Raw genomic sequence first — 144,179 nt, 5'->3', positions numbered from 1 at the left:
GGAGGTGGGGAGGCTATAGAAAGTATATGATTACACAGTAAATGCTACTTTTTTTTGGACTAATTTCTACAAAATCCCACTTAATTTCTGTAGAACTCCATCAATTTTATGCTTACTGTATTCCTTTTTCGTGAGGAATTTGAGATTATTGTTTTAACCTTTTCCCCCCACTGAGTGGACAATAAGTGAGAGCAACTGCAGTGGTTGGTTTATTTTGTGTTTTGTTTGGTTTTTTTAAAATTATTTTCAGGTTCACCTGTAATTTTTAGTTTTTGTAGCAGAGATTAGTCATGAGTATTTTGAAATAGAAATAATTACATTAGTCTAAAAAAGAAGTTTGAGCATGCTGCTGTTCTCAGAAGTGAGTGTTACTGTTTTCAGCTATTACCAAAGAATGGCAGAATTTTTGTACAAGGAACTAACTCTGGAAAACCCCAAATGTAAATATTCCAGTAATTTGCTAGTCTTCAGGTCCTGGTTCATTTACTTGAAATTTAAGGGTTTCTGTCATGGGCAAGCGTCTTTGCTTAAAGGATTCAAGTAAATTCTCTGCATCTTAAACAGAGCAGGAAGGATTTAAGCATTTTCATGTGTTTATATATTTGCTCCCCACTGCCTTCAGGTTCATTGGCATCAGGTACCTGGGGATTCCTTCTGTGTGTTCTAGCACCAGAGAGCAAGTGTTTTGCATCTTGTCTCTTCCATGTAGGGAACAGTCATTGGAGTGAATAAAAAAAGGCACAGTACAAAAGTGGTCGGCTCAGTAAAACCATATAGCTTACAAACTAGTTTTGACATGATTGCATGTAGGATAACCCGTCATATTTTTATTTCAGTGAATAATTTAATGTTAGTTGCTGAAACTTTTTGTGTGGCAATAAAGATCTCAGAAAATGCACTGTATTAAGGGAGCTGTACAGCCATTTTCAATGTTGTTCCTAAGCAGGGATTTTTTTTTTCTAATATATCAAATATGGTCTAGTGGGTCACCAAACAGTAGATTTATACAAAGAAAAAAATAGTTGATGGCAAACACAGAGAGCTGATATGTTTTCAAGGAGGACTAGCCCGCTGCACTTGCGAGCGATGATAGATGTGTGTGAAATATAATCCTGATTAAAAATGCATGCGTGAAACCCCTTCGAATAAAGTGCTGTGTCTGACAACATGTTCAGAGCTCCTCTATGTGAGAAGGGCAGGGTAATGTAACAGCCCTTGTACCATTCACTTTCTCCTCATCACTTGCTCAACTCGTTGTTCTTCCAAAATTTTCAGCAGATGTAATGCTAAAGAGTTACGAATGCACAGAAAACAGTGTGAGGAAGTGTAAGGGATTTCCATTGGAAGTAGAGATTTTGAAAATACACCTAAACCAGACTAATGTTCAGCCTCTGGTTTTGTGTGCGATGAGGAGTGCCATGTCTGGGACCAGGGGATGGTTGTGGTCATTTGGCAGTTTCTATGGCTTGGTCAGGTATTAAAATCCTCACGTGTGTTTTCTTTGCTGGCTGTCAACATCTGCATTGGAAACGTTTATCAAAGCTAAAGCTGTGGAAACTGATAATGAATATTCACTTTTAGGGCTGGGCGAAGCTTCAGTTAGATGTGACTGAGCTGCACGTGGCAATCCTGACTCTGTACAGCTGGGAAGCAGGACACAAATGGCAACCACTCAAGAAATGCAGTGGACTGACTGCCCTGTTTACAGGGCCGGATCCTGCAACCGTTTATACGTACACACGTGCCATTCTATGACATCTTTACTCTTGATCCTCAGAGGCTGCTGCTTGGATTTTGTTTGCAGGAGCTCTTGCAGGTAGCAATTAACTGAATTACAAAAGTACTGAGAAGGTGTTTAGGTGCTGTTCCCTGACTGCTTCCAACTTCAACGACAGTATGACCTTCTGTATCCCTGGTTTTCCCTGAAAAAGGCTCATAATCGCAAGTGAGGATTCATGATTGCTTCAGCAAGACGCTCTCTCTAAGCAGAGGCTGCAATGTAGCCCTGCTTGCTGTGGGTAATGCTTGAATACTGCATTTTGGTGGAGCTGTGCTCTGCAGGCGCCTTTACTTGTAAGGTCAAAAACTGGAGCTGTGCCATGGCAAAGGGAAGCTTGGGGAAGAGCTATGATTTTTGAGAGACACTTCCTCCCTCTCCTTCTACCTTGCCTGCCGTTATTAAAGGCCAGGGACTACTAACCTGTGTGCTGCCCCGTGCCTGTTTGGCTCTGCAGCCTGTGACATTTGAGAATCACTGCTTAGCCCCTTCCGCGCCCTGGAGGCAGCTTCCCGTCAGACTCCATGTGCAAGAGGGTTTATTGGTGTGCTCAGTCCAAACACCTGCAGCAGCCATTGAGGTGGAAAGCAGTCACCTGTGGGAACGTGGAAGAAAGAAAAGGGGTGTCAGCCCCTCTTCCAGTGGGTGAGCTATTAGAGTGGCATTTGGGGCCATTTTTAAAGGTATCCAGATGCCTACAGGTGCTGATAGGCATCCAAAAGGATTTTCCAAAGCCCACACTTTTAAAGGTATTTAGGCATTAATCCAACATTGGAACGTCTAATTCTCAATTTCAAAAGTGCCTAAGGGCCAGATTCTTAAAGATCTTTAGGTATTGGGCTCCCCCTGAAATCAAACAAAAGTTACATCAAATGATCTTTTTTCCCAGGACAGTACTCTTGAAGAAGTGCCTCCTGGAATATTAATGCATGAAAGACCCAATTGATCTGAATTGGGAGGATATCCGCAAGTCACTGTACACCTCAGCTTTACTCAGAAACCTTGTTCTAAAAGATTCATTCTCGGATAAGGATCTGCTAGCTCTTTAATATAATTACTCCATACCAGTAATCTGGCATGCTGACAACCGTCTATTAACTCTGCAACTCAACTCAAAATAACTCAACATTCATTACGTGCTTTTAATATATAACTTTGGTGAATTATAGAGGTTATGAGTGAGTAATGGCTAAGAGCCAGGATGAATATAGTGCGTATTTCAGGCAGGTATTGCACAACCTTCCCTGCCCAGCACGTTATTTCCCCTGTAATGACAATGTTTTCCCCACAGCTTGAGGTTACAAACTTGATGCTGGTTTTATATGTATAAATATGCATACAGTCAAGGTTTGAAAGTTCCTCTAAACTTTTTCACTTTGCATGCAACCCAAATTTGAACACAGGCCTCAGAGGGGAAAAAAAAAATGCCCAGGTTGAACACAGAATTTCAAGCTTTCTTTATTCTTTTCTTCTGTCCTTTGAAATTTAATTATATGCAAGTATTTCCGTTTTAGGCAAATGCTTATAGAAGTAAATCTTCCTGTGCACATTGACTCATGTGTTTATATTTGCCTATGATATTTAGCCCTTTACATGGGGTGCTGAGATGTGGCCAAACTCGCACTGCACAAAAAGGCTGCTGTAAAGCTTTTGAACTGCGGGAAAAGGCCGGGGGGTGGTGTCGGGGGTGTGTGAACCCAAAGAGGGTTTTTCCCGCTGTGCCTCCTGCGCTGCCCACCTGCAGAAGGAGAAACCGAGTCAGGAAGTTAAGAAACCGGGCACAGGAACAAATTAAATCCCCTACTTCAACAGCAGAGCTGGGAGTAGGGTTTGGCCCCGTGTTGGGAGCGGGAGGCCACGCTCCCTGCCCTCTTCTGCTGCAGACGGCGCTGGTGCCCGCTCTGCTTCCCACGCACGCAGGTGTGAACGTCCTCCACGTGACGTGGCAGAGAAAAGTCAAGTCAGCAGCATTTGGTGAATTCCCAAATAAAAGCCTGATCTAGCAGCTGTTGTTCACAGGAGGGATTACTTGCAGGATCAGTCCCTGAAAGAGGGCTGAGGAAATTCAGAGCAAGCGTTATTACTTTCTTGATCTGCATGAAGAACAAGTAGCTGTAAATATCAGAGAGGAAAGGTATATCTTGCTTTCTTTTTTCCTGCTGTCTCCCGTCACTGCTGGAGGGAGCTAGTTTGCCATAACTTATACAATTACCAGTAGTCTTTTTTAATTTGACATTTTAAGAGCTGTGTTGGGTGGAGGATAATTAATAGCACTTACTTGCTTTGAAGTTGAGCTTTAAATTATATATAGCATAATTATGTCTAAAGCCTCTAACTTACTACTTACCCTAGTAGGCATTTCATCTGTGTTTTACTGTAACACAGCTCCTTCTGTACAGCAACACTAATCCTTTACCTGGACTACTTAAACTCAGACACATTGATTACATATTGTGATTTTCCTGCAATAACCTTAATTAATTCCTGATGCCTCTACCTTGTTTCAATTATTTTGAGTTTCAGCTCAATATTAAGAGAATAAAATGGCGGATGAAATTTCATAACAAAATTTGTTGCAGGTAAAAACCAATGAATAAAAATTACTGTCTTCAAGACCCAAACCCACCAACCTTCTAAAACCTTTAAGACCCTGAATATTTTTTCTAATCCCTAGGTGCCTTTTAACAACTGAAACTATTTTTTATTTTTTATAAAATTGTCAATGGCTTTTCTTCAGATTTATTGGGGCTTCTGTTTAGCTTCAATAGTTGTCTTCTGTGTTCCAGCGATATATGCACTAATACTTCTGCATGTCATTGTATTTCTTTTTTTTTTTTCTGTTATCCTGATAACAGAGAAAATATAGATGTAAAAATGAAGACTCTACTTGTATAACCTACACGGAAAATTGTACAATTAAGGGTTCATTTATTCATCGCACACACGCTCACAGAATCTGCTTTCCAATAAATATGCAGACATTAGTCACAATGAAACCTTGCTTATCCTTAGTATCCTCCAAATTTTACTTTGCAATTAATTGTTTTACCAGGTTACATCTATATTAGTATATGTTTCCCCTCAAATTCTAAAGAGAGTAGAGTCTCTAATTTATTTCCCATCCTGCGGTTGATATAAGCAGGGTTTTAATGCTGGTGATCTCTTTCTTAGTTACAAATACACACTCTGAGTGCTCTGAGATTTATGTAAGAACCTGGAATTCAGACATGGGGTTTTGCACTGCTTCTTCAGTTAAGATTAATTAGCAATTATTATTAATAAAATTCGCAGTGTGAATAAAGTGTTGTCTTTCTAGTCTCTCTTGCAGTCTCTTTTATTTGGACTTCAATATTGACATTGCTGTGAATAGTGAGGGATGCTGTTGCTACCACAGTCACAAAAATTTGTATTATGGAAAGACAGATGGTTGCTTGTAAATATTAAGAAAGGGGTAAATTGCAGTCTTGATTTAATTTTGGTTTAGGTGATTTTAGCAGCAGGGAGGGAAAGCAGTGACTGCAGAAAACACAAATGTACTTTTAAATATTTTAAATTTCTAATGAGCTTCAGCTTCTCAACTGAATTTAAAATGACTAAGCCTTTCACCGTGCTCTAGATAATGCAGCTTGAAAACAGTATTTACTAGAAAGATGCCATGCTATCTGATATATCGTTTTAGTGGGTAATTAGAAGAAAAACCCCTAATAATAGAAAATGTCAGGTGATGCTGCCTTAAAGTTTCGTTTTATTTCTGACACTGAGTTGGAAGGTAGAGAGAAAAGTAAATAAACACACGGTTTTAATTGATATGAACAATATAATGTTAAGGGTCATATCAGCCATATGATTGATCTTGGGAATGCAAACTCGTTGAAAGTGAGTTCGTAAGTGGAAAATACAGAAGTTTACTTTGTCTTACTCTCCCTTTCTTCCCATTTCATTTGTTTCATTTGCCTTTTTTGAACATATGTGGACATGAAAAGTTTGTCCAGAGGAGCTGTGGGATCCACCTCTGTGTTTTGATGGGGGAAAAAATGCTTTCATGCTGGCCAGTTGCAGGCAGCAGAGTTTGTCTTGTGTGACTGTACGAGCTGGCTTTGGTGCCTGGCAGCTCCTAGGAATAGGCTGTGTGGGTGCCTGAGGTCAGGTAGGCTGACATGGGCGCAGGGCTGGGAAGGGTGCCGTTCGGGGACACGTTGTTCCTGGGAGCGTTCGCTTCTGCTGGAGGGGCTTGGCAAGTTCTGGGCACATCGTAAATAAGGATTAGACAAATTACCCTTTGGTTCTGATTGACCTTTCCAATATGCGCTATACATAGGGAGGTTGTATGCGTTAAATGGCTTGTAATACTCATTGTTTATATAATAAATAAATTTTCCAAGTAGATGTGTTTCTTCTTAACCCTACCCAATGGCTACAGGGAATGGTAACATGCCTACTGGCCTATAGTCCTTAGTTAAATCATCAGTTTGTTAACTGCTGTTTGCAATCTAAACCCTCCCTCTGGAATGGACTTCTTTAAAGCAAAATGAAATAAAATAAAGGTAAGTAAAAGTAAATAGATTTTCCTATTGAAAGTTATTACTTCAGGAATGAAGAAGATGGATATTGATCCGCACCATCCTTTGCCATTACAGTCAGGTTCACATAGATAGCTCAGACACTTTATTCTAAGCAAACAGCCATTTTCTCTTCTGACTTGGATTCCAGTGAGAATTGAAAAAAGTAAAAGGTTTGTAAAAACATTTTTCTGTCCTTCTTACAGGGACAATTTATGTTGAAGTAACAGTTTCTGAGATACTTGCACCTGTTATTGATTTATTTCTTCTTTGTCATGAACAATCTCCTGTTTTATAATACAGTTACCCTTGCATGCTGCCCTAAGGTAGTTATTCAGAAATAGTTTTACTACAACAAAGTCCCAGAGGACTTCAAAAGATATAAAGCATTCTGAATAAAGCATAGGATATTTGTGCATACATTGTTTTTTGTATTTTATGTGGCCTATTTCAATTAGAGTAATGTTTGTTTCCAACAGTGATAGAGAGTATGGCATGACATGCAATCGTCATAACCCTGTAAATGGTGCTAGGAGTCCATGAAGTCCCTTGCCAGAGAAAGCTTGCAAAATGACCTTGGGAGCTTGTGGAGTGGAAAACAATTTAAAAAACCCCAAACAAACAAAAATTAAAATAAACTAAAATTTTTAGAAAGTGAATAAAACCCCCACAATTCCTAGGTGCTGCTATCTGAGATGCACGTGTAATTTTTAGGGAAAAAATACATTTGGTCTGTAGTATGAATGAATTGGAAGCAAATGTAGTATGGAAATATAAGCATCTTTCTTTCGCTTATTCATGTACACGTAGGCATGCACACACATGCACAATTGCTTGCTTGTTTTAATATAATATTTCCATTATTCCTCTACAGCTCACTGTTTTATAGTTAGAGATTAATGCGTGACCTCTGCCTTCCTGACTTCAACTGATTACTACAGAGGAATTCTTCTGTTTTTACTTTTTATCATATCTTCTGACATTTTAGTGAATAATACTTGACAGCTACGAACATCTGCAGAAGTTATTGTTATCATAACTTGAGCTCAGCAGAGCTACTGTCACTGATGCTTAGGAGAGATCATGTTGCAAAAAAGATGGGGAGTGCGTTTACGTTATCTATTTTTTTTATTCTTGTTGGATTTACAGTAGGAACATTTTAGTAGTGTACTTTTTCATCAGTGAAGACACATGTCTCTCATATTTAAAAAGGATACATGTAACACTTATATTGCTTGACCATAAGTTTGCAGTCTAGCCAGGCGGTTTGATGGAGCAGTTTTCTTTCATGTAAGATTTTTACACAAGTCATGGAATGACTAGTCTTATCTTTTCCTTTTTTCCTATTTTTTTCCCCCGTTCTCCTGTTTCCTCGCTCTTTTTTTAGTCTATTGGGCAAAGAGCTGCTGACGGGCTTAAAGCCGCAAAGCAGTTTTAAATAGTACAGACTTGCGAGTTATTTGTGTTAAAATAATTCCACTTTATTCTTCCAATTGCTTATTCATGCACCCAAGGAAACTGTTATATTAGAGTCTCCTTGAAGACAGCAATGGAGACAGCAAATGCAGTTAGTCATTTATGTGCATATTACGGTATAAATCACAAAGATTAAGGGCAGTCATTTTTGGGAGCACTGCAATTTTGCAACCAAAAGCACTTAAATAATTACCTTTTTAAGCAACTTTTATTGACTATGCAGGAGGATAAAAAGTAATCTTACTTGTTTTAAATGGCATAAAGCAACCAAATGCCATTAACAGAGTGTTACATTTCTTATTTCGCTCAGATTGCTGAAGCTTACTAGCAAGAGATAAAAAATGTATAAATTCAGGAGCGCTGGCTAGCAATATCCCAAGCCATTGTCAGTGGACTCCTACTTTCCCCTGCCAAAATATGTGGAAGCATGCATGGATTGTGCTAGATTAGTACGAAGGGCTTGTTTCCGTGGCATTAGCCAGGTATCTTAGCAACAGGATCATACCAGATTCTCGCAGTGCTCTGTGGTGGTGCATGTAATATCCTGGACATAATCTGTCTTTTAATTTTCTTTGGATTGTAGTGATATTACAGATACATGTGTTCAGTTATAGATCTTTATTTAATAAGAAGAATGCTTTAGCTGAAGATTTGTACTATGTCAGAAGTGGGCAACTCACAATAATGTTACCGGAGGTTTAGCCCAGGTACAGCCTTGTCTCGCATTTCAGATTGACAGGAAAACTTACTCCCTTCATTAAGATGTGCCTCGTAGTTCATATCTTTATGCTGTGGAGACGGAGATGCTGCCAGAATTCATAATAATGAGAACGTTATTTAATGTCAGATAGAATGCAAATTGCTTGTACAATTGAAATGTCATCTGAAACATGCCACCGTATGCAACACCACTTTATTATAAGTCACTGAGAGCAATATCTTAAATTTGGAATTGCACTAATCCTTCATCTGCTTTTGTTTACCTTTCATCTATAATAGAGATGTCGAATTTCCTCCAAACTGCATTTGCATGTTTTAACTGCTTGCGCACACAGCTGAAGATGTGTGGGAGAAGCATGAACAAGAACTTGCTTTTGATTTTCTTCATCTTTTGCTTGTTTGTTCAAAGCAAATTAATAGGAAAAGATAGCTTTCAAATACAAGACAAAATGCCATGTCAACCCTTCTTAGAAAATAAGCTGAAGCTCATGCGAGAACATTTCGTGATTTAAAGTATGAATTGTAATACAAATTTGATTGTATTGATTAGATTGTAATTGATTTTCTTGGTAATTTAGTCCCATACAGTAGTTTGTTTCATATAATTGAAACAATAACAGTAACTTCACAGGATTAACTTGGTTCACAGTAAGATGACATTGAATGTATTTAAGATTTTTGGCATACTTTGCTTGGAAAAAGATATCCAGAACAATTGCTTTCCAAATGCAATATATGGCAGTGTGGAAAATACAGTTAGTGCACCAGCGCTGCACAACTTTATGTATAAATACCAATCCGAGCAGGAACCCTTTTCTCAGACAGGTCGTTTTTGAAATATTTGAAGCAAAACCATGATGGCATCTTCCCTCTCCTGGCCTGCCCTGGCAGCCCTTCTTCCTGTGCCTCCATGTGATCGCCTCTTGAACAGCGGGAGAGGCGAGAGGGGGGAAATGGAGCCCTGCTTCTCTTTCTAAAGTGTATCTGCTGGGCTACCTCTATGCCAGCCGTCTGGGCTCGTTGTCTGTGAGTGTGACAACTGCTTTCCTTTTTTTCCACGCCAGTGCTCAGAGCCAGGAAGCTCCTTACTGAAGACTCTGGGAATCTGATTTTAAAGGAAAAAAATCGCCTGGCCGGGGCTCTCTGGAGGTGCCGAGCAGCCTCAGAGCTGGCAGGTGCTGGGCAATGCCTTTGCACCGGAGCCAGCTGCAGCCTCTGTTTCTGGTTGTACCGTGGTCAAGGAAGAAAGAGAAGATGCCGGGGGCAGGCAGTCGGATTTAGGAGCTGCAGATTTGCCAGGTGTGCTAAAAGTTTTAGCTTTTGACTTATTTAGTCTAAGACTAAGGAAACGTTGGAAAAATTGTTTCAAAAATGTTCACCTTGAAGAATAATACAAGCTCTTCAGAGCTGAAAAATCTGTTCTTTTAGGAAGTACTTCTTGCCAGAGGTGTGCAATATTACTTAACGGCAGACATATTTTCCTGGACAAAAGAGATGACATGAATAAGGCAGGGAATAATGTTTTCTCTGGCTTGGAGGTTCATCTTCAAAGTCCAAACTTATCATGGCAAGATCTGTTCTCTTGCATCCATATACTCTACTTCAGACCCAGATCTCATTTTGAGGACATGCCTCTCAGTTCACAAGAAATTTCATTTTATCAAACTAATTAATTTTAGAAATTGTCTGGATTTTTCATTCGATGAGTGGTACGATGCCATGTTCATCTCTGGGGCATCAACCCTTGCTCCTGCCTCTTTTCTGTTCCTTTCCTCTTCCTCAGGTCGGAGATTGGCTGAAACAACTACTAATAGATAACAGACAGCCTTTAGGTGTAGACAGGGAAGAGCTTGTTTGCATTTGCTGTGTAATTTATTTGTCTGGCACGTTTCCCACTATGGGACTTCTGGCCCTTGTTTTCCAATTAAGAAAAAACCTTGGCCATTTGTTTGAGTGGGAAACATGGTGCCCAAAGAAGCTATGCCTCAGATACAAAGAGCACTTTGATATTTCAACTGTGCTGTAGCATTTGTTACAGAGAGCAAACAAATTGTCTGCAGTTTTGCTTCAAGTGGAATAGAGAATATTCAAGTATCGCTGGGTACTTAGTAAGGTTTGCCTGACATCTTAAATGCGTGTGGGACCACTTCTCCTGGTTGGAAGTGCACAGTTACATATCCTGCTGCTGAGAGTTTTACAAATTATAGTTACATGCCTTTCTCTTTGTGCTTCAAAGTTCTTGGAAGATAAATCCAATGCTTAAAATGTTGCCAGAACAAAGCTTTATCATCATCTAAAAGAAGCAACGACATGAAGCCTTGGAAACATGACCTAATGGCCCAAAGTAGCATTCACAGAGAGTCTCAGAAAGGGCCTATGTGATGCAAGGCTGGACACCATAATCTGAGATATTAATTCTGCTTTAATGGAGGTACAGGAGGCTACACCCTGGAGGTTTTGGTTGGTTTTTTCCATATGCATAAGATTTTTAATTTTCAGACAGAGATGATGGTCCCCTCTCAAGAAAGCAATGCTATGATTTTTATTGAACTGGTTCATGGATTTCTGACCGTGTTGAATACAGCTGTGCTTGGGAACCAAAGAAACTAGCTAAGTGAAAAAACTGTATTTATTCATGGAGCTTCGTTTGTTTGTTTGTTTTAGCTATCTTAAGGCTTTTTCTGTTGCAAATTTTTTCTCCTTGCTATTGCAAATCATTCCTAAGCTATTCCAAAAGTATGAAAGACTCGGTCTTTGCTTCCCTATCTGTGACAGAGGCATCCCTACTGCATTGGCCTTTCACATGAGTCTGGTTACAAACCCAAATTGACTCTTTATTTAAATCCTAATTGTATTTGTGGCCTAGAGCTGTCAGCCAGTCTTACTCTCCTATGCTAGACACTGAGCAAACATATAAGCTAATGATGGCCTCCGCTCTGAAGAGCTTAAAATCTTTAAAAGACAAGACCTCCCAGATAGATAAGACAAATAAATGGGCCAGGTAACAAAACTCAAATGCACATGTGCCTTCTCTGCTTTTCAGCTTCAATTTTGTGGATTTTTTTTTTTTCACTGTAAATAGGAAGGATGCTCAGGGCTGCCTGTTCTTGAATAAATTCATACCCAGAGGTCTGATAAAGAGTTAGTATCTTTGTTGGCTTCCTCAGCCACTTTTCGTAGGCAATTGACTGAACGATGAAATTATATGGATTTTTTTTGGTACCTGTTTTTAGTAGGACTGTGTTAATTTACTGACTTTGATAATTTATTATCTTAGTTTGTTTGGCTGGAACCCTTAAAATATTTTTGTCTTTCTTCATTGATCTCTGTCAAACTCTATCACAAGCCTGAAATTGTTTCCTTGTGTTTTTAAGGCAACTTAATTTCTTTATCAAATATGATTTCTTCCTTCAAAGTTATATTCACAGATGTTGTTCCACATTATTGTAGGCTGAGTTACTCTTGTATTTGATAACTCTCAGGGAGAGTTATCAGAGAAATGTTTGACAAATGAAAATGATTATATGCGCCTGCAGCACAGATGCTAATATCCTTTTCAGCTGATACCTAGAGGGAACTCAACACCCTGGTCTGAGACACTTCAAGGGTGAAACGTGATAAGTTTAACCAAGCTGAGAGACACTATAAAATAATTTGGAATGTGAAGAGGAAAATACTGCAGCTTTGAAAATGTAAGAGCAAATTAACTTCTGAAAAGTGTAATTTTGGAGCCTTCCGTTGCCCGTTTCTGTACAGTTCTTTTTCAGAATTTTGTTTACCGCATCCTAAATCCTTACTGGATAATGCCAGAAAACATAAAAGTAACCTTCTGAATGCAGTGAGGTGGAGGGGAAAAAAGCTCTTAATTGATTTCAGAATGATGTGTCTACTCTCATTAATCAGGCTGCAGGGAAGACAGAAGTAACTTTTAATTTAATTTAATTGTAATGTTTTAATTATTTCTTTCTGTTAATCATCACCTCCAGGATTACAGAACCTAATTTTTGGTATTATGATATCACAGAAATGGTGGATCTCTTGGTTTGCAATCAGGTAACCGGTTTCTACAATTGTGTTCTAAAAGTTCATCAGTCAATCCGAAAGTATCCACTGTATTCCTATTGTGTGACAATAACATATACTTTATATCTGAGTACAAAGAATTTTTTATGTAAAGTTAATTAATTAGTTTTTTTGGTATAGTCCCTTCATGGCATATATATCTTAATTTTTATTGGTGATTTGTAATTTATTGTCAATTAAATGTTCCTTTCTTTTATTTTTTTTCTTTTTTTTAAATCTGAATTACCCAATGGTCTGTTAACACTGGCATCCAGTATGTTGACTGTTTCCAGGGGAAGACACAGATTCATTGCAGGGGATTTAGCTCTTGCATCTTGACAGTACTTTGTGTGGGGCATAAGAAGGCAGGAAGAACTTAAATGGTAGTAAGTCAGTTTAGGAGGAAGTTGAGTCAAATGCTTAGACTTGAGCCCCTTAGCTTCCTCAGGAGTGCAGAGGACTTGGTTAATGAGAACAGAGGAACTAGGAAGCTCATGATCACTCATTCTCCATCAAACCATTGCCCAAACCCCAGTTAGGAGGGAGAGAATACAGGTACAGTGGAATTCTACTTTTAGGACCATATTTCTTTTGAGTTTCATTTGAAAATTTGTCTGTGTGAAGACTGTAGGAGTGGGCATACATCTCTTTCATAACATGCATTGTTATGGTCATTGGTTTTAAAGCTTTTGTTAGCTGTATCCAATCTTCCCAGCTAATTTCTATCACTTCTTACTGTATACACTGGACCAGTATCAAAGGTGTTTTTTTTCTCACAAGTCATTAAAGAATTCCTGAGTGGCAATTTGTCTTTGGGAAGCTTTTAATACTGGCTTATTGAAATGATTAGCGATTTGGTATCACCAAATATCTAAATAAGACTCACTCGATCACAAGATGAGCTGTCACAAAATGTATGCAAAGATTCAGCCTACAGAAACAGCTCTGCCCTTTCATGGAAAATGAACTGAAGTGATCCTTGTGAGCTATGGGGCCATGGAACAGAGCAGGTAACTAATTTTGCCATATGTCTGATCTTAAACTGGTTCCATCAAACTAGGCTCAGCATGCCCATGCATGGAGCTTACCCCGTTTAACTGAACTATGTGCAAATAAAAAGTACTATATTTGTTTGTTCAACACTCTGTTAACTCAGATTGTTAAATAGCAGCTCTTTTGAAAATGCTTTCTTATTTTGAAAACAATGCTTTTAAACATCAAGGCTGGTAATAAAGGAACTGAAGTCATTTTTTTGACACATTGGAGCCAATGAATATCGTTAGAAAGTATTACTACTACCAGTGTCTGTTGGACTTTGTAAATCAATGTTCATTTTTCCCAAATACTGTTCAACAAATACCAACCCCAGAAGAGATGACCCTTTTAATTCCTTAGTATAGGCTACAGTTCGGTTTGATTTATGGAAGACCAGTAGTCTATTTATAAAAGATGTATCTGCAAGATGCACTTTATGAGAAACTTGGCTTTTGGGACACATTAATTCTAAGTGCAGATGCAACTTTCATGTTTTATAATATAACCCTGACAGCTGTAATTTCAGATTAAAGATTTTTCATTCACATTCCCATCCTGATTGCTCTGCATGGTCCTTATATTACCTTATTGTCAATAGCAAGTGTTCATCCTATTGGGAGTCATTTAATAACCAGCTGCCATTTAAAGTGTAGACAGAACATTTGTCTCAGCCAGCTCATCTCAAGTGTAGTTTCTCTGCATGGGGAGCTGGGACTTCTTCAAGAAAAACAACAGCTGGACCTCGCTATTGTTCCCTGCCTCTTCTTTTGTAGTGGCAAGTTAAAGCAAACATGGATACTCTTTGTGAATTTTCTGAACGCGTTTGTGGCGCTGGTTTGTTTATTTATTTATTTTTCAGGAACAAAGTATCCTCTTTATGACAGATGCTTTTGCCCTTTCTTACGCCATGCAGATCTGCAGCGCTCATTTTGTATTATGTAAAGTTGTTTGCTGACAGTTAAGCAACAACAAGATTATAGTTTTTGTGCCACTCCATGGCACCTCTGCCTTTCTACATGTCGTTATCCCTACTCTATCAAACTACTCCGCTTGCAAAGTATTTAAAAGTCAATTTTAAAACAACAGTTTAAGGCCATCAGGTTTTTTTTTCAGGTGTGATTTTCCAACCAAAGTCATTGGGAAATAAGTATAAGTGGTCTATATGAAAATGAATTCATGACTGGTAACGATTTTTTTAGAACCCACCTTTTAAATTTCCTTAACTTGACAGCCGGGGATTATCCTTTGTGGCAGTGATCTGTAACAAAAAAGGGGGGGAGGGAAGGTTTCAGAAAAAAATTGACTCTTTCATGGCTAATTAAACTGGAATACAAATCAATCAGCAGAAATAGCTGATGAATTTATTATGTCTGTGCAAGCTTACTGTATCCTAATGTGTTTGATGTTCACTAAAATTACTATTCCCATCATCTTATAGGGTAATCGTTTACCTTAAGCTTTACCTTTATCTATAATATTGATCTGAGACTCTCAGGCAAGTAATGGAAGTTTGGGTTTATGTAAGTGTGCGGGGTATAAACACTAGAGCCATGACAACTTGGAAAACCTGGCCTGGTGATTAAACCCTTTATTTTTCTTTTCAGATCAAGTTCTCTAAGTCCCCCAGGTTTGTAAGCCTACGGGTTAGCTTAATTAAGTTAATGGAAGGGTGCATGAAGAGGTGTAACCACCGAGAAGCTCTTTCAATCCACTTTCTATAAACATTTTACCATGTAACGTTTGTCCATTTATCATTGTATCTCTGTGTCTTAAAACTGCTTCTGCTGGTGTACTCAAACACACGGGGTTTTGAATGCATTATAAATGTTACTTGGAAAAGTGTCCAGCAGCCAGGGGTTACAGAGAGAAATATATACCATGTTGAAACATCTTGAAAATTAGTTTTGAAATTTGAATGCTTTTGCTCGGTTATTTTCTGACATCTGAATGCTGTGGTCATATAGTTGCTGACATATAATTTGTTGTTTGGTTAACTATAGTAACCCACGTCATTTTGGAAATTAAGCATTCTTTTGAGGTGATGAGAGCTAATGTTACAAACATGCCTGGCAGTTGATTCACAGCTTTTAGGGATTTCAGAAGAAACTGGTGCGTGTCCTGCATAGAAACTTCATTGAGGCATGCTAAGAAGGATTTTGTCAACGTGTTAGTAAGACAAATACGACACGTGATGGGCATCTCACACAAATTATTTGCTGGTTCTTTATCCTGAAAAATGACTAACAAAACATACAGCTTCGTTTCCATTGCCCTAACTAATTGTTGCCCCTTACCTTTTCCCATGTACTTAGCCGCTCTAGAGATTGCTTTAGCAGTCATCCTTCAACTACAGTTTTACAGCTCGCCTCAGCCCCACAAGATAAGAAACTCAATTCGCCCCATGAGCCCGAGCTGAAGTTAATTTCTGCCAGGCTACTAAGACTTTCCTTTCGATTCAATCCTTGCTTCCAAGGAAAAAAGCAACATTCAAAATGATGTCCGAGTCACGTGTCGCTTGAGCAAAGAATGAGATCAGCTACTTGCAGTGCACGTCTTCCGACTACAGATATGTATGAATAATAAATTATATTGTCTTTGTTAACAAAGGGTCAGAAGCGAATCCAGTCTCCAAACAGAGCAGAGTCGCTAGGCTGTATGCAAAGCGTATGCGGAGGCGGAAGCAATCTTCCCCCCTTGGTGTCTTGGAGAGGAGCAGTCACCCTGACACGCCAGTAAGCTGGTAACAGCACACAGGGTGGATTTCAAACTTTCTTGGATCTTCTCCCTGAACCTCTCCCAGCGTCTCGCTCTTTTGTGTATGCTGTAGCGCTTGCTCAAATCCCTTCCACTCTCTGCTAGTTCTGGAAGCAAAACTTGGTGATTCCAGTGCACTTAGTACGTGTTACAGCGAAGTGTTGAAGGGCTGGAGAACAATATCAAGCATCTGAATAAAGCTGGGTAATGGTTAGTTAATTAAGGTTAGCATTTTGCTTTGATAATCCCATGTAAAATGCTATATATTTTGTGCATCATAAATTACTTGCTTTTGAAAATGTAATCATTTTGATTGAAGGCTCTTTAACCAAAAAAAAATCCTAAATTGCTGTTAATTTTTAACGATTGCATTTTCATCAGTATTGTTTTCTTTTTTAAGGAGAAGAAAACAATACGCAGGGCTCCCCTGCACGCAAACCCCGAACTTCCACATGGGCCTGAAACAGAAGGGGGGAAAAGCCTCCTCAGCATTTCCTGTGCAGCCCTCCTGGCAGTGCTCTAGTATTTACTGTAAACAAACTATACCGTCCTCTGGAGGCTAATGGGGCTGTTGATTGGTGTTTGCTCATCACAGCAGGGTCTGGTGTGTGATATCTGGGGCTCCTGTGTATTGATGAGTGTGGGCTGCCGGTGGGAGGTATAGCCCGCCGGAGGACAGGGAGGGGGGCGCGGGGGCTTGTTAGCTCTTTGTGGCTGGGTGGAATGAGAGACCTTGTTTATTTAGCATTCTTAGCAAGTCCTCCAGGACCCTTGCAAAGTCTACTAAAGTAGAATTCCCCCTATTCCCATGGATCTTTGTAGAAGTATCTAGCTGTTGAAAGACCAGACAAGATAGTTGCATGCTTACTTAAAATAACCTTCATGCATCTGATCAAACATCTACTCTCATCTGAAACAGCTTAGGATCTCCATAGAGGCTTATTAAGCAGGTAGCAATTTAGAGTATGTCCTTGTCAAACAGTTGTGTGTAATAGTTTGTTTATGTTCTCTCAAGCAATAATGCAAAGACAGAGAGAGATTTGCCTGACATTAGGGACTTGAATCAGGTTTAAGTTCCTAAGAATACCATTTTTTTTCAAAGGTGCTATTAAATTCTTAATTAAATTACTATCACACGCTCATATAGTAATTAGTAAATTAGAGCCCATTTACAGATGTATGTGTCTAAATACAAGCAGCAAAGCAGAAGAGTTTGGCTCATAAGAAAGGACAGAGAAGGGTAGTAAATAAATAGTATTTTTCATCTCAATTTGTTTTTTAGTTTTCTGACTTTTCCTAATTTGATAGTCTTGTGCAATTGAGGGAAAGATATAGTGGGAGATTCTTTTTTTTTTAACAGCTTTTTTAGAAAGTGGCATCCAGATCAAGAGGGTGCTCAGTAGAAACCATCTAAAGCAAGGTAGGCAGGGGCATATTAGATTCACTGATAAATATTTTTTAGAAAATGTTTTCAACAATGGGGTCTTCCTTGTTATTTGCTTTCTCTGATCACAGCAAAGGCTTCGGTAGCAGGTGAATATTTGTGGTTATCCTCCCCTCAAATTCTTTTCTGCTTGTGATTTTAATTGTAAAAAAAAGAGTTTTGGTCTTCCCTATATAGTTTGTCACTAGTTTTCGTGCTGCATGTCTGAGAGCTCTGGCCTTATCAGTGTGTAAGCTGGAGGAGATGTGAATTTTTGGTTTCCCCAATTGTAACCACTGTTGAGAAGCTGTGCCTGTGCAAACCTTTGCTGCTTAAAGCTAGGCTGAACTCCAGGCTCATGTGCCAACATCCCGTTTATCCTTAAATGAGAGAGTGCATTGCCAGGTGGAAACACCTGAATGTCAACAGCCGGAATTGGATCAAACTGATAATGTCAAGAAGAAGAAGAAGCCTTAATAAATACATTTTATCTGTTGTGATGTTATGTTCCTAGAGGTTCTTCTGCCTCATTCAGTTGTATTCATGAAAGTTACGTAGTCTAAAGGGCTTTTAAAATACAGTAGTGTATCTTAAACTACGAACAGATATTTAGGAAGCAACATTATGTTGAGGGTCTGCAGGAGACAGTCTAGGTCTCTTTTTATGTCAAGAGACTTGAAAGAGCATAAACGCACTTCTCATTTAGGATCGCTTCCAAGCAGGTAAACGTGTTCACCCAAGCATGGGCACTGAAGATCCATTTGAAAGAGCCACTGAAGGATTGTAAGTTGCTGTGAAGATCATCATATTTCTACAATAAGATACAGGCTCCTTTGTTACTCGGGTACTTTAAAAATAGTAAAAAAAAAAAAAAGTACTTAATGACATTTATGTTAATGTTAAGATAATACAAAAAGTGTTCTTGTAACAATAACAATGAAATATACTTTAACTGAGGGTGCAGAGCTATGTATGTTTTTTCTCAGCAATGCTGTCTGTTACTGCCTTTCAGGATGGAATTGCACGTTATTCTTTGAGCTTGGCTAACCCTAAATCCGAAACATTGTCTCCAAAAGGGAGTGCTTGTGTCCATCCTTCCCCCCTCTCCTCTCTGATGGCCATACAGCCTTCCCATTCTCAGGGGAACTTGGGCTGATTCAACTCACTAAACTGGCAGAAAAATAATCCCACCAAAAAGCATGTGTGTGTTTTTGCAGAGGGCAGTGAGCTGAATTGGCCCAGAAAAGAAATGCTCCTGCTGGCGCATGGGAAGGGTCGGGTCAAGCCTGGAGGAGGAACAGCAGTTGAAAGTAAGAAGGGAAGGAAGATCTTTCTGTACTGGTGTCTGCAAAGTATTATTATGTTGTCTATAATGTGCAAGATCATTCTCAGTTAAGCTGACATTGCTGTTTGTAGGGCTGCTCTACATTCATGAACAAGATGAATGTCGGGGGTAAGCTAGCTTTGCTGCCAAAAGAGATGTTCATGGAAATGCACCCTTGGACTAGAATATCTTTCAGCTGCTCAGTTTGGTGACTTTCTGCATTTGGTAACACTTTGGCTATTCAGTTTTCCTAGATTTAATATAAAGTTCTCCCTTTTCTCTTGAGGGACATAGTGGGAAGGGCAATGTAGGACAGCTAGAAAGTGATTGGAAATTAACAAAAGTTGTTTGGCTGATTTGACACAACATATAAAACTGAAAATAGCTTCTATAATATTCTTACAGACTTTGTTTAGATTTCAAGTTAACAGTAGCGCTTTATTTTTTCCTTAGAAGGAAAAAGGATTGATAGATTGTAATAAGGAAGCATCCAGTAGCTTTACCTTAGCTGAATATGACCCATCCATAGGTCAGATCAAACAAATATGACCAAATTCTGAAATTTAATGATCAGTGTTTATGCATATAGGACTGAAATATAAATACGGGAGAATCTTTCTAACATGTGATTAGTGTCCTTACCTGCAACTAAATGATATCAGACCTGTTCAAATGTTTGCAAGTATGATATTTCACCCTCTAGAGGCCAGCTTACCAAAAGTGAATATGTGAGTCATCTGCTTTTCCCCTCGCTTCCACTTGAGATAAAGTTTTGCTTATCTAGTCTCGTGTTATAGAATGCATCAGCGGCTGTTGGCCAGAGGTGCATTAACTTTATACGCTTTCTAAGACTCTAGATAATTATTTTTATTCAAATAATGTGAAAACATTCACGTTTTCAAACATGAAAGAAATGCTGAAGAAGTGTCTTTTTCATCAAAGAACATGAAATCTGTTGAAGCCAAAAGTCATGTCACTGGGGAGGAGGAATACTGAAAATATTTTTCATTCAAATTTTTTGGGAAATTTTCTTCAAGAGTCACATTCAATAAAAGTGGTTCTGGTTTTAGCAGAGAATGTGATGGCAAACTGAGGCAAAAAAGTCAGTGATGATTACAGGGTGTTTGATGATCGTCCAGCCTCAGGTATTGGCCCTTCTTTCTCTGTATCAGTCCCCTCACATTAATGACTGGATGCTCCTTCCTTTGCTTTAGCGGGACACTCACAACTGCCTGAACTGCTTTGCCGGGACACTTTTGGGCCTAACTGCCCTGTCAGTTACAATTAAAAGCGTTAATATGACAGTCAAAGGTCATAAATTGCTTGTGGCTAGTGTTCACTGCTTGTCTCGCACAATGGCAACCAGGAAATTGCCCTGTCAGTTACAATTAGAGGTGTTAATATGGTGGCTAAGGGTCAAAATGCTTCAGTAGGAGGAAGGAGTTGCAGAGGACATTTGGTTTACATTAAGTGACGGTTCAGGAAAACTTTGCTTAAATGGGATGGCCACTTAATCGGGATATATTTCAATCTGAGTAAGAGCCCTGATTAAGGTTTCTACTGCATTGCTCTGGCAGTACTAAGTGCTGGAATTATGCTCTTTGGGGGGCTTTTTAAGGCTTACTCAAATGCAACACTGGGAAAAAAAAAATCTTAATAGGTTCCATACTTTCTGGTGAAATATTTTTAGAGATGTAGTTATGATGCAGGAAGAAATGCTGAAGAAAAATAGCACCACTATTCATTATTAAAATTCAGTTTGACTAACTGAAACTTGTTGTGTACACAAACTTCATGTGCAGAGAGTACTGAATTTCTCCTTTGCAAGTGAGTTTTTCAGAGAGACTGATGTTATTTTCATTGACCTTAGCAATGAAACTCACCTGGACTTCAGAAACAGCAGGTCAAGCTCAAACTCTTGTGATACTGTGGTTTTCTTCCTATTTTATATCTGTTTCTTCAAAAAGTGTTTTTCCTACCAATTTCACTGTGGCCAGCTCCAAATTTACAGATGAAATTAAGTAACTCAGTAAGAATAACCGTTCCTTTAAAATCCCTTAGATTTCAAAGACTAACTTACTGTTTGTGGGTGGTGGTCCCTCAAAATGGTTTTAAACGTTAGAAGTAAGAAAACACTACTTCTGTTCTTGTATTTCCATTGTAAGGTGATGATGCTCGATTCCTGTGTATTTAAAAGGTAAATTTTCTAGTATATCCACAAATCTGCTTGAGGACCCAAACAGTTAACTCATGTTGAGCTGTTTTCACATGGCTGTAGACTAGAATTGGTGTAAAGCTAGTTCTGATGTGCCCACACAGATGTGGCAGATATCCATGATCTTTAGGGACTGGAATCTGTTTAATACCACAAATGGAGCAATTATAATCCTAGGATATACATAGCCTTCTTCCAAGAGCTTGTTGTCTCTTGTTCGTTATTACCAAAGAAAGTCAGTATATTAGACCAAAGGCATTACTGTAATAAATGTTGGAGATCAAAGCCTACAGGAGATGCTGATAATCACTGGTACACTGATGATCACTGAGCTCAATTAAAGGCTGACTGAGAATAATAGATGAGAAACATTCAAGTTGATGGGTCAAAATAATTTTAGTGTAAACAGTCTCTTGAATGAAGTCAGTGGATTTAAAAAACCCTGAATTTTGGCCCTTCTTGGTCAAGATCATTGACCACATAGAAAACTCCTTGTAGCCCGAGCAATGAAGGATGACAGAAAACTAACAGAAGAGAACGTATACCAGACAAGAATTTTTAAATTATTATTCTACCCCTGCCCCTGGTTGGCTTTTGATGGTAACACTCGCATTGTAGAAAGAATGCTGGAGGTCCCAAATACCCCTGGCTGGCATATTGTACTATGGCCTACTCTGTCTAGCAGAACTTTGCTGCCCCGTCCTCAAAATAGCAGAAGACTGATGCTCCTCAGAGTCCACAGGGCATAATAGGGTAGAGGAGGCTCCAGTGCCAGCTGTAGGGGCAGACCATGAGAAGTTCTCGCCCTAGTCCAAGCCTAAGGAGGCCAAACCACCCAACTCTCTATCCTTGTGGTGCCATTTCTGTTGTAGGTGAGCATCTGTAGTGTATTTATCACCACAGCATCCATCCCCCAAGAGAAATATAATTCCTTCTACTGGGTAGCTGGAGAAACTGAGGCAGTACTGCTTGAATGGGGGTGGATAGGGCTTGCAAAAGAGCAGTGAATTGAGCTTGGGTCTCAACCCACAGGACCCCTGTTTAATGTGTGCACATTTCTACGCAACCAGGTTGTTGAGGACAGTTGACATTGACAATGACAATGCTGTATCACTCCTATGAACAGAATTTGATGTGTTTGAAGGAGAGTTCAAAACTTTGTTTCAGTTAGCAACTTCAGGTGGGAAGGATTTGGCTGGATGTCTGGCAGCACCTGTACATATTCTCACCATTTAGATCCTGTTATACCACTGTTTGTCACAATTGATTAAAAAAGGACAGTAGCAGCTTCTCTGCGTGAATTCACAAAAGTTTAAGACAAATCTTCAGTCTATAGCTCATTTTGGTCTCAACAAAGAAAAATAAGTCATTTTAAAATCCTTCCTTACTGTACAGAAGCTAAACAACATCAAGACCCATGGGTGCTATCTTTTTATCCTTATTGTGTAAAATGCTTCTTTGTTAAAAATATTTAAAAATCTAATTTGATAAGATTTTTTGCACACTACTTTAGCATGTGGATATTCTAGGAAGACCTATGAAAAATACAGGCTGAGTGTGATATTTTATTCTGCAAGTTCCATATACTTGATAATTTAAAATAAGTTTTTCATTCTGTTTATATATATATATTCCTGAAGTAAAATAGGGAAACCTCTTTTAATTAATTTAATATCCTCAAATTCCCAGGGATGATAGGAAAAGGCTATGAAGTATCTGTTGTGCAGGCTTTTCAAGTCTGGGAGTCCTTCAGTCACGCTTGACGTATTTATGGGAATCGCTTGAAAAGCAGCGGACCCAGAGGGAAGAACTTCTAGAAGATAACATTTTAATAAACTAGGAAAGAAATAAAGGGTTTGTAGCAGAGGCATAAAGATGTGTTATTAGATCCTACACTTTAAATTCAGTGTAGAAGACAAAAAGGAAGTACCTGAAGAATGTAAATATTAACAGCTTTTCTCATTAATGAGATTCAACTCAGTATTCCTTGGCTTAATGGTTTTAGTCCTATCCATGGTCATATAACTAGAAGTCTGTCATTTGGTGGTCTACATGAAATGCATTTGACGTTTATGTCTCGTGAGTAGAGCAAAAATCCATATAGCCTCCCCACTGCAAGAGCGGCACATTTGGTGTGTGGTGTTTTTTGTGTGCAAAGCTGAGACAGAATGGATGGTCTTCAAGGGACCCACCCTAAGGGCAAGGGGTCAGAAATGCGTGCATGTGAATATACTGTCACATACATGAGAGAGATGCAGTTTGTGTTTGTCTCTGATTTCTGTTCTGTGAAGAGGAGTTTTTCCCCAGTAGTGTCAAGCTAACACCAGGATATAACAAAACGTATGCAAGCTTATCATGCACTGTCAAGACGCTTTCTAAAGGCTGGGAAGTATTTTTCTTGTATTCTACTTGGGGAGCTGAACAGAAGGTTTGATCGTCTGCTGTTGCTTAGGTGCTGATAATTCATAACTCTAAGCAGGACTGCAGGTGTAATCATTACCTAAAATCAGCTCACAATCAGTGCAAAAGATCACAGCACTAAACCACTGCTACTGTGAAAAATGGGTCCCTTGTCTGAATCAAGCATATTCTGTTTTGAATGACCAGTTGCTTTCCCAACATCTGAAATGAGTTACGAGAGGGTGGAAAAATGTAATACCTGGATGGCTGTCAGTAAACAAACATTGTCACTCAGAAGCTGTTTTCAAAAGGCTTTTTTACTCTTAAAAATAAACTTGCTGCTAATTGTTTAAGGCTTGCCTTTCTCCTGTAGGTAAACAGTGTTAATTAGTTTAATTGGTCACTAATTGCTTCATTGGTTTTGTGCCTTCTTCCTGGGAAATACTTCACTCAGCTAGACCTGCTGGGAAGGCGCAGTCTTCACAGTGAGAGGTGGCAGTGTGCAGGAAGGGAGGGTGTGGAAACAGGCTTGAGGTCATGATTAGGAGAGGAGTGCTCTGGGGTGGTGTTTCTTGCCATGTTGCAGTGTTCTCTTCTCCTAGGGAAGAAAAATGAACAGCAGCAGTGTAGGGGCTGTGCAGCTAACCAAAAACTGAGCAATTGCTAACTCATTTTTGCTGGGTGACTGAGCACGGCAGAAGGCTGTTTGCTTTGGTTTAAAGTGGTTTCTGTTACGGCATTATGAAGACACAAAGCCACAGCACAGAAACTGGGTTGCAATGCATTATAGTAAGTATAAAAGCGAGGCATTTGAGAGATGCAGCTTTGTGGCTGAAGCAAGGTCTGTTGGGTTATTCTAGGTGTTTATCAAGGTATGTCTCATCTTCCTTCTGCAGCTGCTGTCATCTAGCATTGGAGTCCAACAACAGCACTGTGTTGTGTGTCTATCAACAGTAGTGAAGAACTGTGTGTTTCCTGTTACGTTAAATCTGGCTTCAGCCTTTGGGAAAGAAATTTGTGTAGTCACGTGCTTTTTTTTAGATTGGATGGTGTTGTCTTTACTGGGTCTGTGACTGGTAAATCTCATTCTGTTAAACTAAGGTATTCCCTCTAACTTGTACATCTTGCCACTACAAGAGCTGGTAGGTAGGGCACTACGCTTCCTGCTTAGCAGTTGGTGGAAAGTCCACTCTTTCAGCTGAGGCTGAAATGCTGCAAAGCTCCTATGTTAACTGGGCTCAGATGTTTGCTTGGTGAATACAGCTCTTTTTATAGTTGCTAGGAATTCATAGTCTGTAAAGATGGATGAGAAAAACTAGTCAAGAGTGTTTTAGTAAGTTATTTCAATATGTTTAAATAAAGACAATAGTTTCCCTGAGCTGTCCTTCAGATAGCACCTTCCTGGTTTTCATGTGGATTCTGTGAATTGTAAATGTTTCAGCTTCTGAAGAAAATAATCTTTTCCTTGCAGTATTGTTGCCGTGGTGTTTTTCTTCTCTCTTTGAAATGAAAGCCTAAGAAGACAGGCAACTTCAACGTAGTCTGTGGCAAAACTGGTAGACTGGGTCACACAGTGGTGACACCACCTCCTTTCTGTGGTTTATGTCACAACCTGCAGAAGCATGGGGAATCAGTGAAGTGTTTTCAATCCAAACAATTTTGTTTTCAAAAATTGTTGTTAAAGAATTTCTATTCCTATATAAGAACTTGAATGATTTTTTTTTTTCCCATGTTTAAAAGTTTACGTGGAAATACGTTCTGACTTCTAGTGAGCTGTATTCTGAGAACTGGAAGATCTTCCCAAAATAATTTTATTTTCTATTTTTTCACCATCATAAACCAGTAGTAACTAAGTAATTCAGGGCTTCCTCTTATTTTTATTTTATGTTCTTTTAATTTCAAAATGAAAAAGCTGGAAAAGGAGGAGCAGAGAGCACAGGATGAAGGAAGCAGATTTCCAGAAGGAAGGAACACAACATGCTTGCTTGGTTTCATTTCATTGTGGTACAAAAGATAATTTTTTTGGCTGAGTGTATGCCTGCATGTGTGTTATGAGAAATAATTCTTGCAAGCTGTCAGAACACATATTTTATAGCCAATTTCAGCTTTCTCAGTTATTTTATACATCACTCATTCCTTCATGGTAAATTCTTTTATTTAGATACAACTTTTTAAGCATTGCAAATGAATGAGATCTACTGAAAGGGTTTGATGAGAGAGAGCTTGTGGTTTAGAATAATGTTTGCGATAGATTCTGTCCCAAAAGAGAATTTGTTAGTTGTGCTAAGACTACTGGGAGAGTTGCTCTCCCAGTGCTGACTGCGTCCTAAGGACGATGTGGTAGTGGTAACTACAGTGTGGTAGTCCTAGTGGCAGCAGCTTGGGCTGCTGTCACCAGAAGCTGTCTATCCACTCTTGAACTGAAGGCTACTGCCCCCTTTACAGGGGCAGCAAGGGTAAACGGACTCCAGATCTTCAGCTGCTGCGATTCACAGGCAGGTGGGTAAGTCTGGGACACAGATGCATTGACTAAGTGATGAAGGTGGTTTAAGGAAATATGTCAGGCTGTGAATTGCAGCGGCTGAAGGTCTGGCACAAGATTATTCCTGCTGCTGCTAAGTTTAGAGGTGGGTGACAGCTGCCAGTGGTGACATCTTAAATCACAGTATCTAAATACTCCAGAGCTGAGAATCACCCCAGAGCCTTGGTGATCCATTGATGAAATCGTTTTCCCTGTCGCTAGTGTGTACGTAGGTGTAATCAGTGAAATGATGACACAACTGGTATAACTTGCTTATCCTGAGTCCTTACTGGTACTCAAGATTTCAGAAATGAAGAGTTGTATCTTTATTTTCAAAACGTGTAACAAAAACTGCGGTCAAGATATACAAGTTGTGGCTGCTCACACCTGATATGAAATAAAGTACATGTATAGTAGGTGATGTCTCATGTACTTTTATTTTCAAGAGATGTGTGCTTATGTGAATATGTCATAAAAATGCTACTTTAATCTAGCATTGAAGCTCTCACTTCCTTTTCAGGACAATTAGCTATATCTTATGGAAAGTAGCAATCTGGTATCTCAATCTTCCTCCATTTGTGTATGGTCATGTGTCTTGAGTCCATGGCTATTCCACTCTTGGCCTCCCAAATGAGTCTGCCAGCAAAGTTTTCACAGTTTTGCAATGTGGACAGTTGTCTGTTGGGAATTGGATAGAGCTTGCTGATCTCATTTTGTCTAGATTACCAAGAAATTGCTGTGGGGTTTTGGGTTTCCCTAAATTAAGAGTGTGGTGCAGCAATTTTAATTGCCCCGCTGTGGAATAAAGTTTTGCATAGTTAAATGATGCCATTACTGGCTTTGAGGGAACACTGTTATTCCTGGAGTGCCTTAAACTTGAATTCTTTTTTTCCCCATAGCAAGTAAGTTTAGAAAATGAATGTATAAAATACTTAGCAACTGTAGAGTGTATTTTTTGCCCTTGATGTGTGTGCTTAATTCCCATTAAACTGAAAGAGGAGAGACTACACCGCTGAATGTGCGTGTAACATTTTGATATGCTCCCAGTTGGTAAAAACGAGAGCGACACTAACAGCTGCTAACAGCATCAACAGTCTCGTAGGATGAAGTGTGGCGAGCCCCCAACTGTTTCCCATTCAAATGAGTTATGAGCTCTCGCTGCTCAGGGGCACCCTGATAAGAGACCATTTGAGTAGAGTTGTGAGACTTGGGGAATATCCACCTGGCGGGATGGTCCCCATCCTGCAAATAAAATAAAATTGGGGGAAGCATTTCAGTTAGGGGAGGGAGAGAGTTAAAATTAGGAGAGAGGATGTCAAACCTCCACTAAGCAGAGCCCAGGGAAGAAGCAGCCCTTGGTTGGTTCGAGGAATAGGATGTGCTAAGGATGGGGAATGCTCTAAAGGAAATGCAATGAGGCAACATGAGATGACTTGGGGGCCCACCCACCTTCCAACATCAAAGTCCGACTGTAGAGAATGCTTGGTCACTTGCTGCTTAATGTTACATGCTCTATATTGATGCCAAAATTATTGGCCTGCCTTCTGAGTGCTACTTATAGTACTTCATTCAATTCACTTGCTTTCCTAATCCACTTGTAATTGTCCCTTTTTCCACCCAAAGAAACATCACATGGGGACAATAAAACAAACTACTTGGTCTTGATGAACAAGAACAAATATTATCTGTGGTCTGCACTTGTGTTACTTCCCATTTAGAATACTGAGGGCTCCCAAGATATTTTTTTTTTCTGTCATATAAATAATGTGTGAAGTGTTTCATAGAAGCATTCAGTGTGAAAGGTGCCTGACAGATTTTGTAGTCCATTTCCTGGGATTATGGCAGAATTAACTTCATTATCCTTAAGCACTCCATAACAGATGGGTGTTTAGCCTGGTCTGAAAAATCACCCAAAGCTCATAATTCCCCAAAACTGTACCTTTGGATAGTTTGTTCTTACAATTATCAAGTATTCCATCAGAAATTTCCATACTGTGTTACGATACTGCTACTGCTTTAGTCTTCGGATACTCAGACCAGGGGCTCTTTTTAAATCCCTCATTTCTTCACCCTTTCCTCCTTCTAAAAATATGGGTCTTTGAGTCTATGTCTCTGTTTATAGCTCAATCAAAGATGGGATGGTACTTTGAATTTGGAGTTGCGAATTATTTGTTTTTTTTAAAGCAAGGTACTGTTAACTAATGCAGCCCAGTAGTGTGTGTTCTTTTCGGAAAAGAAGCACTCTTGATTGTCAACTGCAAGCCCCTAAAATCTGTGTGAGCATTAATATCAGTCATTATCCCATTCTATAAATTTTACATTTCATTAGATTTCCCAGTATATGTGGATCAGTGGTGTCCATCTGTATTGCTGTGGGGTTTTTTTGTTTTGTTTTCCTGGTGTTTTTTTTTTTGTGTGTGTTTCCAACCATTGCTTTATTATTATTTTTTTAATCACTGATCCTTCCCTGCTGGTTTAACAATGACCATTAAGAATTACTTGCGGTCAGATGTTTATCCAGTGATGTGTTTGCTTTATCATGCTGTAAAACCTTGCTCTTGAGATTGGTCCAAAAGTGATGTCATCCAGCCGTCATCCGTTTTCATCTGCTGCTTCTCCTTTCCCATGTCAACCAGTTAGGAAAACTATGGAATAAAAACAGTTGAATTGCTGCTAATATTTTGGCTTCAGCTAACTGGCTGAATACTTGCCAACTAGTCTTTCCTGTTCCTGGGGAGGGAAAAAAAAATCCAGGATAACTAAACAAAATAACTGCTTAGCTCTAGCTGACCAAACCCCAACCCCTTTCTCCCTCCCCTACCAAACGGTGGTATATCAGAAAATGCATTGGAGACCCTATGCGATCCTGACTCAGTGGATCACATCCCCCATCACCTCTGGGATGTTTGAAAGAAGGACGCTTAGTCTTCCCAACTCAGCCGCCTCACACACCCATCCTGAAAATCTATGAACCGCAGGAGGATTATGAATAGGAGGGTAACAAAATCATCCTGTCTTTCCTTTGCAAAGTGTATGTGAGCTCTAATTTGAGTTAGGCCAAGGAAAGCTTTGAATCTATTTCTATCAGTTCAGCAATATACGTAAGTTTCATAAACTGACTCTAAAACACGATCTGTAGCCCAGAGACAGCTACCTTTGAACTAAACAATTATATTGCTCATTTGATTTTTTTTTTTTCTTCTTCTGTCATGTTTGCAAATTGGATGGCAGATCTGGCATATATTTAGTATTTAGTTAGCAGCAGAAATGAATACGTTTATGTGATTGTAATTTTAGCATATACTTTCAGATTTCAAACTGCTTTCTCAGGCAAGCTGAAAACATTTCTGAATGCATTGCTATTAGAAGGTGCAGGAATCATAAAGACTTGAAATATGAAAAGCAATGCCACTGATTGTGCCTGCTGGTGGTAAAGGCTGCTTGGAGTTATCTGTGGACATACCTGTATCCACCATAGTCCAACTTGCGTTAAGATGCATGCAGTTTAGCCTTGTTTTGAAATTTGGAGTTGGTGTTTTATCCATTAAGCTACCCAGTGTTTGGCTGCTACCAAACGAGTTTGCAAGGTTTGCATTAGCCATGGGAGGGCTCTCTCACCAAGTCTCTCTGTGCAATACGAGTATGTTGACAATGACAGGAAAAGAAACCACAAATAATTAAACATGAAGGTGACAGCTCAAAAGATCATCTTCCCATTTCACATTAAAGCCTATTTGTTTAAAAGGTGTTGCAGAAATCACACTTAATTTGCACCACACCAGATTCTGCCATCCCTATGTTGAATAAAGCTTTACTACTTAGATCCATCCCAAAGTGGAAGTCAGAACTTATATGTGAAATGCTGTGCTGTTATCAAAGTATTGAGGATAACAATATTTTGATATTTTGAGCTACAGCGTGTCTGCAGAAATAAAACTAGGCTAGCAGTAGTATGTTATTTCTGTTAAGCTGATACAAAGGGAGAAGCGCGTTTGATTCCTGTTGTCAAAAGGAAAACAGTGCTGACTTTCAGATGCTTGATGCTATTGAATAATTTTAAAGTAACTCAGTTGCTGGAGTTTTGGCAATTGATACCCAAATAGTTAGCACTTTATTTCTGATGACCATCTAGTGCTTGCAGAAAAATCAAACTTATTCCTAGAGTTGCTAGATAAATCAAACTGAGATTTTTTTTTAATTTTTTTTTTTAAATCATCCTTATAGATTTAGTTCAAAAGGGGACACGATCAGCTAGTCGTCTTCTACACATTTGCCAAATACTTAGATTTTTTGAAAGCTGTCACAGTTCTAAGTATTTTTGTTCCATTGATCAAATACTGTTACTTAAAATAACGTGCTTTATTATTTTCAGGCTATGCCCAAAAGCTACTTTCAGGCTTTAGATTTTTATTGCCAGCTGGAGCGACCTATGTTTTCAGGTGTTTTCTTCTACGTGCATGCTTACAGTTTCCAGTCAAGTCACATTGACAACGTTCTCAATAAATTAACTCCGCAGAGAGTCTTTCAGAGTAGAGTGATATGCACCGTTTTGCAAATACTGCTTATTATGTCTTCTCTTCCTCATCTTTTTTTTTTTCTTTTTAACTATCCTTTTCAAAGAGTAGGTGTCCCTGTTACTTTAATGTAAGTACCAATAATCTGTTTTCATTTTATATACTACTAACAGTAAGGAGAAGTCCTAGTTCAGGAGAGCATGGAAACATTTGTCAAAGAGTAATCACATGGTTAAACCTCACTGACGTGATGCTTCATGAAATGCTGAATTTCAGCACATACCTAAGTGCTGCCCTCACTGGAGACAGGCAGACACACGTGCTAAAATGATTTCCTTGGCTGAGGCAGAGCAGAACATCTTTACTGTGATAATGAAGCAAGTGGACCAGGCAACGCCCTCTCACTGCTTTGACTTAACGTATTTTATTTCCAAGGTATGTTTGCTCAGTAAACCATATACATTTCTCTAAGAGGTCACATGCTTGGGGATTTTTTTTGTTGTTGTTTTGGTTTTTACTTGTTAAAAATTTTTACATGCCCAGCACTTGCGTCTCAATAGCAGACTCGTGTATGTTCTTTAATGTCTCTCTGTTACCTTTTTATAGGTTTTTAATATGTATAATGACAATGTCCAGTACTACATAAGTAATAACTAAATTCCTTCAAGAGATGTCTAAGAGTAGTTTGGAGTTCTTGTTTCAAGTCTGTTTTACGAGGAGTCAGTTGCCCTATTCTATCATGTAAATTAACCCTCTGTAAGACACTTGTTTACTTTCTGTAGGAGTAACGATTTATCCAAAAGACGCACAAAGTCCAGACTCCAAAGGGGAGACATGCTGTGCGATTTATACCATTTGGCTTAGAAGTTTGTGGAAAGGCATAGAAACGTGTGAAGATGAGATTTTTACTTTTTCCAAAACTCTGTTAGAGGTATCGAAGAAACAGTCTGGGCTTGATACTGGATTAAAAACTAACAAGTTTTAAAATTTACTAACTAACTTAAAAACTAACTAAGAAGTTAGCGGATTATAAAAGCAGGAAAGAATAATCTTTAAAACACCTTTTTGGGCTTAGTCCATGTGTCAAGCGTCAACTGCTTTTTCTCTTTTTTCTCTGAATGCTTTCTAAAGTCAATGGTATTGTTTATAGTTTCTCCAGAGCATTTACAAGTTGGCTTTGTTGGACTTTGTTGACTTGTGCTCAGCATGTTGAGGTGTGGCCACATGGCAAGAAAGCAGAAAGGAAATGCCAAGGCAGCCCCTCCAGAACTATAATACCTGTTTACATTTTCTGCTATTACCAAAAGGAGACTTGTTGAATCATGAAAGAAATCCCCGAGGCCGCATTTATGTCATAAGTTCTGTGTGTTATACAGGTTGAAGCCTTATGCCATCTCAGTGACAGCTTAAACCTTAGCTAAATATGTTTGTACAGACTCATCACCTTGAGCAATGATTTTTGTCAGACTTTTGAAGCAAAGAAAGGTCATGTATTTCAATGGACTAACTTTAGATAAAATACGGGATTGGTAGGCATGTACTCACTGGGATAGCAGTAACATCAGTCTCTGAAGTTGTTTTAAATGGTGCTGAGTGGTCAAAAAGGAAATGCAAAATTAAGATGAAAACTGTAACGTGGATATTAAGTCCACAAGAGGTTATGGACCTGCATGGCTTCTTTTTTTACACTTTACAAGCTATTTTGGAAGAATCAGTGGAAAAATGTGCTATCTTTTAATTTAGGCAGATCTACTAATAATGATTCTATAGGAATCTGAAGTGGAAGTTATTTTATAATTCAACATTTATGTTTGCAATAGATTCTCATATTGTAGCTGGAGCCAAAGAGAGCTTTGCTCTTAACAGCCAAGGATCGAACCTGGAGAATTTTGATTTTTCGATTGTTAGCACCCCTTGGAGGTCTTTAGGAGGGTAAAATATGTATTATATACAGGAGTTTGTCTATGTTTCTAGGTATGCTAATGCAGGGAGATAACCCAGTTTGTTTCATTGTGCTGGATACCGCACAGTGAACCTTAAGATCTGGTGAATCTTTTCTAGTCTTTAAAGTTATACTTCATATTTACTTGATTTAAACTGAACCCTGATCTCTGAATGGGGGGAAAAAAAAAAAAAGTACCTAAGAATCAGATTATACTGCTCTCCTTTTGGTAACTGGTACTTTTTCCAGAGAGGGAGCTTAAAGTTGGAAGTAACTAAATGGAGGCAGAACTTACTAAGCATGGTGGACTGCCAGGGATGATTAGACTAATGGTTTTTAATGATTAGCTTTATGCTGCAAAAGAACTTTGAAGGTGGGAAGTCCTGGGTGAATATTAATGAACCACCATCATGCCTGTTTGAGAGGATCTCCGTTTCATAGGTGGAGACATGGAGGCAAAAGGTGCCTGCTAACACACATCCACGATTTACTCTTTTCTATTGGTAGAATTTGGTTGTTTCTTGTTTCCATTTTCCTCATGGTTCCTGTGGATCACAGTGCCTCTCCTGATGTAGGTTTGCTTTATTTTTTTTTTGCTTAGAGAAAGTATCCAAACCTATTTGTCACAGTCTGTAAGTAGCAAGGTAGCTACTGGGGAGGAGGGGAAATTAGAAGGGTTTTGACTCCAGCGCTCTCTTTCTCTCTTGTAATACTGGGATGGCTGAATACTGTCTGACAGTTCCTAGATACACTATATTTCTACAACAGTATATACAATAGATCTGTATATAACTCATTATGAATAGTCATTTGTAACATGTACTTTGTCAAACACTTCACAGATAAAACAGACATTTTGAGATAGTGTGACAGATATCCTACATTTATTATACAGCCAATGAGGTAGGAGACGAATGAACATTGCACATTCACTCTGGGGCTGAAATCACGGTGGATTTAGTGTAATGGATGTAATGCATTACTGCATATGATGAACAGACCATCCGCCTGCATTATAAATGGCATTATTTAAACCAGCTAAATTGTTATCTAGAGCAATGTTTCTCAAAACAGGAATCCCCGGGGGGCGGGAGGCTCAGGCAAAGCCATCAAAACTAGGATAAAAAAACCAACCAGAAATGTTGGTCTCTGTTGTGTTTAATCCTCACTGGGGAACCAGCAGAACTGGAATCGTCTATCATGTGTGGCCTGAGGGACTCGAATGGAAACAAGCCCCGGGTACCTGTAGGGGAGTGACATGTCCAGCCCAGACCCCAAAGGCAGGCTTGGCAACTCCCCTCAGCGCCCCATGGCTTTTGCAAGTGCAGCTCGGTCTGTTCTAGGCCATTCATTCACGCATCTGTACCCTGACCCCAGTCCTGCTGTTCAAAGTCTCCTGCCGGCGCTGGCCATGCACAGTTGGGACCTCCAGCAGCTGCCTGTCTGGGGGTCTCCTGTGTCTGCCTCTAGAAAACTCGTGCCATCTTTGCATCCTCTAGATTCTCAGCTGCTCTGCAGGTCAAAAAAGCTCCTGTCTGCTTTAAATTATGGCAGCCCATCCCAGGCTGCTTCTGGGGTTGCCGTATTGCCTACGGTCCTGATAGCATGCCTAATTCTGCCCCTTGGCACATTTCCTACGCAGGTGCGTGCGAGAAGAGAGGAAGCAGCTTCACGGCATGATTTACAGTTGCAGCTCCCAAACAAACCCTTGCAATGGCAATGTATTAAGGGATCTGGGCAGGGAACCAAGCCAATTGACAGCGAAGAGTGGATCCAGCTGCATTTAATTTACTTTATGTTTCTCAATGGACAAAGGTGGCAGTGGCAAAGCATCTTTTTTTCCCTTCTATTACATGTGCAATATGCACCTCTGAAATGCATCACTCTTCCCGTTTCTTTTTCTTTCTGGGAAGGGTTCTTGCATGCTTCTCTTCCAGGATTTTCCTTTGGGAGGTTCACATATCATTTATGCACCTTTGGGGAAAAATGCTGTCTGGGACTAGGTTTGAGAACTGTAGAACTAGCCAAATGTGGCATATTTCCAGCCTGTAATTGTATTATATTATAAGGCAAAATGATTTTACAGTAGTTATGCATTAAACATATGTCATGTATATATGTACAATTTGTGTAATTCATCGTCCATTTGAAGTAGAGCAATTTAAATTTTAAAGTTGGCTCTCACCTTTAAATCAAAGGAAATAATATTGAGTAAAACAAAGAAACAAGCTTCTGCACTAAACTTTGGAAGTCAGAAACCCCATCTTAAGGAGCATACCTGTGTCATCATGCCACAGTGCGTTACTGTCAGCATGTTCTAAATATGATCATGAATAAGGATTCCAGATCAGGATATGAAAATTGGGCTTTCTAATAAAAGTGAAGGTCTCCATTAAATCTGAAACATCTTGTGAAATTAATTTGTTGCCGTTTTGATATGCTGGATATTCTATGGGAAACATTAATTTAAATTTCAGTTGTTCCATAGACTGTACACAGAAAAAAAGACTGTAGCATACTAACATAAATCATCAAAAAAGGCAGAAGCTGGACTTACTGAGTTTTCTTGAAGCCCCTTGAAAAATGTGCTGATTTTTGTTTCAGAGACCTTGTGCTGCTCTGGGTGAGTGATATCACATGTGGTGGTGAGAGCCATGTAATTAGTGTGTGTTTCTTCAGCATCTTTGAGCACTCATCTGTCTCTTCCAGAACTGCCTTTCACAATTTCTGGAGTTACCACTGTCGTTTTGTTTTGTGTTGTTGTTGTTTTTCCCTATGGGCACTTGCAAACTTTCCCAACATACCTCTTTCTTTTTTCCTGACATAAACAGTGGATCCTGTTGCGTTATTGACTTCTCATTAGGATGAATGGCATACTGAAAGCTATTTTAAATGATTCCTAGGAAAGAGAGTTTTCAGCACATCTTTTTTTCAGTAAACTTTCCTGTCTCCCAAGCATCTTTTTCATGTTACTGATTGATGTCATATTTCTTACCTTTCTGTTTCTACTGGCGTTTTATTGTTTTGCCTAATATATAATTATATAAGCATTCCCCTACATGAATGTTGATGCAGATTTTGATCCTGGAATAGTAATTTTTTTAGGATGAAGCATATTTTACAGTAATGGCTATAAAACACTGCATTAACTTATCATGGTGTACAGATATTTATTAATATTAATGAATGTATAATTGAAATTAGTGTTCTCCCCTGGAAAGGTAAATTATTCCCTTTGTGTTTTGGTTTTAAAATAGATCTTTTTTTCTTAAAGCACACTGTGATTCTGCTGGCACATAGCTCTTGTCCAGTTTCCCTAAAATTCAGCCTTCTAACTTCTATGCAAGAAAAGTGATCTCAAGAGAAAAAAATCTATTGGAAAGGTTTTTTTTCGCCTGGATAGCTTTGGTGAATTGCCCTCTAAGAGTCATAGTAAAATGGCTGAATATTTGGATCTAGGTCTGAAGAAGAAAAAAAGGAGAGGGATTCCTAAGTATTGCTAGCAGGAGAAAGAGAAGTTACAGACACATCTCTGAATATTCTATTTGTAAAGCTGCTGGGCAGCAATTTTTAGAAATGTTTAAATCGCAGCCTTTTATTGAATGGTGACAAATGAGGAGATATTAACATGGTGGTTTTAGTGTTCTGTGATCATTGAGTCTATAGCTCGCGTATAAGCTTATTTATTTTTAGTGTCAGAGGAGTCCATTATGATCATCTATCCTGAACGATATTACACAAGCCAGAGAACCACACTGAATATGCATTGCTGAGAGCCTGGGGTTTTTTGGTTCGAATTGTAGAAAGGGGGCTTACTTGGTCTAAAGATACTACATGGTGGTGAATCCCTTACATCTTTGGTGGTATGCTCCAACAGGCAGTAACCCTTGTTGAAATCAGGGCTTCTAATACTAGCTTCCCTCCACAAGATGTCATTTTGTCTTCCCCTCACCCCCAGCTAGATTGCAGAGCTCCTTGCTATCAGAAATGTCTTCCGTATGTTGTGACCTGTAGTCTGTGGTCAGTCATCACTTGGATTTGGCTGTGATGAACTAAATGGGTTGTTTCTTTAGTTTCTCATTATAAGACAGTATATTCAAGACATTGAATCACTTTGTGGCTCTCATCTGAGCTATCACCAGTTTGCCAAATTCTTTTTGGGAGCTCCCAGTATACTACTTATGGTCTCACTAATGCTATATGCAGAGGGTAATACCAGTTCATTACTCCTACATGTTATATGCTGTTCCTCTGCTTATGCATTCAAGGATTGCGTTAGTTCTCTTGGCCGCGGCACCTCATTGTGAGATTTACTGTTGGGAGGACTTGGATAAAGCTCGGAGATACTCAGACAGCAGTTGAGAAGGCCTTATTCGCTAGCAATGGCTGGGGCTCCTTCAAGAAATTTGTCAGCAATCTGGAAGTTTTTACAGTTGTGATAGAAATGAGAGCAAGTTCTGGCTGCACTTCTCCTTGTTTGAAATACTCTGGTTTGCTCTCCAGCTAAAACATAGTTCACTCCAGCGGTGTCAAATTGTACAGCTTTCTTTCCAGCCCCTGAAGGGCCAGGACATCGTGCATATGTATCATGCAAATACAATCCTGCTTGCCTAGCTCAAAAGCCAGGCAATGGCTGCTGCTCCCATGGCGGTGCAGACAATTAGGCAATGATGTGCAGTCTTCTCTGCCTTTACTTGCACAAATATCCACAGTGATGCCATTTTTCCTTTCTCTGTGTGACTCGGAAAAATCTTTTGGCTCATTTCTCCCTGTACATAAAATTGCCATTTTGAGGTCTATTGAAACCCTTGAATGAGTTAGCCGGGAGCCCTTGTGTGTGACATTACTGGTGCCATCATGAGATTATTATCACCTGTAGAAGCAGTAGAAACCTATGCATACCTCCCCTCTAGCTGAACACCAAGCAAGCTGTATCTTTGTTTATTGGCAATGTGTTGGACAGGAAAGTTGGCATAGTAGAGAAGCATTTAACCTGTTTAGGATGGGGGGGTTTTTTGAGTGTTTGTTTCATGTTTTTCATGGTTTACACAAAAAAGAATAATGAAAGGGGTTTTATAAAATTTGTGACACACAGTTCATTTGATAACGTCTTATTTGTAGTCAAGATTTTGGTTATGACTAGTACCCTATACTTTCATTGAAAGCAGTAGATTTTGTTTTAAGGTGTTTGGGCTATATGTAGTGGACAAACAAAAGCTGACTATGAAAACCTTGTTGTTATGAATTGAAATGCATTGACTGATCTTTGTATGTGACACTTGGAAGCAGGTCTGTACCATCACTGAGAAAATCTTTCACAGTTTCAACTTGAAGAATAGTGAAAACCAGTGCTGCACAGTCAATACTGCTGGTCAACAGCTATTTTCCGTATCTGTTCTGCTTGGACAAAACAGGTATGTCTTATGCCTGCACTTTGTTCTTTTGAGCTTTGGAACTGGATTTTCTCAGTCTGCTCTTTTTTGGGTTTGTTGTTGGTTTTTTTTTCTTTTTCTTCCCCGTCTCTTATGAGATAAAATGACCCTGCTGTTTGTGATGTGACTGATTACCAGACAAAATCAGCCTCTGACATGCACCAGCCATGTGCTTGGTCCCTTTTGGCAAACAAAGTGCAGAATGGGGGATTTCATATATTTTTTTTTTTTCTTTTTAAATAGGTATCAGTTGAGAGAGCAAATGGACCCTCATAGGAGTTTGGTGGTCACAGATACCCTATGAACACAGGTTTTGGAGGATATTGTCAAAATTGCACCACCTTCCTTGGTGGTTTCCAGTCTAATATGAAAAATACTGTCCATAAGTCTGATAAAGTATGCAGCCACTGGCAGCTACAAAAAACAACCTTGTCATTTCTAAACCTTAATTAAAAGTGGGTGGAGCCTTCTTTCATGTGTAAAATGATTGTCTGGGATTCTCCCAAAGTCTGAATTAAATTTCAAAAACCATTAGGCTCCTATTTTTATCTAATGTATCTTTTTATTTTTCTTATTTTTATTACTTAGAAAAGTTTAATGGATGGCATGTAAAAAAAAAAAAAGAATCATACTCAAGTTCAGCATCCACTGAACACTGCTTTCATTTGTTTTAAAGGAATCTCTCAACTGTTTTCTTGTTTTGCCAATTTGGTTAGTTGCCTCCCAGCTTGATCCAGATCATATATCCCACTGTTGAGGTAAAACTTAAAAGCTATGAACTTTACACAACAATGCAGCATGCAAAAGCTTTCATTTTATATCATAAAATCTCATAACATGGCTTGCCTGCAAACTAGCATGCACCTATTTTGTTGAATATAATCAAATCACTTTAGTAGACTTGGTCTAGAGAGGTGCAAGGCTCTCAGTCAAAAACAAACTAAATTCTGTGTGATTTAAATCAGCTGTGCTGTTGCACAGGCCTTGCATAGGTTTGATAAAACCAGTTTGAAATTTGCATGTGAGATAAAATGTGTTTTCCTAATTAAAGGTGGGCATACAGTTCTTTCATGGACGCCTGGTTCTGTAGCCAGCCACAGGATCAACCCTTTGTGCTTCTATCTTATTCACTTTTGATTTTGTTTTTTTTCACTCCTCCTCCCCTCCCCCTGTTTGGGTGTTTGAATGACTAGGATATAATGAAGGATATAAGCGTGCGAGATTTCTATGCTCAGCTTGGCAGTTTGTGAATGACAAATGAAAGCAACTAGTCATTTGATTTTTTCCTGCCCATCTGCTTTAAACATTAAAAGGAAAACACAAGGAACTTTAATTTTTATTACAGAAAAATAGGAAACTTATAATTAGGTTAAAGTCTTTGCTGAGACCAAAATCATCCTGTTTTCTATGTGACCCAATTCTACATGTTGCGCTTTTCGCAAATGGGCATTAGCAGAGAGCAAACCTCTGCATTTCTGATGCTTTTCGAAGACCTGCAAGGTGAGTTACCACAAGCGTTGCAGCAGTGACAACTTCATTCTGCCCAACTTCAAGCTTGGATTTTAAAGCGGTACAAATGCTTTCATTTTCCTAACAAAATGTGAAGCCTTGAGAAAATAAGGGAATCGGAGCACATTAATCAGAATTACCAATGTGAAGGCTGTGACAGAAATTTGAAAAAAAACAACCCATAAACAATGGCTCCTCTGTAAGAAGAATCATTTCAACCTAGTAAAAAATTGATTGGTAATTCAAACCAGAAATTGCCCTGAATGTTGAACATATATTGGAATATTTCATGGGCTGTTTTATCATTGCAACTTGTTGACATTATTTTGTACTTGTAACTTCATAGACTATAGCCATTTGTTACATCAGCATCAGACATCTGCACAAGCATTTGTCACGGTGCTGTTGAGTTTTTTTTCTTTTTTTTTTTTTTCTTTTTTTTCCCCCCGTTGGCTGAAGGAAGGCTAGAGCTAACAGAACAATATTGTGGAATGTGAAGGCTATCATTAGGGGGCAAAAAGGGACTTCAAAGAGGAAGCACATATGGTTTTGACTTTTATAAAGATGGCAGGTGGACATGAAAAAAGGTTGATTTCAAATTTATTTTCATGATAGCTGCAACTTCTTAAAAGTCCAAGATGATTAATTTTCAATTTGGAATTCCTAATAACTGAAACAAGATCACAGTTTTACAACTTCCTGAGGCAGAGTCTGAGAGGGACGAGGTCATGTTGGTATAATAAACCAATGGCAGCCTGAAGCAGAAGGCTTGGAAAGAGCAGCGAGAAATGTTTTGCAAAAGGCTTTCCGAAGGTAAAGCGTGTACAGGAAACAAAATATTTCTGAAGGCAGCCTGTTTTGAAGCGTATGTTAAACTTCAAGGATGTTGGGTTAGATTTGAAAGGTGAACCTTATGTTTACAGACTTGCTGAGTGTCACTCGCATTACTAACTGAAATAGCAGTTGAATAGCAGGCTTGAAACAAAAATGAAACAAAAAACCCCAACCCTCCAGCAATGCTGTCTTCCCCTTAGTGATAGGTGTTTCTTTTTATATGAAGGAATACATGACACTTAATTTTCATTTCTGGATTATCATATGTCATTTTAAATCTAGCATCTGAAATCCTCTTGGCTAGAAAGCCAGAGCTCTCTGCACCTGTGGGTGACTTGCTGATGATGTGAAAGAATAAGCAACTGTCAGTTCTAAATACAAGTTGAATTTATCCCTCTTAAAGATGCCGTATATGGTATTTTAATTGAAAAAGAATGTTACTCAGCTTGCCTATATATGTTGCTATACTAAAACCAGTAGTTTTGATAGAAAATATTTCTGATGGTAGTACTGATCAGGGATAAGTATGTTCAGTGCTTCTCAGAAATATGGCAGTGCCAGTACCAATGGCTCAAATGTATCTGCAACCTACAGGATCGGGTTTGGATCCCATTACCAGCTTTGCTGCTACTCTGACATGAAACTTTCTTCCATCCTGGTTCCTGCTAATCCCCTTGTGGACTACTCAGAATATGTCTTGACTATGCCTTGCCCAAAAGGGCATATATTTCCACTAAGTGTTAATGCTATAAAAATAATGATGGTATCCTACAGGGATGATTATTTATCGTTATTTCTAAAGCCAATGTGGTATCAGGGTGGGATGTGTTACAATAACACCATTCTTCAGAGAAAAAGAAACAACTTTCTTCTGTCTTGTTATTCATCCTCTCTGAGAGCGTCAGGAAAGGCTTAGTTTTCCCTAAATAAAAAAAGTATTGAATGTCTTTTATCAAGAGGTCAGAAATACAACAAAACTCTATTCCAGAAGTTGTCTGCAGAATGGGACTTGAATATGCATTTTTCTCACAGAAGGAGGATTGTTTGCTGCCTCTTATAATCAAATCTTTTCTTACCCCTCTGAGAATAGGGCTACATCATTTTCTCTAGTGGGAAGTATTATTTTTAGTACCTGAGACATTAAGCTGCCAGGTTGTGTCTGTCCTCAATGAATAGTCTCCAAATCTCCTTCAGATTTTTGAGGTTTTCTTTTGAGGACTGTCTTTATTTCTTTTCATCCAAGGTTACGTGGGCTTTTTAGAGACACTGATGTATTACACAAAAGAAATGAGATGGGGGTACATGCCAGCATATCTTCTGCCATTGAATTTGAAGAAAAAATTGTTGGCAATTTAGTTTTCAGTGCTTGTGTTGTGGGGCATGCCTCCTTCCAAGCTAAAAGCAAGAATTTCTGGGAGTTTTTCTTCTGTCCTAGGTGACACCCCCTGCCCCCTTCCCCAGCAAGTCTTGCTCATAAAGCTCCCACCTGGTCCCCTCAATAAAACCACTCTCGGAAACACTTGGACAGAGTGGGAACCATGGTGATTGAACTGGGAATGGCCCCATGCCTCCATCCTCTCTGAGGTCTCATCAGTTTCCTTTGCTGAAAACCTGGTAGCAATGCTTTCAAGGGTTCCCTGAAGGCAGATATGATCATCAAAGAATATTTAACTTGAGCACACTTTGTCTTGCGTCTGAATCAGTTTGCGCAGCTTCCTCATGAGTATAGAAAAATGTTTCCTTTTGTCAGTTAACGTAATATGTTCTGGACTGCTGTCAGGCTCCATCTTCAGATTACTTTCTTGCTAGAAACTTTTGTACTACTGAAGTTGGAGAATAAAAATACAGAGAAGTTCTAAGCCTGTCCAAGGAATAAAAAAATGCATCCACTCAGCCTTTCTATCTCTTTCAGTAGGGATTGCTATCAGAATTCAGCACTGATATTTTCAAGACTTGCTGAATGGATCCAGGCATCTGGTCATAAATTTATTCCTGCCTTACACCAAAGAATATTTAAAAATCAAAGTGCACTCTTTGCATTGACAATAGAAGCAGATCCTTTGCACATGCAAATTTTATAAAGCTTCCTCCTCTAGGAGATCATGAAGGTGCTATCGGCAGAGCTGTTCATCCCCTCTAGCTTAGTTCCTTTTAGTTTCCTAATATCTGTCTTGATGGAAAATGGTCAGAGAATTCTTCATTTTTCCAGTGGAAAAACAGTGTGAAAGGAGGGTCAGGAGAAAAAAAAAAATTTTTGTCCTGCAGAAAATACAAACTTTTCCTATAAATGAAGAAAAACCCATCAGCATTCCCTCAGAATGTGCATTGTTGATCGCAAACAGTGTTTGGCCATAAACGAGACTTGTTTGGGTTTTGGCATCTTAAGGGACAGCAAGCAGTTCCACAGCTGGTTTTGTTTATTCAAACCTCAGGTTTGACTCAGTTTTCCACTGCAGAATGTCTGAATGAATAAATTTGAATTAGACATGGGGTAGTGTGTGGCTGAATTTGCTCATAGGTGTCTTTAAATAAAGTATATATGAAGCATCTTTATTATAAACTTTTTTTTTTATATTAATTAAGTGGAAAAGATTGGTCTACACAGTAGAATTTTTGAGGTAGAAAACAAGAGTTAGGGAATGTAGCGTGGAAACAAAACTGGGGAAAATGTTTTAATTAGAAATATCAACTACCTCGGTCAGAAAAAAATATTATAAATCCTGTGAAAACTATAGTCTGAAATGTGCTATGGAGAGGGCAGACATGATGTATGGGAAAATACAAGTCAAAATTAATTTTCTATTGGGAAAAATAGTTTTTATCAAAAATACTTTTAGCCAGGCCCATAAGGACATTTGATGTTTCTTTCTGTCGTGGTGTAACCCCAGCTGGCAACTAAGAACCACACAGCTGCTCGCTCACTCCTCCCACGACGGGATGGGGGAGAGAATTGGAAGAGCAGAAGTGAGAAAACTTGTGGGTTGAGAGAAAGACAGTTTAATAAGTAAAGCAAAAGCCACGCTCACAAGCAAAGCAAAACAAGGAATTCATTCACTGCTTCCCGTTGGAAGGCAGATGTTCAGCCATCTCCAGGAAATCAGGGCTCCGTCATGCATAAGGGTTACTTGGGAAGACAAATGCCATAACTCTGAACATCTCCCCACTTTGTCCTTCTTCCCCCAGCTTTATATTGCTGAGCATGATGTCATATGGTATGGAATATTCCTTTGATCAGTTGGAGTCAGCTGTCCCGGCTGTGTCTCCCCCTAATTTCTTCTGCACTCCCAGCCTACTTGCTGGTGGGGCAGTATGAGGAGCCGAAAAGGCCTTGGTGCTGTGCAAGCACTGCTCAGCAATAACGAAAACATCCCTGTATTGTCTGTTTTCAGCACAAATCCAAAACATAGCCCCATACTAGCTACTGTGAAGAAAATTAATTCTATCCCAGCCCAAACCAGCACACATTCTCAAATGGAATCACAGTCTAATCTTTGAAAATAGGGCTAAAAGAGGCTGCCACATACTCTCTTTTTCTGACTCACAGAAAAGTCAGCTGTAATGGTATTGTTCTTGACAGACTTTTGTCTAATCTGTTCTCCATTATCTCTGGTGAGGGAGATGCTTTACTCCTCAAAACAGTCTACTGCAATCTTTCACTATCTTTACATTTTACAATATCTAATCTATTAAAGTAATTTTAGGCACCTAGCTCTTTATCTATCCACCAAGACCCAGAGTAGAATAATCTCCTCAGCTATTTGAAGACCAATAATCCGTCTCCCTTCCCAGCCAAAATTCTTTCAAATTTTGATGAATTTCTTGGTTTTTCACATTGATAATGATTCTCCTTTCTTGTCTTTGGGCTGCCTGAAATTTTTCCACATCAAATAAGTGCCCCTTAACCAGTTATTTCTCATCCTCTATTTGTGCAGTAAGTTATTTGTATCTTCCTTACATTCTGCTGAATTAATTTTTAGAGAGTTTCCCAAGTTTTCAGGATTGTTTTAAAGTCTGTGCATGCTTTCCAGTATATTTACATATTGCTTCATGTTAAGAGCAAGTTTAAGAAGCATACTTACTGGTGGATGTTTTTCTTTTAGCCAGTAAATGCTCCTGGGTGATATTATGGTAATGTAAAGGATGAGGAACCCAGTGATGAGTACCCAGTGATGTAGTGACACCGATTAGAAGAAAAAGAGGTGTGAAAGCACAAGATTTCAAAGTCAGCATTCATACAGGATGATTGAGGTGTTGCTTAAAGTAAAGACCTAGGAGCTGGGTAGAATTTAGAACCAATTGCTGGAGACCTTAGATTCTGAAGAGGTGGGCTATTTTGAAAGAGGTCTTAAATAAAAAGATACAGTCTTAATTGCTGCAATCAGGATATTTTCCAAGTAAACATGTGTAGTCAATCCACCCACGAATTATCTGTACCATGCGTGCTTGGTATAGATGACCTCCAGACACCCCTTCCGAACTCAACTGTTCCATGACAGGTTTCAGTGTTTTCAATTGCGAATATTTTGCACACTATGATTTAGAAAGTAGTGGCATGATCACACCAGGAGGTATCTCCACGTCTCTCAGTTCTTGGATCATTTCAAAGCCTTTGGGTCCCTTCTGCTCCTTTAAGAAGTATTAAGAAGAGCATGAGGAGACAGTTTTTGGTATCCAGTAAAAGCAGCTGAGGGAACACTTGAGTAGACCCTGAATTCAATAAAAAAAAAGGAGATTTAAGGCAGTATGGCTACACTGCCAAATGGCTTCTCATGGTAATATGTCAGTCAGTAAGCAATAGACTGTGTCTTGTTGGAAAGAAAAGGAGCTGGCCAACCTACACAATTCCACCATCATTTTTTTAAGTTAGCGTAGTAGGAAATGTTGCCTGGAGAAATCATTGCAGCAGAAGTCATAGTAGTGAGGAAGAACAGTTTTTCAGGTGAGTTATGCTCAGCAAGTAGAGGGCGTATTGAACGTCTGAGATGAATGTCAATGTTTTTGATTACAAGGGCTTAACAGAGAAATATGGACAGTCTCAATATATATATGTAGCCGGGAGTGGTAAATTATCTAAAGTGTCCTTACCTGTCATCAAGGTAAGTTGTCAGTAACTTGCAGGTGAGTATATGTCAGTATTCACCAGTTAATGGGTGCTGTTCATATCTCATGAAGACAACTGTACATACACATACAGAATATAGTTCCAAGTAAGAAAGCGTTTTGCATGTGCACAGAGAAAGATGTTGTACCTGGTATCACTTTTATTGTTTAGCCCCAGCTACAGTTAACTGCCCAGAATTGTGGTCTTTTGTCCTGTTTTCTGGGAGCCAGCTCATAATGTTCTGCTGTAGCTCCTGTTCTCCCATTGACATGATGAAGAAATCATAGAAACTATAAACCAGTATGAAAGCCTACTGTTGCTATTTATTATTGCTAAGTGAGAGAAGAGAAAGTCCCAGTGGTGTGATTGCTATTGTGGAGCCTCAGGGAAGTCAAGTTATTAAACAGAATCTTCTGTGCTCCTTATTTGATCAATTTCTAAAATAATTCCTAAAATTAACATGTAAATACATTTCTTTCTTTGCGATTCAACTTCCAGTGCCTGTTAAAGCATTCAATTGATGCATAACATTTTAAAGCCTTTTAAGAGCCAAATAAAATTATTACTTATAAATTATTAAAAGCCTCCAACAAATGGAAAAATACTTACTGAAAACTCCTTCATAAATAATGTTCAAACTAAATTAAATAGTAGTATAAGGAATGCATTAAAGTTCGCAAACGAGATATTAGCAGTGTGCTCCCTTAACCTTAAAGTTATGATAGCTGGAGCACTTGCTACCCCTGCGAAACCTTGTGGCTCCAAGTCCTGGCTCACTCTGGGAAAGAAACATGTGGTGCTGCTGAAGATTGGAAAAAGAGCTTGAGGTCAGGGGTCGACACAGTAAGGGAGTTTGCTCTTTAAGAGGTTATCTGTGGATCTGCAAAGCCAAAGTGTAATTGGGTTCTGTGATGTGATTTTAGTGTGTAATTGTATATGATCTTAGGTAGTTTCAAAGACAAGGTTGGAAGATTTTTCTAGCCTGCTTGCGATAGCAATTTTGGGGAGGCTGTGTAGCCTGAGATGGACAATGCAGTTTCTTCAGAAATTGTCATCAGAAGTGATGCAGCTGGTATCTGATTTCATTTTAATTATAATTTTAGCAAACTGGTAATATGGTTTGTTCTTTCTCCTCTCTGTAATTCTGGTCCTGTAAATCAGAAGCTTTGTGGGCTTGTGCATTTTCTGCAGCTGGTAAATTCCTGTTTGCTTCCGAGCTGGTGCTGCGTCAGAGAAAATTTTGCATCTTTATTAAGACAGGACAGTTCACTGTAATTAATCTGCCTTGGATATTGCTTTTTCTTTGGTCTTTTAGTAGATAGTTTGCCAGTGTGTTATTAAGATTCTAGTTCTTGATTATTCAAAACAATGTGAAACAAACATTTCCTATTGTTTTAGTTGTTTAGGGTTTCCTTGATTAAGCTGTCACCGCTGTCAGTTATGTTCTTATAAGCCTGCTCGGATCTATTTCATGTTAAGAAAAAGCTCAGATAAATCCAGGAAAGCTTCATGTTTATCCAATGTGAAAATAATTACTCAAAAGTGTTATTCTTAATCCAGATAATTAGAGTGAGGAAGGAGAGATCAGTGTCATTGTGAATTATGCCCTGGCAATTGACTCTTGGTCCTTGTAAGTTTCAGGTGAAGATGTGAATGGATAAAGGTTAGATTAACCATAATCCAAAGTAGCTGCAACCTTAATCTGTTATGATACAAGGATGATCACTTAAAAAGAGCTGGATTGTGGGATTGTTTCTGGTTGGATAAGATGCCGCTCGACTGGGACTAGTCTTAAAACATGCTTAGCACCATGTCACTGCAGCTGTAAGCACTTGTGCACGGTTTCAGCCTGCTGCAGCTCAGAGGCAGACTGCTGGGCTCTCTCTGCACAGTGTAATCCTACACTGTGTTGCAATATCTGTGCTTTACATTAACATGCTTTACCCTGTGCTTCATGGAAAATAGATGGTAACTGTTACGTGGAGTGATTTGCTCGATGATTACTTCTCTGTGCTGTTAAACGTATTTCTTTGTATTCCCCGTTTGAAATGTTCAGCGTGTCTGCAGACAGTCGTACTGTACAATGGTGTAGGTACTCAATTACAAAAATTAGCCAATTGAAAGGTAAAAGAGAAACAATATTTACTTTCTCTATTTTAGTTTATACCGTTATTTTGTATTATTACTAATTATTATTTTAAAAAGCATAAAATATGTGTCTATGTAAGGATAACATTTGCAGCTGTGGTTTTCTGGGAAGCTGTGGTTTTCTGTGAATCTGCACAGCTTTCGGAAAACTGTTGTAAGTAAACAAGACCAAATCAAAACAAATTCACTTGGAATGCAGGGAAAGTAGCATTAGAAGTGGGATATGCATGTATTCGCGCATACTATGAGCAGATACATGCAGAAAGTACTTGACATTTCAGACCTTTCCCTGTTTATAGAAATGGACATAATAGTGACAGCTCAGATGACAGTATGTGTGGCAACTCTTCGTAAATACAGACTCTTGAATGCCAATGGTTACTTATTGTGAATAACACTGCTGAAAGAGAGAGAAGAGGGTGAAAGACAGGTCATTTCTTGAAAAACAGTGCAGGAAATGTTTGGTCTCAGCAGATAATTTAATTGCATGGTCCAGTCTGTATCACTGTTTCAGGCCAAATGGAAAATAAGGTAAAGGCATTTTTTCCTCCTATTCAATTTTTGTAATAAATTACGTGCATTTATTCTGCAGGGATATATTTGTGCAGATCTCCTTCATCCTTACTGGAAAACTGGAAGCAGCCTTCGTTTATGCATGGCTAAGGTGAGGAAATAGTTAAGAAAGTAATTAATGGAATGCAAAAGCTAATAAGAGGAAAGTACTTTAATACACACTTGAGCTAGAATCTTCTCTGTGAATAATTAAAATTCTTTAAAGTTCATTTCTGTATTTTTAATAAAGTATATCTCAATAAGACTCATTCCTGTTTTTAAACCTTTTTACACTTAACTCACTACCATCTTTTTTTAACTATTGTTAGAATAGCGTTACTTTTACTTGGAAGGGGCTTTAGGTAATGTTTATATTTGTTGATGTGTTAAAAGTAAATTCTACAAGAGGCATAACATTCACAAGTGTTGTTTGTAATAAAAGTTACGCAGAGCATCATATGAAACTGTTACATTATTTGTGATGCCACATATACGTTATGGATTTGTGTGTATATAACTGTTGTGCTCTCCTGCATCCTAGAGTCTCTGCCTTTAAAATGTTTCATGGAAATGTATGTCACTAGTAAAAATTTCCAGAATTACTTCAGAAAAGATTTTAGGGCAAGGATTTAAGTCTTCAAGCTTCAGAATATAAATCAACCCTTAATTAAAGTAGGCGAGTAAGAAACTTCCCTACTTGATAGCTTGTTACAAGGGCGTATAGCAGTTTCCCCACACCTTTCAACAAAGGCTTTTTGTGAGTGATACTGAAGGGAGCACTGGTCTGTTGTAACACAGAGATTCTTACATTATAGCAAGAAAGAGGTAAGTAGGAGAAATTCCCTCAGTATAAAGGGCAATAAGAACTAAACAGTAGAATTGCTCATGCACATCCTGACTCTGAAAATATTAACACGCAAAAAATGGTTAATAAGGCAAAATGTCTCTTCAGGTTTGGAGCTGCAGAGAAGGCATCATTTGGATAGAAGCAGGGGTGCAGTTTTCCTTAGTGGAATAGATGAGTTAGGATGAAAATGAAATTTTAGTGCTTATAGTTGAGCACTTTTGGCTCCTCCTGCATTTTACAGGGGTAGACTGGTAGATAGTTGACTTTCTCAGCCATGGAATATCTTGGAAATGTCATTATTGATACACAATGAAAATAAACAATAATGGTGCTCGCTGTAACAAAGAAAATAGTAAGACTAGTAAAAACTTTGAAAGTTTTAAAAAAATCAGAAGCTCGGTGATATAAAAAAAGAAATAGCAGTACATTAAATGTGTTGGAGAAAAAGAGAAAATCCCATGAGATTATTTGTAGTGTCAAAGACCATAGTCAGCTTTGTGCCAATATCTATGACTTTGGGTTCTTTGCATAGCTTCAAATTGCTTATGTATTAGGGATTTAAAAAAAAAAAAAAAGGCGATACTGTAACTAGACCTATCAGAAGTAATGGAGAACTAATGAAATAATTTAAACATCAAATTGCAAATAGTCACAGAAGATAGGAGGTTTTACTCAGAGGAAACTGGTAAAAATGCGACATTTATCACTTTAAAGCAGCTTCAGTGTTGAATGATGACCAAACCCTGTCAGTCTTTTTGAGTAGTGATGATCCCAAGAAGCTCAGGGAATAGGAAAAGAGTTTCTGATGAATCGGGCTGAGTATTGCTACAGGGTGGACAGGTTGCTTCCATGTTCAGCCTCTCTGAGATCTGGAAACCATACGTCAATGGAAAAAGCCTTGGCTGTTTTCTCTAATTTTCCAGGATTAGTGGGTTTTTAAGCTAAAATTATGATCTTCTGTAACTTCCATTAGTGTACCAGAAAAGGTAGTTCAAGAATAAAACAATTCTTGTAATGACTTTAAATCTTACCGACTTACTTGCATGTTCAACATGCATCAACCAGCTTCAACCAGTGTTTCAGATTTTTATGAAGTATTATAAAATAATACAGAAATCAGTGTTAGAATTTCTCTTGTTCTGAGACAGGACGGTAATTTACTGACCATGGACAATTAAGAAAGAAGTAGGTACCTAAGGACAACCATGAAACCAGTGCAGATTAGTCACAGCTAATCTATTATTGTAACCCAACAGAGATTTTCAGTTTCAGAGAAAGAGGAATTTTACTTGTGTTTAAAAGTAGTTCAAAGGGAATTGAACATTTAAATAAATAATATAAATATAAATGCTTTTGTCAGTCTCTTCTACTTCCTAGTTCTTCAATCTCACTAGACAAAAATAATCCTGTTTCCTTGGCCTTTTGGTATAAGAACGTAAGAGTGACTGTGTTGAATCACACCAGAGGTACATTTTGTCCATTAGCGTATTTCTGACAGTGGCTGGTACATTAGGGAAAAGAGTACAAGAAAGTGTCCAGTAAAGAATATTTTCCATCTTCTAATGATATCAGTTTTAGAGATTTCTTTTTATAGGCTTTACCATATTGTTGTGCCCTTACTAGTCCTCTCTTCAACAAATTTGCCCAGTTGCATTTTAATTCTACTTACACTTGTGGCATGATGTAGCAACGAGTTAGTTTAAACAACGAATTTAATTATGAATTATCTGAAAAACAAGAATTCCTGGTAAAGTGCTTATTTTAAATGGACTGCCTAACATTTTAATTTGATATTCCCTAGTTCTTCTGTTGTGAGACATAGTGGAAATTTTTACTTGAGAACATAAACAGGGAACAAATTCTCTCTCACCTACCTCTTTTTGCTGTGTTGAAGGGTCCCAGTTCAATTAATTTCTCCATCTACAGAGTGGCTCATGTATCTTTTTTCATTCTTGGTCATCCTGGGTACATTTCTTTGTATTTTTTTGAAGCTTGGCTTTATTTTTATGGAGGTCAGAATAGCATCCAGTATTCAAGATGTGGCTGCTACACGAATGACTTATATTGGTATAATTTTTTTGTTTGTCCTCTATTATTTTGTGAACATTTTGTTTGTTGCTTTTTTCTTTTGACAGACATTGAGCTGGTGCTTACTGTCCACAGTTGCTTTCCTGAAATTTGACTTTAGTAGCCATCATTATGTAAGTATAGTTGGGATTGCCTTTCCTGCGTGCATTTTACTTCATATTCATTGACAGTAATTATTTTTTTCCCGATCACATCATCATGAAGTCTTTCTACAATCAAATAATTAATTTTTGTGATGTCAAGCATCTTTGTCATCTCAAAATTTATTCTTTTTCAAGGTCATTTATGAGGCAGTAGAACTGCACAGGTTTGCATGGGAACCCACTGACCGCTGCCCTCCATTGTGAAAGCTGGGTTTCTTTTAAAGTATGTTTTCCTATTTCAAACTCAATTTTTTTTTTTCCCCAATGACATGGCCTTATATCTTATTCTGCAAAAGATTACCTTAAACACTGTTGGCAAGGAACGTATATTTATGGGTTTTTTTAAATTAAGGTATTTCTAGCCAGTTTACCTGGCCCAAAGTTCCATTTCTACTTCTTCTCTAGCTGAGCACACAGAGACATTTAATTAAAAAGGTTGGTCAAACTGCATGCAGCTTTGCTTTGCAGTCATTACTCATCTTGCTCAGATAAACTTTTACTTTTGCCCCAGATCTTTCTAAGTTGGAGGATCAGACCTTACATTTGGTTTGAGTTGTGGGCAGTATGTCAGATTGGCTTCTGTTTTGTTTGGCTGCTGCTTCAGCAAGAATAATAAAATATATGGGAATTTCATTCCTCAGAATTGGAAATCCTTGTCTTGTTAAGGGTGTTGAACAGTGCTGCGTTCTCCCTGAAGCTATCATCAGTATCTCCTCTATATGCAATTCAATAGCCTTGGTTAAGAAACTAAGAGTAATTTCAATGTATTTATTTAACTGCATGTTTTGATTGCTATTTCTTCACTCCTGCATTACTTGGACTCAGCCTCACAAGATTGATCGCTAAATTCTCATTACTGGGATAGGTTTTTAGAAAAGAGTGTCTATCAAAAGTCATTATTCCAGCATGGTTTTTTTTTTTAAATATTTCCTGCATTAAATCTGTGGAAACTGGAAATCCCCAGTCTAAACAAGAGGGGTAACAACATAAACATTAGTAGATAAGTACATATACATTTATATTTTAAAAATGAAGTATAAGCTTCTAAAATACTATTACTTAAGACAAACCCTTTTCTGCTCTAAATGGTAAAATGACTGAAACTACATTTTATAGATGTAAATATATATGTAAAATAGAAATTTAATGAAAGGAAACACAGCCAGCCATGCTCTATAGTTTTAGTTAAAAAAAATTTCAAATAGTTCTCTTCTGTTTCCTTGTTCTGTATTAATAGTGATGAATTATAGCTTCTTCACAGTCCCTTCACACAGAGTTTTTCTGTTAAGCACAATGTGACAATGAATGAAGTATAGTCAAGCAGATTTCTGTCCTGTTAAACACAGAAATGAAATCATTATATCATAGAATCATAGAATGGAAGGGACGTTAAAGATCACCTAGTTCCAACCCCCCTGCCATGGGCAGGGACACCTCCCATTAGACCAGGTTGCTCAAAGCCCCATCCAGCCTGGCCTTGAACACTTCCAGGGACGGGGCATCCACAACTTCCCTGGGCAACCTGTTCCAGTGCCTCATCACCCTCACAGTACGGAATTTCTTCTTAATATCTAATTTAAATCTACCCTCTTGCAGTTTAAAACCGTTACCCCTCATCCTATCGCTCCACTCCCTGATAAAGAGTCCCTCCCCATCTTTCCTGTAGGTCCCCTTTAGGTGTAGAAGGCTGCTGTAAGGTCTCCCGGGAGCCTTCTCTTCTCCAGGCTGAACAACCCCAACTCTCTCAGCCTGTCCTCATAGGAGAGGTCCTCCAGCCCTCTGATCATCTTCGTGGCCCTCCTCTGGACCTGCTCCAACAGGTCCACGTCCTTCTTATGTTGGGGGCTCCAGATCTGGATGCAGTACTCCAGGTGGGGTCTCACGAGCATGGAATAGAGGGGCAGAATCACCTCCCTCGACCTGCTGGCCACGCTTCTTTTGATGCAGCCCAGGATGCGGTTGGCTTTTTGGGCTGTGAGCACACATTGCTGGCTCATGTTGAGCTTCTCATTCACCAACACCCCCATGTCCTTCTCCTCAGGGCTGCTCTCAATCCATTCTCCACACAGCCTGTATTTGTGCTTGGGGTTGCCCTGACCCAGGTGCAGGACCTTGCACTTGGCCTTGTTGAACTTCATGAGGTTTGCACTGTCCCACCTCTCAGGCCTGTCCAGGTCCCTCTGGATGGCATCCCTTCCTTCCAGCATGTTGACCACACCACACAGGTTGGTGTCATTGGCAAACTTGCTGAGGGTGCACTCAATCCGTGTCTCTATGTTGCCAACAAAGATGTTAAACAGCATTGGTCCCAATACCAGTGTAGATCTGTAGATATGTAGAATTTACAAGTAAAAAATTGCTAAGTGAATAAATCCTGCTGGTTCTAATAGAAATTCACTTAAAGGCATCTTGTAGTGAAATCAGTAATTATGGCATTTAAAACAAAGATTTGATTGTGTTCTCTACTTTTGGGATTTTTTCTCCCCAAAATGGAAAATCTCCCATATATAATGTGTTTTAAGGCATTATTGCTCTCAGGGTTTGTTTTTTTTTTACTTCTCAGTTCCATTGTGGCTGCAGACTTGCAAGCCAAATAGGACACTTTTAGTCATTTATATAATATGAAGTTAATAATTTTCTGCCCTATTGTGTGTGAAATGTTTGAACTAATAAATGTTGGATGTTTGAACTAATAAATCCTATGATCTCTGCAGTGACCCTGTTAGGTGATTAATGTACATTTCAGACTAGCAAAGTCAAATAAGAAATTTTCTTTGGTTGGGACACCTGTCCCAGAACATGTACCCTACGGCATAGTATTTCTGGAGCTCATCCTATTCATTGTCATGCCCATAAAGAAAGCTCTTTCCCAAATTCCACAGGTCTCACGTATGGCAATAATAATCTAATATATAATGCAGAGAGAGTAGAAGGAAAATCTGTTTCTGTTTTTGCATGCTCTTCAAATGCAAGCCTTTCAAATACTGCAAGATACAAGGCTGTGCTCATTGTGGTGTTTCTCATGTACCTGCTTTAGCTTTCGTGTCTGGATGCTGTTTGCTCCAACAAAGATAGAGTTCCTCTCCCAAGAACAAGCTTTCTTGTAAGATTCCTTATGCTTCCTGGTTCTGATCAAAGGATTATTACTGCAAAAGTTTTTCCTTTTGGTGTTTTGTATCCCTGGTTCCCGTCCTAATAATAAAAACACACACACACACAATAAGGATCATAAACCAAATTAATCTGCCTGTTTCAAACCAGAACTTTCAGGCTAGCTTTAGTTCTAAGCTTCCAGTGCTTTTTCAGGTCATTTCTAATAGTATCTGAAATAATTTACATATGGTAAATTTATTAGGAGTCTGATTTTCGGATACGTTTTTCAGGTACGCTTTTTTCCCCCAGCCTTAACATGAAAGGTTTTCAAACAATGGAGATTACCCTGCCTTGAAAGGGGTCTGCGATGTGACCCACACCGTACACACATTCTGTTGTTTTCTTTTACACATTTTCTCTTATTTCAAAGATCTCAAGTGTTGGCGATGTATTTTTATTTTCTTTCTATGGCTTTCTATCATGCTTTTTTCTTTCTTTTTTTTTCTTTACACTGAGTCTTGGTTTGTTACAGGTTAAAATGTTCAATTGACCTCGTAATCTGTAAATCTGAGATCTTTAATTGTGCAGTTGCCTTTGTGTGCGAGGGATGGGAATCGGAGAAAGCAGATGGTGCCCTGAAATCCTGCTCCTAGATCCCTGTGAAAAATACTGTCTGTCCACAGAGCATAAGTTTATATAACAACTTGGCCCTGCAAAGATGGTAGTACATTCCTAATTTTCTCTGTTTTGGACACCTGAGGGATTTACTGCATGTATGTGCAGTATCATGGCAGCATTAGGCACTAGTAAGCAGAATTCTTGTTTCAGGTGCAAGGGCTCTGAAACAGCTTGTACGGTATGGGTGAACTTCTGCAGTGCCAACTTCACTGGTAGAACAAAGCAGTGAAGCCTAACATGGGAGAGATTTGCTTTGTTGATCTACTCACGGGGCCCAAGTATAAACTATTAGTTTGTGTCCAGTTTACTATACAAATCAGAAGTTGTCCAGGTACATGGGAAATTGGCAAAAAAGCATTTCTGGTCCTTGATTTGATACAGGTTGGAACACATCTGTGTTCCTGAAATAAAGTTGGGATTTTATTAATTAATATCACTCCTTCTGATGTGGCACAGTTTCCAAAGACAAAGAAACAACGTTTATACGAGAAGATCTATGTAACTGAGTTCGTTCCAGTAGGCATGCTGTGAACTTAATTTAATTTTGTGATTTTTTCATTTTTCAGACCTTTAGGCCTCCAGAACCAGGAAGGGGAAGGATCATGACCATGGCTTACAGTTGAGGACTCCAGTTTAACTGAGCGCAGCAGAAGTGCAGAGGAGGAGTATAGCAAAACCAAAGTATGGTATATGATCGATCCTTTTCCTCTACAGAACTAGGCATGGTTTGACTATGAATTTTTTAGAACAGAAATAAACAAACCTGGAGATTTCATTATTTGCTTCTTTGAATGCTGGTGCTTCATTCTCTCATACAAGAAGCTGTTAAGTCATTGCCATATGGTGAGACTATATGCATTGTATATGTAGATGTCCGCACCTGAACTATGAGTCTATACTCTTTTGTAATCCATGGAAAGAAAATGGCTCTTCTAGGGTGCATTTCTTTTAAGACTGATATCTAAAATTTGTCATATGAACCAACCTGTAAATCTGCCTATTTCTTTCCTTTGAATATAAAGAGCTGACCTGCTGCGATCTGAAGGTCTGTATTTCTACCACCTAAGGCAGAGGATATGAGTCCTGCCCGTTGTGACTAATAGAATACCTCTTAGGACAGTTTAGGGAGAAAGGACTGCAGCTGCAGTGTCTCTTAACTACCAACTATGTTTATCTGCTCGCTCAGAAGCTAGGTGAAGTGTGATGTGTTGTTAGTTTTTTCTGTTTTCTCCTTAAGGAAGAGAAATCAACTCAGAGAAATGATGAGAGAGATGTGTTTCCAGAGTAGCCCAAATCTGTAAAGTAAGCTATAGATACCTTTAGCTACGGTAGCTTTAGAATGTTAGGTTTTTATAAATTTTTAATTATTTTATTTTTAGGAGTGTAATTTGCTTAGCAAAACTAGTATGAATATGCTCGTTTTGGCAAGCCCCTCTTCTTTTCATGTCACATTATCTCATCCTTTGCCTTTCTCTTGCATCCCCCCCTTGCTTCCTTTGCTAATGTATAAACCACCTGCACACCTCCTGACTAACTTTCTTTTAGAAGAGACTCCAGTGTTTGGTTAAGTCACGGGAGACGTGGGGATTTGTGCAGTCCTCTCGCTTACGCGCTGCGGAAGTGATGACAGAATAGTCCCTACAGTCACTAGAGAAACTGACATATCACACCCAATTACGTGGCCTCCCCGGCCCCTCGCGCTGTTCTTCCCTGAAATATAAGCTTTCTGTCTCACGCTCTATTTTATTTTTTAAAAAAATTTGTTATCTAAAAGAAAAGGAAAAATGGTGTGTGGGGGGGAAGGAGTTAGTGTATCATTCTAAAGAAAGCTATTATAGAGTAAGTCTTCAGGGACATTCAATATATCAGATTAAACATAATTTAAACACTTCGAAAATTTTTTAGAGCTCACACAGGAAAAACCACCAAATTTAAACTGATGGTAATAGAGGAGTCAAGCCTTGTCATTTACTGTGACTCTGCCCATCAGCTGTCTTGAACTAATGGGAGTTATTTGTCAGTAATTATAAAGTACAAATACATACTCCAGTCTTTATCTGCTCAGGATTCCACACAGAATTCAGTCAGCTGTAGAAAAAACAGATTATTTTTCATGTTAGTACCATATATGCCATCAAATGCAGCCATATTTTTCTTTCCTCATCCCTAGAAGGATCCATCCCTCAAAAGTGAGATTGCATGAGTGTCACAGCTTCCTTCCTCTTGTACTACAATGGCTGATACAACAGAAGAACAAAACCAAAGCTGACACTTAGCCATTTGATTGCATTTGTAAGAAGAGGAGTAATTAGAAATAAAAATACATGTTGCTGTGATAATGAGATACATTTGTCCTACAAGCAGGTTCCAGATTGTAGACATGGAGCACTGATTAATAATTTTATTAAATTGCCTGAGCAGAAGCTCTCTTTTCTGAACTTGCACAAGAAACTTTTATATTACAAACCTACTGCAACCGGAGATTTTCTACAACAGCTAGTACTTAAGGTGCACAAATGATTGTGGGGGTTTTATTCTATTCCTTGTTGTTTTCCCTTCTTTAAGTTTTGACAGATATCCTAAGACAGCAGGAATGCAACAGTCATGGTGTGATTATTTGCCAATAATTTTAATACAAATTATACACATATCTTTGCTGTGAATCATATAAGAAGAACTTGAGAAGTTTATGAGCAACAAAGACTTTTCTGCTACTCTTTCCAGATTGAGGCAAGGAATATCCAAAATATACAGTTTTGTGAAAGAGGAAAAAAGCCCAAAAACATGGAAAATGAGTGGTTATAATCACCACATGGGAAAACAAGCTAAGAAGAAAGGAATGTATTTCCCTCCCTTCTGAATGGTATTGCAGCAGAAGAGCTCCTAAAGGAGATCGTGGTACAAGAGTTACACTGTGTGCGTGTTTTCTGGCTTTCTGCTTTGCAGCTGTAGAAATTAAAAACGCTGGGGCAGCAGTGAACCAGCCTCCCATGAGAGCCTGTGGGATGCCTCTTGTCCCTTCTGCTTAGACTCGTCCAGGAGCTGGGAGCAGCAGCCATCATTCCCTCCCGGCTCCTGCAGTGTTGCAGGGGAAGCTCCTACTGTCTCAGCGCCCTGGTGGCCTGAGGATCTGCCTTGCAGCCCTAAACTCATTTTCTTCCTTTTCGATCTTTGTTGATTTGAAACAGGGAGAAACAGATTCACGGCACTTCAATGAGTGATGTGAAGTTAGGTAGAGTGTGGTACCAACTTTTTTGTTTGGCTCCATCTCTTCAACAGAAGTTCTGAGTCCAGTGCCACAAACCTTTGCGTCCTACTCCAGTGACTGCTGCGAGCTCTTGTTTCTCCTCTCTCCCCCCTTGATTGCCTTTCCCCATATCATAAAGTTTGTCATGTTTTAACATCTCACTTGAGCAGCTTTACAGCCCCCTTAGCACTCAAACAGGTAAGGTGACACAGTACAGAACAAGAGGTGCCATGTTTCTTGCAGAAAACAACGTGTTTGTTGCTGCCAGCTTGAGCAAGATATCTTCATGTAGCTGAAATACCAGAGGTGAAGTCAGCTTTTCTGCACTGTCTGGAAACCCTGCAGACATAGGCATTGCTAATACAGAGGGAATTTCAAGCCCCTGAGCTGTGTTTGACTTGGTGTTGATCAGATTCATTGTACCTATACAGCCAGCTCCTCCCCTCTTCAGACATGACTGTCCAAGTGTCCTTCATACCTGGATAGACAGGGTGCAAATTTAGTGCAAGTGCTGTAAATCTAACACATGCGTCTTGACCTGCTTCTCTTTGGACTCCTGGTGCTGGCAGATCTGCCAGCTCCTCCCTCTCCTTCTCCCTGTGCACTAGGTATGCCGATTCATCCAGCCAGTCTACATGGACATACAGCAGGTGATGGATCATGAAGCATAACCTTCTCTTGTAAAGAAAGTGACTAAAACCATTTCCCAGCCCACCAGTGGTTCAAGCTAAGACTATATACTAGCCCTATGCGGACAATCAGGTGAGAATTTATTTCTTTATAGCAGCAGAATGTGTCCATTTACAAAACGTTGGCTAAATCATAGTGGTTTTATTAGTAAAATGCTGACACCGATGCACTTTTGGAAGTTGAATGCTGAGGCACAATTTCATCCTTATTCATACCAGTTAGTCCACTTCTGTATGAATAATGGTGTTGACTCAGTCACTTGCTAGTACAGGACTACTTACTTATGGAAGGATCTTTATTATTTAGTGAGGGGATCTGGTAGATACCATACTATGTTACAGTATTGTAAGTTGTTATCAACTGCTTTTAAAAATATGTTCTTTTAAAACCCTTTACACTTGCATGGTTGTAAAGACCAAGGAGGCACGTTGGACTGTCTGGGATTTTTAGAAGAACAAAAACATTGTCTGAGCGAAGTTTAATGTTTCAACAAGAACTGTGAAATACTCCCTGCTCAATCTGTGTACTCTGGCCAACATCCTTTAGCCAGGCAGAGTGGCACATGCTTGTTTGTGACATCATGAGCCTTAAATCTGGCGGTTCACTCACTGTGTATTCCAGGGGAGCCTCAATGGAAAATGGGATGTGATGAGCAGTCCCCAAAATACAACGGTACTGTTACATGTAGCCCAATGGCTAACAGTTAAGTAGTGGCAAGATTGCCAGGGTCTCACAGAGGGCATCTGCCCTGGGAAAATGAGCCGAAGATTCAAAGTGACACGTTAGAAGTAGACGATAAAAATTAAATGGTAACTTTAAGCTAGTTTCTGTGGTAGGGTGGAGTCAAACAAGGAGTGGGTGATTTCAGCAAGGAGTCATAGTATTGCAAGCACAGTTTTATATGCTCCTTTGCTAAATGAATGATGAGGTAATGGTAATGTTACACTGAATAGCCTGTGTCCAACATACACGCAATGGGGTCTACATATGTGCCTATGGGAAGGATGGTATTAGAAATACAATGTTTAGACATTCGGTGGGGGTATGACTGCTGTGCGCACTGAAGGTTACCTAGCAATTTCAGGTGAAGCATGGTTTGAGACATGGAGATTAAGTGTTCAATATGTTATCCCCTGTTTCCTTTTTATGGAAATGGGTTACACTTTCTGCACGAAACCACATATTACAAATGTACAACTTATTCTGCTGAAATACAGTCTTAGTTTGTGTTCTTTTCAGAAGCCTATTGTCTTTAAAACTGCCTATCTTAAGTCCAAAAGTATATTCCTCGGAAGGAGAGAAAAACATGGAATATATTTAGAAATATTTAAATATAACTTCAAATAGTTTTCCCATTCGTTAAAAGTTTGCTTGACCCAAAATGTCAGGACCCACCAGTGTGAAAAGCAAGAGATGAATATCTCTTGTATCACCTTTCCACTGGCGTAAGCCCCAACTTTGAGCCTGCTGGAGCAGGAGGTGTCTGGAGTTAATCCTGTAACTGCAACTGCTTCTTGCAACTCAGCATCAGTGTATTTTGAGATTTAAATCCTCAATTGATGAGGAAGAAGGAAACATTCATGATGATTTTTTTCCATAGCAGCTGTTTGAAACTGTTAACATGCTTGTACCTTTAAAAGTTAATCCTGGGGGAAAGAGAGACTGAGAGGCAGATTGCAGTTCAAGTGCTCAGAAGTGCACAATAAATTAGTTAAATTCAGAGGTTTCTTATATAAATATGACATCGATAAATGAGAGAAGAGGTAAAACTGTGTAAGGAGATTTGCACATACGGTTTTGACTCTCCTAGGGATACATGGTGCACCTGATGAAAAAAGAAAAAATAAACTTATGTGCAAACGATGGTGACCCAACCATCAATAAAAAAGCAAAGTTGTATCTGCAAATAATCTTATAATGGAAAATTAGTATTTTCCCATTGGAGAACACACCTTTGATTAATCAGACATATTTAGCACTTATAATTTAGAAAACTGTCTGAAAATATAGATCTGTGTTTGAAATCAATTTAAAAATAATGGTTTTAAAATCACATGTTTAATTTGTTAGAAATGTTATGAAGGCCGCACATAACTTTTGCGCTTTTAAAGTTAGCTAGGATTGATGAGATATGTCTGAATGAGATGCACTGTGTGTGATCTAGCCTGTTGGTGGGAAAAGGTTATTTTCCTTTCTTAATCTTGAGTATCATGACGAGACACTTTTGAAGGATGTGTCCAAAAATCTGAAGGGAAGATATATAGACAGATTGCACGCTAATTTTTTACTGATTGCTGTTATTTTTATCAGAAGTTTTTATACATAAGGTTCTTATTGTCCACGTAGAATAGGGGAGGTAGAATCAATTTCCTCTTTAACATATTGATAAACAACTCCAGATATAGTGGTAGGGGGAGGAGGAAACTACATTTACCTTTGTGTGACCTATATAGGAATGCTGGAAAAATTAATTCCAGAATATTATGGCGACATTCCTTTAAGTTGTGGATATGATTTACATAGTAGGTCTTCTTGAGCCGTCCAGCTTCTTTCATCTTGATACTGTAAATTGCTTTCATTTCCCCCACCCCCCACCCCCATCTGTATGATTGAGGTATTGTTGTGATAAATTATGGAGGTACAGAACTGAAAATGGTGTGTAGATTGTCTAAGAAATTGAGTGCAGTCAGCCTTCAAAGTGGTGGATGATGTGCTAAAACAGCTACCTTCCCCTGGTCAGGTCGCACATGTCGTCAATGAGCAGCTGCTTTTAACTTTGCCTTTTGCCCAGAGCACTGAGAGCAGCTGGATTTATTGAATTAATAACTGCTCCATTTGGGGTGTTTTGTTTTCCCATGACCGTGAAATCCCGCTATAATGTTAGCAAAGTGTAAGACAGGTCTCCTTCACTAAACAAGGTGGTGTCTTTTTTGTTATTATATAGTGCTTAATCCATAAGGCAGAAAATAATTGGAAAACTGTACCTGGGGGGGAATGTAGTGTTTCTTGGTAAACAGAGTTAAGGAAAAAGGAGAGAAGCACATAAAAATGAGGTAGGTGATACACACGTGCTGAGTGTGTATCTTATCTGGTGTGTATCTGGTACGCTTGTACCAGTCCTCAAAATAATCTCTTTGGTTGCAACGCTTAGTAGTGGCCTCGCTAAATCAGCTGATGTATTCTAAACAGCGTTATCAGTACTGGTCAAAGAAACAATTTCTGTGCATTGGACCAATTTTTTTTTCTCAAGGCTCTGGATTTCATGAGGCTGGTTGAGACACGGTGGCAGTGTGTTATGCAGATGGAGACACGTGAACCAGTGGCGCCCGGTTCCTCTGACCACACAGGTGTGAGGGACGTGCCCTGCCACAGAGCTTTGGGGCAATCCCATTTAATCGGCTTTTGTTTGGGGTTACTATAGGTAGGGCTCACTCATTTTCTAGAAACAATACATGAGGTAACACCTTCAGCTTTTATCAATCATGGCACATCTTAGAGTAATCATTCTCATGTTATGGTTAGTCTGCCAGGCTGAAAGTGTTGGAGTTACCTTGTTATTAATGAAAAAAAAAGTAATACCTATGGGGGGAGTGGTTTAGCTGTGCTATTGGGATAGCAAAAGAAGAGAGAGAGAAGGAGTGATTGGGAACACACGTCTGCGTGCGAAACCTCGTGCACGCCCTAGTTATTGCAAGTGGAGCCTGATATCAAATCCTCATCCTGTGTCTTCCTTAGCATATAAAAGGGGAAGTCCTAAAGCACATTAGACTTTGCTTATTTGGCTTCCTGCAAAAGGATGGCACTAGCTCCGGAGAAAATGGGTTGATTGCTAGGCTGCCATTTCAAGCTGCAGCTGTACTCATTAGCTAAGCGTAAACTGTGCCCACTGAGGAGGTGTGTGGCTGCAAAGGCAATTTACAGGTGCCTTCAGCCTCCTAAAGACTCTTTGAAAAAAAAAAGGTGGAGGACACCTGACCCACTAGAGCTAAAGAGCTTCTTGCCATTTTCAAAAGTTTGCCAGTCCTCCTCGTTATAGCTATCCTCCAGGGGGCTGGCATCGGTATGTGCCAGCCTGCAGCCGCATCTTCTAATTCTGAAGACTCTCCCTCGATGAAATCTAAGGGTTTAGCAAAACTGTGCAACCTCCTTTCTAGCACGGTGAAATTAGCTGTGTTTTACTTTTTAGTTTACTCCTATTGCTTATGTGGGTTTTATGTCTCTGGAGTTTCAGAGTTCTGCAAATAGATTTTTTAAAGAATTATTTTGGTTTATATTATATGTATAGATTTATGTCTTTATTATGGAAATTATTGCCCTAGTAATTTAAAAATGTGCAACTTGTAGGAGTAGAAAAGGTCATTTTATCCAACCAATTCTCAAATTGCTGCAAAGGTAGTTAAAAAAAAAAAAAGGCACTTTGCACAGACTCTGTCTCAAGAGTCTGGCTTCTATGCGTAGGTATTTTCAGAAGTGAGGCATATCACGAATGTTATGATGTGCCAAGTATTTCCTTCAGTTCCTTCAGTTGCTTTTAAGTTGTCACAGAATACCAGAGTGATTCAGGGTGTTTCCTCCAGTAAGTTGGAGAGTTCAAATTCCAAATGGGAAGAAAGGCAATTTGTTCACAAATCAGCTATCCAGTCTGCAAAACAAGGACCAAGAAATTTGAGAGGGGTTAGGAGGAGAAAACACAATAACTTCTCTCCTTGTTTCGTGTGTACTTCTTTGTAAGCAAACAGTTCCATCATCAGCTCCTGCTTCTTAGGGAAAACAACCTTTTATTTCGACTTGACATTTCAGGGTTAAAGAAGTCCTGTGCCTCCTCATCCAGAACTTGTTTTACTCTTTTTTTTTTTTTTTTTTTTTCTTTTTTTCCCCCCAGAGTTTATGGCATGTATTTAAAATATACAAAGCCTACTCAGGAGTGGTGTATTCTGCAGATCAGCACCTTCAGCTTGTATTCAGGTGCCTAAGTAGAAATGCCGAGTTAGTGTTCATCTGTAAAAGGTTTTCTTTCAGAGACGCGTATTTCAGAAGCAGTTAATTCTCGACTGTGATGCTGAACTGCTCTGATGATGAGATGAGATCGCCTCGTCATTTTCAGAAGTGGTCAACTTCCTTTTCTGCAGACTTGGTAACTTTTGTGATGGATGAAACAAGGGTATTACAGCTGTTGCCTTCAAAGTTTGGATCCATCTCCAGTGCAGCTTGGTCTTGCACATTGAGCAAGGAGAAGGAGATTTGAGAAAACAGGGCATGTTTGTATCATTAAAAGCTGAATTATAAGGCATGGGGGACAGGGGAATGGGGGACTGGAATAAGTAAGGGATTTTGCACGTTGGCATTTTCTAATTAGAGAGTAGTTTATTGTGTGGAAGCATTTGGAAAAAACTCTCTCCTTAGAGCAACCAATGCACTGGTTATTAGGATATTTCTGTGGAAAGTAGAAGGCTGAGGTTCAAGTCCAGGTCTGAATTAGGCCCTTGAGGGGAGTCTCAAAGTGCTTAGGCAAACATTTGAAGCACTGAGCTATTCTGGGATGTTTTCTCTTCCTCTTCCCTTCTCTCCCCCCAGACTTTTTCTCCTTCCAAAATTTCCATTTGGGAGGTGAGAACCCTTGCCTGAATGAAATGTAATAGGAAAACCGTAATTTCTAGAGGAAAGTTACAGGCTTGATAAAGTAGTTTTTCCCAATAAAAACATATTTAGCTCCAAATTTCTCATTAAATCTCATCTATCCTCCCCCTACCCCATTCTCTATAAAATAGTCATTGCTGTTTTCCTCTCATCTCTCTGCTCATATGCCCACCAGGCTCCTTTTCGAAATCCCCACATTTCAGTCCTCGTAGTTTTCCATTGCATTGGCTTCTAGCTCCAGTGACTTCTCCCAACCTGCACAGGGAGCAATAATAAGGAGCACAAGAAATGCTGGTGATGCCCTGCTCCCAGGTACAGTACCCAGCAGCAGCTCTGGAGAGGAGCAGCCCTTGGAGAGAAAATTTGAGAAATGCTTCCAGGTCACCCTTGCCCTGGGTTTGCACTCAGCCTGTCTTTTGTGGGGGCCAGAGTGAGTTCAGTAAGGTGAAATCTTCAGAGTTTTCACTTTGAAGAAGCTCTTAAAAGTGAAAGCTGTTTTTACTGAGCATGTACTTAAGTGAGATTTTCTTTTCTTTTGTTTATTTTTTCTTTTTTTTTTCTTGAAGTTTCTTATTCTTTCTTTTATTTTTCTTCATGAAGTCTTACAATTTGTCCAACTGAAGGCATTTTTGAGGAAGTGGTAACAAGCCATCCCTGCTTTGAGTGTAGAGCCATTCCTGTATTTCAAAGACAAGAGGCTATACCTTGGAATATTTTCCAGAGTAACTATGTCAACATGGAAAATATTATCCTTGGGAGTTAATTCTGCAAAATTCTAAGCAATGTGAAAAGAGGGTCTTGTAATAAGGAGGATGTGGCAGCTTTGGGAACAGGCTGAACCGCTTGCCCCACCTTTAAGAACTTTTGTCATTTATCATAAGTCTATTGGGCAAAAGCTTCACAGTGGAAGTCCAACAAAAAGAAATACGAGATACACATATTAATTTAAAAAAAAAATTTAAAAGCACATCTGCGTGCTAGATCAAAATTGGTAGTAATAATAATAAGCAGCAATAGGTAAACCTCCGTAGATGCAGAAATGTATTTTGTTAAAACCTAAGAACTTTGGAAACACACAAGTTTTTCTGCTTTACCTATATGCAACATTCTGCCCTGAAGTACATGCTTTAAATTAAGTCATCTCTCCCTCTAAATTTCTAATAATTTCTAATCCCAATCTGCTCAAATATTTTCAGTTTCCTCTTTGGTCTCAGTCAAGATAGCCAGTCCAGAAACAGGTGTCCATTCATATAACTGAAAATGCGCAAAGTTATCTTCAGGATTGACATTCTAAGGGGATCTTTATGTTGCTCAATTTGCTCTTCTCTGCCAGGCTGCAAACCCCAGTTTAACTGGGCAGAATGTTAAATGGCAAAAATATTTGCCGTTTCCCTTCTGCAGCCAAGCTGACATGCAGAGATACTGAAATCCTGCAAGGACTCTGCATCAGTCTGTGCTCTCATTCTTCTGGACTGGGAGGAAACAGAAATCTCACAAGAAAAACTTTTCTCTTGACTTAACAAGACAGTACAAACAAGGAAAAGCAGTAGTTGTTTGGGTATGCCTTGTATTACCAGACTGAGAGTAAGATCCAGCACTTGCTGATCCTGCCTTGATTAATGGACATCACAAAATTCTTGTTCTTTTTGGACTTGAAGCAAATTGTTTGCCTGGTAAGTCCAATGTGACCTAAATCTGGACTTTAAGTCAAACTATAAGTGAGCCCTAAAATTGCTGTGGACTTTTAAACTCTGATAGCATTGACGGAGTATGGGGGAGCTCAGCTCCTTCAGTGGTGGTGTTCCATGTCTTGCCAATACTGCCTTTAGTTGAATGAATTGCTAACCTGAGCAGAAGCCAAGAAAGGGATTTAGGTCAAAATTGCTGACCCTGTCTCTTCTGTAGCTTTAGCTTCAAATACTTCCATAATAGTGTTTGATTTTTTTTTTTCCCAATTTTAGCATAATGCTTGGACTAGGTAGAATGCTTTGCTTAGTAATTAACAGCTGATTTTCATGGCACCAGGTAGATTATTTTTAACTATGCCCTCTTCACTGAAATCAAACAAATCAAAATGGCATCATTCAGTGGTCATTTAGTGTAAGGGAATGTGCATTCACCTGGTCTGCTTGTGTTCTCCCCGGTTTGATGGAGAAAAAAAAGAACCTAAAATTGTTTTAATCCTTTACAGTTACATTAAAATGATGTGGCTGTCCAGCTGATAAATTGACTCCATTGTATCTGTTCTAAATTTATATAGCTAGCAAAGTTCTGCAGGTCATAAATGATTTATCTTTTGTATTTGGAGCAGAGTCATAATCATTCACTCTTTTTCAAGTCTAGTTTGGCAACTTTATCTCACTTGCAGTTTGCATTTCTGAAAGTGGAAATATATTCTGCAGCTTTTGATGTGTTGATTGGTAAGAAGGTAAAGACAGCTGCACACACGTCTCCAGAGACTCAGCTCAATGGCTAAATGAAGACCTCTAGTGCTTTCTTGTTAGCTGAGATAGATCTACATCCAGATGAACCACAATTAGTCAATAGTGAAGGCTATGGGTTCATGTGATCAGAAGCCACAAATCAGTTTTCCCTAGGACTTAGTTATTGGCAGATAGCGCCTTAGGCTATGCCTTGCTGCCGCTTGCCTGACTGTAATTTTTCCCCTAGTGAAGTTTTTAAAGTCACATACTGAGACTGGAGCAGTGATCTCCTGACAACAAGGCTGTCACTGGCCTGTCAAATACCAATTGCTTATCAAACAAATTATCTGCTGCTTTAATGTACCTGGCCCCGCGCTATTAACAAAGCTTAAAACACTGCTGGTTTCTGTACTGCTGCTTACTCTGTTGGTACCTATCTGCTTACCCACATACCTCATTACTGTGTCGTGGTGTGGGCCAAATCCTTCCAGCCTGCGACACCGGTGGAAACACATCAAAATGATTTATAGCCAAGATGACTGCGTGTCGTTGTGAACCTGTGAAACTGTATCAGTAAACCAGGAAGGAGCCCTAATTCCTGATGGAATCTAAAACCTGGTCCAAAATTTTTTTATGTTAGAAGGTTTCGTTAACGTATTCATTTGCTCGGATGGCCTCATACTGTATACAACTTCGCATTTGGTTTTGGCTAAAATTAGAAGCAAGAATATGTTATTAGGAAATTTCATCTGAGGCTTTCAGAGAACTCACAAGTGACAGATATATAGGATTCCCCAATTTTATGGGTAGCTAAAACGAGTCTCAGAGAAGCTGCGTTACTTCCTCCCCCAGTGAATGAGTTGGAGAGTTGCAGATGGAGCCCAAAGGTTTTATCATCTGTCCCTATTTGTAGTTACCAGCCAGTCTGTCTCCTCGGTAGACGATTTACATGCCAAAATGGCATCTGGTCAGCACACTAGTTGAATCCAATCACACCTTTCTCATCGCTACTCTGCAAATAAAGGAAAAATTAAGGCCAGTAGAAGTAAAAGTAATTCTTCAATGAACTGAGCATATAAAACGTGCTTTAAAATTTCCAGCACCCTGCGGTGATGGTGATTAGTTAAAGAAACATCACAGCCTTGTTACTATCACATCTTTTAAAACCTTTTTACATTACACAAAGATGGTCTAAGAAACTAATTAAAATGTTGGACAATAACATAATCAGGGATATCTATATTTGCAGTCTTTTCTCTGTGCTTGCATACATCTTTTATCTGTCAAGTACAGCAAATAGCTAATTAGCCCCCTTTTAAGTGCTCCACTGCTTATATTGTAGCTATAGTCATGCCCTAGTGGGATGGTTTCCAGGAAACCTGATACACGTTCTCAGCTGAAAGAGCGTATGCCTATTCGTAGGCTGTTAAGAAACCGGTAGCTATTAGAAAATGCTCTTTTAAAAAAATCAGTTGTTTGTGGTTCTCGGAACACATCTGATCTGTTGGCGTTTTAAAGACAGAGCAAGCCAAAATCCGGAGTCCCTACATGGCTCCTACGCAGCAAAATTCTTGCCAGTGTCAATCAGAAGGTTACTAAATGTGGGCTGTGGATATCACCTAATGTGTTCCCCAAAAGGTAAGTTTTTAAAATGATGGGATGACTCATCATGTTAAATTATTCTTTTTATTTGCTCATTTTCTGCTCGTGCAAAAGCCCAGCATAGTTGAAACTGAACTAATATGCACTTATTTTGACAAACTGCCTTAAAAGCATTAGCTAGTTAATGTGCTAGACCACTGTGCATTAGTATTAAAGTAGTAAATCTGACAAATAGTCTAATCAGCTTAATTTTGCATAATGACAAAGGAAAATGTACTTACAGATTAAAGTGATGTTGGGAGATTCCCCCCCCCCGGCTTCTGCATTAAAATCTTTATGATAGAAAGGCCTCATTGAGGGTTACTATAACATCTAATGTCACATGCCATCTCATGCTGACCACAAAAATAACTCAAGGCGCCACGCTGCTGCAATTAGCAGCTGTAAGATTATGATGTTTTGACACAGGTGAGGCAAAAACCTCCAAGCACAGAGTGAAGATATGAGTTACACAACTATTTCCGTACAAAAGTACCACATATTATTTATACACCAAAAATGTCATAAGAAAAGACTTTTCTCAGACTCTTGAAAGTAAGTTCTGCCACCAATTAATGTGTGACAGCAGAATTTGACTACTGTTATTTGAGGATTTCCACTAGTCTTTGCCTTCTGACTAAATATGCTTGTGTCTGCTGCTCTGCTTCATCAGAAGGTAACAATTATGGTATAAGACGATTAAATACCAACCTTTGCTTATGTCCCACCATAAGACTATCTTTTATAACTATGAGGCAGAGTCCATCCCCCTTTATTCACCAAGTAGCATCTCACTCCATGAGTGGTATGGCTGAAGTTACACTGGGCTACTTAGGAAACAGAATATTGTGGTTTTGAAAATAATAATTATATAGCTCTCTGTTTTATTGGCCTGGTGAAAGGCCATTTAGAGATTATCAGGCATGTTTTTTCTATTATTGTTGTTTGAGATATGATTACTAGATCTACTACACAGCTTTTTCATTGTGACTTGGGAGCAGATCATTATGTGAAAAATGTATTAAAAGGCATTAGAGAGTAGCCTCATTCTTCCTTTCTGTTCATGTCTGTTTTGCAAGACTTGGCATTTGCCTGATTTACACTCCTATGATATCTGTTCTCTAACATTTTAGTAATTCGTTTGTTTTTAAAAGAGCGGAAGTTGCAGCTACAGTAAAAAGAACATAGGCCTAATATACCAGAGAAGTTACTTCTATAGGAAAAGTCCTTACATGTGTCTAGGAGCACTTCCATGGTGGATAAAAATAAATTTAATTTTTGTTTTGTACTACTCCACACATTTCCACAGTGTGCTTCCCACCTGCCGAGTTCTGCAGAAGAGAAACAGCCTGATGGAGACCTGTCCCTGGGGTGGGGGGGTGCCTGACATTGAAACCCCCACTCACCACCTCTACCAATGAACTGAGTTGCCCTAACCTTAGTCATGTTTAGTTTTAAAGTCTTGCTAAACTTTCCCTTTTAGCAGGAAAGGCTGCAGAAGCGCAACCTGCAGGCCTAGAGCTCTGCTGCTGGGCGGCAAAAGTGGGAGACGCTGGCCTGACTGGCTGACTCCAGGCTGAATTTTTGGTTTCTAAAAAAGGGAATATTGTTATATTCTGCAGTCCTCTGCCTTGCAGAAGTGTCAGAAGTTTAGATATGCTAATACCTCTGAGGTGCTCGTACTCTGTGATAATGGAGAGAGAGGGTAGATGGCAGAAAGGGTAAGTGCCAAACATCCATTAAATGCTGTAATGTGACCTCCATCCTCCCTCTGTGCTCTCTCTCATCTACATACATGAGCACAGACATAACCATACAAATATGCCTAACCAGATAAAAGTCTGCATCAGCTATGGTCCTATTGAATTCTCTGAAATGATTTTTTTTTTTCCAGCACGGTGGGTTTTGGCATTAAAGTGTATGAATGAAACTCTATACTTCAGCAGCATCGGTAGGAGGGAAGGGAGCGAGAGGGGCGTTAGAGAAAGGTAAAGTGCACATAAAACTGGATAATGTCACCTGCTGCTCCCCATCATGCAACTTAAGAAATGTACAGGAATTTACAATGTACAAATGTTCTCCTTTGTAACTACTGAATTTCACGGTTGAATATTTGCCACTTGTGAATTTGTAACTGGATATTAGCAATTTCCAAATGGCTGGGATGTTTGTGCACACGTAGTATTTGAAAAAGTGTAGTAAATATAAGAGATAACCCACGTATTCACTGCAGAGGAGACAAAAGGAAACAGAAATGCTAAGAACTGTCATGCAGTAAGCTATTAAACTGGCACAACCACATTAAATATGCAAGCATGAGCTGATATGATTCCCAGAGCATTTCCATATGGATATGATAGAAACAGTTACATTGTCCAAGTAAGAGGCTAAAGCCAACGAGTTTTGGACAAGATGGTTTAAACGTAATTAAGTGATGTGAAACTATTGCTAGGGCAAAACCCAACTTTTATTTGACTCCCTCGTCACACAGAATGGGATGGCATCCAACCTGTCAGTGGTCCCGGGATTGTATGCCAATGTGTGAGAGGTAAAATTTGCAGAACTAAAATAAACCCTGATTTCAATCATCTCATCTGAAATGTCTCAAGTGTCACTTTTATAGGAGACACTTTCTTCCAAAAATATGAGAAGTTATCCTGGTACTAAGTATTAGGTGACCAGAACGTAACATATCACAGCTGTCTTGTCACATAGTGACATGCAGTGGTTGTAGCACATTGTTATTATTTATTATTATTATTACTAATATTATTAACAACTTGCTGTTACTATGAAAGTGTTAGAAACTGTCTTTTTATTTTGTGTTTTCTCAGCACATAACACATCAGGTTTCATGCCTCTGCCTGGGCATCCTTAGTCCTATTATCCTATACTATCCTAATTTTCCTATTTTCATGTTATTATGTCGTATTTTCTTATTATATCCTTGATCATATCATATAAATGGGTGGATACAAAAAGACAAAATTAAAAAGTATGCAAAGTTTTAAATAACATAAAAAACCACGTATTAAAATTTCCAAAATGAACATTTTGCTAAAACATAGTTTTCTAAAACAAATATAGGTTTTTTGCTTAGAAATATTATGGGCTTTTTAAAAATCATGCCAGTTCAGAAGGAAAATTAATTTCTGTGTTAAAAGAAAAATCCCATTCAAAATGAACTTTAAAAATATGCATACCGTATTCTTGACTTATGGCAAAAGGGCATAATTATCTGCTTCCGGTGATGTTTGTGAATAACAATTGAACCGATGGTGAGCAGAAGGAGGTGTTCATTTCCCCTTTCCTCTATTATTTTCAAACTCTTCCCTTCCCTACTTTTAGAAGTTTGCCCCTTTCCATTAGGGCCCTTTGTTTGTGATCTGCTGCCAAATTCATCTGTATGCATCGTCTTCAGTAATATTGAGAGTTGTACCTTCCACGAGTCTTTGGCACTGCGTGATGAAGCGCTCTATTTATATTAAAATGAAGAAGTTCCTAAGGGAGACATAGAACAGAATGAAACAACAAACAGAGCTTTAGAGACTGGCTATGCGAAGGGACAGTGACAGCAAAATGGTCGCTCTTGTTATGGTGCGGCCCAAAGGACTGCAGAAAGACTTATAGCATGAGCCACACTGGCTTGAACTTGGCAGCTCTTAGAGGCTTAAGCACTTGCCACAAGAAGATGTTTTACAAGACAGAAGTTAATCAAACAATTTCTCAAGACTGCACATCTTGATTTGGGATGCCATTGACAGAAGATGTTGCGTGAGGCTTTGCTATATATAAATTAGAGGAATTATTTTAACATCGAACCATATTTCTTCATTTGAATCAACACACAACTATATTGCTGTTGTTATGATTTACTTAGTCTAGATAATAGGAGAAGCACGACATAGACGTCACATTATACGGCAACTAATGCCCTACCATTTTCAACTCGAGGGAAGGGAGAAAGTGAATTAAGCTGCTACTGAAATATGCCCTGCAGGTCAATTTGAATCGGACAAGAGTGCTATAAAGTGGTTTATTGTGACGGGGGGAAGCCATTGTTAAATTGCCTGGAGGACTGTCTCAACCTGACCATGATGAGGGAAGCCGTGAGGTTGCTGTGCCCTCTCTTCTGATGGTACAAGCAATCAACTCGGCCATCCAGAGGTACCGCGTGGGGCAAGAGCAAAAGGATGTGAATTATTACAGGTGAATTTCAAAGAAAAATAATATTTTGCAAAATATTTTTAGAATGGGGAAAGAAGATCGGATCTGATTTTTTGAAGGGAAAAAAACCTAGATGAAGTAGGCAAGAGAGGGTATTGCAAGTTGCCGTTTTCTTTGTACATCGAGGCCCTGTCTGGGCCAAAAGAGCACTGCTAAGTCACCATGGTGCTACCAGGAGGGGAGAGAGAAGCCTGAGCATCTGTGAAGGGAATATGTTTTTTATCTGGGTTTGTTTTCATCATGTGATTTTTGACTTCAGTCTATAATTCATGTTTGATATAAAGGAAATACTTGTTGAAGATTCAACCTGTCCTTTCCCAGGTCGTCAAGTAGATGGTTACAACTTCCCACTGAGTACCAGAGTACCGCCTGTGCTTCATACTGGTTCCAGCACAAACGGGAGACAGGCTACGCTTGGCATTCCCCAGTCATAACAGCATCCGTTTAAGGAACTTATTTTCAATTTCAACACCTGCTACAAAAAGAAAAGAGGGCACCATCTATAGGAAATAAAGTAGTAGTCAGATACTCTAATAAGCAAACTTATTTGGGAAAAAATTAATTGTTCCCTGTGGATATAGACCAGTAGATGCCGATAGCACCGGTAGGGAGGAAAGATCACCGTTTACAAGGTGAAGACATAATTTATTCCATTCCTAGTCCACAGAAAGTCAAGCCCAGGGCATATCCTTCCTGTCTATGTTTTTTGAAAATCATTTCTACAAAAAAAAAAAAGAAAAAAAGTTTAAAACATCTGAAAACGCTTTCTGTCTTTTAAATTGACTTTTGACTTTTTTTTTGGGGGGGGGAGGGGGAAAATTGGAAATGCCTTTTTCATAACGGTCATTGCAGAGGGCAGGAATTGTCGAAGTCAAAAAGGAAAAGTTTCCAGAAACAAAAGCTAGATTTGTTTTTTTGGGATCCAGTTCCAGACTATATCTACCTCGGGTCATGCTGTCTGATACAGTGGCATGTATCAGAAAATGTGCGCCGAAGCAAGAATTTCCTGTCAGCACCTACTTGCATATCTGTCACTGCTGCACTCCCTCGCCTTCTCCCTTGCTTGCCATCGCCCTGCAATTAGCAGGAGCCTCAAAAGCCATTCTTCACTATTATTGCTAATACCCTCCAAATATGGGGAAGGGAGAAAACAAGGAAAGCGGAGAGGAAGACCTGGATATTCATTTTCAAATAATAGAGTGTCGGGTTTTTTTGTTATCTCTGCAGTCAAGAATAGGAAAGTTATGAAGAGATTCAGGACTGCGTAACCTTTGAGGAGAGGTAGATCTGCCAGTTGTCCATGAAGGGCAGAGTTTGCAAGAAATCACCTCCTCCAAAAGGGCTTCTTTCCTCATGGATTTAGAATTTCGGATGTGGAATATGTGCATAACTTTTAAAAACTGTTTTATTTTATCATGATTTCCCAACCTTTTTAGTAAACCAATTATCCGTTCTATCTTGATCACACTCCTCACCCAAAATTTGATTTGGTTTAATATTAGAATTCCACCATTTGTTAACAGATCACACGTGAGAGAGACTTGAGGTATTTTTTTGTACATCAGCCAGTCCAAAGCGTGGTTTGTGTTTGCTTCTTGTCGTCTTTGCTAAGTCACCTGAGCTGCACTTCTCATGTTAGACTGCCTTTGAGGCATCTACCTTCAAAATACCTGGAGACAGTAAAGGTAAAAATTTGCAGAATGGCAGGGCTGTGGGATTATTCCTTCTAGCAAAGCACTGTGGAAAAGGTGCTCCTTTTCTTTTTCATGTATTTACAATTTTTTTTTCCACATGAGCAAATTTGTCTGAGCAACTTTGGGTGCCTTGGAACATGTCCTTGTGCCCTTAACCTGTTTTGGCTGCAGTACAGGTTTAATCTCTCTGGCATCCATTTCTGGATTTTCCTGGTAGAACTAACATCTCTGTCAATGAAACAGGAAAGTTTGTAAAGTTTGGTGAATGGCCAAAAATAAAATAGGCATTTCACATGAGGTTAGGGAAAGTAATGAATCAGTGAGGCTACTGCCTATTTAGAGTTAGACAGGTAGAAATTAAAAGGAAAGATATCTTTTTTTAATGTGTTTTTTTGGTTACACTAGATTTCTCAAGGATGTTTAGAGAGCCTTAAAATAGGCAGTCTTAAAAAGCAGAATATTGTACACACACCCCCGCCACTGCCATCTTGGGTTAATTCTTCGGAGTTGATGGTGTGGCTAATTCAGCTAACAGGGAAAATACTGTGGGATGTGCCCCTTGTGACCTCTAACTGTGAACTGGACCCCAGAACTCGGCACCAGACTCCCACCACTCCAGAATACCCATATAGAGCAAAACCCCTCCCCCTTTAAAACTTTAACTAACCTGTCCTGCCTGCTGACCATCGTGCCGGGTACAATGATTTATACATTATGGGGGTTTAATCAAGCAGTCTGTAAAAATCAGCAGGAAACGACATGTGCTTTATTGTGATTAAAATGCTTGAGACAGTAGCATTAAGTGTAAATGACACTATGTAACAGCAATTACATATTATCGGTTAGATCTTCTGCTAATGTAAATTCAAATAACTGTGTTTGAGGCCATGTTTCTCTAATTCACTCTGTAAAGATTTCAAGTAAGGGAGATCAATTTTAATTAAGCACATGTTTTAGAGATCATATAAAAGTGGAGAGAAAAAAAAATCATATTTTTTTTTGCTAGGAGGTTATTGAATATATTGTAGAAGATTAAGGTTCTGCTTTTGTTAATTAGGCTTTTTTATGATGTTACAGAATTTGGAATTAACAAAGATCAGGAAAAAGCTAATTTTTATCTGAGAAAAATTACAAGAATAAAGAAATCAAAGGTATACATTAAATTCCGAGACAGAGATAAAGCTAGATTTGTTCGATGATAACTGTTGCAGCAAATATCTTCCTGTGAAATAATTTGTTGTCTAAACTTGCTAACATAAAGCAGTTTAACTAAACTATACTTTAAGAAGACAGTGGAAGTACTCAGATGGCAAAACAGTAGTTTCTTCCAGACTGGCTCAGTAGTTTAGTATAACTGTGAGTTTTATTGTGTTTTTATCCGCTGTAGTTATTCCATCAAACAAATTGGTTCATCCTTTCCTGGCCAAAGTATAGAATGGCTCCAAAAAATCACTGAGAAGGAAAAAAAAAAAAAAAAAAAAAGACTCCCATTGTGTAAAATGCATTTTCAAAGAAAGAAAGGAAAAAAACCCAAAACAACAGGAACCATAAATTGTCCACCTATGGAGTGCAAATGGCAGCAGGCTGAGGAGTTACCTCTCTTTCTGTGTGGCCGCATGCTCGAGGGCTGCATTGCCTGGGTGCCCGTGGAAGCGGATCATCCCAGGTTTCTCTCTCTGTGGTTTTATTAATGACCTTGGTGCCTTGGCCTGGGGTAAATGGCCTTGTAAGCAGATGGGGTGGAGCATGTCTTCTAGCATGTGGACACCAGCAGCAGAGCCTCCCCTGGCCTTGTCTTCCCTTCTTGCCTGAAGTGTCCCATGTACCACAGCTGTCCCACAAAACTCAGCTCAGGAGTCCCTGGGCCCCCCCCGCATCTTCTTTTGCTCTCTCGATCATGTCTGTGGCCAGAGATTTTTGTGGGCATTATTTGAAGTGTAGAGTAGGGACCTTGCCTGTGGAAAGAGGACTTTTCATTATTGTGTTTTCTGTATTATGTTACAAAATTTGGAATTAGTGAATATCAAGAGAAGGTTGTTTTCTAACATGGGGAAGTTGCAATAATGAAAAAAAATCCACAGTATACAATGTTAATGCACTTCCTCTAGGAAGAAGTGGAAGAGCAATTTCAACATGCTTTGATTCATCAGTTTTTTAATTGCTGTCGTAATCATTAGACATTATATATCTGGCCAGACCGAACAGCTTGGTCACTAAAGGTCAGTAGGTTAAGGCAATGTTTTGTACCATGTTGTGAGGAAAGCTGTGTTTATTTTAGTGTTAGTAGATATGCTCCTGGTGCTGTATTTTGGTTTAAAACTTACAATATCTTTTTCTCAGAAGACCTGATACAGAGATACTGTATGCGATGACAGGCCAAATTTGCCTCTTCACTATAAATAATCACTGTAAGAAAATTAAGGTGCAAAACCATGCCTGCTGTAATTGTTGCATACTTATTAGAAGCTTTCCCTTTCCAGATTCTCTGGGTATTTGTTGCCCATGATAATGTGAATACTTAAGGGGAAAGTGTAATTAGCAACTGTGTAGTTCATTCAGTAAACATTTCTGAGCTGTTTGATGTGACTGAACTGAGCGTCACATATAATTTTACACTTTTATCCTACCAGGCAACTGACAGGTCTCTAATCTCAGTCTCAGAGCTTTCACTCTGCTTGAACTTTGCTTCATAGAGGTCATTTTCCAACCACTTGGGAGCAGGAGCCACGTCCGTTAAATCCCACAGAGTCGATAGATGCGATAATAGCTTTAGGCACATTTTCTTAGAACTCGAGGGAAAAGACAATTTCAATAAATGTAAAGCTATACTAGCTACAATCTGCAGAATATGTAAGCAAATCTCATAGGAGCACATCTTTCTTTTACCTCCTGGCAAGAATCTCTTTAATAATAGCATGTATTTGTTTGTTTTCAATATCAACGTTTGATAAGGGCAGAAAAGTTGCACACGATGCTTTAAGAAGAGAATAAAGAGGGGGAGAATGAACGAGGTGAAATGACCAGCAAAATATTCCCTCAGGTTTAGATTTTACAGACTATTGAATAGCCTAATACATATTTCTACCCTCGGAGAAAAGCAGATGGTAATAGGGTGTGCGTATGGTGGTCTGACCATCGTATTGCAAATAAGGCAAGTGTTAGCTCAACATACAAACTATTGGTAGGAGGAAAGTAGAGACCAAGCATCTATAAATACATGCTGCTAGCATGCTAAACAGGCTTGTACACATAATGCTTTGATATATTTTACATCGTATAGATCACAGCTCATCAAAACAAGCTTGCAGGTTGTATCTGTCAAGATAATTAACAGACAATTCCTCTGTAGCAGATGTCTGAGATAAGTAGGAAGGACAGTCCTTCCCTTGACATGGCATCAAAGGAGAAACAACTAATATTAAAATAAAATAATGTGAGTTATTTCAGTTTGATCGTAGCTGCCTAGCATAAAAATTAACTCCCCTCACATGATAAAACAAACAATCCCTGCTTGACTGTCAAACTCTCATGCTGAGACTGAAAATAAACTTTCCAATTCTTTCAACATTTTTGCTATTGTCTTTGATTTCTTTTTCCTTGATATATTTGTGGTGCAAAGGAATAAATCTTGAAAGTAAAGTATCCCCTCCAGCAAAATATTTTACTCCATTTGCCTTGGAGAATTCCACTGCAGGGGAGAGAAGAGGAAGGAAAAAAAAAAAAGCCTCACAGAGTAGCTGGAACAGCTTCAAATTCAATAGCCTATGAGATTTTCCTTTAAATGATCTTTCTAAATATAACAGTTCAATAGGTCAGTGGTCAATATGAATGTTATCTGCAAGCTGGAGCTATTAATTTCTGCAACACTGTTCCAGATGCCAAATGTTAGCGTAATGTCGTATACGCCAGCTTTCTCACACATATGCTTAAATGAACATTAGGCAACAACAACTGAGCAAGTGATGCTGGTGCTCCCATGTTGAAAAGGAAAATATCAGCTAGATCACAATACAGAATTTTTATTTCTAATTTTTCTTTTCTTTAAAAGGTCCTTTGAGAAATGGTCAGCCTGAAGAGAAGAATATTTCCGACGGTGAGGTGAGAATTTGTACAGCTTCTTGACAAAGGTGAGAGAAACAATGCAGAAAATAGTGCTTTAGACTAATTCAACTCCATTCAAAATTCATAGTAAGATATGGCAAATGTACTGAGGGTCTGTATGGTAGCAGAAGGTTGAAAGCTTGTAGCAAATAAATTCTGAAATGGAAAGTATGTTGGGCCCTGGGAGACGAACATGAATTAGGAGCTGACCCTGGCTGTAGTGGATGCTCCAGCAGAGGCAGTGCTGGGAGCAGTTTTGCTCCGCTCCGGGCTCCCAGAGTCAGGCCGGGGCTGATGCAGGGGCTGCAGCAGGGCCACAACCCACCATGCAGCATGGACCTCTGAGACCTGCCAGTGGCAGAAAAGGGAGGTGACCTCCTTTCCGGACTCTGACAGGTGTCGGGCACGCTGGAGGACGTAGGACACAGCATTTGCAAGGCTGGAGGGTGCACCCCTGCCCCCATCCATGCACACTTATTTGGGAAGGTAGCAGCCTGCATGTTGTTGTAGCATCTGCGAATGACCCGCAGATAACAGAGCACACTCGCCTTCCCCATCACGTTTTCCCACCGTTGATGTTTAAGCTGTGGGCCACTGCCCTGTGGGGTCTCAGTTTAAAACACGTTTTAGAATACTTTGCCTCCCTTCTTATTTCTGCTTATCACTCTGAGCATCCTTTCCTGTGTACAGTTCATACTCCCTAGGAAGAGTTAGATAATGTCTCTCTTTGTCCGAAGACTAGTGTTTGTTCTTGCAAGTTCGTCTATGGCTGTCCAATAGCTAGAGGCTACTGAGTGTCATGCCACTCGTTTCAGACCTGATCACAACATGGAAAGTCTAAACACAGCAGTCAGTGTGTACAGCCTGACATGTCACTGCGTTATTTGGCACCTTCAGAGGCATCGCGTGGGAATCCACAGAAACAAGTCTGCAGTTTTTGTCTTGAAAACAACACAGAGTGATGTTTTTATTTTCTCCCACATGTCTGACCAAGAAAAGTCAATCGCATCCTCCAGAAATCCACTGAGTTGTGGTTATCTTAGTGCAAGGTGCTAACCTGTTGTGTCATGTCCTTGAAATTAATAGTTCCTTGGGAACCAAGGCTGGACAGCTAGTTTTGAGAGATGATTTGGCTCAACAGTCTTACTTTATGTGCTTCAGTGGTGCTGCAAGAACCCAGAGAAAACTTCTGTGAGAAAACATCAGAGAATTGCTATGGGCAGAGTGAAAACACTGTCAAAGAAACCAATTAAGGAGATGAAAAGAGCTCAAAAGGTTTGTTCCCTGTTGTACTGAAGCTGGTTATTCTGTTTCGAATCAAGGCTGCTGAGCTGATTTTCTATTACAATACTTGTGGTTGCAGTCAGGCCAGAAGTGCATATTCGCACTCAGAGGACCTTATTCTTGTCTTTATTTCTCTCTTTTGAGTGACAACTTTATTTAAGCAAACTACCACCTCTACATCATTACCCTAGATCTGTTTTCTTCTACTCAAGTAGTACCTTGGCCAGTTTCTCTGCCATTTCCTCTCACGCATTTTGTCATCGCCTCTGGTTTGAAGATTTACAATGACTTCTATTTCCTCTTGCCAGTGCCTCCTGTTTCAGTCACTACAGGCAAGTTGGGTGAACCCGACTTGCCTATAGCGGCCTGTTGGGCAGGTCTGTTCACCCCACCCAGCTTTGACCAGCTTCTCTCTAGGTCCTCTCACCCAAGCTATGTCTAAACCCACGAGATAATATTCTTCCTGATGTTATAAACTGGGCTCTTTCCTTCACTCATCCACCTACCCAGATTTAGTTCTCATTGAGGTTCTCTTCATCTGTCAGTTTGATGGCCTTCTTTTCTAGCTACATGTGCTCCTACCTTTTATGCATAAAAACTTTGACAGCACTGTCATAGAAATGCCTTCACCTTACACACCAAGTTTTGATGTGCTGTGTAGAATAGTGCAAGCCAATCAAAAGCTGTTTTTTAAAGTTTGTTATTTGCTTAAGCAATTCTTGTGTCTGGGAAACTTGGTGTGGGTGATTGATTTATTAATATCACTTTGCCGGTAGATCTTTAGAATTTATTTTTCTCACAATATATCCCATGTACAAATAATAAATATTACTGAAATAATAACAGATTTACTATTTTTATGATGAGTTTATGTCCCCATGTGATTCTAATAAGAAGAACCCAGGTTGGGAAAGAAGCCATGAAATTTTATTATGTCTGTACTCTAATCCTAATTCTCCAATGCAGAGCAAAATCCATCTATGCCAGAAAATATCATATGGAAACCAGAGACCTTTAAGTTTTTACTGCCGCTGTCCCAAATGGAGGTATATATGCGAACACTGCTGAGCTCAGAATTATGATCCATGACCAGAAGTAACATTTGTGGTGCCAGAGAACCTTATTCATTACAGAGGCAGGTTTAACATGTTTATGCTTTACTTGAACTGCTGATGGCCCCAAAAGAAGACTGCATTGGCACTCAGGGATTGCTGGGAAGCAAACCTCTTTTTTATTTTAGCCAAATTCTCCCTAGCAGAGAAACACTGAAGAAGGACACTTTGCTGTCCTGTGCTGCTGATCATTTCTCCCAGGCATTTTTCATTTACTGGGCCCACTGAGTTTCTGATAACTTGCTCTTGTGGGTTGGTACAAAAAGGTCTCTGTAAAACTTGGAGTCTGGGAGAAAAGTTTTCTTTTTAGAGCTTTAACATTCTTTAAAGAATAAGACATGCTAATTATTTTATATAGCAAAATTTAACAGCTTTTTTTGATTTGTTGCACTGCATCAGATAAGCAACTTTTTTTACACAAGAGCACGTCTAAACAGTAATTTATGTAGTAGAATATGTTGGTGGCCCAAAAGAGCTTGTTTCCAAAATATGGTTAAACAAAATCCTTATTTAGTATGAAACCACATATAAAACTGAAGCATTGGATACAATTAGTGAATTCATTGAATTATCAAATTCTACTCCATTTTAAGTTGATCAGCTGCTTGAAATGGCTACAGATAAGTTTTTATATCTGCAAGCCTAAAGCGACCTCAGGGAAAAGCATTTTCTCTCTTAAAAGCTACACAGACAAGGAGTTGAAAAATGTAAAAGTGGTTTCTATAGCGTAAAAGCTGAGAGACAAATCTACAAATGGGATCAATCTGCCTCACTCCTGCTGCCTTAATCCAGCACCTCAAGAATCAATGTCTCAAGTCAATCCTTCCAGATGAGGTGCTGATTGAGTTCCAGGCGCTTCCAGTGGTAGGAGGGAGGTTGCTTTGGAAAAAAAAGGACCAATCTCCTCAGAGGAGTAACTTTATTTTATGCAAAATGCTAAAAGAGCCGTTTTCTGCTGCGGCAAAATGTGGAGGACTGGCTGTATGTTCACAGTGCAGGATGGAGCTCAGCAGCATCAGCCAAATCTTCCCACACGCAAAATGGTTGATGATTTCATGAGAGAGCTGTGAGTAAAAGGGTAGAGTTGAGCAATGTGTCTGTTCTCTGTCCTGTCATTTCTGGTTAATCTGACTCTCATAAAGGAAATATTACAAAATACTAATTTTCAGAAATCCAGTGCTGGGGATATTAGTAAGGCTGGTCCTCTAGTAGGAAAGAAAGCAAAAAAAGCAAGGAAAAGAGAAATCTATCTGGTGCGCCTACTTCTAAAATATCCACGTCAGGGATTTAACAAGTGGGAGCACTTCTTCCTGATTCATTAAAGCCTTGTCTTTCTGGACATAAACAGCCATATATTGCTGGTAAACAGCCCTTTGGAAGGTACGTGATTATCCTGCAGTTTTTCTTTTCTGTGGTTTGTGCAGATCCGTCTTGTGCTAGAGTATGTTCCCCAGGGACCGCGGACTGTCAATATCACCTGAAAAATACCTGCATCTACAGTGAAGCCACTGGGGCCACAGAAATGCTGTCGTTCTCCCATAGTACCTATTTTGTAAGACAAGCTGCATTTAAATATCTTTCTTTAGAAGAAGTTTGGAAGGCATATTTTCTAATATTTTCTATTAGATATTAGACTAATATTGTCTATTAGTCATATTTTCTAATAGAACCGAAACCAGATTTAGCTGAAGCATTTTGATCTCTCTCTAGGGTGGGCCAGGCTGGCAATGGGGGATGAATTATTAAAAATGTATTTAATCTGGGGAATAATCTTCAAGTACCTGTAAAGATGAGAGGGATGCTGACATGATCCTGAGATGTGAATTGCTGTGGTCTCTGTGGAAAGGGTGGATAGATGGTGTTTGTGTGGAGACTACACAAAATAGTTGGGGTTTAATATTTAACACTAGCAGGTTGTGCTAAATATGCTAAGAAGGTAATCTTTACTTTGGCAAAGCACAGAGCCATTTTAGCACCATTTCTTTCCTCAAGGAGTGCATCCTGCCCTCCCGGCAGACCAAAAGAAGCCAAACGAGGAAGAGCGGGATGACAGGAAGGTCGCCTTTTTGTGCTGCTCTTCCCTGCTGACAAGGAAGATTCTTGGCTGTCACCGCTCCACTGCTGTTAGCAATTAATTGCAAAATGCAATGGCCAGCCAATCGCTTCTTGTCTTGCTCCGCATGATTTGGGAAAAAAGAGGCAGCCTATCCCCTGTCCTTACCTGTACATTGTCTCCCATTGTGGACAAGGTACTTTGAAGCCCAGCATGGGTGAGGGAAGCCTTTGGATGTCAGTTTGAGGCTCCACAGAGCAATTTCTTTCATTAGCGTGCTTGAAAGCAAAACAAAGGAAATCCATCCAGAGCTTTCCCCAGTCCTGCTCAAAGAACACAAAGCCTTCAAAAACCCCTATGGTTGAAAAAATGTTATGACGGTTGCCAAGTCAGGCACTAAGAAGTTAGTAAATATTAAAATGGAGTCTTCTTTAATTCAGCTCTTTCATGCATGTAACTGGGGATTTAACTTTCAACTGAATAAACACCAATTGAGAATGCAAAATGTTATTATTATCGTTATCTCATTATAGTAATATGTTGCTCAAGAACATTTCCCCATGCAATGTGTGGGATATACTGCGCTCTGGGACGTGGAAAATGTGACAAGGAGAATCTTGGCCAGAGGTCCCTTGGTTCACTTCAGGCAGAAGTTGCACCAGTGCTTTGAAGCTGTGTGATGTTACAAGAATGCTCACTCCAGAAAAGCCAGGAAGAAAATTAAGAAAACTATCTTCAGAGCAAGGTTTGAATGTTTTTTGATGGTTGCTTAATATTATATAATGCTTTATAATAGTTCTGTATTAGTTCTGTATGATGTGAATCAAGTGCCTGAACAGAGCTACCTTGTGTCATGATAGATAGCCCAAGTGGAGAGATCGATGTGAGGCTGGTACAGATGACTCAGGACGGGTAGGAGATCAGAGCCCTTCTGCAACAACTGGACAAAAGGGATGTCCCAGGTAGCCCAAGTGACACTCAATATCTGTGTTCATGTGCCTTGTTGCTACTCTGATGATTACTGTTCTGCTTCGTGAAAGGAATGTGTGAATGGACAAAGTTACTATGAACAGGTTTTGTGTGTGTTTGTTTGTTTTAAGGGGAGCGCTTAACTATGGGATTGAGTTTTCACAAGGAAAGGACTCACTTTATTGGTCTGAATAAACCGAGAGGTCTTAAACCAAGCCCTTAAATATGGGCTGCTCTTATACACTGCAAACAAGATTGACACAATGTCTTCATCTTCCTTTGTTTCCCCTCACTGTAATCAAAGATGTGGTTTCAAGAGGAATCAGTTTGGTAACTTGTAGATACATACACACTGTACCCATCCAACTGTCCCACAGGCTAGTGACAGACCAGTCACCATGGCAGAATAAATTAGTTTGTGTTTATACCCACTTTGCCTTGCTCTTGGGTTTGGTGATCCATGGTTAATATTAGAATTTTCTGTTCTCTTTTTAAAACTGATAATTTATGCTAACGTGGACAGCAAAACAGTGCAAAGTGGTTTTTTAAGGTTTACTAGGATGTGTTGAAATACATGTTTGACTTTAATCTTGTAAGCATACTGGCCATAGGTTTTAACTAACTTTCAAATCTAGACAAAGAAATTTCAGGCTTTCTTGGATGTTAGAATCTGTAAAATTGTTTTGTTGAGATAACAGCTTCCCATCACAGTTTTACACTTCTAGACTATCCAAAATATTGGAAAATCGGGTGCAAGGCTAGGAGGATGATTCCCCCCTTTTCTAGGAACAGAACTGAGGAAACTATTGGTGGTTTTGTTGCATTTTTCATTGCATTTTTCAGTGTTGGTACCTGTGTTTTCACATTAATTCCTGCACTAAGTTTCTGTTTTCTCACAAGCAAAGAGTTTAATGTGGTTCAGATAAAACCCAACTCATTGAAATGAGCCACATAACATTTCCAATGGTTTCATTTTGCTTTGAGTCAGGTGTCAGATCAATTTCCCTAGCACCAGACAATGTTGGGAAGACCATATGCTTTGAGAACTGGAAAACATTGATATATTTTACATGTCCAATTAGTTCCATAAATTAAACAACTGTGTGCAGGTATGTAATACAGCACTGCTCCTTTCAAAGCTGAGGAACCTGTAAAAACCTTGTAAGAACAGGACCTTCATTTGAAAAAGGTGCTTGCTTTAAAGTGATTAAAAGCCACTGGAAAGATTCCCATTGATGTTGGGGCGAGTTTGTTGCAAAGGATCACATATTTATATTTCAACAAAAATTAGTCCTCTATTTGTGGTGTTTTGGTTGTGGGGTTTTTTTTCCCCGTTTTGTTTTTTACCTCCACGGGAACATTTCTGCTGGTTTTGTTAGTCTGTTTCTTTTAAATGAAGCTGTGCCTCGACTGTCTCTCATTAAGTGTCTGAAAAACGCCAACATCAAACAATTATGCTGTAACAAGAGGCGGTGTCAGAGATGTAAAAACATACCGCACCTAAAACATTTGGTTTTCCCTTTGGGGAAAACTCGTGCGGTTTTGTCAGTGTAAAAATATTCACCCGGTTGCAGATCAAGCCAATCAGCCTCCTCCTTGCGAGGGTGAAGGTTGCCAGGCCAAGCACAAGCAATTAGCTGCGCGGCGCTCACGCGACCGGTGGCTCCGTCCCCGGCTGATTGCCCTGAGCTCTACTGCTGCTCGTAATGCAAATTGTATCTGGTCCCCCGGTAATCGGGATCAGCGCTGCCTTGTCCGTCCGCTCGCTGCTCATGCCCCCTCCACGCTGAGATAATGGTTTTGGTGGGCAATCAGAGAAGATGCCTTCTTGACTCATCTCTCATAATAGATTGTCCTCCTCGGGCAAAATTGAATAACCCCCGACATGGCCTGGAGGCAAGCAGTACGAATTCAATAAGTCTGCAGGGTCAACGTCCTGTCATTTTTGGCAAGCAAGTAATTATTCTGCACTAACATTCAGTAATGGGAGTAGGAAACTGCGGGAGACACCTTCCTCTTTACCCAGAATAGCCACCTTAACAGGATATTCCTCTATAAGTAATTCTGCCTCATTCCAATGCCCCTTGCCTTCAGGTTCGCTTTTCACGCGCGTTTCATGTATGTATTCTGCAGAGGCTTTTTACCAACAGCATCTGTGGGAAAGTTTAACAACTTCACTGTCTGTTGTTTAATATTTTCCACTTTTATGGGTTACAGTTGTGCTGTCTATTTGCTTTTACTGATTTGTGAAAGATTTATTATAAACCAAATACAGCTGTTCTCTCCTTTCATAAACTGAAACTATTTTGGCAAAACCTATTTTCCACTATGAAAATAAATTTTAAATTGCTTCCCTCACCCAGCTTTCCAAGCATGAGCATCCAGTTGTTATTTAGTGGTGCAGAATAGGTGCCAGGGTGGTTGTAGGCTCACTTAAGGGAAAGAAAATGCCTATGTTTCAAAAATAAACAGCAGAAATGTTTTTTCTCCTTCCACCCCCCTTTTCCAGGGGATTTAATATTATTATCTGCAGATCTCAAGAGTTATGAATTATAATATAAAAGACTTCTGCAGATTCAAACCATTTTTGCACTCTGATTTTGCATTTATACTCAGGATTGTACACGTTTTATTTAGATACTTAATCTTTACCTTAAAATAATATTATTATCAACCTTCTAATATAATTCAATATTTTTTCCATGGAGCTTAAAATAGCTTACTCTGAAGGGGCACACATTTCACTGGGTCAGTTTCCACTGTCAAAATTTGGATCAGTGCAGTATTCCCTGTCATTTTGAAAGGGAATATTAAGTTCTAAATTCTTCAAGAATATTTTTCTGTGGATTATAATATCCTTTCCCCCTTTACTAAACTGGAAAAGTTATAATTTTGCATTTTTTAAATGAAGTAAGAAATAGAAGAATACGGATCCTTCATTAATACTACTGCTTCTATCTACTCGTTTGGTACTTTTTTCCCATTTTAGGTTTGGTTTGTTGTTTTTTTGTTGTTTTTGTTTTTTGTTTTTTGTTTCCCTAGAATTAAATGTGTTTTACTGCATGAAAACTATTGCTTTAATCATTGAAAGAAACCTTCATCTCTTCTCTCTTGAGAACAGTGCACATACAGTAATGAAGATCCTTGTATAATGGCAGAATAAGCACTTTCTATGACTGATTGATGATTGATTATTGTAGGGCTGTCTCCCTGCAGCAGCTCATCACGATGCTTTTCTGACGAGCAGCATTCATTCCCAACACGAGGAATTTGGTTTGATCTGTACTGGTTCTGCTTACTATCTGGGACAAAACTTAGGCTGATATTGCCCATATTGAGCTGCCAGTTTTGATTTAAAGCGTACGAAAATCCTGTGCTAATAATAGAACCCATTTTTTTGTGAAATGCATGTCATTTTTTGGTGCTGCTTTACCATCTTGCACCAATAGTGATTCTTTTTCCTTCCTTCCTTCCATGCTTTTAACATGCCATTTGCAATACAGCTTCAATATGATTTAATTTACCGTTGGAATGTTCTCCTCATTACTGCATTGACAGCCCCGCGTAAGATCCATCTCCACTTGTTCGTTTGCCCAGCTTGGCTCCATGCTGCTTCAGCTTTTGGCTTGTGGAGGGATTTTTTTTTTCCCTAGTACAAAGTTACCTTTTCTACTGCTCCAGCCAAAGCACCCAAGATTCATGGTGCTTGCACTAAAAGCTTACAAATGCACATATTTGGACCAGGAAAAGGTTTCTTTGCGTGTGCCACTTCATTGCAAAAGAGGAATGGTTTTCTGTAGGGATCTGGACTATTGGGAACCACAACAAAGGAGGGGTGTAATTCATGGAAATAAAATTGTGGAATTGTTCTGGGCTACTGTGATGGCTTTCTTAGATGCAGCTCCATGTGTGTGTCTTGGACCCCTCTGTAGCATGTAATGCACAAGCCATCGATTTTTTAGGCAGAGCAAATCACTGATTTCAACTTCTGCTCAAAAACTGTTGGCATAAGAAGACCTAAAGAAAGAAATACACTTTCCTTAGTACAGGGGTACTAGAAGGAAGACTGTCTTCATTGCCTGTGGCCAGGAAAACTATGTTTAAAATGTGTCTTTCTGAACCTTTTATGTTTTACCTAATGATATGACTAAATTCTAATCCATGGCTTGTGATTTCAATGAAATTATATCAGTTTCGCCACCCTGTACAGAAATATTTAGTTTTTTTATATATAATACAATCACATGTACTTGTACACATACAACTATGTCAGTGTTTTCTTTCAAAGTGTGTTTAAAATGTATTTTTTGGAAGCCAGAGAATGCTGAAAAAGGCTCGGCAGTTGTAAAACAAATGAATGCTGAACCCAAAGCTTATAAACAGGCACTGAACTTACTGTTCTAGCCTTCTTATCTTCTGTGCTTTCTAAAGCCTCTTTAACTTATATGTACTGTATTTTACCTCAGGCTTTTGAAGGTATTTAGTTTTAAATCAGTTTAAATATGACAGACAAAAATTAGGACCTCATCCTGTAAATCCTTATTTGCTGGACTTGTCTTTACGTGCCTTAATTTTCCCATTGATAAATGAATGCATGTACAGTGCTTTGAAATACCTGGATGGTTAGTATTGACCTAAAGTGACTACTCATGTGCAGAAAGGTTGCAAGGTCAGCGTCTTTTATTTTTTTTTTAAAAGAAACTTAAGTTTGAGTACAATGCACTGGGTTTTTTTGCATATATTTTACACAGGCTGTGCTGAATAAAAAACTGAACTTCACACAGTGTGCTTTTAGCTTTAGTCAGTGCATAAACGTTACTGACAGTAGCAAAATGCTTTTTTTATTTGAATAGAGAATAAAGAAAGTAGGCTTGTAAAAACTGTACTTTATCATTTGTTGGCACAGAGTTTCAAGCCTTCTTGTTCCCCTCTCCCAGCTGTCTCTCCTTGCTTCTGCTTTTATTTAGTCCAAAATTCCTTCTGTTTCTTAAATGTGTGTTTGAACATCAACAATTAATGTCCTTTGAATTGTTTGGGTTTGCTTTTGTTTGTCGTACTAATGCTACTGTGAAACATTCCAGTTTTAAAACTAAAGGCAATACATTATTCCAGAAATCTGCTAGTGAGCCTAACATTTTTTTTATTTATTATTTTAATCTTTTCCTTGCTTTTTGTAATAGCCAAGTATACCAAAAACTCAATAGAAGAACAGTTGAGTTCTTCAAAATTCATGCGTTCAAAAATGAGTACAAATTCCACAGGACTTTGTCATAAAAAAATCTCGTAGCATCTGCTCCAAGAGACAGATACAAGGGACGCAACAAGCTGCCTGGTAACCACCAAAGACAAAGGTGCCAGCAAAGCAGAAGGAGCCTCGTGCAAGTCAAGCATTCAAAGCCGGGTTCTCATCCGTCTCTCTTGTGTGGGCGCAGAGAGGAGGGACAAAGTAATGTCTGCATCACCAAACTTCCTTTCTTAGGGGGACGTTGGTCAGGAGTGTAATATTATTTTCTGGCATAAATTTTTTCTCACAGATGTGTTTAGGTAGTTACACAGGAGGTGATTTCCCATTGATGTCAGAGATGAGGAGGTAAAAGGCAATAAAAGTGAGCTAGTTCTGCACTGAGACAGCATCCACCTTAAATAAGTAACTGCAGAAAGATGTGTTTTCCTTAAGCTCTGCAAGTGGAATTCATATAAAAATGAGTAAATATAAATATAAAAGCATGCATTATAGTTAACTCTCCAAACGATATGGGTAGGTGGGGTAAGCAGTGTTATGCATGACTGTGGGCCAAAGTCATCACTAGGGGACAACAATTTCCTGGCTTTGTATTATTATTTCTGTCTGACATGCTGTGTGTCATCTGTATGTCTCCCTCTCATTTCCTATGACTGTTTCTTTTCCTTCCTGCTTTTAGCTCTTGCTTGTTTGTTTAGATTGCAGGGGTTTGGGGGTTGGGTTTGGTTTTTTTTTTTCAGTGACCAGAATTAGTTTACAAAGAAAGTATAAAATACCATCTTAAGACATGATTTTTATTTCACTTGGCTTTGTTTCTCCCCTTACCCCCCATACTTCCTTGCTGTTGCTTGTGCTTTTTTTATGTCATGTTCCAGAAAACTGCAATGAAGCATGTTTAATATGAAATATCTAAAGCCTTCTTAGGTTCTTTTATTATTGTTGTTCCTATTATTATTGTTTATTACTGTTATTGTTATTTCTTTTTGCTACCATCATGAATCAGAGACCAATCATGGGCCAGGAACCTGTTTGACTACTTGCTGTACCAATAGAGAACGAATCCCTGCAGTCGAGCATTTCCCAAATACTAGAAGAGAGAAAACGGGTGGATGCAGGGCAGATGCAGAGGAGGAAGCACTGGGAAACAAGGATCAGCACCCTGTGCAGTTGTAGAGCGTACCCCCAAAATAACTGTTGTCAAGGAGAGATTTAAAGATGGATTGGAAGGAGGTTAAGGAAGTAATTTCACAGGCAGTTATGGGTAACTCTATGTGCAGCATGGTAGAAAGTATGAAGATAGGTATTTCTATGGCTAACAGGAATACGAGAGAGGCTGGAGCTGGGAGCAGACTGAAGACCCAAGGCAGAAGTCAATCATTTGATAATGAATGGACATGGGTGATGGTGAAGAGTTCTGAAAGCAAAGTCAAAGAGCTTATGTCTGACACTGCAGAGAAGGTGAATGCACAGAGAAAGCAGCCATTGGCAAAGCATTGAGCTAGGAAAATTATCTTAGCAGTAATACTCTTCTGGATGGATATTTGTTGGTCAAACTTGCATTTGCTTTGTCCAAGGATATGGTTGATACCCAAGTTTCATTGTACAGGCAGATGGTGAAGACTGCATCCTAACTATGCATCACAGAAAGCAAGTATAAGACTTGAATGTAAAGAAGAGATATCTAGGATAAAATACCCTGCTCAAAGCTAAGAGGTGAAAAAAATAGAAAGGGGGATCTTGATTTTAGCCGTATTGAGATGATGGCTTGTCATATCAGAGACAATGTCAGAATAACAGAGTTAAATTTCAGTTTGGCTGGCAGCTCTGAAGCAGAAAGGTAGATGCGTGCCAACAGCCTGGAGAGATTACATGCATTTATTTTAAATGGAAGGATAAGATCAGCCAGTGATAAGGTGTGAAATATAGAGAAAATGAGACTCGAGGAAAGGTTTAACGAGGCTCTCCACAGAAAGCTGTGAAAAAGGATGAGAAAGCTCCTGCCAAGGAGGACAACCAAAGGAAAAAAAACAAAGAGATAAAAGAACCAGGTACAGAGGAGGCACAAAAGCTAGAAGGGCAGAAGAATTGCTCAGGATCAATGGAATCAAAAGCTGAACAGTTGGTGACATCTTGCTGCGTCCAAGATTGGGCTGGGAAACATTAACAGCTGCAATACACAAGTTCCACAACACGTGTAGGAAGCCACTTACCTGACCTCGTTTATGACTCTTCAAGGATATTCATACATTGACAAGCAGCCAAGCTGTGTGAACAGATGATACCAAACTCCTTGCTGTTACAGGTGTCGGGGACCTATGCTGACCAGTATAAATCAAACTAAGTCATCTCTGCGATGCTTTCAACTTACTTCTGCGATTGTAATATCCTATTACTTCCAACTGTGATTGGCAAAGAGTTCAAATAGAGGTAGGTGGCTGTAATCTACCATAAGCCACAAGAACTGATTTTGACAAGGGTAGATAGAGTATTGTCTCCCCTATTTTATCCCAGTGTCGAAATAGAAAAAAATAATACCAAAGCACAATAATTAAATGCCACAAGAGGTTATTATTTTCTCAATATTTGGCATCCACCCCACATCTTTCCCTTTTATTTTCTCATTACAACTTCTGTCCATTCCCTCATGAAATCCTTTTCTCCATAATTGACTCATCAACTAGCCATTTAATCAACTTGTATTCACCCTGTTTTCCACATACTGGTCTTGAACTGAGTCTAGGAATTTTACATGATGTAAGGATGAAAATTAAATGCTCAGAAGGTACTTTTAGAGCTTATCTAGGCTTCTAACTATCATTGGGCAATCAGACGGGCATTTGGGAATTTGGGTTAAAGATGAATGGGGAAGAAGAGCATAAAACTTGATGGCAGAACTACAAAGAGACAATCTTTGTTTTCTGTCTCTCTGCAGTGCCGTGCAACTCTTGCCGCTGCCTCCTGGTGGAAATAAGGTAAGGAAATCGTCAACCAGGAGCCATGGATTTAAACTGGTATTTCCCCCTTTTTGCAGAGACTCGATTTTAACTGAAATGAGGTTCGTGTAGTGACTCAGACATCTGATCCATCACAACAGGTCAAATAACATTTTTTATTCCCAAATTAAACACGTTTCTGAGTGAGAAGAAAAAAAATACTCTTGTGAAACTTATTCTTAAAAAATTTAGCTAGCTTCCTTTTGGAGGAGTAGAGTACACATGAGCAATATCACAAATCTCATAGACGGTTTTATTTTTTAAAACCACACTCAGTGGCACATAATAACTTTCCATTGACAGATTTGCCCACTAATTTCTTAGAAAATACTCAGTGTGTGTTTTTTTAGACATTGTGTGTATTCTTTTTTCTACTTTAAAAATAAAAATGTAGCAACACTAATGGGGAAGAATAAGGCAAAAAACTGTCATTACAGCCACATGTCTGAGTCCCCCATGCAAATACATAGTAATTACAGACTTAGCTTGTGGGAAAAGGGGATGGTTACTGTGTGCAACACTGTGATTAAAGCATCTGTTACTAGTCTGTTAATTTTTTTTAATGTAACTGTGGTGTACATGATCAGCATGATTTTTACTTCTCTCATGTTTGCAGAAAGGCTAAAAAAAGGCTAAACTGGATATAATGTCTATTGAGTCTCAGCTGGAATGCAGATTCAGCAACATTGAAGCTGGAAGAGAAATAAATGGTATTTAATACAGCTATTGGAAATGAGCTAATTTGGAACTTACATGGTGGGACTGAATAGATACAGGGCTGGGCTAAGCACGTTCTTGGTGTAAATGTGTGTGGACTCAGCTTCACCTTAGTGACTTAAGGATCAGTTGTTCTCCGGCAATGTAAAATTCCTTGTCTTTTTAAAATTTGAAAATGTGAATCCAGTATAACCTAAACTGAGTTTAATTGTCACAAGTTGTGTACGAGTTGTAGCACTTGCTGAACTGGCCACTTATCTGTTCAGTTCCTGTTTTTATAAAGAGTGTGCTTGTCTCTCCTGAAGGAATGAAAAAGTAAAATGTAATATTCAGCTGGCTATGATGGGTTAGGATTTCCCCTAAAATCTCCCTTACTGCACTGAAAGGTATAGGTTCAGTAGTTACAAATCCATGGAAACGTTTGCCAGCTTTTGAAATCTGCACTCAGATTAATTTTATAAAGATGAAACCCTGCTTGCCGACTGGGTCATGCGTGGGTCCAGCACAGAAATAGTGAAAAACTCCCTTCACCAAACTTTAATAGTCAAGAAAGGCCATTGTCCATTTTCTCACACATTTCCAAGTCCTATACTACAAACATATATTTGTTCTTTTCCTGTTTTTAAAAAGGTGCTGCTTATTGCTTCCAGTGTGTGGCCACCGAGTGGGAGTCAGAGCTCCAATTCAGCTGTTCTGCCTGCCCCTCCATCGCCTCATCCCTTGCAAGTACGTACATTTGCTGTCCTGGTTCATATGTCTCATTCTGATGGCAGAGATCTCTGTTCTCCTGCTTTACATGCTAGTGTGGTTTTTACTAGCTTGTTTGGCTTGTTTATATGACAGCTTATTCATTGGTTTGATATTTTGCTGTGTGCTTTATTTATGCAGTTGCCTGTTGGGGTCTGGAAAGGATTTCCCATAATGGTAGATTGGCTGGTCAGACTGGATTTTTCAGATTCCTCATAGCGGTGGTACTAAATGTTAGTGATTAAGTATAACCTTATGTCAGATATCAATAACAGTAACCAAGGCTGGTTCAATAATATGTCTAGGGGACCCTTCCTAAAATAAATAAAACATATGGCTCAAGCCTATACCTAAAGCTCCCAGGCTTTAGGGACTTAAAATTTAAGCCCTGTAGTCACCTTTACAGGTATTTCTTCCCCAGTTTCACTCTTGGGAATATGAAACCACAGGCACACAGAGTAACACAGATATTTATATTAAAAATGAAATGAAGCATACCTTGAATAATGCGGTGGAGGCAATACCAGCCTCTGATTCACAATTATTATTTGCCCCACTGACTGAGACCTAGTGAACATTTTTCATATCCAGAGGACATTTGTGCTCCTCTAGTTCATCCACCTCTCCCCTCACCATGAATTTTAACAGGTTCTTGTCTGCCTGACCAGGCTTTAAGGGCTCTCCTCCAGCCCACGGTGTCTGTGGATGCCTGGGGACTCTCCCCCAGTGCCATGTCCCAAGTTTGGCTGCTGCGTTAGCTGGTCCTGCAGCATCCCTTGCTGGGGAGGCTGTTCCACCACCACCCTGGCTGGTAGCATGGGGGGCAGAGTTAATCCCATCAGGAACAGACCCATCTTGTCCACATCAGTTCTGCACAGGGCTTTATCCAGAGTAAAAGAGGGGATCAGTGGACTGAAGCTATTTCCTGCTGTGTTCGTGTGGGCAGCTTTCCACAGGGTATGTGTCATCTAAAAATTACAGTCTCTTTTCTGACTGCAGCTAATGTACTGTACTGTTTTTCCTCCTAAAACACATAAAACATGCAAATACATGTACAGTCTGTTTTGTTTGCAAAGTCAAGTGCTCAAAATGTAGCAGTAGCAGAATTAAGGTTTCCTTGTATGTCACCAGAAAAAATATCTTAAAATATATGACCGCTGTCTTTAAATATGTGACCACGCACTACTTTTTTTCTACGCAATTCCCATTTAGTGCGTGAGTTCAAATACTGGAGTGATAAATCGCCTAAAAGCTATTTACAGTGAATCATCTTTAAATGTATCTGGTGAAGCTGAAAGCATTTAGTATTTCTGGTGTTCTGGAATGCAACTCGCAACTCAAGGTAATTAAAAGGAGTTTTTTGAATGCTGGTTGGGCTTTGTATGGAAGAAACATTGATTGCTATTGCTGTAAATTGGACAAGAAAAGACAACTAATAGAACAGCCACTTAAAACGTACTCTGACTAATTAATGGCATAACAATAAGCAGGATGGCTGTAATGAATAATTAGAATAGTAGAACAGACCTTATATATCATCATGGATATCAACTTTATTCCTACCTTTCAGCCTTCACATACACAATGGCTACATAATAGGTAGGCTGTAACCCATTGCCGTACAACACATCTTTACCCTTAAAATGATGGTCTGTACGTGCAGTTTCTGATGGTAAACCGTGTAACTGTTTATATACACTGTTAAATACAGTTAATATCCTATCTGAAAGATTTCCTAAGCCTGTTTATTGCTTTGCTGATAAGCAAACATTTTGACAGAGGGTATTTTGTGTTATATGTGCTTAACTTATTTCAAAATTAACCTATCGTTATGGTTTGTATAAAGCTTAAAATGTATACGTATGCAAACATACAAACATAGCTCTTGAAAATGTACCAACGGCATCGGATACCTAAACAGGTTATTTTCAGTGAGATAATTTCTTTCCATTATTTGGGGTACAATGTATAGTGAGTAAAAGAAAAAAAGGAAATCCTACTGTCAGATATCTAAAAGAAACATTTTTCACTTTTCAAATACAAATCAGTATTCAGTATTGAAAAATGGACTTTTTTACAAAACATAGCTGTATCATTCAGGGTTTTCAGAAAGAATTAAAAGTGTGCTGTAGCAAAGTCAGATACAGAAAAGTTATAATTATTTTAATGAAATATACAACAATACAAAACATTTGTAAATGTACCATTGCTGCAATATGTCAGCCAACAACTTTTAAAGCAAGTGAAGAAAAGACACATTTTCTGTTGTTCTGTGGCAAAATCTTGTGATTCTGCCCACTTACTGTTTTTAATTCTCAGAGTTAACTAATTTGCACTGAGCGTCCAGACCTTTGCTGAAGAGTGGATGTGCAAACTTATTTATATGTGTTGGCAGCATCACCATCGTAAATTGCTTGAGCCATTGAAAAACAATAAACTAAACATGCTTCAAGAGGAACTAGTGCCTCTCATTGGTATTACCTCTTTCAAGATGACAGGAGACCTCAAGAGGCTTGAGAGTTCTTGGTTGTATGAGTTTGTGACTAATAGGTGGTTTGATGGGACGAGTGCTCACCACCTAGGGAAATTGAAGCATCTTTGAGCTCGATACCCTTTGTGTCTCATTCTTTTGTAGGTTATTGTTGTGAGGCCTGCGGGGACCTCTTTTACAGTTTGCATCCACAGACAATACACGATCAGCAAAATCTTTTTACTTTTACTGTTGTTATTGATCTGCTGCTATTCCGTGCTGTGGCTAATTTGCTTGTTAGCAGTAATTTTAAAAGGTAATTACAGTTTTATAGTCTGCCCAACTCTCATATATTTATTTCTTGCCTAATTAAAAGTTACGATCTTAGCAGTGAAAGGCTTACTTTTTAGCAAATGAGGGACAGTTTGTTTCTTGAATTTTCATTTCACTCTTAATCTGAAGATTACTTTGAGGATAGGTTAAGACAACTGCAAAGTTTACTAAGACATTTGCATTTAGAAACCCGAGTCATACAAGGTTGAAAACAATGTAGTCACTTACCAAAGGTACACGAGAAACTCTTGGGCGTGCTAAACAGAGTAATAGCTTGTGAGAGATTTCATACTAGCAGAGACCACGGACTGAGGAACACATCATTAGAGTCTGCTGTGTGTCTTCTAAATTTTTCTTGACATCATATAAGGATGAGCTAAAAAGAGGAAGAAATATTATGGCCAAATTACATGCATTTTAAGTTGAATTAAGCTCATCTGAATGTCTGATGTGAGTCTGTCTAAATCCCCAGTCTTAAAATTGAGCTGGGTTTCTCTCTGAATTTGTCTTTCTAATGGAGCTAAAGAGCTGTTTGATTTTAGTATGACTAGAAATATACAGAAGTGAAACACGTTTTGGAAAGGAGATGCGGGGGGAGGATGCTGGGAGGTTTCACACAGATTTAACCCTTCTCTGAGCCTCAGTCAACCCTAGGATAAATGGGTAGCTGCAGATTTGGGCCGGAGGGGCAAAAGCAGCCTCCGCTGTTCACAAGCAGGAGGGGAAATGCAAGATTCATTTTTTTTTTACTCGTACCAGTCCAATTCAGTTTGGGAGGGAGAGTTTTTCCCTGTAATTTCTGTAATCATCTTTCATGAAATTCCAATGTCTACCTCCAACAGTGGGAACCAGAGTCCTCCAATTTTAAAAGTTAACCGTGTTTTTATTTAAAAAAAATGCAACAAACCACAACAATCTGACTTGCACCTGGGATTTGGGAGCATTTGTATAGACCCATGTTTTCCCAATCCCTTAGCTACTTACCACACTCTTGATCAGCTTCACAGCCCATGCCTGTGTCTGGGAAGGCACTAATTCAGCTGTATGACATTATTGGTGCCGTACCTAGCAAACCAGTGCACCAATGGTTTGAAATCATACCACCCATGTTTCTTATTCTGCTGTGTTCACTCCAAGACCTATAAACCTCCTGCTTTTCTCTTGAGAACAGGGATCCTGGGAATCTCCTGTGACCACATGCACTGGGCACATTAAAAAGCTGTGGGCTTCAGATGGAAAGCTCTGGTGTTGGTAACCTCCTGCAGGTGACCCATGTATTTGTCTTAGCCCTTCTTTTTAAAAGCTCACAAAGGCATTGTGTTTATCCTAGATGTAACTCTCCACCGATTTACCACGAACTGGTAAGTTTTATGTGCCAAGGAGCCTGTCAGAAAACATCTTGCTAGATAGGTTGGCTAAAGCCCAAAATGGAAAAACATGATGATCCAAGTGACCTGCCTGAGCACATTTTTACAGGAGACTTGCATCAACCACCATCAGATAACAAAGTCTATTATAATGCTTCAGTTACCTGCAGAAATATCATATTATTATATCATGTATTTACAGCTCTCTTAACATGACTGTCAGACTGAGGATTCCTGTTAGAGAAAGGAAAAGCCTCCCAAACTGGCATTTCTGCCTCTTATGTTGGAGAAGACAATCCCGACTGCTTGTTGGATATCCTCTGGTGGGAAGCCAGCAATCCAGCACAGCAACGAAGACTTGCATTCCGCTGCTGTGACTCCCCTGGAACCACTGAGGAGCTGCAACATACAGGTGATGTAAATGCTATTTCATGGCATTAAGACAGCACATCAGGAACAACTATGAGCCCCTCTGAGCACAGCAGGAGCTAAATTAGTCTGAATTAAACCTTGAGGGCTAGATGACAACCTTACAACCTTCTGAGGGTAAGGGTCAGGGCGTTTTTATGTTGCCCCTGAAGCAATGTGGGAGGCAACCAACCTCCCCAAACCCCTGGCTCCCTCCCACCAGAGGGATGTGGTGCTCATACCTCACATTGCTGTACTCCTTGCTCACTCCCAGATCCCTGTCTTTGGTTTATGTTTGTTTCCTGAGAAGTTGCCTTTTATAGCAGAATTTGATGTTAGAGTTAGGTTGATGGTTGGACTAGATGATATGAAAGGTCCCTTCCAACCTAGGCGAGTCAATGATTCTGTGGTTTTCATTAACAGCCAATTGCAGATGACTCAATACTGAAATTGATATGGGTTAAAATAAGTCTTGAAAAATGTCTGGCACATGGAGACCTCTTTGACTAGTTGGACCCTGTCAGTCACCCTGGCAGACTTCTTGGCTCTCAAATATGTGTTTTTACAACAAAAATAGTGAAAAAGAGACATCCACAACAAACAAGTGTCCAAACAAGCCCAGTTAGCCATTGTTAATTACTTGCGGTAGCTATTTGTTTTCAGTCCTTATCAGTCAGCTGGGGCTTGTTAAGCCAATAATCAGAAACTACTAGAAGTAACTGGCAGGCAAGAGAGACTTCTAGATGTCTTCACCCCTTCCCCCCCCTTTTTTTTAAATAATGAAAATAAAGAGGGAAGAATAGTGCAGATCTACGTCTCCAATATTATTTCCCTTCTTATTTTTACGTTAAATTATAATTTATAGTATTGCCTGCCTTCCACATTTCTCTGAGAGCATTCCCTGTTTCTTGATACCTGCTTCTTGACTAGGTCTTACATCTACTGGAGCTTGAAATCGCTGGAAATACAAAGTGTTTCAAATGGTATTTAGGAATTACAGTATGGGATTCAGTGAGACTTCAGAAGTGAAATCTTGAGGATCCTCTGAATTGGATCCTGTGAAATTTGTAAAAATTCTGAATTTCATAAATGTTTTGTTCCTGTATTAGTTTCCATCTTGGGAGACTGTTGGTCAAGTGTGTTTTGACTGTTTCTGTAAACTGCTTTTGCTGCAGTGATACAAGAAATCGTCCATCACTCCTCTGGGAGTTACCTTTTTTAGTCCTGTGTTTCAGCATTGTCTTGATGAGTAAGTGCGAACAGAGCAATTAAAATACATGCAATACTATGCTTTCATAGAATTGAGACATGCCTTTCCCTTGATCCCAAATTTCTAAGCAGTAGATAAAGATTCAGCCACTCAGCTCTCATTAAAGTCAATGAGTCAAAGGACACATGACATTTTGGCAATCTTATTCCAAATAGCTCCAGGATAAATTTTATGCAGTGAAGCTGCTCAGGTGTTTTTCAGACCAGGATAATCTTTGTCTTAAAAAAAAAAAAAAAAATCATTCCTCGCTTCATATCTGATTTAATGAGACACAACATAGGTTGATTTAATTGCATATCTGACAGCTAATTGACTCTTCAACATAACAAGGCACAATTTCAAGTAATAGATGTTAGAACAACCTTTGATTGCCTTTTGGCCTGACTCACATCCCAAAGAACACCTGGTCTCTAATGGGTAGGGTGAAGGCTTCTGGGTGAAACCATTATAGAGGACACGGGTCTACTGAGGGAAGCTCCATGGAGGGCAGAAACCAGAGGAGGATGGGAGAGATCCATAAGAAGCTGCCAGGAGTATAATCCAGCATCTGTAACTGTTCAAAGTCTAATACTACCCCAGTGAAATCAATAGGATTTTCTTGGGATGAATAATAACCAGTCCGATGATATTATTATGCTGATTAAGGGAATAGTCCTAGGAAACAGAGTCAAAAAGATTGCTGGCATCAGTGCACTAGCACTGGCGTATTCAAATACAGCAGCTATAAAAAGTTCCAGTAGAGCTAATAGTATCTGAATCTTGTTAATTTGGTTTATGATACACAAAAAAAATCACACAGAAGTATTTTGGTAAAAAGAAAGTACAAGATATTTAAAACGAGCTTTCCCACACCTGTTTGTAATGTTTGCGTGCACTCTGCCCTGTATAAACCACAAACTTTCTTGCTTGTGTAACCATAAATGGTTTTTTTTCACATTTGGGATGGTGTTTTCAAATTTTCAAATCCTTCAACTTCAGTAAACCACTTGTTGAACCTTACTCACTTACTGCCTCCATGAAGTTCAGAGGTAGATCAGACCAACTTCAATTTCTGAGGAAATTGGGTTTGATATTCTGGTTTTGGGAAACCTTGTGGAGATGAACCAAAGCCACAAATGTCAGCTCACATCTAATTCCCCCAAAGTTCAAAGAGATTCTGATCTGCTGCCGAGAACCTGTCTGCTCAAAATTCAGGCTGGTCTTTTATTCGTATCACACCCCATAAATGTAAGTCACAGCAGCAATTTCAATGTACTTACGTTATGTGTAATTGGTTCCTAAAGCCGCCTGCCACTGGAAACAAGCATATTAAATTCAGACTTACAAAATTCTTAATGTCCAGTCCCTGTTTTGGTGGTGGTTTTTTTTTGTTTTGTTTCTCTCCTAGAAGCAGTTGATGTTGGTTTCCTTTCCAGTATAGTTAATAAAGAAAAAACATCTTTAAAAGTCCATGTCATTAAGATGTCAGGAAATCTATAAGAGGCATCTCTTCTTGTAGACCAGATTTAAGAAGAATTAAAACTGAAACCTTCATAATGACTCTCTAAGTCTCTGAGTAGTTAAAAAAAAAAAAAAAAAAAGAAAAAAAAAAAGAAAAAAGAGAGAGTGAAGGGGAGAATTGTTTTTTTTTCAGATGTCAGTATGAAAACTAACATTTTTTTGCAGCACTGTGTGGAATACTGTAGTTATATTTAAAAAAAAAAATCAAGTAGCGGAGGACATTAAAACTACCAGAAAACCTTATCAGAATAAATGTTCTACATGTTTTGTAAAAGATGTATTAATCTCATCTCACAGGAGCTGTCACTGTTACAACTAACCCCGGAGCTGTAAAACGAGCTGTAAAACGGATTTGATTCCAGAATATTACAAGTTCTGTCATTATAGGTAAGATTAACAACGTGGCCTGATGGAGGTCTACTGCTCTTAGTGATGCAAGGATGTCTAGGACAAGAAACAGCTTTGTAATTATAGCTGTCTTAGTGGTAACAAAAGGGCAAAAGGGAGCACATTGAAATAATTATGGATAATAGAGAGATGAATGCTCTGAGCAAGGTAGTAGTAAAATAATTTAATGGGGACAGGTTATGGAAAGGGTTATGTCCAAAGTAAGTTAGCGGTTTTAATGCTGGAATAAAGTTGTAATGTATTTTTCCATGGCCAAACAATAAGCTAGAGCATTGCATGATCAGTGAGATTTCTCTTCAGAGCTTTTAGCAGGATTATTGTACAGGCTCCTGTATATTTTCTCTTGTCATCTATGCCTTTGGGATGGAAACACCAACGTACTCGCATGTGCAGACAATGGGAAGTGCATCACATGGTGGGACTTTGGGACAAATGTTATTTTCTGCCCAGTTTCTTTGCAGGCTGAAGCCTAGTTTTGGGTATATTGCACGTATGATGCTTCCTGGCATTTGAATTGGTTTTACATAGATCAAATTCTTCAGTATTAGTAATTTATTTTTGTAGGTCTACTATGGAGAAAGTCTTTCTAGGTCTACTATGACTAAGTGAGTACATAGCTCTTCCTTCATTTACAGTGGTGTAAATTGGGAATGCAGGTCTGGAAAAGTGTTTAGGCAGTTGGCAAATGGGGGGCTAATTAAGCAGACACTGTATTCCCAGCCTTGAACCGGCACCCCCAAAACATGTGGTAACTTTGCCTTTGATTTCAGCAGCAGCAAGGACATCACTTTACTGGTTCTTGGTGGGCATTGTGATGGATCACAGGGACATCAGTTGGGGCATGGGAACTACCTCTGTTAAACAGTAGCCTCCATAACATATGTTGGGTTCCCCAAATCCACAAGTCTGCTTCCAGTTATGTACCTGTGCAGTCCGTTGACTGCCACAGGTGTGTTCAGCACTGTCGCAAGAAAGCACTCTGAAATTGGGACGTAACGTATCAGGATGCTTTCAAGTGCCAGCCTCCATTCAGCCGCTCATGGGAAGGACCAGGACAGGGAGGGAGGGCTCCAGGGTGAAATGGTTTTGGGAGGAAAGAGGCAGTGAGATGTTGGATTGGCCATGCCATGGAGGAAGCAAAGGGAACATGAACTACGCAAGGTAAAGAACGGGATCAAGAACCAGAGGCAGAGGATTTGAGAACTGGGTTTTGTATGGGTTTGCACTGGGGAAAGAACAAAGCTGCAAACCAATAGAAAGTGTATAATATACTTTTTTCCCCCCTATACCGAGTGGTTGTAAAGTACAAGCCAAAATTCATAGTCTGAGTTGTCATTGCATTTCTTTAACCTTATTTCTTCAGCTCCTGTTAGGAAATCCCGTTACAAACGATATGACAAGAGACCAGAGAACGATGCAACTTCGAAATCTACTATTAATTAAACAGTGCTACAACTTAATGAAGCTTGTGGATGTTTTGCCAAAGTTTAAATTTCTCATTTGCACTATACCAGAAAGCTAAGGAGGAGTAGGATGAAATACGGAACACTATATTATCTGCGCTTCACCATACGTATGACATTCATATGTTAGGCTTTTTCCTCTAATTGCATTTTTGCTTCTTCCTTCAGAAACAAAAATGCCTTGATAAAATGAAACTGATCCTTAAGAAACAGCATTTTCCTAAGAAATACAGTGTTCTTTTCCTCTTGCTGGCTTGCATTCATCTGGGGTTAGGTCATTGTGGTTGGTGTGATAATTTGGTTCATTTGTCTCCATGCACTTGCATACTTACACATAAGTTATGACTGCGGAAGCCACAAGTGTGTGGTGGGATGGAAAAATGTATTAGCCTTAAGTCTGCCAGGATCAGGTCCAATGATGTAGTTTCATTTTGCTTTTGAAGATGAAGAGGCAATAGTAGATGTGAGAACATAGACATATTTCCACTCTAAAATGCACAGATCGTAACAGGGAATCCTGGAGAAAGGTTCCTCTGAGACAAGTCTACAGGTCATGGCTCTGTGAAAGTGGAATTATTATCTAAGCAGCTGGTATTGCCTCAAGACACAGTAGGGTTTCCTGAATATAGGACAGATCGAGGCCCCATTGGTTTCAGTGGCCTTTGTCCCTGGCTTCCATGAGTCTGGGTTAGACTTTAAGCAGGGAGTTCATTAATACAGGAAGTCTGTATTACTTTAAAATTAGTCCTTAGGAGATCAACTTTGATTTTGATTTTTCCTTAAACCAGCCAACACTACAAATATTTGGGAAAACACAGGAATGTCAGGAGTGAAATAGAGCAAGAAAAGACAATGGTAGACACAAAAATCTACAGCTGGAGAGAAAGGATGATTTTTCTCATGCGTGTTGTTTTATGACAAAGGACCAGAGAAAGAGAATATTGGGCTGAATCTGTATCTTAAAGCAGTGACTATTGGGAACAGTTAATAACATTTTTGCTGTCACTTGTTTCTGCAGTCCATTCAGCTTGGTGTCTAGTAACAGGGCTATGATCTCTAAGAGCTTGCAGTCATTACGTCTGAGTTCAGCTTCCCAATCTGTACTGGTGTTAACAGGGATCACGAAGCTTAGGAGCTGAGGCAGCATTTTAGAAATAAAGGAGTGTCAGATTGCTGAGTGCATCGCTTGCCAGTTCTCAACAGTAAGTTGTTATGTTTTTAATTGTCAGCTGTGACTCCACTGGTGCTGGTGGTTCATCATGGCACTGGAATTAGGATGGACCACAAGTTCAGTCATATCTGCTGATCTGACAGACCCAAGAACAGAAAGAAAATGTGACATCTGAATACCAAGAAAACATGAGAATTAAGGAGAAACCTAGGAATTCTTCGTGTATAGTGTATAAATATGTAGGATTAATTTCTGTAGTGAAATAACTCCTTCTGTGTTCTCAGGTTCATAATTCTTTATGCTAGTGTAAATAATCTGCATTAATAGATTGTGGGTTGGTTTGTTTGTTTGTGGGGAAGAATATTTCTTTTTAGGCACAAGAAATGCATCATGTGTCCTGACGTGAGATGCGGATGAAAGACAGGAGAATAAAATTCAGTTAAATTCAAATACCACAGTCAGATTACTAACTACTGCCAGGTCCCTTCATCACACGAGAAGCTCCAACAAGTATTAGTATGCACCAAGGGTTTTTCTGATATAGTGAAAACACTGATGCTGCCCTGCTGTGGTAATTTACACACAGTATATGGTGTAATGGACTTTGATTATGTATACACCTAATTCCCTTCCTGTGATGGACTGTGATCTGATCTACATTCATAATCCTTTTGTAATGCAGTGTGTTGTTGCTGAAGGTTAATTGATAGCAATTGACTAATAAGGTATTTTGTTATTGGAAACAGGTGGCACTCATTTGGAATGAAGACAGTACAGAAGAATTTGAAAACAGCGAAGCAAAGATATGGTTTATGGTTTATAATTGGAGGTACATGATTTAAATTGTATGCTCAGATACAGCTTGTTATTGTGAGGAGGGACAGGACATCTTCAGCAATCTAGATGGCTTGGTTTTTCCTGCAGACCTTTTCAAGGCACAGGTTGTGTAAAGGACAATATTGTCTGAGAAAGAAACGCCACCAGTGACCACAGAAATACAGAAAAGTGGTGGGGACTAACTTAAATTGATATTAAAGAAATGAATGAGCCTAAGGTATGTATGAATGACATCAATTAACCGTTCTGTTTCTTTCTTTCCCTGCTACCCTGTCAGTATGTTGTGTATGCAAATTGTAGTACTACCAGAAAAGAAAAGTCTGTCTCCGTATGTCCAATAAACATTCTCGGTCTGACTCTTGGATTGCTGTAGACCAAGCTAGCGCTGAGGTTTGAAACAACCCTATCTAAAACACAATGAACACATAATTGTATCTTATCACCCTCAGAATCAGTGTCTTAACCCTCTGCTTAATGTTTTAAGCTGTGAGGTTTATTTTAGAATCAGGTGCGCAATTAGTCTGAGCGCGTGATTATTGTAGCAAAGCGATTTCTGTGTGCTGGCCAAATTACTTTAAACCCTTAGTGCTTTTATCATTGGATTAGTGTTTGGTGTTGAATAATTATATGGATATACTTCTCTTTTTGATATCATGCCCTCAAACTCCTTAGATTTTTGTTTTTGTGATACTTTGTATCTTTGACTATACTTAATGTATACTGTTTAGATGACTTTAATTTCGTCAGTAATTCCTTAATTAAACATTGACACAAACTTCAGTATTACACATATGCTTATGAGTTATTAATTCATATTTTGTGACTATAAGCAACTTTTGATTTATAAACCCAAATAATAGTAATTTGAATAATTTAAAATCATAATCCTAATTACTACAGTCAAGAGACCGTGTCTCTATACAAGGCAAAAGATACAAATTAAAGAAGGGAGACCAGTAGAATACTATTTTTACATTTGTGAGCTTTTTGTGACGACTCCAGAGGACCTCACAGGATTGCTTCTTGAAAATATTCTCTGTGAAACATTTTAAAGCTTCAGTGTCAGCACTTATAGTTTTCTGTGTAACACGCAAGGTCTGACTTTTATAGGAAAGTAATCAGCCACTCTTCAGCTGTAGCCCAAAGATGGACATTTGTGTTGGAAACAATTTTGGGTTTACATGCTGGAAAAGAAGTAGCTAAAATCACTAGGGATCAGTATCTATGCGTAGGCACGCAACGCAGGCTGGCTGAGACTCTTACGAGAGTGCTCTGGGGAGATGGGAGTTTAATGTGGAAGATTGTGGTACTGCTGCTTCTCATCTCACCCCGTCGCTGGCAAAGGATTTCCAAAGGCTGCTGTGCCTTTGCTAGCACCAGCATGGTCTTCCCCAGCCTGGAGTAGAGATACGGGAAACACAAAAGCAATCACATCACAAATAGAGATCCCTTAAATATATTATGCATGGGCTAATTAAACTGTGACCCGGAATTAACGTATGGAGGACTGGAGTATATCACATACCGTATACTATCCACGAGTGGTACACAAGGGCAAATATTACTAGAGTAGCACCATGTTAATCTTATTAATTCATACCTTGTTTAACTAAGGAAGGGCCTCTGCTCCAGAAGCGGGTGCAGTTCCATCAAAAATGCATGTGCATATGCAGTAAAGTATCTTACGGTCACTGGGATATTAAAACTTTGACAGTTCATATTTATGTTTCTTTTAACATCATTGGCATCTGAGCAATTGATATTTAAGGCTTTATTAATGGGACAATTAAAACACCCCCTGGTTGGGGAACCAGGAATAAGATTTAGAGTTCTCTACAGGAAAACGTGCAGCCCTCTTGTACAACAGGTAACATTATTGTAATGCTCTTGCTGTTGTTCCAAAGGGATTTTGGCTAGGATCCGACCTGGAGCGGTGGTCAGGACATACCATGCTAGTGCTGACCCCATTGTACCTGTGCAGTTCCTGCAAGCTCAGAACTTTGATCTGTCTGCACAGAGAGACCCTCATCTGGAAGGGCATATCATTTTTCTCCCAACAGACCAGGATGTCGGGGTGCAGGAAGTTTGTGCATAGGAAAAGCCAGGTGACCGTATGTTTGTCTACTTGCCGCTGACCTGCTCTCTGCAGACGCCCCAGAAACCCTCTTTGGGAGGAGCTGCGCCAGTGCTGCAGCTCTGACTGAAACCGATTCCTCTCCGGTAGGTGGGTAGCTGCACTGACATTTAGATGATTTGGTTCTGGATAACTTGGCCTTATCTCATACATTCTAGACTGCCTGACATTATTTTTTATTGCAAGCATTGCTTCCATCATTATTTTTTTTTTCCGGATTTTCTGTTGCAAGAAATATCTGTAATACTCAAAGACTTTTCAAAGCAGAAATTTGCAAACAAACTCTGAATGGTTCCTAACACCGTGGGCCTCTGTAAGTAACTGAACACCTAATCACTCCAAATAAAACTAATTGCTATTAAGCAATACTATATTGAAACATCACACCGTCATAAATTGATATGTAAACTTTGGTAGTGCCAACAACAGCTGCTTTATTAGAGTTATTGTGACCATCTATCAAGGCTCAATATCTAAACCCTCTTCGTGGATCATTTTTCCCTGGTCAATCCAATCAAAAATCTCTGTCCTAGCATTCAGCAAGTGCTTTGTTTGTTTGTTTGTTTGTTTTTATTTAAAAACTAGGAGCATTTTAATTTCTTTTCCACATTTCCAGATTTCTTTAGGAAAGTGCTTTAAGGGTAGGCTTTTTCAAGAGGTCTCTGGCTTTCCTGGTTCAGATGGGGTAGCCAAAATGAGCAAACAGCATCTTATTAAACTATTGATTAGTTCTAACTCTAGAAAAAACAGACGTGCTGCAGTGAAAATTTAAACTTGTTTTGAAACACAGAAAAGTTGGAAGATTCTGAGTGACAAGTCTGATATCTCAATTTGTTGCTGCTGCATATTTGTTAAAGCCTGGCATCTGATAGAAAGACCTTACCTGGTGCCCTGAGGTTGTGGTGTGGGTTCAGCCCCCGTTTGTCTTCAATCTGCTTCAATCATGCCTGCCTCTGGTGCTTTCATTGCTCAGATCCCTCTGTGTAAATTTTAAAGTTTCTGATATTCTTTGCCTCACTTCTCAGGCCTCTTAAGCACACCTGGCCATTTGGGGTTTTTTAATATTTCTTATCTTTTGTGCAGCAAAGATTACAGATGATACCTTGTCCTTTTTTTTGACTGTACTGCAACTTTTTTCTTACTTGTAACAGAGACATCATGAAAAAGAAAGTTCCCTGCTTCTGACATTGCTTAGAAACTCCCTGAGAGAGGTATGGGTGACTCTGTTTCAGGTCAATTTATTCAAATCCTCCATTAGAACTTCATTTTCATAACATACTTATGCGATTTCTAACTTGTAGCTGCAGTGGAGGTTGCTGCTGGTGAGCACAATGACTTTGGGCAAATTTATCACGGAAATTAATTGTGGATCTACCTAATTTGAATTATGTGACCTGGAAATGGCGTCCATCCACACTTTATTAACAAACTCTGCATGAGCCCTGAATTGCTTTGGCTTTCTTCGCTGCTGTTCTGGTGTAAATCAAATAAATAAGCATCGCAAAGTGGGAGCTACTGTTGCAGGGTCTGCACTGACTTGGCCACATAAAGTCAAATATGTGAGCTGTGAACTGGGACCACTGTGCCTACTGCGCTGACTGTGTCGTGATGCTGAAGGAGGTCTTGCCGCCTTCATCTCCTCCTTCAGTTTGTTTGACGGCCTCCCAAACTGGTCGGTTTGTTTGTTTGTTTGTTTGTTTTCGCTTCTTAGCACTGTGCTTCTTCTAGCGAGGTAAATAACAGGGAGGCCTACGATAAATTTCACACATCTCCAGCGTGATTGCGGAGGCCTGTGGTCAATTCTCCATCTTAAGGTATTTATTGGCACTTATTCTTGGGTAAACCAGATTTTGCTCTTAAGTGTCATCATAACCTTTCCTCCAAAACAACAACCTCACTTTCTACCCATATTGTTTCTGGTCTGTGAGAACATCCAGCTCCTTGGAAGTTGGTTTGAAAACTTGTAGTATTTTGGTGTATTTTTTAACCTATTTGTGTTTAAAGCTGTTGTGTGCCATACTATTGCCTCGTTTCTGTCCTAGACGCTTCGAGTCTGTTAGGAACTTTTGTAAAGAGAGAAATTGCGGTGGAGGACGTTGGTTTAGGCAATTAAAACTCGTCATTTCATAAGATCAGTGGATTCTGAGGTATAGTTTTTCCAAGGTATTTTCAGGGGGCTTACAGGGTAACGTTGAGATAATGATGGTTGAAAAAATGTAGTTGTCAAGAATTGCAGATATGCCTGACTCCTCTCATGTTATTAGGAGATTCTTTCTTTTTATCTCTTCTCTTTTTTTTTACCCATCTTCCCCCCTGAAATATTTTTATCCAATGAATGCCCAAACATGTAATTTTAGATTGTGGGCTTTTGGTATGTGACCATGCACTGGTGGTAGGGTTTCTGTATAATGACTTGATAAACCTGTCAGGATTGTACTAGCAATGCATAATAAATGTGGTTATTATAGAAGATATCCCTTTTCCAACAGTGGCTCTTGGATCTTTAGCAGGTTAGGAATCTTAATTCTTCTGTAATTCTCTTTCTGTCTTTTCTCCTCACCTTTTCTCTTCCTCTTGATTGATTAAGGACTTCAGTAGATTGTAGTATCATATCTTTCAGAATTTGGGTAGGAAAAAACACTGGTAGTAGATGAGTAGTTTATTGTATATCTTGATTTTATTTCTATTTTTTATAGAATTCAATTATTTAAACTATGCATGTTGTGAGCTTCTCAGAATGCAGTTCATTAAGCTAAAATGCCTGTTAATTAATCCAGTTTGTTCTTATATTACATCGCATACTCCAAAGCACCATCCCAAACCTATACCTCCCCCTTCAGCCGCTGTTGTTTCCCGGAGGAAACGCAATGCTGTAGAAGACTTTTGGAAGCTGCTCGTGCATTCTTCCAAATGTCTCTAATGATGTGGCGGCGGGGGGGGCGGGGCGGGTAGAAAGCCACAAGCCGTTTACGCCAAAGACCTTCAATAACACAAGAGCATGCATTTCCTGAAAGCCTCTGCTACAGTAATCTTCTAAAGAGGATTATGCATTTTAAACAGCCAATTAGGTGCGATTAGGAAGAAAACCACGAACCATCCCGATGACGGGAGAGAAGGAATGCAAGCAAACTGACAGCTGTTCAATGGAAGAACAGAGCACCATAAATGGTCAAGAAGTTACAAGCAAAGGGAGGAGAACAGGCCTGTAAAGGGAGAGGAAGAAATGAGTGGTTTAAGGTCACCGGTAGCAGAACCTTGCTAACCTGGGTCCCAGACCAGGGCATTAAGTCTCCTGCCTTCTTTGAAATCACATGCCTGCTTTGCAGGCAGAAAGGAATTATTTACTACTGAGAGCTATGGGAAAGTTCTAAGTAACACATGAGCAATCACAAAATACATACTTTTAAACAGCTTTCTGCCTCTTCAACTATGACTTTTGTGCTGTTTCTCTTGTTTCCATTTTGCAGCTCTATGGAAGTTGTGAAATACTATGCCAAGAGAGCAAAATTTTGCATCTCCCACTTCTTCCCTTTATCACTATTCAGCAACCCACATACAAACTGAGATCCTTTCATGAATTTTATAGCTATCACCTACCATTTGAACATGCAAATGGGAACCTGTAAGCCCATTTATCAAATACAACTTGAAGTTTTGATGTTAAAAGGCAAGTTTTCTGTATTTTTATGATTAATTTCTGGATAGAGAACACAGCTGAAACTATATCTATGCATAGCTTCAGATGCTCCTTTCAATAATTTAACTGAGTATCTAAAGAATGGCACAACTTTGTCAATGAAATATTTTCAGTCTTTTTAATACTGTCTGAGAAGCAGCATGTGGTGTTTGTGTTTGATTTTGTTTGGTTCTTTCTTCTTTTTTTATGGAAACTGATTTGAGGTTGGGATAGAGGCATAGTTCTTCTTGTTGCTTGCCTGCTCTGAAAGCAGGGGAGATGCTGTCTTTCAGTGTGTCTCTGAGACCTTGGCTGTTTCAGCTACGTATGCAATATCTCTGTTCTGTGATATTGCTACTAACCTTATTTTCTCTTTTGAGTACAAATAAAAACCCCCAAACCTTTGATTTCAGATTTGCACAGAAGTTCATGATCTGGTCCTGATATGTAATCTCTTAGAATCAGGTTTCTGCTGGAAGCCAGGGTCCAGACCTGCTTCTTTTGCAACTTGCTTTGGGTTTTATTTTATTTGTAGACATCTGCAATTTTTGGTGAACTTGTGGCTCCTAATTATTACCTGGATTTTGCCATTCCTTAAAGGAACGTGTTTGAAAACTATGGTGACTGCAAGCAAACAGACGAAGCAAATAGAGCTATGCAAATGTGTTTTTTTCAGAAGCTTTTTCAGTGAATCATACTGAAATGTACAAAGATACAAAATTAGGTTCATTAATTGCCCAGGAGCAAGCTCATGTGTAATAAATAATGTCTTTAATCGTCAAAAATTAATTTCCAGAACATGCCATACTGTTCACCTTCCCATTGAGAAAACTGTAAATTAAATCTGGGTCTCTGCTGAAGTCCTGGTTGACAGAGGTGATCCTCTGAAATCCATTCAAGGTACTTTTCTTCTTTTTCTGAGTGAATGTAAGCTTGATTGCTAATGCAGACTTCAACGGCAAACATCTTTTTCTAAATAAATCCCACATTGGATTTCTGTACCTCTCCTCTCTAGCTACATTACAACTTAACATGATTTTATTACTAAAGTGGCACATGTATTGGAAACTGCTAGGATGAAAGTCTATTAGCGGAGGTTCTTCAGCGCAGACTGTCGCATCCCAGAGAGTGGGCTAACACTGACTGTAGTAAATACTCTCTGTATTGCTTGTCCATTTCTGAGTCTTCTTTAAATAGTGAAGATACAAGTAGGATCGTGGTTATGCCTCCTTCGCCCATTGCATCTCTGCAGGCTGTTTTTTGAGTTCAGAGGGACTCTGGACTCATGGTTGGGCCACAACTGTGCAAACTTCTCAGCGTTGGGTTAAAAGAGGGATGCGGTCACATTGGTCTGCTGATTCACTGCACCCTCAGCAATATTGTTTTGCCATCGTGCCGTAGATTTTGCCAGAAAGAAATCGGGGGGTGGGCTGGGGAGGGTGTGTGTTTGCCGGCTTCTGATCTCCATTAACCTGATGTCAATCAGGAAAAACTCCACTGAACTAAGTCATTTTGCTTTAGCTACCAAGTGAGATACAAATCTCACCCAGTCTGCCACTGTAGGTTGGCCAAGACCTAACAGCGTCAGCAAAAGACATGCAACTGAATAACCTTTGCGTGCTTGTGAAATAGTCATGAACTGATCGTAATTTTGTAGGAATTATTACATTATTTGTTAATCAATAAGATTACTTTGTTACTAATCTGATTAAATCTTGCCAAGCACAAAGAATGTTCTGTTCTTCATAAAATTGGAGTAGCACACACTTGAGTTTTGGCATGTGTCATTGCTGTGGTGGGTTTTCTCTTCTTCTGTGTAGAACAAAAGTAATATATGTTGCACATTAACTTGCAGCATTAGTTTTCCACAGCACAGCAAGGAAAGCATTTATGATCTCTTACCAAACAAATGCCTGAGGAAAATGAGTTGAAAAGGTGCACGCCAAAAAAATGCAAAATATAGTTGACAAGCTTCTGCACTGTGCAGCAGCTATTATTTCAGTTATACATAAATAACAATTTTAATCTTGAATGAAACATAACTGACTTCTGTTTCATTCCTGGCCAATAGATGAGCTCAAGATGTACACAAGTGTGGTGAACCCAAGGGATTTACAGAGCATCATAAAAGCGTTTTATTGTGCGCTCCAATGCTGTCATCCACAGCTAGCTAACAAATAAGATAGGTTTTTAATATAATCCACCATGTCCCTGCCAGTGCTCCTCGCCTGTTACGTCATCTTGCTTTGGGCCAAGCGTTTGTTTTCCCCAGATGGCCATTGCAAAGCTGCTGACAGCTCTTCTGACTGAGAAGCTGTAGCACAGCAATCTTCCAATTCATTTAGCACTACTGACAAAGGAAAAGCTGTTGATGTCCCGATGCGAAAGCACTCTATCAGGCATTACATAGTGTCTGTGTTCTCAGCATGTTTGGGGCGTGATAAGTCATAGCACATGCTTTTTGACATCTTCCTGCCTTTCACTGCAGTGTTGGATTTCTTGGAGTTGAAATTCAGGTGGCAGAAAAGATGTAAAAAGCCAAGTGTGACATCATCAGCAACTGGTAGCGGTCGCGGAATCATAAATAATATTTTGTAGACTTGGGTGAGAAATAAATCCTCTGAAAGATGTGCACTGCAGTTCCACTTGCCTGAACTTTTGCCCTCTTGCCTGAGTTCTGTGGACTTTTGAAACTGATATCTAGCAGACCTATTAACATCTAGGGAAGCCGTTCTCCTCAGAGTGCATAAAAAGGGCTTGCGTTAGTTGATAACTATTTTCCATCCTATCCCATTGTATCCACGGAGTACGGGTGGATTCGGAGTGCCCTTATGTCTGTGCCAGCCTCACTCCCAAGCTAGTGGGACAGGGGGAGGAAAATGCCAACATACCGCTCCATGTGAGAGGGGCTCGGTAGACCACGGGATGCGGTGTGAGGTTGCTCCGTCTTGTGCGTGGGATGGCTGGGGCGGCAGCAGTCGTGCCTGCTAGGATAAAGCCTGGGCCTCACCTTCCTATGGGGGGGCAGCTGAAGCAATCTGCTCCCTTTTATGAAAATTAGATGCAGCTGTCAGGCTCCTGGCAGCTTGTTAATGCAGCCTTTGCTTAGAGAGAGTCTGGATGCCTCTGCTTTAGCATTTTGCTGCCAATGTTTATTTTATAACATAATTGTTTTTTTAAAACAATATATATGTTAAATTATTTTCTTTAAGGTACCACAATAATCTCTTTTAAAAGTTGAAATAACTGCAGGGAGTTGTTTTTCTCTAATTTGTTCAAATACATTAACATACCGATGGTGATTGTAATTAATTTAAAATTATTCTGTTTGTCCTCTGTTACTGGCTGATTAAGCAGGAAACATCCAAGGCTCTTCAGGTGCTCCACAAAAGGTCAAAGAGTCACTCTGGCACAAGCAGTGAGTCGTCCTCCCCCTGGTAATCTACCCACCACAGTCATTAGGTACTTTAAATTGTGGCCATCAGCACCCGTAGTGGCTCCGAGTAAGCGCAATTATTTCTACGGTGTTATTTCAAGTGGGATGAATCTCAGTGCCTGAGTTCAAATTGGGTTTAAAACATAAAACGAAAATGTAAAAATCAAGTAACCCTTCCACTTCCTGATTCTCCAGCTTCCAAAATACTCCCAGTTTCTCCAGCTAAGGCTTCCATCGCTGAAACTGAAAGAGCCTTGAAAATTACTTTATTTGACCCCAGAAATGGTTGTGGCGGAGCTGGCATACCTTCTACTTGTCAGGTAAAAGGGTGGTAAACTTGGTAGATAGGCAGCAGCCCCAGGTCTTTCTTCCTAATGCTGCCTTTCCCTCTGCCAATCTGAAAGTAGGGTTTTTGCATTACAGTTTGTCTTTCTTTGAGGAGAATGGTTAGGATGATAGTGGGAAAAGATAAAATAAAATGTGATGTAGTAAACAAGAGACGCTGAATGCTTGGATAACTACAGTAAAACCATTAAAGTAGGTTCCAAAAGAAAACTAACTAACAAAAATTTCTGTCTATGTCAGTCATGAAGCATGAAATGTAATGCTGCATATTTCACTCTAGGTCTGTCTGTATGTGCTAAATACCCCTTTTTTTCTTCTGTTTTATTCTATTCTTGTAACTTGGGTGTTGGGGCTGTCTTGTGTATTTGTTACTCAAATTCACCTTAAAAGTCAGGGCAGGCCATTCTTAGAAGCATTTATTTGTGAACATATTCTCACTTTTCTCTCCAACTGCCTTTTATGGGGCAGTCAGTCAGAGAATGCGAGATGGGTTTGCCATGCTGATTGTATGAAATGGGAGCTTTAACGTAGTTAACCAAAGAAAGACTACAGAATAGTTGTAGACAGGCAAATTTAAAAAAAAAAAAAAGGGAAAAAAATAAAAATAAAAAAATAAAAGGATCAAGTTCTGAAATGAAAGCGTTTAGCTGAAAATAAAATCTTTGTTTTTTCCTTTTTGCTTCCAAACTTGATTTACGGAAACGTATGGGCTTGCTCAAACAGAACTGCTTCATGTTGAACACATTTTATTTTTAGACTGCGTTTCTAAAGAAATGTGTGTGTTCCTGAAATGCGTTTCTTCCAGTTGAGGGGCTGCTGCAAAAGAGCTCAGCAGAACTTTTTCAGGAAACTAGGGGAAGATATATGCATGTTTTTCCATATTCTAATGAAGTCCCCAATTTAGAATAGCAACCCATACTTGGTTATTAATTCCTCTTACATGACATACAATGCAATGTGGCATTTTAGCCAAAAAAAAGTGGGCTTGAGATGTTACCTTGCAAAGTTCTTACTAATGTAAGATTGAAAATGTTTCTATTCATAGCATACCTTATTAAAAGTGGAATGTTTGGGAAGTGTAGCCCTCTGGGAGCAAAAGGTTAGTTTGTTTATAATGTAAACCCTTTTATTTTACCTGATGCCTTATATAAATGCATTGCAGCGAACAGCTGAAGTGTTACACAGAGCATTTGGTTTCCAAGATTGGCAGATATTACCTGAAATGCACAATGTTACATGAACATCATCTTTCGCTCGTAAGTTTTGAATTTTGAAAAGTCTGTTGTTCCTGGGTGGTCACTGTGGAGATAGCTTCAAGCATACAAAATATAAAAAGTATGCATGAAATATGCCAGTATATTAAATTAACATCCTGCAAAAGCTCCCTTTTTAAAATCCAGATGCTTATATTGCTTTTGACAGACTCTAGGCGGTAAAGTTTTAACTTTAAAGAAGGGGCTTTCTGTTTCTGTTTTCAAGTTAAAAATAATGAAAGGAAAACACACCGAAATTCCCACATTATTAAATAAAACATTTAAGTGGCATGGGGCCAATCATTGTCACGCCACGAACAAATGCCTTACGGTAATATGTTCCATAACTGTTTGCTAAAAACTACCAATTTTAACACATTTGCACATGATTAGACACAATAAGAAGTTACTTATTGAAGCCAGTGCCACAGTAGTGTTACTCGGGCCCAGGGGAAGGCAAACCTGAAGGAGAGGGGTGGTGTGAAATGGGTTCCATGCTGTGAAAACAGACGTTCAGGAGAGTCCCCCAGTGATGGACTTGGCTCCCGCGGCCAGGAGTTGACCGTGCTGCCCCTGCGCTGGGGAGCAGGGCTGGGCAGACGAGGGAGGGGGAGGGCTCAAGCAAGGCGGACAAGTGATGGGCTCAAGCAGCAGCTGCCCAAGAACCATGGTTAAAACCTCATTTTGAAACCCTGCCCCTCATCACCCAGGGACTGGCCCACCAAAGGGCGCATTTCGAAATGGTTGGGCTTGTAATGTTCCTGCAAGATTCCTGGCACGTTCCCCTTTTTCTTAATAATCAAGGAAAGAGCTTCATCGATCTGTGTTTGTAGCTACCAACACATTAGCACGTGTTTATCTCTCTGAATCTGATCGACCAACAAGAAATGGGTCTCTGTAGTAAGGGAAAAAGTTTGGCTTTGCTGCTTATGCTTTGCTGACTGGAGTAGCGGCATAGCATTTTCATTATTTCAGAGCAGTTTATTCGAAGTGTAATTCTGCATAAATATTCATTTAGATTACAAATATTTTTGTTGAAGGAAATAATAAAATTTAGGCAAGACGATTCCTTTGTATCAGCCTCACAGACCACTTCAATTTTGGTTTTATTTTCCTCTTTCAGGGCCTTTGGATTAAGAACCCACTGATATGCTTCAGTTTTTCAGAGAGTGTGGCACTTCACGTCCTCCACATTCATTTGAGAAGAGTACCAAAACTGGCCTGAATTAATTAAAAGTAGGTGTAACCTCCACAAACGTGGGAGCCAGTAAGAAAAAAAAAAAGGAAAAAAAAAAAAAAGATAAACCTGCAGGGGAAAATTCTGAGTATAAGTTAATGGTAACATTAGCAGAGATAATTTTTGCTTTACGGCATCTGCACATTTGGATTCTCGAGGGAGTTTCTGGCTACTTGGGATTTTACACATCTATCAGCTATTGTAAATCTGAGAAGCCCATGGAAACATTATATGACTCTGAGATGCACCCTTGAGGGTTTTGGACCCATAAAGTAATTTATGCGTTGCAATCGGGGATAAACATTTGCTTTCAAAGGAGAACCCCACGAATCTTCCCCTCCCGTGGGGACTGAACCAAATTCATATTTGATAATACCCAGGGTTATGAAATATTTTGTTGTGACCTTCTTTCATCCAGAAGGTGACAGGGCTCCCCATCACAGCTGCCTGCTGCTCCCACTGGCTGTAGTTTTCTCCCTGTCCTGAGAATGTCATTTAATGTAGTCAAAACACTGCGCTGAATGAGCTCCTGGGGAGCAGAGGCGGGCGTGATGCTTGTGGACCCTGGCAAGACCAAACAGAAAGTAATTTGTCGTGCGTGTTGCTTGTGCCACCCGTTAAAATGAGTCACCTGCACAGCGCTGTTGGCTCCCCCGCCTCACCAACAGGATCTGGGACTGGCAGTTTCTCCAGTGCTCCCGTGGTGCGTAGGGTAAGGGGCCCCTGTCAACACAATCCTCTTGCCAAGGCCCGGGGACTGACAGCAAGAGCGCTCCTACTGATCTCTCTCACTGCGTAGGGGAAATTACGCCTTCAGCAGTGATGCTCTCCTGGCCCGAGCACTTACAACAAAAAACCCACCACCACCAAAAAGTAAACAGAGCATTAAGATGAAGAAAGATTAAATAAAACAGCCCTTCACAGTGCTTCACAGTTTTCTGTGCTGTGAAAAATACTGCTGGTAAGGCAGGAGATAAGGGGGCAATCTGTGCTCCATCTCCTAGAAAATGTGGTAAGGACAAGGCAGGTCTTTGGTATTTAAATGATTTTTTGTACCCCCTGTTTTACACCACTGTTTTATCTCCATGTAGGAAAAAGGGATTTTTTTGGATTCTTCTGTTTGTTGGGTGGCAGAGGGGCTGAGGAATCAAGGTTTGGTGTCGGGCATACGAGCAGCAGGTGTTTGCTTTCATGTCAGAGGAGCCAGCCTTCGTGCAGAGCCCGTGGCTGCCGGTGCCTGGCATGGGGCGGCAGCAAACCCCGCACCAGACCCGCGCCCTGGGCTCCCTCGGGGCACCTTCTCCGTACCTAGCCGGGAGGGCTGATCCACGGGGCCTTGATGCTGAAGAGGAAAGGAGTGGACGCTTTCGAAAACCGAGTGTGTGCAAACTCTTTCTCAGCATTAAGCTTCCCCCTTCTCTTGTTTTTGTTTCGGTTGGCAGCAGCGAGGAGTGGAAGGAGGGATAACAAACCCGGCTCCTTTCCCTGCTTGCTCTAGCACTGCACTTATTTCATAGCGGGTCACTTAAAATGAAAATGTTCTAATATTCTTCCTCCCCCATCGTCCTCGTGACTGTTTTCTCTCAAAAAGTCTTACAAAGCAGGATAGCAGCATGATTCTCATCTTACAGAAAGGGAGTGAGAGGCAGAGGAAGGAAAAGTTTCCCTAAAAGCCTGCCAGCCTTTGTGTAGTAAGGAGCCTCTTTGGCTCCTTCGTCTGAGCACGACAATGCATAGTAAGGCATGAATTCGGTGCTACATTTTCTGAAAGCTGTTGTGAGACCCATACCTGGTAAATACCTTCTTTACAGTTATTTCCCAAAGGTACATATGGGACATTGAAAACTAGAAAGCTCGTCTACCACAAAATGTAGCTGTACACGATGCTAACGGCTGAGGGGCGCTTTGAAGAAGGGAGTTTCACCAAAAGGAGTTAACCAATAAAAGCAATTCCTTCTCTTTTCTGGCGGTGCCAAAAAGGGGAGAGAACTGGGTGTATATTATCCACAGCCCCACTCATCACTTCGCACAAGTGACTGGACAGTGCATAGAAGGCGAAAGATGACATTATTGGATTTGAGCTGCTTACAAGGAAGGGCTGTGTTTGTGTGAAATTGTCTTTCAGCTGTCTCTTCCTTGAGGGGAAAACTCATTCCTGCCGAGGGGACTCTTCCCCAGGCTCAGCAGCTGGCAGTGCTCTGAATCTCAGTCAGGCCCTTCACAGGTCTTTGGGAAACACTCTCCAGTGCCTGGACCCTCTAAAGGCATCCTGCTGGAAAGGGCTGTCAGGAGTGTCTGCACGCCTTGCTTGCGGTTCCACGACTCCCCCAGAGGTATGGGGCCAACTCAGCTTCGCAGTAAAAGAAAACAAGGTTTTTTATTCAGCCAGACTAAAGGTCAGGTTCAAAACAAAACTCAGAAGCAAAACCAGATATGAGTTATAGTCCTGGTAAGGTTATTAAATAGATAACTCTCCTCATGCTTTTTTTGCCCCCCCCCCCTTTTTTTTTTCCTAAATTCTTCTTTTTAGCAGAAATACATCCTGGTTTTTAGAAGCGGGACCCAGAACACACCGTAATGCCCACTGGTGAATGCGGCCACAGTCACACAGCTAAGGTAGGAGGGAGGGAGGGACACTGGTCCTCTCCTGCTGTCGGCAGCTCTCAGAGCTCCCTCCCCACATCCAGTTTCCTGTCTCTGGTGTATCAGTGCTGGTTGCTATCTATCTTTTAGTGTGCTACTGCTGCCATCTGTGAAAGCCAAGCATGGAGGTGTCACATGAGATTTGGGGTTAGAGCATTAAGGCCATTTTGTGATAGGAATGTCTGCAGCATTGAAATGTTTGGCATATCAAGAACAGAAAAGGAGGAAAATTATCTAAGAGATAACTAGAATGAAGCATGATACACTCACATGAAGCACCATGGCCCAGATTCCTAATGACACTTTAGGGATGATTTTTTGCAAATTTGAAATATGAAGCTGGGCTCCAAAAGGACACAAAGCAAATGCAGTGTTGACAACGAGCAGAAATACAGATTATAGTGCTGTTAATGGCTTCCTGGTTAGAAAATCTGACACTGCCATTGATTCAAGAACTTCCATTGCCAGTTTCAGTCAATACGACCTTTTGGATTAGCATCAAAACTACAGCAAAGGCATGCTTGTCAGAGGTGGCTCTTAGCTATTAATGTTGTTCGTGAATATAAGTTGGAGGACGGTGCAGTACAAGATGGGGTTATTGCAGTCTGTAAGCTGCATTGCTCTTAAAACAAATGAAGGAAGACACAATAGATTTTAAGCTATTTTCCTATCTTGGCACTATGGGATAAGGACTCCACCCAGCACAAATCAGGAAGTTCATCTATGTTCATCATGACATACAAGAGCCAGGTTATTCTTAGTTTTCCATTTATTAAAAGAGGAGAAACACCCTTCTCTCATCCTTGGATCCTTCTGCAAGGATTAGGTGCTTTCAGTGAGCACTTGAGTCCTTATGGGAAGGTTCTTGTCAAAGTACTAGGGACTTCCAAAAGATGAGAAGGAGAGGCTTTCCTTTTCATGGCATGGTCTTGCAGACTCCTTGTGCATAGCAGAAAGCACTCCTGGGGTAAGGTGCCCCCTTGTCCAGCAGTAACTTAACATTTAATAGGGAGTTGTAGCAGACCCAGCAGTGATTGCAGCATTTGCTGCACTCTGACACTCTTATTTATGCTATCCTCAAATCTTCAGGTACTCTTAAATGTTTGATATTTTACTTCACAGGCAGGATTTTCACAGTAGTAGTTTAATTTTTCCTCTCTATTTTTTTTTTTTTAAGGAAAGCTTGAGGAGTTGCATATTAACTATTACTGAATTTGAAGAGAGTCTGGACTAGGTAAGAATGAATGAGTGATGGTCATTTTCTTCAAAAACCTCTACGGTCAAATAGCTGAAGTCTAAAATTATTCATGTGGTCTGGAGTGATTCAGTAGGACATCAGCTTGCTAGTGAGAAGAGATGAGATGAGTAATGAGCTAAGGAATATCTCACAGCAGTGATTGTTAACTAGTACGTGTGATGTGAAAGGCAGCTTTTTTTCCAGGATTTGCCTGTGTGACTGTCATTTAGTTACTGCATGAAAAGTACAGATTTGTTCCTACAAATTAGTAGGAACAGCTGGAGTTGGAGGAAGGTTTCTTTATAAGCAGCAGTACATACTCGATGTATGTATGTGATAGGTAGGTCTGGTGACAGGGTTGCGAGGCCTCGTCTGCTGCCTTGAATAATTTTCCCAGCTTGGAAAGATCATTTGTGTTGTGGTGGAAGAGTGGCTGCCCTGACGCCATCTCCCCTGCAGCCTGGGAAGCACAGCTGCCTTTAAACACCCGGGCTTGTGCCTTTGGCTCAGAAGTCTCTCTGCTTCGTTAGGCTTGGTGCCACTCTCCGCATTTAAACTCTCCCGAGCTGAAACTGAAAAAGTCAATAGTGTTTTGTAAACTCATTGTAGTTTTATTGAAGCCTCCATCATCTTTTCTGCTGTCTCCCTGCAAAAATTTCAAATGGTAAATTGCATCTTTATAGACTATATATTAGTCTCTTGGTTAATTACCATTTCTATAATATTCTACAATTATTGCTCCTTAGTTCATTTTTGATCTTAAGGTAGGGCTCAGTGCTCTATATAGCCACATTTATTTGAAACACTTGAAGAAGTTCACCTTGATGCTCTCCGTCTTTCTGTGACAGCTCGTTATAATGACACCATAGATTATGATAGTTGTATTTGAAGTTAAGTATTTCTTCTTCAGTTTTCTCCAAATGCTTGAAGAAACACCAGCTGGTATTAGGTAACTTAGCTTGATTCCCGTTTTCTTATTCATGCTGAGGAGCAGCTTAGTGTGGAGAGAATTCCTGTTTTTATTAGGATTGTTTGTGAAGTTATAAATCTACAAAGCAGCATGTGGCGGGAAACAAAACTGCACTTTGTCTGATCGATGTGCTCTGACGTTTCCTCTTCGACACAGTCTGGCCGTACCCTGGGACCTCTGAGGGCCATCCCGTTCCAGATGTGCCCCCTGACCAGCCTCCTTCTCCCTGTTTGGACAAGGCTCAGATGCCTTTCCCTCCCCTGTTTCCATGGGAAGGAAACATGGGTGAACAGGCTGAGAGGAAGAGAGCCTCACGCTCCAGCTGAACACAGAATCACAGAATGGTAGGGTTGGAAGGGACCTCTGGAGATCATCTAGTCCAACCCCCCTGCCAGAGCAGGGTCACCTAGAGCAGGTTGCACAGGGACGCGTCCAGGCGGGTTTTGAATGTCTCCAGAGATGGAGACTCCACCACCTCTCTGGGCAGCCTGTTCCAGTGCTCTGCCACCCTCAAAGTAAAGAAGTTGCTCCTCATCTTTAGGTGGAACTTCCTATGCTCAAGTTTGTGCCCATTACCTCTTGTCCTGTTGCCAGGCACCACTGAAAAGAGCTTGGCCCCATCCTCCTGACAGCCACCCTTTAAGTATTTATAAGCATTGATAAGATCCTCCCTCAGTCGACTTTTTTCCAGACTGAAAAGACCCAAATCCTTCAGCCTTTCAGTCCAGGTAATTGGAGCAACACCATCATGAGAGGGTTGTCTGCAGCCCAGGGACAGCCCAAGTGCTGAAATGTCTCTTTACTGAAATCTGTGGATATTTCCTAGACTATGCCATGAGGACAGCTCACATGTCAAAAAGCATGTCAAAACCTGGCATTTGTCTTTAAAGGCCTCAGTTCCTGATGGCCATGCCTCAGGTTTCAGCAGCTCTGAGGTCATTATGTGATGGGAGTGCTCAAAACTTGTGATCAAGTTATCTTACGTTGAATACTCATAAGAGGCACGTTAAACAGTGGTGGTTTTGGAAAGCTTGGCTCTATTTTGGGCAGAACGGTCATGCTGTAACCAGACACTATCAATCAGGCTCCACTTTTTGGAGGACTAGCACCATTAATCTTAGTGGTTGGTTCAGAAGAAGTTTATTTAAGAAGGAGCTTATTTTTCTCCTGTGTTTTTCTGCAATAATATCTGCTGCCTCTCCACTCTGTGTACACAAAGCCTGTGATTACTTTGAGGAAGATTGTCAGCAGGAAAGAGAAGGCACTCAAGCAGGAAAATACTTATGAGAGTAGGAGCTTGATTTCCAAAAGAACAGCAAAACCCACAAATCAGTTCTGAGGACAAGACTCCCACTGCCTCCGGCTTGCTCACCTGTGAGGACTGCGTCTGCTTCTTCCTCAGCTGACAATGGCTGGTTCTTGATAGATCACAAATTCAGCCCAAGAGCTCCTTTGCTCTGAAACTCACCACCTTCACATCCTGTTTTGTTTTGTTGTAGTTTATTTTTTTCTTTAAAACAAGATAAAGTGGATAAAAAGGTGAAAAAAGTAATCTCCCATCCAGGTTGTCTTAACAAACTGTTTTGAAATATCATTTATCTGGAGATGTTCCTGATGTAAACCAATCAGTTTGAATCTTTCTGAATTTCTTAGTCTTGATTCTCCATTTTTCAAATTACAAGAATGCTAAGACCACAATCGTAGCCTTTTTGAGAAAATAAATGCCATAGGAAACTTCTTTTTTTCCCTTGCAACTAGAACATTCGAATTTCTCAATCACCTGTTCTGATCTGATATTGATTTCCTTTAGTATTTCTTCTTCCTCCTTAGGGAAATAAATCTGTTTCTGGTATCTATCAGCCATTCTTCCCTTTGATAAAAAGAATTCATATAATTCTTAAGTAATGCTAAATCTTCTGTCAACAAATTAGTCTTGTCATCAGCCATAAGGGGCCTCATGATCTTCTTGGTGACCTCTTGCTTCTAAAATACTTGAGAAAAAATCCATGCATAATAACTCCTGGCTCTTCCTGTAATGTTTGTACTTTTATTTACAACTTTTTATGGTGTTGTGAAGCAAATTCGCTAGATTATTTTTTTTCTCAGGACAAAACTGGAAATTTTAAAAAATACCCTGTTTATAAGTATGATTGCAGGGGCTTAAGACAGCAAATGAATGTATGTGTAAGGTTAATTCAATATGTTCAGGTTAATTCAGTAAAATCAATAATTTAGTGGCTAGAGTGCTTGTTGGAGATCTATGGGTTGTATGGGATATGAGATCAAGTTTCTGCACTTGTCCCATTCCAGATAAGTGCCTAAGTCACTAGATTATGTGATCAGTCTATCTTTTTCTAGTCAAATAATTATTTACCCAAAGTTCTTCTCCAGTAGAGAGAAATCAGGGTTATTACAATTCATACACATGCCTCAACAGTTGGGTTCTTAGCTGTTCTTTCTACATGCTCTGAACAAAAATGTAATCAAGAGCTGTCTTTAGATGATCAAAAAAAGGTTTTGGCACTTTCTAACACAAAATGGTTCCATTGAAAAATGTACCTTTTTTCCAGTCTCCTCCCATCCCAAGACTTCACTGGATATTTTGCTTCTTACATTTAGTAGGCTTGGGATTTCAGATTTATTGTTTAAGATCTCTTTCTTGTGAGTCATTTTGCATGGCTGGAGGCATAAACATGAAGAACAGCCTCCATGGCTAGAGCCATAGTCCATCTCAGTGCTATATTGTACTTGGAGGATGTGTTCTCTCGTTAGCATTAATTGTCTTTTTCTCTTTTCCCCTCTGATTTCATGTATACTTAACAGCTACTCCATATGCCATTCAAACTGTCTTTCATTTTTAAAACTTGATGGTCTTGCATACAATATTTTCCTCTCTCTTTTTAATTATTTTCAACATTATTTGTCATTTTTCACTGATGCATTTTCCATGAAAAAGTAATGTTTGCTTCTAGTTAACATTTAACTGGAACTGTCATACCTAATGCTTTAGTAATCTCTGGACACACTGTATTGGCCTGAAGCTGCTTAAACTCAGGCCTTATGCTGCTGTAAGAGTACTTCTGTCAGGCTTTCCAGATTTTTGGTGGTGTGGGTTTGCAGATTTACCTCTTCATCTCCAATATGTGTCCAGCTGATTCTTAAAAACTCTGTCAAAAATTGCTATCATTTCACAAATTATAAAGGAAAACACATCTCTATACCATGTGCTCAAAGCTATTGCTTGATTTATTCCTTCCACTTAATATGCCCCAGATTATATCCAGTACTTGAATACTCCCATTTCTACTTAGCTTTCCGTCTCCTTTCAAAACCATATTAGTTTATTGTTGCCTCCTGCTCAGTTCCATCTACCATCTTACTTCCTCTAACTCAGGTTTTGAACCTCGGTAATTGTAACCAGCTGGTAATGTCTCCTGGGGTTCCTGCCTCAGTAAATTTTCCTTCCATTTAGCACCTGGCCACATTCTCCGCCTTGCCCACTCTCTGAGGAGCAGAGATTTGAAAGGGACAGGATGGGAGAGTAACTACTGCACTTTGCTGTCTCTTGAACTGGAAGTTTTCATGATCAAAATTAAATGCAAAGCGATTGTGTGATCCGTATACTACATCAGACACAGGCCAGAAGGAAATTTTCTTGTCAGGCATTTCGTCCTTTCTGAAGTCACCATGTTGGCAGGTTCAGTGCTGCTGAGTTTTCCCCCAAACAAACAGTTGGCTTCTGTCTTAGGTGAACAGATTGTCTTGTCTCTTGTGTATCCTCTGATGAGATTTCCTCTGGTGACAATCAAAAAGATTTTCATGCAGCGTAACTTCTGAAAATGGACAACTTACCTTACTTTTCAAATTTCTGCTGTTTCTGCATCTTTTGTTCAGCTTGAAAACCACTCTAGGGCACAGGAGTATTGTCACCGTCACATTGACTATACTGAAACAGTCACCTGCCTATTCATAGATCATACATCTTGTGCTTTTTTTAGCTGTAATTACAAGCTTCAACCACATTTTTTTTCTCCTATAAAAAACTAAATGGCAAAAAGAAGGAGTTAGAGAGTTGTGAATTTGATTTTTAATAGTATCATCCGTGTTGATTTAAAGCATGTGTAGTCAGACATCCACCAAGTAACTGGCTTGTGTAGAGCACAAACAGTTTCATTAAATAGTATTTCATAGGCTTGCTGCCTGAAAAAAATTATTAATTAAATCCAGAATCTGTGAATTTACAATATACTGTTTCAGATATATTTGAAAGCATACGTTAGTTATAGATAATAAATGTAAAACATGAATCCTGTCTAATTAACTTTGGCTGTACAGGAAAACTTTCATATTAAACACTTGGCTTTCCCAGCTGTGATTGCTGGCTGTGATGTCATAAGCATGAATTATGAGCTGGACGTGGCAGAGAATTTAGACCAGGAATTTAAATCATACAAAGAGAATTTTGCTCTATTTGTCTTTTTTATTTCCCCAGCAGAATATTCCCCCTGATCTCTGGCAACTCAAGCGCGAGTGAGGAATGCAATCAGGTGGAGGAAAATCTGCTGTAGACTGGTGCCTCCATAGCAGAAAAGACCCCAAAGCAGTGCTTGCCAATGAATGAAGAAAGCTGCCAGAGCCTCAAATGGGAGAACAGCCTGGAGAACCAGTGGTACTCAGGTAGGCTCTTGTTTTCCCCTTCTCTCTGAGGTTCTTGAGCACATGAGCAAATCAAAACCAACAGCAGGTATAGTGAAGAGGAGTGTGTCTTCTCCAGTACTGTCCACTCTGATGATGCCTGTGAGGATGAAAAACACTGAAGGGGAAGAGGGGAGAGGCTGGAAATGCTCAATGTGAAAGGCCACCTACTGTGGCAGAGCTTCTCGCTGTGAGAGCTCTTACCAGCCCTCACAATGTTCTCACAGTGAAAAGGTTCACTGGACGTTGGCAGAGAAAAGCACATGATGACACGTGAGGAGGAGGCTGGCACTCTTGGCACTGTGCAGAGACTCTGCTCACAGAGGTGGCCTCGCAGGTGGGTCAGCGGGAGGAGAGGCATTTCCAGGTTCGTGGTGGGTTTCAGGTGGCGGAAGCTTTTCCCAGTGCAGTGGCTTTTACCAAGCAACTCAGGATTGCTTATGGAGCAGTCACTGTTACAGGCACAAGAGGGCTGTGGGCTTGTTTCTGGAGGACTTTGGTGGCCAGTACAGATAGTGTAGCACCTGTTTGGGTGTAATTCACGTGGAGGCACAGTGGGACAGCATGCTCTGGAGGGTAAGTATGATTCAGGTGATCCACCAGGAAGCTCCTCTAGGCATAGATGTAGTGAAATCTGAGCGAGCAAAAGATAATTTGCCTAATAAAACTCTCTGGAAGAGGTGAGTGCTCACTTGACACAAACCAGTGTTTATATTTCATTGTTCTAGTCTAGTCTAAAGCGTAATTACATTTTGTGGGGTTAACGTGTATCAAGGATCTCACTGAAGGTCCAATAACAGTGTTTATAGCTGTCAAGTATATTGACTGAAAATGCTGATTGCCATCTCCAGCACTAGGAAGCCACTCGGGGTCTCCAGTCAAATCATTACGGACAAGGAGCGCAATGATCGCAAGCGCTTGGCAGCTTCCCGTTGGAGAAGGGGCATTTTTCCCTTCTTTTCAAGCTGATTAGCCTTAGACCTGCGGCTTGGGTATGGACCTGAGGAGCACCTTTGGTTGACAGTTTTTGTCTCCTCCATAAGCGAGTCGAGCTCTATGAACATACTTTCAGAGAAATAATATTTTGAAACCATATGAATGTTTACACAGAGCAAAAGGAAGGGACGCAAACATTGCAAAGGGAGTTTGTGAGTCCTGTGCGGTTGCTTTTTGGAAAGCTGTGCTTGGATTTTGCAATATTTGCTGTGTTCCAATTATGCTTTAATATTTCAGTGTGGGGAAAATAACTCCAATGTAGGAATTCAGCACTGAAATGCTCTTTTCTCAACATACACACACACATACGTATACATATAAAATAAATGAAACCTTAATTTTTATTAAGGGAAAATATATTCTTGGCAATTTAAATTGGGAAGTAACGGGGGGAAAATAGCTCTCTTTAAGAAAAGTAAGTAAAATAGGTGCAGGCAGTGACTTTAAATTGGACATTAAACTAATCCAGGGCTATACTTTAATAAAGGCTAGTGCTGGGAATTCTTATGGATTTTCTAGCTCATTGCTGGGATGACAGAGAAATACAATAAATGTTCTATTACTTACACAAGCTGCTGGTTTTCAGAAAATTAGTCACCAGTGACCTTTTACCCTTTGTCTTGCTCTCTTTCTCAGTAAAAGTACCTGATCAGAATCAAATGCAGCCCTGGTGCATGATGGCACCTCTCCAAGCTGCACAGAGCTACTCTCCATCGCTGTGAGGACAAGGCAGCGTGGCGTAAGACCAGCTTATTTTTCTCATTGTGTAACTGTAATATTGGGGGGGCAGGAGGGGAGAGGGGAGGGACAGAGGAAGAAAATCATCTTTTCATCATTGGCTGTTATTTTTAACTGTAGAAGGAAACAAAGACACAATTCTACATTTCTTACCAAAGAATGAAGCCCAAACTGTAAAACATAACCAATCAAGCTGCTCAGAATTAAAATTTGAGATCCGTGATATGGCTTGGTGATATCCTCAGCCTCACAAAGCATAAACCTTTGTGTTTAGTTGATATTTTTTCTTTTCCCTGAGTATCAAACCGTGATGTTTATATTCCCTACAATGAGGCGCAGACTTTTGCTGAGGGGGAGGGGACTATATTACTTGGTGTGTACCAGCCCTTTGGTAGAATTATATTGATTAGTTTTCCAGTTAGCAGTGAGACCTCCTTCTGACCCTATTTTCAGGGTCAGTAGATCATAATGCAGAAGTGCTAAGAGACCAGCGTCCCTCCCCATATTGCTTTTTGAAGAGTGTATGGACCAGAAAATCATCATTTTATAGATATAAAAAATATATATATATAATGTGTGTGTATATATGTATAAACTATATATATACAAAAAGAGTGGGGCTGGACTCTGCTCTGCAAATGCAGGTGTAAGTTATATATCAATGATAATAACATCTTGCTGCGAAAAGGAAATACATCCAGCCTCTACTATACAGCTTCAAAACTGAATTTTGTCCTAAGCTGTTGGTTTTTTGAAATAGAAAAGAAATACCCCCTGATTCAGCACAGTGAGGACAAATGTGTCTTTGTGAAAGAGGAACGTGCATCTGTGTTTGAAATTGAACTATTTTTCTGAGATCTTTAGTCTGAGACCTACCAGACGTGAACACGTAAAACAAAGAGCTACAAGCTCGGGCCCATTATAGGCACTCTGAGGATGTCCCATGAGCAATCTGTTGGCTTCCATCTTGTATTGTATGTCGACCATACATACCTCTAATTAAACAAGAAATCATTTGTCAAAACTTGCTGCACTTTTCATATCCAACATTTTCCATGGCAGGTGTATAACAGACAAAGAACAAGGACAACATGAAATACCTAAAGAATGCTTTTAGTTGCTATTTTTAATTGCTATTTGAAGCTTACATTTGAAATCCTTGGTCCTGTAAAAGGATAAGGACTGGAGTCAAGGACTCAAATATCCTCACCCTGACACCAGGACCTTGCAGAATGCTTTTGAACTCTGGTGCTCCCCGAGTGTGCTGTAACTGTAGGAGACAGTGCTACTGCCCCAGTAAGAGCCAGGCTGTTCTTTTCATATTAAGAAAAAGGAGCTTGACTTCCAGCAGCTGCTGCCTCTGTATTTCCTTAATTGAACTACAGACTGCTAATTAATATATTCCATGTTAATCGTGAAATCACCATCTGGGGAAATAAATGAATGGAAATAACTCCAGGGAAAAAAAGTGAGGCAACATGTTACAGGCGACAGAGTCCCGTCTATACCCAGCTAGCCCTAGGCTGCAGGGAGTACCTTGGCCTCTCAGGAGACATCGTGTGAGTAAAGCTTTGCCTGCAGCTCTGGGGCTGAAAATTCCTTCTTAGAGTTATCCGCGCTCTGATCCTGAGGCATCTGGTAAAATGAGCTTCCCAACTATTGGCCCTCGCCTTTTCCCCAGCAAAGGCTCAACAGATCATGCAGAGAGCATGCCACCGTAGTGGCATGCCTACTGCTTCTCTTCACAAGCCTGGACAGCAGTATGTAGAAACCGATTAGTGACTAGATGCTGCTCTTACATTGGCTTTTTAGTTGTGTTCAGATTTTAATGTGGTCCAACAGAGATGGAAAAATGAATATCCATGCACCATCTCTTGGCTTCCTTATCTTGTATGTGGACAGGTTTATGGTCTGGGCCTGCTACGTGATATGGAGCTCTTAGATTTGAAATTGAGACACCATACCATATTTATTTCTCATAGCAATATGGCACAGGATTTCAGCATCCTGCTTTATGAACATAAGATGTTCATAAACCCACCCTTAGGTGACAAACATTATCTTCACTTGTTTCTCTGCTGAAAAAAAGGCACTTTCTTCTTTCTACTAGTATCTTAACATACCTGGTTTCTTCTGGAAGATTTTCTAGGATTCCTAAAGTTTCCTAGTAAACAATTGCTGTCATGGCCTCCTTGCACCTGCATGCTAATCAGATCAAATATCTTCCAAAGAGAGTGAGATTCATTACAGAAGTGAGCTGACTCCGAAGGACTTGGATGCTGTAGCGAGCAGCTGGTCCTTCTCCAAATATTCTGGAGCACAGGTATCACCCAGCGGGCTGTCATTACATCCAGCATGTGCGCCGTCAGTGTTGAAAACAGGCAAACAGCTGCTAGGTGGATAAGAGTGACCATACTCCACGTACATACGCTGCTTCATTTCTTCACCAGCTGGTACTCGAGGGACCCTTCCCTCTTGTGATGGTCAATAGCCCTTAGTGTGCCACAGGGCGCATTTATGTGGCCGTAGTCACTTGCACAAACTACGTGATTTTCTGTTGTGTTCCTCTGATGGATTTTTCTCTGCAAGGATCGTGCAAGTATTAATGAAAATATTAATTAATTCACCCTTTTTGCTTCTATGTCTGTCAGCAGTAAGGAGTTATTCTGAGCCTGTCCTTGGCACGTTGATCGAATTCACTCACAAAATTTTGGTTTAGCATATCTATCACCGAGCATTTTTCTTTTTCTCTTTCTTTTCCTGTCAAGGGCTTGTGAAGCATTTGTCTAACTGATCGCTCAATTGCTATTGAGTAGTGGCCACTCTGGAGGAAGACGAGGGGCCCTGACACCCTGTGCCTTGGGCAGGGTGACACTTTCTGTCCCAGAGCCGTGCCGACTGAGCTCTCCCCGCAGCTGGCACAGCCGGGTAGGTGCTTCAGGTTACTGCATCGGAGCGTGTGAAATCAGAAATTCACGTGGATCTCACCTAATAAAAAAGACAAGGCAGCCAATCAGCTTAATAGGCGACTAAATAAGCAAAGTGGTGTTTCTTACCCTACTTCAGGCCAATTATCTCACTTGACTTCAGTTCACCATCTTCTTGCTATGAGCCTTCCTGGAGCTTTGGTTAATTTTGCTAATAATTTATCTTAAAACCTACCATTGCTTCATTTTTTTTAGTTTCAGCAAAAAATATTCTTCATTAATTCTTCTTTAAGGTATCTTAATAAAGCTGTAAAGAAGGAATGTTTCTAACACACTGAATAATGAAAAGAACAAAATATTATTTTTCCTTTAAGGGAAAATGCATTTTGTTTTCTTTTGCCCCAGAAAAGGTGACTGAGAGGGTAATATCCCATCTCCCTTTCTTCCTTTGCTGTACAACTTTCCCCCACTCCCTCAGGTCAGTTAGGATGAATTTGAGAAATGGGAATAAGATTAGGAAGAACATGCCCCTCAGTAATGGCAGGAAGGTGTAAGCAACTTAAAGTGGCCGCTCTAGCACTATTTTTTGACTGCCCATCAGCTATATAATGCACTATCCCACACCATCCCTTACCTGCACAACTGTAGAGCAAGACCCTAACCTGGTGTAAGACGAAAATTTAGCCTCGATAACATATTCTTCCTGGTAACTCTCTGCTGTTCACTGAGGATGATCCCAAGCAGAAGTCTAATATTGGATGTTTCAGCTGTCTGTTTGGAAGCGTCCCTCCTGTTCCAGCATTTGTCCCAGAGACAAGGCTCTCTGGGCAAAAATTGACCTTTTTGATGAGTCGTCATGCTGTGGAAATTTAGTATGAAGAGTAGTCTTTGTTTCTACTCTTTACCCTTCAACATTTTATTACTTTAATTCAATTATTGGAATTTAATGATTGCGATCTGAAAGAGTGAGTATCGTTGCTCCTGTGTGAGGACAGCCTTTTATCATAAATTCCCAGTAACAATTTCTTTCTTCACCTTTCTCTGTTCTCTAACTCTGTAGATAATAGAGTGGCAATTATGGTTATTTAGGACCTAAGCCTGAAAACCCTGAATCATGTGGATATTCATTGCTCCCACGGTCCACCTATTTCATTGATCGTGCTAGTTTATTTTTGGTAGGATCAAGTGAGCAATTATAAAACAAGTAAAAACCACAGAAAGGTGACAGAGTCAATTTAGAGTACAGAGAAGCGCTTACATCCTGCGCCTCATGGCTCTTACCCGAAGTAAGAGATACTCAATTATAACCATTAAAAAGGGTTAGTCCTTCTGAGGCCTGAAACAAGGTTTTTTGACTTCAGAGGTATTCCCTGCCGTGCCTCACGCTGACATGTTTGCTGACCCTTTAGCTGGGGAGTGTTGTGGGGCCGGACCCTGCTGGCCGTAGCCCGGGTGGGGACTGCCGCAACCACCCAGGAGATCTGTTAAATCAGCCGGGCTTATCAAGCATGTGGTCGGGCTCCTGCCGCTTAAATCCTGCTAGAAACTTTTGTTTTCATTTTTCACCTGGGAGCCGTCCTCTCTAGCCCAGGCACTTGCGCATATCGGCGAGGTGACTTTATGTACTTTTTCTTTCAGTTCCACTCGACCCTTTTGGGGAGGATCGGAAGCCCATACCCCTCTGTCAGATGGAGCCAGCAGAGGCTGGGGTGGGGGGAGACAACCTCCTGCCAAATCCCCTCCGAGCCTGGGGCGGAGGGAGGGCTTTCCCCCCATCAGAGCTTCTCCTGGCAGAGGAAGAGAGGGTACGGGGTCCCACACACACGAGGGGACGCCCATTACCCCTTTCCAGCACTACCCTGGGGGAGCAAAACCTTTCAAAGGTGGGTGGAGAAGGCTAGGACCTCTTCTGGGCACATAGGCAGCTCTAGCCAGGGATGCCATGGCTCCTGCCCCTGCTCCAGAGGGAGAAGGGGCCTGGCGGGTGGCCCCGAGGGGGATGTGCAGGGCCGCCAGCTCAACGTCCAGCTTTTGGCAAGACGGATTAAACGAGGCGGCGTGCGGGTGTGCAGCAAACCAAGCAGAATTAGGAATGGGTCCCGGACAGAAAAGTACAGATTTGAACCTAAATCACAATCCAAACTTTCCCAAAGGGGATGTTTAGATTCGGGGCCATCACTTAAAATAAATAAGGAATAAATAAGGTCCCGTATAGATTTCTAACTGTGTCACTTTATTAGCACTATAGATTTTTCAAACATGGAGGGGCTGTAAGAATTACATATACATTTCATTAGTAGGGAATTTATGACTACAAGATTGCACTTAGGGTTTGCACTAACGCTTTATGCAGCCTTTTGACCCAGTCCCTTTACTATATTCTGCCCCAATATTATTTTTCGTAAGTCAGGAAACGTTTTCCATATGTTTTGCAGCATTATCCAAAGGGAGTTTGCAGCTGTACTGTTCATACTTTATCATGTTCATACTGACTGAAGTGCAGACCCCTCCTAGTGACAGTACCCATCTGAAAGATCATAACAACGCATTTTTGGCACATTATTGTTCTACTTTTGTGTCAGGCCTCCCCCACGGAACAAAATTGTTTCACAGTTTTTATTAAAATTTACTATAAATGAACAGCTGAAAAAATAAACAGAAAAGTCTGTGTGTATCTTATTTACTGTCATCACAAAAAGAATATCTGTGCTGGAACATTATAACATAACCTAACAGCCAAAACTAACTTACAGAAATAAGCAGAGACATTAGAAAGGTTGAAGGCCACAGGAGTTCATTATTTTCAGTAAGCTTAAAAGGCAACAAAGGAGGTGGGGGAGAAGGAAAAAAAAAAGGGCAGAAGGAAAGTTATGAAGGTACGTGGGAGCAGGGGAGCTGCAGGAGGGGAGGACTGAGCCGGGAACCTGTGTGGCACAAGACAGAAAAGGGGATGAATGCCCCCACGTCTTAGCTACCATGTCTTTCTGCGTCAAAGAGAAGACTCTGTGTTTAGCTTTCCTTTGGAAAAATAAATATATTGACCTGAAAAGCTCTAAATAAAAACCTGTCCTTGAGTTATTTCAGCTGATTGTGGCCCTCCTCTGCTCGATCGCAATATCTGAGCTCTGATATTGCAAGTTATTCTGCAGGGGACATGAGCTTACTCCTGCAGGATGACTTCCAGGAACGATGTTTAGACTTAAAATATAGTTATCTGGGGGAGATCTTTACTGATATGCCATGGTCCAAGTCAAGATGTGGTCTCAGAAGCTGCACCTCATTTCGGGCTTCTGTGCCTCACTGTGCTCGTGCGTGCTTTCACCAGATCTGAATTTGATCTCCTCGATGCGCTTCACTGCAAAGAGGCTTCTAATCGTAACTGGAAGCAGATATAGCCAAGGAATCAGTTTTAGTAAATCCCACTGAACTCTGTCATGGCAGAGAGACAGTATAAATGCTCCCCATGAGTCTGCTAATGAAATGCTGGGCAAAGCCAAAAAGGGCAAAGAAAAAATAGAAATCACAGCTGCAATATCAGCTTGAATAATAGAGCTAGGAACGGGAGAGTAATAAAAGATGAGCAAGAGGTCAGAAATAACACAATATGAAGGCAAAAGGAAGGAGAGGAATGCTTTCCAAAAAGTGAGGCAGACAAGAAAAAAAAGGTCTCTGGGTCCCATGAAATCCTGCCCTGAAATGATTTAAAAGAGGAAAATGAAAAAATACTGTGAAGGCAAAAGTTAATTAATTACATTACTTTCACAAACAGTAATTTTTAACCCTTCTCGGCTTCATGCTGGGAATATTCCCCATAGAAGCTGTGCTAGAGACCAGATGCTCGACGCCAAGTCCCTAAGATGAGTCTGAACAGATGCTTAATTTAGGTGTGATACCAAGTACCATTTTGAAGGCTCAGCCACCTTTTTTTTTCTTTTTCTCCTGCTAGGGAATTTTTGGCACAAAACTTCTAATTTGCTCGATCCGTAATCTCTTTGCTGGGAAATAACTGCCTAGGTTAATTTTAAGAGGATGGGAAGGAGCCAAGGGGAGGCCAGTAGAGAGCCCGCGGAAGTACAAACGGTGGGAAGGGCACTGCGCTGGCTGGGGCTGGTTTCCTTCGTGAGCTCCATCTGCATAAAAGCCAATTAATCAGGCTTTCCATGAGACAACTGCATTCCACGCAAAAATGCATGTTTTTCTACACCTCAAAGAAGAAAACAAAGTATGTTCCTCTACAAGCCTTCCAGGGAATGGCTTGAGTTACCTGGATCTTGGTCCTTCTTGTCCTCTGTGCTTCTAAGCACTAAATCAGGTGTCAGCTGTTGAGGTTTAGTATTGTATAAAGACTTGTAGCATATTCCTGTAAAAGCATATTCCAGACAAAGTAAAATGAAAACACTTTTAGTTAACTATTTGCAGCTACTGTGGGAATTATTTACTCCAAAGACAGCGGAGTATCTATTTTCTCCTTCAAAACAAACTTCAAAAACAAAACCAACATGCCTGGTGAAGTGAAGGGAATGAGCATTATAAAAAAGCTTTTTGAGTTGGCTAATGGATTTTATTTCATCTTCTGTGATCAGCTAATAATTTCATCATATTTAATCTGGAATTACAACTCCAGTTTTGGCATTTGGGAATGACAAATGTTTAGAAGCTAAGGTTTTAAAGTATTACTTTAACCTTACAATCAGAAACTATAAGGAGGAAGTTATTCCTGAAGCATTCACTTTTTTAATGGGAATAAACTAATAAAGGCCATTACAGAGAAGAATGAGAGAAAGCACTTTTAAAGGTAGAAAGCTTCTAGAATTGAGGCTTAAAATTAAAAGCCATAGAAAATACTTTATAAATAGGTATATTGAAATGTATGCCTTCTAATACCATCTGGTCGTGATTTGCTATTTAAACACATTGTTTTAGCAGAGCAAAATTATCTACTTTAAACAAAATTTAAAATTCTATCCACAGATCCCTCCTCCGTGGCGTAAGCGGGATGTGTAGACACGGCTCTGCTGAACAGTCCTCCAGATGCTGCAGTTCTGGAATTAAAATATCTGAAATTCAGCCAGGGCGCTAAACATGTAAGTGCATTTACATACAAGCGTAGTCACTAGCCAGTCTGCCCGCACAACTGGCCACGGTGGGGGAGGAAGGGTTGGCCCCACATGGCTCTGCCTCGCGAACAGCCCAGGAGTCAGTCTCATGGCTTTGAGCCACTCTGTGGGCCCTTGAAATTTTGGTTGTCCTCTGCCTACCCGCTGGTTTGCATTTCCCTCTTTAAATATGACTGTTTTCATACTTTCTCTTCCAATAGGAGTGGATGTACAGCCCTACTGGCAGGCTGCCCATTACCTGCCTGTACCTCTGCCCAAATTAAAACCCAGTGGTGGCATGTTGGCTGGTGATATTATCTCCTCAGCCTTGGGGAAACAGCTGGAAAAGGAAAATGGGTTACACCAGAAATGTCTTATTGAGATAGCTGTTTCTGGAAACAGTGGGGCAGGAGTGCTCCCGGTGTAGGTAAATGCCATATCGTTCCAACAGAGATGAAGAAAAAATCCTGTGAAGTGACTGTTTCGGATATCAGCGACTGCCATTAGTTTTACATTGCATTACCCATCCATTTCCACAGGGAACCTACTGTTCTTTTGCCCCTGGTTACCCACGTATCTTTTAATCCTAGACAGATACCAACATAGGTTTATGGGAAAGCCACTAATTATTTTGAGGAAGACAGAAGATTTGCCCTGAAGGTATTTTTGTGTACTCTTTGTTATGTGCCCTCTTTGCATTTAATTAGTGCAAATTGCCATGTTTTTGCTCTGGATAGCTAAGGTAGATGTTTGATACGTAGACTATAAAGGGTATGAAGCTTTATTTTTCTCATCTAGCATGCTTTGCACCTGAACATCTGTGTATTGGTGCTGGTGCTTTTTTTTTTTTTTCCAGTAGCAAGAACTGATCTAGAAAAGCTTAATTTCCTTTTATGTGAATAAACTGCAAAACGCAAAGGTGCAAAGCCAGCTACCACACACACTAGTGTCTGTCCTCTTACATTATTACAGTTATCCTGTACTTTTCTTTGGCTCTCAGCATAAATGTTTGCACACATAAAAATGTTAACATACCTGTAAAATACTGATACGTTGTACACAACTCTGAATGCTGTAAAAGTTTAAATCTCGATAAAGCGCTTTAAAATCAAATCATCATGTGTTTCAAGGAGCTTTGCCAAACCAGGTCCTGCTATTTTTCCTTCCCCCCAGTAATAGCCGCGTGGCTCTCGGTGGTCCTCCCTGCCTCCCAGGAGCGCTTGCTGCTGGGCACCAGCAGGCACCGTCCCGCCGTGACACAGTCGCGAGGTGCTCGAAGAACGTGAATTGCTGGTGAGATGTGTTTCTTTTACACCTGAAAAAGCCTTTTACGCAATGATTTGCAGAGAGTTTTTTGCTACTGTTAAAAAGGCTCCTTGGCTTTAAATGAGGTGTAGGGTAAAGTAGGTATTCTTATATATTAATACAATATGTGAGTGACTGGGAGATGCCACCACAGCTTCTGCTGTAGGGGTTGTGATAACCTGGAAGTAGGTTATCGGAGAGCTGATGTGCCAGAGTAGGTGTCAGCTCCATACCTGTTTTTAAAGAGCCAAAAGGTAGCCTTTAAAAAAAGATTAGCTGCAGAAACCCTACCATTGAATGCCAAGCATGCCGTAGAAATGCAATAAAAACAGAAAGGCAAAATTGCCCAGAAAATCGTGAGCCAAAAAAGGGAAGGGGGAAAAAAGTTTACTTAGTGGTTATGAGTCAATGCATGGTGTATGAACAAAAATGCAAGAGACCTTTATTAGATGAGAGAAATCTGACATGGTTTTGAGGCTTAGACTCTAAATAATAATCTGAAAGCAAATACAATAGCTGATCCAAGAAAAGTATTTTTCATAGCTATGTGGTGAATGATTTTAAAATTAAGGAATGAAAACCTATTCTGTTCTTAAATTGGATAAATAAATACCTGATCGATGCCAATTATTAGAAAACTATTTGGATACTTTATTATCTTTGCATGACTAATATGTGTTATGGAATGCCATGAAAATTTTTATTTCTTTTTTGGTAGTTGCAGACTCATTTTAACAAGTATTAAAGAGCAGTTTCTATTTAGTATGAACATATTTAAATGCAATCAGAACAATAAGAAAAGGAACAATGATGAGAATACACCTATAAGTGAGTCACATCTGAAAACTTTATGCCATGGCTTACCTGAAAGTCCCAGGTTCCAAGTCCTGTACCTTTAGGAAATGCAAGTAGAGAAGACAAAAAGCTATCTATTTTTTTTCTCCCCGGTTTCATGCATTTATTTTAAAAAGGGTAAAAGCTGGAATTATATATTTAATTAAAAAGCCTAATACCATAGAATTCATGGCTGCATTACACAGCCTGGAGGTTCATGACTTAGTGCATTTGATAGATGAAAACCAAACTGAAGAAAAGAAACTTTTTTATGTGTATGAGAATTGGTCAACCTTCTGTGATGCTCTCTTTCAGCTAACGGTGTATCTCTGCCAGTGAAGAGTGACACCAGTGTGGGAAGAGAGGGAGAAGAGGATGATGAGAGCCAGAGAGCAGCACCAAGTCTTTGCTTTTTCATTGTACCTCAACAATGGAATCATCAGAAACAATTTTTAAGGGTGCTGGTTTAACCGGACCTTGAAAACACCCTCTCTCTTCATCTGAATCACATTCTTAAGCTTTCAGGGACTTCTTTCCTGCCTACTGACAAAACAAAACGAAAATGGAGCTTCATCATTCTCATGTGGTTTTTTTCCCCTATTAATAATAAGACAAGATTTACGGAAGATCAGGACAGTAGTAATTATTCCTAGTGAAACAAACTCAGGATTCAATATTATTTGTTATTTTCTCTCAGGTTTTCTTTCACGGGCAATAGAGATGTCTGTTCTAGTCTGAAAAGGCTCTCTGCCGTGATCCTGATGGTGTCCTGGACAGAGCATCATATCTGAATCCAAGCAGCATGCAAACTTACTAATTTCATTGTGTCAATTAAGTCCTGAATCGCCACAGAGTTAGAGATTGTCTGCTTAGGTAAGTTCAGTATTTGATAAAAGGGGAAGTGATGCTCTTGGTACTGTTTAAAGGAATCTGCTTTGCTGTTTATTGGGTCCATAAAATGGAGTGCAAGCATGGGTTTTTGGCTTCTTAAAAGAGGGCATGTCCTGTTGCAAAAAATTATGCTGCTGGAGAGAGCGGCAAATGCCTTATTTACTCACTCTTTATCACTGGAGGTCAGCTTGGGGAACTCATAAGTGGTTTATGCCCACAGGTCAGGTTTCATGTATGTGGAGTTTTACAGTTTGCAGAAACCTTCTGCTCAGCCAACAGACGAATTATTCCCACCGTGAGATGGAATAAGTCAGCAATAAGCTACTACTGCCTTTGTCTTGGCTTTGTTTTCTCCGACACTAAACAGGGCAACGAAGGACAAATGGTCTTCTCTGGCTTTGGCTGGCTGAAAGAGGGCTGGGATGGATAGCTGGCAATAGGCAAGGAACATTTTCCTTGGTTTTAGTTCCTTTAGTCCAGAGATCCCGTCTCCCAAAACGGAGTAGATGGTCAGCCATTGTTCTTTTCCCAGCTTTAATGATTGGATCCCATAGGATAAATCTGGATATATTATCGTACCCACCACTATTACAAAAGAGGGTGATCAGTATACGCTCTAAGACAAGTTAAATGCAGAGAGCATAAGCTATGACTTTTAAAGCTGCATGTGCATCTTCTAAGCCTATTGGAAAATGCTGATCTTTCACTTGAACTCTTCAAGCAATTTTCACAGGTAGCCTAAGATCATGAACGAAGCCAGGAATTAACTTACAACGTAAGTCTGTAAATTGTTAAACAAAGGTAGGAGAATGACATTGTTATGTTATCTTTTTGTCATGGGTGCAGACATACCTATGTATAACATATTAGGTTTGCGCACAGTATAATATGTTGTATAATTATTCAGGTAAGTTCTGCTCTATAGGAGTTTAAGTAATCATTTCCTATTTTTATAATTAAAGGATAAGCATGTTTAGAAGTACCGTGTGCAAAAAAACCATTCCACAAAAGGACTGAACCTCAGAGAATTTCCCCCTGGTTAATTCAGTTCCTGTAGAAGAGATGATTATTTGCTATCCACCTATATTAGGAGCCACAGTCATCCAGAAGAATTAAATGGTTTCCACACAGTATTGTAGATTAAGGTGGTTTTACTGGGTATTACACATTATAAAATATCTGGGCCTTTTAACAAGCTGATGATCCTTTAAGGATGTAAAACCCTATACCAGAAGTGCTAAAGCAAAATATACAACAGGAAGACCATTGGGATTATATTCTGAATGCTTAAAATTAATGACTGGGCTTACAAATTGTTTATGACTATAATGTTTGAAGCTCTGGTGAAAGGATTGGCTGCACTAATTGATTTTTTTAATATGATTATATTTTGCCACTGAGTGATCTTTATTTGTCATTGATGGTGCAATTCTTTGGTAGTTCCTCTGGAACTACTACTGTATGTCTTTTATTACCCAAAGCTACAAAAATACACCTTCTTGCAGGGAATTTTTATTTCGAAGTACTGTTACAGTTTTCTTTCAACTAAAGGATAATGCTATAGAAACCTCTGACACCAAGCAAAAAGAAAAAATTCAAGACCACAGAAGCAAGCCCTTCAGCAGTTCTCAGAAAAAATGTTCTTCATTTGCACCAACCAGCCTGTGAATCCCTGTTTTTTTCAAGTGTGTACTTTAAAAAATATATCTCTGCTGAAAAATATGTAGAAGAATTGCTAACTAGTTACAAGACAGCGTATTGGCTTAATCCCATGCTGTTTATACAATGACTTCATTGGAAGGTATCTTTATGCAAAAGACATTAAATTAGGCCCAAGGTAGTCTTCAAGCCATGATCGAAATCCACAGAAATAATTACTAGTTTACAAAATAAGTATCTGTGCTAATATGCTGACGTCACACACCTCGCTGCTGTTGCTGTGTTGGGGATTTTTTAGTATGAGAACATAGCACAGCAGTTGATTTCTAGCCTTAGATACATAAATTTTTATTAGAGATATACAAACCAAGTCTCTTCTTAACTAAATGTGCTTAAGAAGCTGAAGTCCTGTTCTTATTTCTTGCACTTCTCTTTTCCTCTCCACTCCACGCATACAGCCAGCAATACTTAAGGATTTATGAAATAAATAGCAATAAGAGTTTGATTCAGCCCACAAAATTAATGAAGTTCATTAAAGCCTAAAATTATGGACATACACGTTGGCTTGTATTATGTTATTTTGCTTTGTCGAAACAGCTTCTTAACTCAAAATCAGACGTTACAGAAGATCATTATATAGCTGCGTGAGCAATTTGCCTATGTTTTGCAAGACACTTTTCTACTACAACATTTTTGAACTGGTTTAATGACTTCAGAGCAAGAAGGGGCCTGGTGGGAAGGATTTCTGGTAGATTGGGTAAAATTTTGTATGGTCAAAAATATCAGAAGGTACATTAGATCTGAATTTTCAGGACAGTAATATGTTACCATGTATTTCTGCGGCACCCATAAATCACACCTACAGCAACAGGACCAGCTTTAGCAGCATAGGGAATACGCTGCATCCCACCAAAATATTACAATAGCAGCAGCAACAATGGGTCAGATGCTGCAGCCAGGCTCTGATACCAGCCTCAAACCTTGGGAGCTTGACCTGAGCCAGTCCGAGCATCCTACAGCTGTCATAGCCCGAGTCGGGATTTCATAAGACAGGATTTGGGGACAAACAATGCTGGTTCACCATTTGTCAGTTCTACTTAAAGCAGGACGAGAAGCTCCCTCCTCCTCCTGGATGATGCCTGTGCTATTGCCCCCTCCCGGGGGGAGGACGTTTCTGCTTTCTGCTGATGCCAACCGGCCCCCATCGCTGACAGACAGAAGAACACTGTAATCATTTCTGTGGTGCTCCCAGAAAGATCTAGAGGAAAATGCAGGAAAGGTTCCCAGCAGCCATGTCAAAGGAATCCTCTTTCCCCTCCACAGCAGAGATTGGGGGCCTATATTAAAACAGATAAAAGGTTCAAAATAACGATGTGAATTTGGGAGGAAAGCCAAGATGAGTATTAACAAAAATACAGCGCGCTTTGCTCTAGCCAATGTCCTGTAATCAAGAATTTCGTCCTGAATTTACTTTCAAGGGGATTGGAGATCAAGAATACAGGTGATGGGCTGAGCAACTGTAAGTAAAAGGTGCGTCCAGCCCAGAGAGTCGATCAGCAGTAGTCTGATGGCTGACAGATGTGGGGAAGCCCATCCAACGGAGCAAGCACAACTGGCTGCAGCCCCTCCCAGCATCCAGATGCTCTTTTTGGGAAATATCTTTCCAAAGTTTGGCATCTCTGCTCTGGGGCAGTTTGGAGAGCAATGAGCTGAACTGGTGTCTAAGGACAAATTGCTTTTTATCGCACGTTTTAAAGTAATGTGTAACTGTTATCGCATTGCGGTTTTGATATTGGTCATATCTGTCCGTATCCCTCAGACTACTGAGAGACTCAGCACAATTACACACACAGCCAGATTTTCAGAAGTACTCAGCAAGTCCTATCATATGGCATTTATTTATGGGTGGATTTTCAAAATGTCTCATTACAGTAGGCGTCAAATTTTTTGAAAGCTCTCTGTCCTTCTCAGATACCCAAACAAGACCTGAAAATCTGAACTCAGCTGTGATTATCGTGGCATCCTAAAAACTCTCACCATACTGTGCAGCAGCCTTGCAAACCCGCGTGCACACATCTACTTTCCCTCCCAGTCCTTTATCAGTCTCAATAATGTGAAAACTAACAGCATTTTATTTTCATATCAGCTAAAATGGGTCTCTGGGGAGGGTAAAACAAGCCAGTTGAATGTTGCAAGGCATATGTAGTGTCTTGGTCTTGCTTCTGATATTGCTCTTTATGTCCTTGTTTTGAGTTTCCTAACTCTCTAGTGCAATAATAATACAACTTGATTAGCCTAGCAGCTGCACTTAGAAGGATGATGTCAAAAAAGAATCTATCCCAGCCTTCAAGATGACTAATAGAAACTTTTAGAAAGCTGTTTGGCTTTTCCACCATGAATGCACATAGGGAAGTTGCTGAAAAGCTTCATTGTAGATATACTTGACAGCTACTTTGTGCTTCCTGGAAGACAGGGAGATAGAAAAATAGGCTCCTTTTGGATAATTTGTGTAGAATCATTTTAGAAATTTATAGCATCATAGTACAGCTATTCTTTTTTGTCCTTCTTCCCTTCTACTCCTCCTCCTCCTTCTCCGCCTTCTCCCTCTTTCCTCCTCTTTCTCTTTTCCTCTCTTTCTTGCATCTGTGTGAATAAAAAAATCTTGCATAACAAGCAACCTCGATAACAAAGGTTATTGCTTCTGCAATAAACTCGCGAGGTCCTAACCTTGCAGTCCTTATGGAGGCAAAACGGCACTGAAGTGGTAAAGGCTGAGCGGCTGAGCACTGGGCATGTATTAATGTGACAACATTTGGCAGAAGTTCTACCCCTACTTGGGTGTATTAGTGCATATAGACTCTACTTGATTAATAAGAAATCGATAACCTCCACATGCAATACAGACAACAGCAATATATGTATGAGCGCACGGGCTACCCAAGTGTTTGTTTTATAC

At 39.7% G+C, this 144,179-nt stretch overlaps 2 long non-coding RNA genes across 2 annotated transcripts; both read left to right on the top strand.

Moving 5' to 3' along the window:
* Positions 1-68,558: 68,558 nt before the first annotated feature.
* Positions 68,559-105,923, top strand: LOC141744073 (uncharacterized). The gene is made up of 11 exons (XR_012587331.1): positions 68,559-68,782; positions 78,755-78,833; positions 83,790-84,001; positions 84,117-84,218; positions 91,770-91,894; positions 92,400-92,439; positions 93,077-93,170; positions 93,808-93,903; positions 98,297-98,506; positions 101,570-101,659; positions 105,061-105,923. It is a non-coding gene; the product is annotated as an uncharacterized LOC141744073 (long non-coding RNA).
* Positions 105,924-119,784: 13,861 nt separating this feature from the next.
* On the top strand, positions 119,785-126,729 carry LOC141744072 (uncharacterized). The gene is made up of 3 exons (XR_012587330.1): positions 119,785-119,848; positions 121,053-121,109; positions 126,575-126,729. It is a non-coding gene; the product is annotated as an uncharacterized LOC141744072 (long non-coding RNA).
* The last annotated feature ends 17,450 nt before the right edge of the window (positions 126,730-144,179 follow it).

This window comes from Larus michahellis, chromosome 5, assembly GCF_964199755.1.
Source record: "Larus michahellis chromosome 5, bLarMic1.1, whole genome shotgun sequence".
Classification (NCBI taxonomy): Eukaryota; Metazoa; Chordata; class Aves; order Charadriiformes; family Laridae; genus Larus; species Larus michahellis.
The sequence above is the reverse complement of the archived record's forward strand: the minus strand, read 5'-3'. Positions and strand labels throughout refer to the sequence as shown.